The 144,179-nt window shown below is 26.8% G+C and overlaps 1 protein-coding gene across 2 annotated transcripts; it reads right to left on the reverse strand.

The window, feature by feature from the left end:
- Positions 1–885: 885 nt before the first annotated feature.
- Positions 886–80,368, reverse strand: LOC129611801 (putative uncharacterized protein DDB_G0282129). Of its 2 annotated transcripts, XM_055525149.1 has the most exons (4): positions 80,153–80,368; positions 4,000–4,394; positions 3,260–3,787; positions 886–3,199 (listed from the first exon to the last, which is right to left on the reverse strand). In XM_055525149.1, the coding sequence occupies exons 1-4, from the start codon at positions 80,305–80,307 to the stop codon at positions 1,053–1,055; spliced, it is 3,225 nt and encodes a 1,074-aa protein (XP_055381124.1). In that variant the 5' UTR covers positions 80,308–80,368; the 3' UTR covers positions 886–1,052. The 2 variants fall into 2 exon arrangements, with proteins under 2 accessions (XP_055381124.1, XP_055381123.1); XM_055525148.1 differs by having other exon boundaries at positions 886–3,787.
- Positions 80,369–144,179: the final 63,811 nt, after the last annotated feature.

Consider the following 144,179-nt stretch of genomic DNA (forward strand, 5'->3'; position numbering starts at 1 on the left):
CATATACGTGTACATAAATAAATTCGTATGGTATATTTTGATGTACTTGTGTAGTAGTTTTTCATTTATTTTCATGAAAAATGTTGAAAATCCGGTACTTTAAAATTGAATATAAAAAATTGAAAGGTCAATTTTAATTGATGAAAATCAAATTTTTTTATAAAAAAATATTTTAAATTCATTTAAAGATTTTTCAATTCTTTAAGCTTTATTTTATTTTTAAGTAAAAATTTTGATTAAGAAATAAAATTTAATTTTCGAATATGTACATTCATACTATAAGTACTGAACTGAGGCAGCTGCGAAGTAAAATTTATGCTTTGTAGAAATTTTGTAATAGTTTGTAAGGAATTGTAATAATTTACATAAGTTTCAGTCAAATATTGTTAAAACTGTTCCAAAATTATAACTTCCATTTTAATTAATAAAATTAACCGCGTTTAATTAAATAATAAATATCTTTTTGGAAACATTTATTTTTATTCGTATATGCAAATATATTGATAGTATTTCTTAAATTTCAGCAGAGAATTTCTATTTTCAGATTTCTTATAAAAAAATGTAAAATATATACATATTTTGTAAGCTAAAACTTGAAATTAAATTATTTTACATTAAAAACACTTATAAAATACAAAATTTTGACTAATTTTATTTATACAACATTTATTTTCTAAAAGCTTCTTAGATTTACCATGAAATCATATCAATGCCTCAGAATAAAAGGAAAAGATTTATATGAAATATTTTACATAATCAACTTGGAAATATTATGTAAAATGTATTTGTATTTAAATAAGTCTTATTTACTTTTAGAATACGAAAATTGAAATTTATGGTCAAAAATTAAACTATTACATACATAAGAGGATTTCAACTTAAGAGAAACTTAGAAAAAATTTAGAATTGAGAATTGCGACAATTGTCTGAGATCTTTTGTCAGTGTTTTAACGTGCAATACTTACTAAAAATATAAAACGAACTAAAATTAAATTAGCAAAATAAAATTAAATCTAATTTTTCAAAAAAATTTTAATATTAACTAAATTAAATTATGTCATATGTAAATCACCCTTTAATATTCTCGTAAAAGTTCTCTTAAATTGCTGATTTGCTAATGCATAACAAAATGGATTCATAGGACTATTTGCATAACATAAAAAATATGAAAACATGTAGAGATGTTCATTGGTACATGGTGGATCTGAACAGAATCCTTCAACTAAAGCCAATATATGATAAGGTGTCCAACAAGCTACAAATGCACCTAATATAAATGAAATAGTACGAAAAGCTTTCCTAGCACGATTCTCTGATTTTGACTTTTGTCTTCCAATGCCTAGAGGAATTTTTTTCTTACCTTTTAATCGTTTACCTATTGATCTAATAAAATCTCGTCGTGTTGAATCTTTTTTATTATTAGTGTTACTGTTATTAATATTATTATTGTTATTAAAACTATTACAAATACTATTGTCTTGCAACTGATTTAATTGCGGTTGCTGTTGTTGGAAATCTAATGTTTCTTGTTGTTGCAGCTGCTGTTGATTTTGATTTGATTGATCAGAACATGTAACAGATGTTGTAATTATTGTTGTAACACCATCTGTTATACCATTATCATAGTTATCAGTTGTAGTTGTAGTTACTGTTGTAATTGCGTTTGATGTTGTTATTATTGTCGTTTTAGTTGACCCATCTGTTAAATTTGTGGGGCAAATATTATTTAGTTGATTTTTTACTGAATCACTTTGATTGTTATTATTTTTTATAGCTACATTAACTGTTTGTATTTCATCTAAATTTGTTTTGACTTGTGCGTCCGGTGAGGTTAAAATTGTTTTGACTGATTTATCATTATTACAATCAGTTAAACTTACAGTCGTATTAAATTTATTAATAATGATGGGTTGAATTGGTTGTTGCTGCTGTTGTTGTTGACGTCTTATTTGATCAGCTGATGCACGTCTGATTTCTTCCTGCTTTAATTGTTGTTGTCGTCTTATTTGATCAGCTGAAGCACGTCTCAGTTCTTCTTGATGCTCTATTGAAGATAAAGAATTGACTTGAATATCATCTTGATTTAAAAGGACCTTAGGTGAAGGTTGTTGGGATTTTGCAGTGGCACGTATAAGGGCTTTTTGTAATAAGGATGGATTTGTTGCGACTGACTGATTAGCATCAGAAATATTTCTAGGTGGTGGTTGTGGGTAATTGATTGTTATTGATGGGCCGCCTTCATTTTGTGGTGATGATATTGCAATTGAACTTTCATCCATAAAACGTAAATCAGCACCATCCATTCCGCCTAGTATATCATAGGTCATTGTTAGGTCACTATACGTACTGCGACCAATTTTTTCCGATCGCGATGAAGTTGGCGGTGAGGAATCTGATACAGGTGGACTATCCTGAAAACCTGCTGGCGGGGGTACTTTAGAATTTTGTGCAATTTTAACAAGTGCTTTTTGTTGTTTATTTGTAGTACGTGAGGGCAATGGTGTGGGAGGTGGATCTATATCTTTAGGTGAAATAGGTGATTGAATAGGGGTAGGTTTTAATGGTTCTACTTGATTTAATGTTTCATTTAGTTGATTGGGTACATCTTGGTCTAGTAAACTTGCATGTTTCGTTTGGAGATGTTCTTGTATTTGGAATAGGGGGGTTGAATCTGATACTTTTCGATTGCATGGTGATTTTGGGGATAATGCATGTGAACTTGATCGTGATGGCGGTTGAATTGTTGATGATAGGCCTGTTAAACTTTCAATGGAATTTGATTGGGATTTTAGGTGGATGTTACCATTACTTCGAGTAGCTATAAGAGCTGCTTGAGCGCCAAATACTAAACCTATTGATGAACGTTTGCGAATCATTTGGATTTGCTGTTTTTGCAAAGCTTCTTTTTCTTTTTGGGTTTGATTAACTGAGCTTTCCTCATCAGAATCAAAAGCGGGGCTACTTGAACGCTCACTTTTTTCACTATCGGGTTGTTGTGACTGCTGTTGCTGTTGTTGTGTGGTAGTTTTAATTTTACCAGCCGAAGACTTTCTTTCATATAATTGATTTTTATTTCCAGACGATAATTTACGTTGATCTGAACCCGGTTGATTATTTTGTCCCTGTGCTGCTTCGTTTATTTGATTCGATGATGAAGACGATGTAACATTTGATTGAGGAACTACAGAAGATACTTGAGCTGTGGAATTCATTAATTGATTTGTTTTATTATCACATGTTGTTTTATTATTTTCTATACCTATTCCAGCTGCTCGACCAGCCATCCCACTCATTGCACCTGCACTTAATGCAACCATAGATTGCATTTTACGTTGTTTTGCTTCACTACGTTTTTGCATATCATATGCTGTTTTATATATACCACCATATAATATAAATAAAACAACTAATGTTGTCCAATAATAACCTATTATCAAAGCTGTATTAAAAACAGGATCCTTTAAAAATTGTACAGCACATTGACCTGGCAGTAAATCGCGTTTTCCAGTAAAATGTTCCCAACCAAAAATTGATATAAAAAATAATAATGCTGGTATTATCCAAGTTATTGTCACCATCCATATAACTTTTTGTTTTGTTCTCCAACTACGATATTTTGCAGCAATTTTAACAGAACAAAATCGATCTATTGTTATTAATAGAACTGTATATTGTGATACTAAACAAACAGTATAATCAACCGATAACCATAAGTCACATAATAACGGTCCTAAATCCCAATATCCCATAAGAACGTATACCGTGTAAAATGGCATTGATACTGTGCCTGAAAATATGTAAAAATTAAATATATTTTTGTATATATATAGGGGAATATGATATTTGTAGAAGTATAACGATTGATACTTTAGCAGTACACTTATTTTTATTGTATAATTCAGAAAGAACCTTTTTTGTTACACAATAACAAATTTAAAGGAAGCTTCTATTTTAAAATTATTCAAAAAACAAAATAAGTAAAAGTATTTTAAAACTTACCAATTAGCATATCAGTTGCAGCTAATGATGCTATAAAATAATTTGAAGGTTGTCGAATACTTCGATCAACAATAAAAGCTAATAATACCAAAATATTACCACCAACTGTTAATATTATACAAAGAGCTAAACAAATTGCTATTAATATTGTTTGCCACAATTCAAATGGTGGCAGCACTTGAATCGGTATCTCAGTGCTACTATATTGTGTTTCGTTAGTTATATTATAACTGCTAAAATTTCTATAAAATTCATCAAATGATGGAACTGGATTCACTTCACCGTCGAATAATGGATGATAAAATGGTAAACCGAGTATTTCCTGGCATTCTGGATATTCTAACAAACGATGATATAATGATTTGCAGATGGTTTCTTTCTCTTTTTTGATTTTCCTGTTTGTTCAATAAAGAAAAGAAAAGATAGAGAAAAATTGTTGTTAAAAAAACTTTGAAATAGATGATAAGTGATAAATGTGATGATATCAATAGTAACTGTGACAATAACAATTTTAAGAAAAGGACATGAAATTTTATTGCTCGTTATCATTTGTATACAAAAATATATATTGATTTTTTAAATTGGAGAATAAGTTCGATGTTTTGTAAAAATAAACAGTTTCTAACTAATAAAATGTTTAAAACGGTACGTGCGAGTCATCCTGAAATATAGAAGGCATGGATTTTTTTATTGCGTCTTCATGTTCAGGGCACTTATATAACACTATTATTGAAAAAATTGACGGAAGCGAGCAGAAATAGTTTTAAATTTTTCTAAGTAAATTGAGTGTATTGGTGATAATGAACTTAAGCCCTGGTTAAATTAAGTTTCAATAAACTCGTGAATTATTTGAATAATTTCTTATAAACTTTTTAAACACCAAGCTCTTATTGTTTTTAATATTTCATCTACTGTAATTAAAATTTCCTTTTTATAGCCTTTATAACACGGGTTATTGCGTTTGAGTAAATTTTTATCATAGGCAGTAGTTTGACACAAGGATGAAACTTATATAGCAGCAAAGGTATTTTGAATAAAAAAAATTTTTAATATTGGCCATTAAAAATAAAATATTCAGACTCGTTCTCATATTAATTTACTATGGTGCCAAATAATAGTTGTAATAAATCTTTATGCAGGACAAGCTTAAGAGCATTATTAAAAAATTTTATAACCTTAAGAATTCTTTTAAAATATTAATACACATTTTTTTTTTGTATAACAACCATAACTTTTTTTTCATCTTTCTCAATTTATTACTTAAAATATGTCCCTAAAAAAAATTTCTTTAAGGTCTATTGTATATAGAATTTCGAATAATAGGGAGAATATAATTTATGAATTGTTAAATTAAATTTGGAATTATGATGAAAACTCTTGAATTATGATATTTAATTTTGTAAACTCCTTGAAAAGTCCTTTTTAATAATCTTTCAGAAGTTTATGAATTCATTTTGTATAATTTAATCAGTTATAATTCCTATTAATTTTTTGTAATTTATTATTTTCTTTTTATAATGATCTCACTTTATTATAGTAATTTAAAAAAAAAATTTGAAATACAGTTGCGGTTTTCAAGGAAGAAAAAAAGGGCAATGACTAGAAATTTTTTTTCCAAATTTTTATCGACAAATTAACTAAATTAAATAAATTACCTTGCTCTTCTCCCATATTTCTAACCCTATTCTAAAATGAAAAATAAGTGTGATTTAACGGTTTTAGTACAAAAAAAAAATAAAAGAACCCACTTGCATACCTCAGTTAGTCGTCAGAAGTATATACGGTTATGAAGGTTGTAGTATAGAACCTATATAGAGAATTCTTGAATAAATTTTACCGTTTTATAAAATTAAATTATCCTTGTCAAATTATTCCTTTGGGAAATTTTATGCCTGCAAAAAAAGACCGTCATTTATTTTTTTCTTCTTTTTTTTTGTTGCTGTCTATAAGAGTTTTTATGTTTTTTGTTGGTGTTGTTTTTGTTGTGGCTCAAATTGTTTATTTTGATCGGATTGCAAATTTTTTTCTTTCTTTCTATTTTTCATTTTTTGTACATCTTCATTATATTTTTTTTTTGAACAGAAGAAAATTATTAAAATTTAAGCTTTGAAATTTAAACAAAGTGAAAATCAGAGGCATAAAAGAATTTTTTTTTTCTTTAATTAGAGGATTTTTTTATGAAATTGTAAAAGTTGTTTATGTTGTTTTTTGCGTTAGATATAAAATAAACAAAACAGTTTGTGTTCCAGTTGTGTGTCAGAATGTATTTTTTCCAATTTATTCGTTTTATAATACAAAATCTTCTTTAATTGAAGAGATTAAAGTATTCATGTATAAAAAATGTGCTTACATTTGCTAAATAATTTCGTTAATATTTAATTGGCACTGTTCTAAAGCCATTCGTAGACAGAAGTTCAAAATAATGTTTTAAGGGTTTTAATTAAGAATTCTTTTACTAAATTTTTCAATAACACAATTCTGATCATGTATTTGATGCATTTCCTAGTATAATGAAGAACCAAAGGTTCCATATTAGATAACAATACTCCTATTGCAGCCAAAATATAAATTAAATTATTTAAATTTCAAAATTATTATTCACAAAAGATTTCTTCACTAGAATATTCATAAGTTTTACAAACATTCAAACAGATATCATTTAATACGCATTGCTATAATAATTTATAATTCAAAATTTTTCTCTTTCATTACTCTTTTTCTATATAAAAATAAAGAAGTCCTGATAAATGGTGTAATAATTTAAGTCAAATGAGAAAAAAGACAAGATACTTAAATCGTTATGGGTGGTAAACTTTTAATTTTATTCTACATTCTTATGATGATGCTTTTATCACGACAATTTATTTATCCTTTTTTTTTTTTCATAAGTACATATTTAAATATGTAAAATTTTATATACATTCATATATAAATATATAGTATAATGGTTATAATAATTGTAATGAAGATGACAGTAATTTTGATGTTAGTGAATGGCAGATGGCATTTAAGATGAACGATATGGCAAATTATACCATAATGAGCCGCGAAATAGAGCAATCTTAAAATTTGTGTATACAAATATTTTGCTAAAATTTATATGCATAACCATATAATATACTAATTATACTTATGTACATATTGTGCATGTAAACATAATAAATGTACATATACTGTGAACATGAATAAATATAAAAGTTTTCAAATTCTTTTGTCGCTATAATTATTTAAAACTCATAAATTTTTATACACAGACATTGTATATAATGTTTGTGTGTTTGTTTATAAAATTTTGAATAGAAAGTGTTTTACTTAATTTATGTTACAATTGTAGACAACTTAATGATTTTATAAGAGGATAAAAGTATAATGGAATAAAATGAGCGTTTTTATTTATTGTTTTTTTTTTTAACATTCCAATTCATACGGACGTTCTATGTAAAATTTTGCAGACGAATAAACCTTTCTGAGAACTCAAATTACTTGTATTGAAGCCAATTTTAGTCTTTATTTTAATTTTCTCTTTAAATATAACATAAGATCTCGGAATACATAATAGTATTTTTGGAAGAAATACTCTGCATTTTTGAAAAAACCACTCAATCTTCATAATATTAATATGTTGATTCTGAATCTCACTTAAGTCATTTTGATAGCTTCAAGTATTCAGTTCATAATTTTGGAATCGTATGTGATCAACAATAAATTATAAAATTGCATACATTAGGGGGCCCAAATATTTGGAAAAGAAAATACTAATTAGGGTACTTCTTGACTTGCTTTCAATCATACTATTTCAATTTTAAAAATTGTTATTAATTATAATTTGAATACATGATTTAATTGAATTTTGTCATTAGTTTTATGGGTTTAATTAATTAATATCACTAAATACCGTAAATTGTTGGTAAATTTACAAAAATTTCCGGATTAATTGAGGATTGCCCTTTGTAAAAATTGAAACAAAATACTTAATAAAAATAAATTAAATTATACGAGTATCAAAAGAATCTTTTACTTTACTTAAGTTCTTTGCAATACATATGAAAAAATTTACTACATACAGTTGTGGACAAATTATTTTCGTCTTATAATTCTTTCCAATAATCCTCATAAATAGAAAGAAATGGTTGTTTTTAAAGAAATTAGGTTAACATTTAGTCGATTTTAAAAGCAAGGCTAATTGAATTGGAATTCATTTTAAATTGTTCAACTTTCGACAAATTATTCGCAAATATAAAATATGCAGCTAATTGATATAGAATTTTTGATTTTCAGTTTTCAATGACTATTTATAATTATTCTACGAAATCTTTACTTCAATATTTTTATTAAATGCTCAAATTATTTGCATCAATATTTGTAATTTATGTGTAAAAAATTCTTGTATCAACTTAATTAATTAGCCCTGTATGTCATACATGAGTACCAGAAGTATTATGTTCACAATAATAAAAAATTAATAAATGAGATGAATAATTTATGATGGAGAAAAAAATTGTTACTATAGTAGCAACTCATGCCATACTTGATAATGAGTTGATTTACACACATTAACAATATAAATTAATTCACACAATAATAATAGTTGATGACATTTAATAAGAATAGGTTTGTATATGTGCGTTATACTTTGTCGTATTTTATTAAATATAAGCGCTATAATTTTATTTCATTTGATTTAATATAAAGGTGTATGTACCTACATATAAATATTTTTTTTATAATTAGGTTGAGGTTATTAATGTTTAAAATATTCTGTTTTGAAAAATTAATTCACTCAAAGTACATGGAAAAGTACAAGAATTTTAAATTAAAATGATTTTCTTTTTTCTTTTATGAAAAATTTACAATACTTAATCTGCTACCTTGTTTTAATAAAGGAAACTTTAAGATTTTTGTATTTAGCATGATTGAGTTAGCACAAATATTTTTATAGATTTTTAATTTATACATGTATATATATACAATATATATATGTATATATATATATAATAATTTCTAAAGGAAATATTAAAAGAGTTTCTCTGATTCATGCAACAGATTAATTTACGGATTAAACTTTTTGATTAATTAATTTAATTATAAATGGTTTTAATAAAATAAAAATAATTAATATTTCACATTAATAATTTAATAATTTAAATTCTTTGTAATTAATAATTACTTTTTAATAATAAAAAATTTAATTTTGCTTCTTAATAGGCAAAAAGCGTAGTTCATTGATAATTGAGTTTTAAATATACATGGTTTTAGCGAATTGTTTGGGAACTGGCTACTTTAATGGAAAATGGTTCTTGTACAAGAATACAAAATTTGCAATTCTTTTTTCATTTTTTTCATACATTTAAAGTGAAAATCAATAATAAATTTATTGTTATAAAACTGTTGTTCTTGTTGTTAGTTTAGAGTTTCGGTGCGGCCGTGTTATTTTCGATTTTTAGAAGTTCGGCGGCTGTACCATATTGCCCCTTCAATTGGTCTGCATGATATTCTATGCATTGGGGGATTCTCAGTTCTAGCTCTGCGATTTCGTTGTTGTTTATATTACTATTTCTATTGTTTCAAAATATTCTTCTTTCGTTTTGCATAGATCAATCAGATATATTGAGAATCATAGTAGAGCAATCAATTGAGTGAAATTCACCATTATACATTACATTCGTAGATTCGAAACTTCAAAATAATTCCGAAACAAAAAATAATTCCGAAAATTAAAACAAGATCACTGGAAGGTGTTGCGCTAAGCCAGTCAGTCAATTCAAGGTAAATGATGTTATCATAGAGGTTATAACAAAATTAAAATTAACTCGGTGGTAGTAGTAGTAATTATACTTATATATGGTGTATGGAAGAAAGATATCTTGAATAGGGTCAGTCTGGCTGGAGCAGCATTTGGAAGAATGTGCACTGCATGAAATTATACTATGGAGCTTTCATAAAACCAATACTGTTGTATTTGAATGAAATTTCAAATGGGGTCAATATTAATAATGTACAGCTATTTATAAAAAAATGTCTCAGAAAAGTGTTCGGTCCAAGTGTTCGGTTCTCAGAAAAGTGTCCAAAAAGAATCTCCAATGTGGAACTGTAGGAGTTGATTGGTGAATAGCCCATAACGTCACAATTTAGGAGACAAAAATGGCGGTGAGTGCAGCATACGCTAAGGATCACAGTCTGCATATCTCGCCAAGCTGCATTAGAAAGAAACTCACAAGAAAAACGCAAAGTTAGGAGACTACAAATGATTTGTCGCAGAACAATAAATAAAGAAATTTAACAAAAGCGGCAAGACAAAACTAGTAAACAGCAGAGAACGATGGAGAGACTGTGTGGAGGGTGCATGCTAATAAAGAGGTGATTTGTTCATTTGAAATTCTTTGAATTAATTACTATTAAAAAAATTTTATATATAGCAGTAATTGTAGGAAAGTCATTCAATTTATTCTAATTTTTGTCAACATTTACACTTTGTATTAATTAAAATTCGTAGAGAAAAAGGACGAAAATTCCTATGAATTTTAGCGATAACAATAATTTAATAAAACTTCTAATGGTTTCTTAAAATTAATTTCAAAATATAAAGAATTATCCAAAATACTAAGAAATCCTTAAGATTCTACTATGAAAATAATAAAATCTAAATAAAAATCTTTTTTAACTTTGCAAATTATTTGTTCAATGTCCAAAAGATAGGAAAGCATTAAAAAAGAAAAGAACCAAAGTTAAAGAAAATTTCTTAAACAAATGTTATTAAAAGACACGAATTTAGAACTTGGCTCAATTTAATAATAACGATTTCAAAGGAAAAAGTTTTTAAAGAGAATGACAAAAATCACCAAAATTAAGTAGCCATCATCTATCTTTTATATCCTAGATGAGTTCTTATACATTTTTGCCTTTTTTACCTTACAATATAGGTACTTTTATATCTATATATACATACAAAATATTTTCTACGGATTAATGATTAAGAAAAATCTGAAAGAAGGACATTCACCATATTTCCACCACCGAAAGATTATGAATTTTTTTTTTCTTTTCTTTAAGCAAAGATGAGAATTTTTATTTTGGTGCTTCTTTCTTAAAATTAATTTCATAAAATTTGAATGAATTTTTGTCTTTAAGATAAGTGAATCTGGCTTTTTAAGTTAGCGTAACAAAAATTTCAGAAAAATAAAAATTTTTTTTTTAAAAATTACAATTTCTTCTTCACATAGTCATAAGAGAAAAGGCGAAGTAGACGGTAGTCTTAAGAAAAATCATAATCTTCAACATCGTTATTCCTTCAATGTGTAGTTGAATAATAGAGAGAAGAAAATAAAATTGAGGGCTCTTTCCTTACATTTTTTATTTTTATTTTTTGGTCGGAATATGTGTGATGACAAAGAGTGTCAATTAAAAAAAAAAGAAAAAAAAAAGTAATGAAATTCTTTTGAAAAAATTAAATTTTTATTATCCGTTTTAATATAGAATGAAAGAAAGAATAAAAAAAATATACCAGGTGTCTTTAATTGTCTTTAATGATTATCCTTTTCAAAGTAAGATAATGAATTTAATTGAGTTTTATGAAGATGTCTGTTTTTTAAAAAGTTTCTCTTGACACTCAAAATGGTTTTTACTATTTTACACTACATTATTATTAAGGTAATAAATATAAGGTTTCCTTTCGTACTTTTATGAAAGGCTCTTTTTTCTTATTTTAATTAAATATTAGAAAGTTTATTATAATTTGCTTAATAAAAAATCTCTTTATTATTTACGAAAGTTTAAGAATTCATTTTACAATCCCCTCTATTTTTTAAAGCTCTTGAGAAGTTTTGGCAACATTTCTTGTTTCTTCATTTGAAAATATTCCTTTTTTCAATAAGAATCATTGTGGCTTTTTTTTTAATTGAATGATTTCTTTATACTTGGAATTAGGATAAATTAGGACTGTGGTTTAAAATGTAGGTAAATTCATAAAAGTTAGTTGATATTTGGGAAAAATATTTTTTGATATTAATGTAAGAATCGCAATTATATTGAAGTTAATTATATTGAATTTTTTTCGAATATTTGAATGTGTTTCTTTGAGAAATATTTTAGGTTTCAAAAATATTACGTTCATTCGCATATTTTCATTTATTCTACTGAATTATTAATTTTGCTGAATTATATTAAATTTATTTTAATTTAAGTAATTAATTTATGTGGTTGGGTTGGAGATAAAGCAACGAACATCGACACAACATTAATAAAATAAAAATCTTTGTTATTGTATTATGAAAATATTGCATACTTTTGGGACACGTAATTTTATTATACTTCTGAAATCGTTTAAATAATATTTTATTAATCTATTATTAAATTAAATTTTTATATTAAGTAATATTAAATTTTTAATCATATTTTCCTATAATTTCATTTACTTTAAATTAAATTTTGTATTTTATATAACGAAGTAAAATAATTTTAATTTAATTTTTAATTACTGCATAATTAACTTTATAAAATTTTTCATATCTATCGAGAAATTATTATGGCTATCGATATGCTAACCATGTTTTCTTTTTTACTACACAGATTTATAATTTGATAAAATCGTATTTTACAGGTATGAAAAAAATTTCCTGTTTTTTTTCTTTTTATTTTTGTAACTGTATAAATATAACATTTAAGTAAATAAACCTATGTACATAAAATAATATAGGAATTTTCTGTAATCAAACATTATTTACAATGTTAAAATATTACAGTGAAACCTCTAACACAATTTTATTATAGGGGAAGGAATTAAAATGGCATTAAATATAAGCTTATTTAATTGAAACAATTCTAATAGTAAAATTAGTTAGCAAGTAATTGTGATAATTTTTAATAATTGTAATTATTTAATGCAACGATTTGTTGATTCCTCTGGGCTGTATCTATTTTATTGAGATTTGAATCAAAGTCATCAAAATGGGTAAATGGTGTGTTTTAAATAGCAAGGTTCACTGTTTCTTCCTTTATGTACATTCAGAGAAATATAAATAAATAAATAATTATTTAGCATAGGTTAATGAAAAATATCATTACCAAAATAAACAATATTTTTCCATTAATCAAAAAGGATACAAACAAAGTAAAAATAAGAGTTGCCAAATATGTGTATTAAGTTTCGCAATAGAAAGAAGAAGATTTTAATATTGATCAAAAAATTATTTTGGTTTGGAAATGATCAAAATAATAGTCAAGAGTGTTACGTCGAGGGTTTTTTCACTACGCTAAGTGATGACGAGTAGCTTTTTAGCGATAAGCTGTGAGTAGCTGAATTTATTTTATTCGCATTCTTTTATGCTAATAAAAAAGTTAACGGTGCTAAAATCAAATCCTCACTTGAAAGATATTTATAAATCATGAACGAAATTTCAAATACTTTATAAACTGAAATTGAAAACATAAATTTTTACGGAAACGTGAAAAGGAAAAACAAAAATCGACATTTTGATAAAAAAAAAATTGAAAAAAAAAAACAAAATGAGAAAAATAAAAACCGCATTTAAAATTATCTCAATTTTTTTTTGACTTCATGTTGGGTAGGAAAAAAAGGAATGCTATTAAAAATTATTTTATCGCAAAAAATCTTCATTAAACGCGAAGAAAATTAACGTTTTGTTTTTTTTCCTTCATCCTTGTTGGAAAAATGAATATTTAATTAAGTTGTGTATTAATTTTTTTTTTCGTGATTTCAAGTTAAAAAACTCAAATTGGTTTTTTTTTGCCGGTGCTTCTAGAAGCCATTCTTCCACTTTTGTATATAAACATCTTCTCGAATGAGAACTTTTTAATTAAAAATGTTTAAAACCTAGTTAAAAAAAATATATTGCAATTATTTAACTATGTAAATTAACTTCCAAGGAAGAAGCAAATAAAAACAAAAAATAAAACTTTATTTACTAGGAAAAAAAATTTGTTTTTTGTAGTTCTTTAATTTGTTTTCAATAATAATGGAAAAAGTTTGGTGAAAATTAAAAGTATAACTCTATTGAAAATGGTTAGAGGAAATAAATTAAAATGACAATTAAGAAGTAAATTTATTTCTTGTGTTGAAGAAATCGCAAATATTTAAAATTTGTACCATAAGACCTAGGCACTTAGCATACAATTTCTATATATCAAGAAGAAAAAAAAATTTCTTATAAGCAGCTAACATTCGCTAACATCAATAGCTAGCGCAGCTAACATTTTTTAATCAGAGCATTTAACAATCTTCTTATTCAGAGCTTTTAACAATGAAAATTGTGAGGTGAGCAAAATTTGTTTGTGTACTTATGTTATATTGTGTATATTGATTAATAATGTAAATGAAATTTTGCCATTTTAAAATATAAATGTGATAATTTTTTAACAACACTGCTTGTTACTAGTGATGCGTTAGGTTTTTGTTATGACTTGAGTGAAAAATAAGTTTTCAAAAATTCTCGTTATATATGATATACAATAAATTATATTAGAGCACATTGTTTGCCTTCTAATTTCTTTAACTTAAATTTTTTTTTAAATTTCAGTCAAGATTGTTTGTTTTTGGGACATTTGACTTAGCACATTTTGGGAATTATTGCTTTTGAACTGCTTTCATAAAATCTTAAATAATTAACTTGAGACTTTTACAAAGAATTTTTGATGTAAATGATTTAAAAATTATACAAAACTTTTCAAAAATTATGTAGAAATGAAATTGTATTTATGTCTAGCAATTATCACAACATACTTGGAAATTGTACTTTTATCAGAAGTTATGAATTCTTTCTCAATTTCATGTTAATTTTTATGATTTATTCTTAAAAGGAAATAAAAATATCAAATTTTCATAATTTTAAAAGTAGAATAGCTTATTAGGTCAATAAGCTTATTATGCTAATTTCAAAGATATGCAATAGCCAAACGGGAATGTAGATTGTAAATTTAAAGCCATGTTCTTAAATTTCATCATAAGTTAGATGCAATAATAATTCTCTTCAGCTTGCTGTTCGGGTCGTAATTATTTTATTATATGGCAGCGGTAGACTGCCGGGGATTATAACGAAATTTAGGAATAGCACAGGGGAACTTGACATTATGGTAGAATAGCACAGCTGATACAAGTAAGAGTTAAATGTTGAAGTTCTTGTGTAAATTTTTTTATATTTGTTAAATGTTTAATAAAATGTTTAATTTTAATCCATAGAGCAATAATGGCAGCTTCGTATTGCGACCAAATCATGCTTGTTTAATGGATTTTTTTTGCTTCATACTTTATGAAATAATAGAATTCTTCATAATCATTTGTTCATAATAATAATAAGATATTCTTTCTCAGTCCTTTAAATAATTTAACACAATGCGATTGCCCACCACTAATATTCGTTTGTGTGTATATGTAAGAATATAAATTCATGTATCCTTGTATTTTTTTTTATTAGATCACGTGATTCATTTTTTTTGTATTGAAATAAAATTTAAAATTTTTATTATTAAATTCTTGGGGGTTATAAAGCTCATCTTTGACCTATAAACAAAATAAAAAAAAACATCTAAATTTTGTATACAAAATTCTTAAAAATGAAACTTTTAATAATAAAGTTATTTATTTCTTTTGCGCTTTATTCCTTTTATTTTGATTGTATGTAAGTATGTGCTCTAATACTTATTTTATTTGAGCTCTTTTTATATTTGTATAACATTGTTGTTAACAAAGTTAAAAACAGTTTTTCTTTTATACATGTACAAATTTTCTTTAATTTTTCTTTTTTATTTGATGTTTTTTACTCATAATGTTTATAATATATATACAAGCCAAATATATATATAAATACAAATACATTATATTAAGTGTATATTCATTTGTACATGAAAAAGGACTAAAAGTTGCTTTTTTTTTTGGTTCAAACGTAAATACTAATAATAAACAATACAGAAATTTAAAAGATCATTTTTATATGGAGTATAATGTGTACTGGAGGCAAGAGAGACTTAAAACTGAACATTTAAATTTGAATTTATGATATACTTGTGTATTTATACTTATCCGTTTAGATGCATATGGATATAATACTCAAGCTTGTATATACTTTTATTTCATTTACGATCAAAAGTAGCTCTTAATAGTACAAGTGTGGGTAGGTACTTCGAATAGAGGTCGTATATGTTTTATGGTGTATAATGTAGATTTATTTTCATAAAATAAACCACTAAGTAAGGCAGGGTCAATATAGTAAATAAAGTATGAGAAGAGGAAAAAATTCAAATTTCGAAATGTTAAAATTCTAAATTACCAACAATTTTAGGATACTTGAACTAAATCTTTGTATAGGATATGAAATTTTAATAGAAAACTTTAAGCTTTTATGCAATTGTAAGAGTTTTGAAGTTTCATTAGCTGTAATTCCTAAACTTGATTTTTCTAAAACTTGATTGTACTTATTTCATATTTTAACCTGAATTATTATTGCATTATAAAAAATTGTAAAAATTAAACTATTAAATTTAACGTAATAAAAATCTTGTAGTCTATTTTTAAAATATTTTCGCAATATACTGCATAATATAAGTTGCTAGTTTTTACTAAGGAGAAAATTAAAATTTGAAATGGGTTTTAAGAGATTGTATTTAAATATTAAAAAATTATAAATTAAACATTGCATCTGCCCTCAAATCGGATAATGCCAGTTACCGTGCCTGTGAACTTTAATTTTACAGCATTGAATTCAATATTTTCAGCACTATATCAACCACTTAAATTTCCATTTGCATATACGTGCATGTGCACTATTTAAATTTTATTATAAAAATACGTAAATCTGGCATTGTGATTGGAAAATGAATTTTGCAGTTGCTCTCGTTAATATTTCTAAATAAGTAAAATGAAAATTATAGAAACATAATAAAAAAACAAACAACAATAAAATGAAATAACAAACAAAATGATCAAAAAAGGACTTTTTAGGAAAATTGGGTGTTTTTAAATATAAATACAAATTGAAGTTTGAGATTTTTCCCACAAAAAACAAAAAAATATAAGTAAAAAAGTAAAAAAGGCAAACCCTTTTGAAAAAACAAAAATAAAAATTGTTTTCCTTTGGTTTGGTCTGAACAGATTTTTCCTCGAGTGTTGTAATATACGATTATAAATGCTATAATGCATAAGCATCCTTAATATAAGTTCATTATTATTAGGTTAAAAGGATGTTAATGGAAATTTTTTTTTTGATTTTTACCTATACGTCCCTATTTTGTCTATTCTATAACATAAGTTACATGTGTAGTGTTTTTTCTATGGAAACGAAAAATTTAATATAAAAGTCAATAAAAATTTTCTACAAAAGTATTTTACATTTTTTTTTTTGAAATATTTTATTAGAAACTTTATTATTAAATTGAAACTTTTGAATCATATTGTTGGGCTTTATGATATATTGTGTCGTCTTTATGCTTTGATGTTCAGTGTACAAGAATATTTTAGGCTCAAATTATTTTTACTATAAATGTTAACTTTATTTTATTTTTTATAAGAACGGGTCGAACTACTAAAGTTAAAAAAAAAATTACATTGGAAGAAAAATTTTACTTTGATATACGAGTATGCTTTGGTAGAGTAGAATCTAACCATACGGATATTGTTTGATAGTTAAACAAATTATAATTTTTATTTTCATAAAATTTTATACAGAAAATTGTGGTTTTCTTTATTAATTAGTTTTTAAAAATATTTTGTTTTTATTAAAAATATTGTAAATTTCTTTAAAATTTTAAAAGTAAAATTTTTAATATCGATAAATAAAAATGAAGAAATTTTTTATGGTGGTTTTACTTTAGAAATAGTTTTTTTTACCAAGATTTTTTATTAAAGTTTTAATTGAAAAATTTATTGGAAAAAATATCCAAGGGTATAAGGAAAACTATTAATTAAATTGAAAAAAAAAGTGGGGCAAAAGGATCTTCGCTGGGTCCCTACAGCCTATGATATCCCTGTTTCAAGTATAAAGCTGGAGATAGTCCTAAGAGAGTTGGCCAGTAGTTCTCGAACGGTTAGGAAAACCCGCCCAAAGCAATTGCGACGCCCCAGAGTATGCAGACGATATTTTAATAAATAAATTTGCAATAGCACGGACCCAGTTTCTACACATCCCCAACAGCTCCGCGATTAACTTATCCCAGCGTGAATGAAGAACGCGTGGTGATGGTTGCATTTCCTCCCAAGTAGGTGGGCAAGCCTAGTCTTAACGATGGAACAAGGTATAATAGAGAAAAGTTAATTCGTCAACCTCGTTGCTGCATATATACTGTGACCAGGCACCCAAATGTGTATGACTCTGTTTGCCGATACCAATTCTACAAGCGCAGTAAAATAGCTCCAGGCCAGCTTGAATGTGGCGTGGGTCGACTGGAGTGCCAGCTACGCTGCCCTTCTGTCCGAAACCACATAAAAGGTATGGTTTTTATGTACCATCTTCCTAAATTGACCCTCAGACAGATCTCTCATTGCATGTATTTCGGTCTGAAATACCAAAGAATACGTTTCTCAGCCTTATTGCTAACATATTTTTACAAAAATGAACATAATTAAAAATTATGAGAAATTATTTAAAGTTTGAACATTTCGAAAAGAAAAAATTTTTATTTTCGAGTTTCCTCTTTTCGCAAATTTATTTTCTTACAAAAATTTTAATTATAATTTTTTATTCTTATTATTTTAACAATGAATACTTTTCTATTTAAATTTCAGTTACTTTAAATTTACCTTTTCAATTCTGTGCGAAAAAATTATTTTTCTTTCAGTTTCTCTTATCTTTGTTATAAAAAAATGTGAGACAATTTTTATTGTACGAGTGTTGAATTTTCATGAGAAATGTTTACTTTGCTTTTATTTCATTTCATATTGAATGAACAAATAATGCATATAACACGAAAAATATAGAACCAAAACAAAAAAAGAACATAAAAAAAATGTGAAAGAATATGAACACTTCAACAAAAATGTTAAAATTTTGACAAGCGGCAACTATGGAAAACCAAAAGGATCTGAAGGACACAAAATGAAAACGACAATGTAATGATTATTAAGTGTCATATCTTTCAAGAACATAGTAATATATTTGTATATGAAACCACGTACACTGTAAACTTAAAAATTATGAGAAACATACATTTCAATCAGAGTTGCCGTTTGCTGGAGTTTTGGGATTAAATTGTGCTGTAGTTTCAAATATGTATTCGGTACAGAAATAATTTATTTCAGAATCAAGAATTATGCAACCTGCACGTTAATCCTTTCTGTTTATGCTCAGTTTAATTTACGAGTCTTTCTCTCAGAGAATTTCTGTAAAAAAATTGAGTTGAAAACAGAATGGCATTATCTCATGCAAACACATGTGCAGCGGATTGAAGTTTGATGAAGTAAATGTACGAAGTGGAGTATGAATTTATTTTATTATTTAAATTAAAATTTACATTAATCCTAGTCTGCAGTTCGGTTTTTCTCACAATATTTCTTTCATAGAATCATTCATCTCTTTCTAAATCAAAAACAGTTAAATTTTTGTCTCTTTTTTTATTATCAAGTCATTCTTTATCAAAGTTGATGGTGTGATATTTGTCATAATTTTTTCTAGTTTTTATTTTTTCTATTTTTCATTTAAGTTTATTTTTGAATTTTTTTTTTAGTTTTTCTTTTCTTACATTTTAACAACATATTTTATAATTTATTATTCGTAACTGTTGCTGTACTTTTTTTTATTCGTTTTATTATTCGAAAGGATATAAATATCCTTTTTTATTATGCACATACAACATATAAGATTATGTTGTATATTTATAATTTTTATGTGTGTGTATTATAACGTATGTATAGTTTGTACTTATCTTCTATATTTCAAGTGTTATAATATTTCTTGTCAAATTATAAGTGGAAAAACTATTTACAGTTGAAGGAACATCAACATTTGTACTTGAGTAATCATTACGATATTTTGAAAATATTTGTTAGTTTTTATTTTTCTTGTTATACATTATGTATAGTTTGTGTATTTGGAAAGTTTTAGAAAATTTTTTAAATATTTGAAATAGAAATTCAAACTTATCGGTTGTTCATTTATAAAAGAGGAAACTTTAATTGCAAAAATTGGTACAATTTTATTATTCTGAATTCATCTAATTTGCGGATTTACTTAATATTTGCTGCAAATATGAAGTCTTCTTGGATTCATGTTGGAATAACAATTGGGGTTTTAAATCCGATTGAATGTCTAAGACTTTAAAATTTCAATTATTGCTACGCTAAACTTTGGTTTTTCTTAAAATTTAGATGGTGCAGTGCTCTGCACTAGAATAGAAAGTACATAGAGTTTAAACTAATTCTGAAAATACTTAAAAATTTCTAAAAAATTAATTGGTAGTTATTCAATTGGTTAAAACAGAAAGATATTTAAGAAAAACTTTTCTATGAAAAATGCACTTTTTACAAATCCTTACCATGAATTTTACTTGTTTCTGAATACTAACAAAATATTATCCTTTCTTATTGGCTTAAATATCAAAAGAGAAATAGTTATTCAATGTTACTTAAAAGAGAACTTTCATAAAGTAAAATATTATATGTATGCATTCAAAACTAATCGAGATAAACGTATTCCTCTATGTTTGCTTAAAAAAGTTTTTCTTTTTTATATGTAAATATAAAATTTCAAAAACTATTTTATATTTTTAAATTGTCACATGTATGCATCCTTGAATTATACATTTATTTCAACATATAAAATGTGCTTCAAATACACATTTAAATTAATGTTTAAGAAATATTCTTTTCAACAGATTTGCTACTTAAAAAAATGTTCGAGTTGAGTAACCTAAAGCGTCTATATCAATGTCAAACCAGAGATCTCACAGGTTGTGTATTACAATTAAAATAAGCTCTCCGTGGTGACTATAGGTTAATGACAATTTATTCTCGTCTACAGAAAATTATTTGACTAATCAGTCTAATACTGAATTTTGAAAAAAACAAGCTATTATCAAGTCTTTTTTGAATTTTGAACTTTCTACTTTTGAACACAATTATATTGGCTGTAGATAAAATGCTGTAGTTCTCAGTTATCTTCCTAAACAGTTTGCGATTTCATATTTTTTATATTTTTATGGTTGTGTTTGGAATCAAAATGTGATCTAATTCACAGTTTTTGTACTCTTTAATATGTTCAGTGGCTCATTCTTTTTTAAATAAAGTATTTTTAAATAAATTTTTTATCACTTTACTCTTTGTATTCCACTTGCTTTTGTTTGTTTTTTCTTTCTCTTGTTTACTTATGATCCATTTTGATGAAGACAATAAAATACAAAAAGAAGTAAACAAGGGAAGGGGAAAAACGGTAAAATATTTTTTTTTCTCTTTTTAAAATGTAGAACGAATAAAAATAATAAAGTTGAAAGAGAAAAACTGAGAATAACAGAAGAGGCAGAGTAGAGTAGAGAGAAATAAAGAAAGCTAAAAATTTACCTCATAAATATTTAAGATGAGTCCGGGAGCAGATGAAGAAGTAAAAGAGAATTGCTTGTAAAACACATAATAAAGTTGTGGAAAACAATAAAGTTTGTAAGGCAGATTCAACAACAAAAAAAGGATGTTTAGTTATTTTTTGTTTATATCTGTTTTCTTATTTCTTTTTATTTTGTATTTTCAAACAGGATATAAATAGTACAAGAATCAATGAAAAGAAAAAGATATCTAACTGCAATTTTATAAATTGTATATGTGGGTATGTTCATGAAACCTTCTTAAGGCAAAAAATATATAAATTTATAAATTATTTTTCTCGTTTTCAAAGGGAAAAGGATGTATGCTAGATTGTGATGATGATAATGATATGAAGAATCTCATACAACAGTATGAATTGCGACAAATCGTAATTACATTTCTCTTATATACCTTCTTTAATTTTTACTTTCTCCAATTCAAAAATGAATGATTCGACTTGAAGGTCTGATTCTGAACTTAAGCTACCCTACTTTATTTCATCTTCAAAATATTCAACGTTTTATTTCCAAGTTTTTAATATGAAGCTTGCAAAAAATGACTTTAAATGGAGTAAGAATCTCGCTCTGGTAAATTTTTCTCCTAAAATGAATAATATAAATACATGAAATTTAAAATCTAACTAGCGACATGTAGGTGAAATTTACAATGTGGAGGTAAATTTCATTTCGACATCTACACGAGAAATATACCTCCGATCCTGTTTGTGACTTTTTGCTGGATTTTGCTGCTAAGGTCTATACTACTGCTATTTTCATTATGTGACCATGAAGTGGATTGAATTTTTACCAGAAACACAGAATTTTGCAGACCTTAAGGTACTCGTATCGGAGATTTTAATCTTAAATTTTGTTTGACATATGGTTAAATTTGTGTTATTCGAATTGCAAAAATATTTTTGGAAATATGTAATCATAAATAGTCGGGAGTATTACGTTTTATAACTGCTTGATTTTATTTTTTTACTAGATTCACAATATTGCACGTATAAGATTTATATGCGAATATTTATATAATCTTAAAAATGAAAATCTTTAATATCGTATATGAGTTATCATTTCGTTTTTTCTTGTTTTTTTGAATTTGATTTAAAAGAAGAAAAATAAGAAAGTTTTATATGTGAGTAACCCAAAAATTGTATTTACATTATTCTGTTTTGGTTGAAAAGAAATCCCTGTATACATATGTATATCATAGTGGGGGTACCTAGTGTATTTATAACGAAAAGAATATTAGCTGTGAAAATTTCCTGATCTGGAATAAGAAAGTGATAATTTTAAAGAGGTTTTGTTACGGATTCTGTTTTGATTAAATTTTGGTAAAGTAGATTTTGGAAATTTTCTGAATATTATTTGATTCAATTCATACCGACTTATGTATTATGAATTTCGGTTTATACTGCATATTTATGTACATAAATTTTTAAAGTTGATTTAAAAATTGATTTAAATTTATTGAAATTTTTATGTTTTTTTTTCTTTAAAATTTACAATTTTTTGAAAATAAAGAGAAAAATTAAAATATTTTTGTTTTGTATAATATGGACGTAAGGTGCTAAAAAATTTTGCTAATAATTGGAAAGAAGATTTGTGTTAAGATTGAAATGTTCAATTGAAAGTTTGAGGTTTGTAGAAAATACTCGACGTAAAAATAGAAGAGTCAAATCAACAATGTAAAATATATTTTAATTTTTTTTAAATAAATCTCATATACTTGCGGAATTTGCTGATTCTCATTATTCAATTATTCAATTATTAATCTTATTGGCTAACAAATGGTGGAATTATTTTGTTAAATAACTCACAAATTGAATACAGAATAAGAAGTAACCTTATATCGAAAGAGAGCAAAATCATTTTTCAAAATTTTTTAACAGGATTACTATAGGAATATGAATTTAGTGCCACCCTTATTCTTCTATTTGCAAAATATTTGAAAATGGTTTGAATCTTAGAAAGAGCTTTCTTTACAATCATCAAAAGGTAATTTTGAGTTGAGCCAAGCATAGAAATAAAAAATGCAATCTTTAAACTGATTTTTAGTTTTAAAAGAATTATTGTTGATGCCAAAATAGTGGAGTAAAACATTTTGTTCAATTACTTTAGAAATAGAATTGAAATTTTGTTATAAAACATTTTAAAATTAAATTTTAAGAAACTTATTTTGCGATAAAATAAAATTTTAATATGAAGCCCTTATGTTTTATTTAATTAACAATACGATATTGTGTATATGAAAATATGCCTACTCTTATACAAAAGATGGAAAATATTTATAAAATATTGAAAAAAGTAAAAAAAAGGGAAAAGTCTTAACTTAAAAGTCAAAAACTTTTTTCTTCTTTTGGAATTCCCAAAGAAACTTTTGAGTCTTATTCAAAAAAAAAATTCTTTCCGTTTCTTTTTTCTTTCACTTTTTATTTTTTTATCAAATCAAAACGTTCTCTCAGGGAAAATAAAAAACCAAACACAACAAAAAAATATTTTTCATATTCTTTCTCTTTTTTGTCTGTTTTTCCCTTTTCTTCATTTTGCAAACTTACTATTTCCGTATCCTTACGGAAACTCTTGTAGTATTATTTGAAAAGAACCTACACATACATGAGTGTGAGAAATAAACTTTAAGATTTATTTTAAAATTTACACTTATAACGATGTATGGCCATATTATGTGTTCAAACTATTGAATTTTATTTATTTAAATATTCATGTATATGTGCTTGCGTGTTATGAAATTTAAATAATAAAAAAAAAGAAATGTTCAAGTTGTTTCGAAAGTTTTATAAAAAAAGAAATTCTTGAAATAAAGAGTAAAGAATTTTTGAAGAAAAAATTTAAGAATTGAGAAAAACAAAAAACCGAAGTATCTACCTAACAAGATTTTTCAAGTATTCATTTTGATCCTTAATTTGGCCACAGAATTAAAGAGAGAATAACCATTTTGTTTTTTGTCTTTGTTTTTTTTTTTTTTAATAAAAAATATTTTGATGGACCTTTTGTTCTGAATAAATAAGTAAAGTGAAAAAAAGATAACGTTTTTTAATAATCAGAAACAGAAAAAAAAACGTGTTTATAAACAGGAAGAAGAAATAAAAAAGTGATGGATAAGGAGCAGGACCAAATTATTATTTTCTAAATAAATACTAAATTCAAGAAACTAAGTCAATAAATGTAAATTTGAAGAGTGAAAAACAAATGCTAAAAATTCAAATTTTAAATAGTTGCTATTAAAAGGCATGAGTGAGGGCCGTTTTGTTTGTGAAAAGTTGAAATTTGTGCATTAAGAATTCAATATATGGATATAATATTGTGCTTAGTTAAAAATTTCTGGTATAGGTCAACAATTTTCTAACGGGTCAATTATTTTAGAAAAAAAATTTCCTTAAAATTAAAAGTTTATAATGTGCAATTGTTAATTCAGCATTTGGCAATAGTAAAATTTCTTCAATTTATTTAACGATATAGAATTCAGCACTACATAGTGTTGCCATATTGAATCTTGTATTTTTATTTTTTGTTTCAAAACTATCAATATAAAGTTAATTATCAATAGCATTGATTGGCAACTATGTTTTAATAATGGTCAGCTCAGAAAAATTTTCCATAGAAAGAAAATGATTTCTATACTTTTGTGAAAATTCGTACGCATTCATTAATAGGCACGCATTAATTTAAAAATTTTTCATTCCTGTTACACAATGTGTGATTGTTTATTTCTGTTTCGTGTTTATTAATATTTTTTTTTATATATTTTTGTTAAAGAAAAAATTGAATCCCTTTTTTCATATCACTTAGTCTGTAATATTTTACAGGTCATAATTTTATATACGTGATGTTCATTTTACCGAATAAAAATTGAGTGTCGAAAAATATTCTAATAACGAACTAAATAGAAAGAGTTATACTTTACCGTGTTCACGTACATATTTGAAATATATCAATATATCTACACACATATACCATTTCAATATATTCATTTTCTGAAGGATACATTTTAGGTCCTTTTATTTATCTTATTTATGAGAAAAAAAGAAAGAAGAAAAAATAGAAATGAAAATGTACAAATAAATGAATATGAAAAAAATGATTCTTTTTTGTTCATAATTTTTTCATAAAAAAAGAATTTCTTTTTTTTTTCAGTTTTCATTGAAATTCTGATGAATTTCAGGGGTTATGGTTTTTCCTTTATTTTTTATCATCATATTCGCCGTAAAAATATTCACTTTTCAGTTTCATCCTGCAATTGGTTTCCACTATATATGTGTATGCCATACAAAATATAGTCATCAACAGTTGAGAATTTTTATGTTGGCAAGACTTAAATTACATGTGTATTTATTAAGAAGATTTTTAGTGAAAAATAGAATAAAGAAAATAAATATTTTAACGAAATAGACTTCGTTTTGATATAGTAAATTAAGCAAATGAAAATTTCAAGGAATGCTGTCATATATAACTTATTTCTATACATAGAGAAATCTATGTTAATTTGGGACGTAAACAATAGAATTTATAATCAATATTGTCATAAGTCACGGTCTAATTAATTGTATGTTTATTTTTTTAAAGTGTTGCTTTGATTGAATTTAAAATTTTGAGTAATTGCAGATTTCTTAATATCGAATTTAAATTGAAGAAGTTTATATAATTTTAAAAAATAGAAAGACCCGCCATAAGAATATGGAGCTTGATATCCTGTTAAACTATATTTGACTTTCTTTGGTATAAAGTTTTCACAAATACAAAAAAACAAGCTTCCATTTCATTTAAAAAATGAAAGTTTATTTAAATTTAAAATGTTTTTTTTAAGATATTGTAATACAAAAAAACTAATCTTGTTTTCAATAATTAAAATTGTGAAGAGTTATTTCGGAAAATGAAGCAATAAATGAAAAAAATATTAATTTAGTGTAAAGAACGTTAAAATTTCAAACATAATTTTAATTCAACTCAAATTTAATCCAAAGATATTTAAGCAAAATATTTAAATTTCTTCGCTATTGTAATTTTTAAATATAAAAATTGTAATTAAAAATTAATGTTTCGTCATTAAAATTACACTAATTTTTAATGAGCTATATCTATACATAAATGGGCCACCACCTGTGGGATTTTAATGCCATTCATATAAATGGTAATAAAGTTATGAAATAAAACCAAAAAGTTTCTATAGAAAATTTTATTTCATTTCAAAATATTAAAATCTTCTTTGTGGAATGATGGACTCTTTTTTATAACGAACGTCAGTGTTTTTTCAATATGTTCATTAATTATTTTTTTCTCTGTTCCATATGTGTTCATTTTCTCTTCCTCATATTATTTATTCAGAACCCAATTTTCTATCTCTTTTGTATGAATCAAAAAACTCATATATTCCATTTTATTATGCATGCATTTTTTTGTTGATTCTTCTATAATTACAAACCATAATACAACAGACTTACATGTAGGTATTTTGCATCCCGACTGTGTATGGAAAGGGGATAGAAAAATATGAACAGATTTCTTATTTCATATAAATATTTTTCTATCTTTTTCTAACATTTTAATTTATTTTATTGGCTATATATACGGTATTCAAATGTCAGAAGGAATTTTTTTGTTATTTTGGAAAATTTCAATTCATTTAAGTTGTTCTATGTTCGTTGTTTTTAGCTCTCGTTTTAGTTTCTATATCATTTGAAATATTTTAATATTAAATTGTGACATATAGTTTTCCATGCATACATACAAACTAATATATAAAACAGATGAATTATATAACAGGTATTTAAAGGTATGTAAAAGGAAAATAAATATGTAAAATGTATTTATATTAAAATTGTAAGGATATTTTATATCCTGAATAAAAAAAAATATCCAACTTTTTAAATGTGATACTTAAGAGTTACCAAAATAAAATATATGCAAACACACATAGAATTCGAAATTGGATTTTTGGATAACTTTTAGATTATTTTGTTCATTTGTTTGAATAGTAATTTAAAGGCAAAAAGAGAGGGAGAGAGAGAGAGTAAGAATGAGGAGAATCAGTTAGAAAGAGATGAAATTTTTTTTTTGGTTTTGGGGTATTCCACTTTTAACGAATTTTATAGGTTAACGTTGGTAGTTATTTTTTTCTTTTTATCTTACTTTTATTCATCCCATATATCTTTAGAACGTAGGTACATACGTGTTTTATGTAGGTACCAGTTTTTCTTTTTTGTAAATATCTTGTTATCATATGCTTTCATATGTATTTAACTTAAGCTTCCTATATCCTTTGTAAGATTTTTTGGTGTTTATTATTCTATGGAGAGCTTCATTAAATTTTCTTTTTGCTTTTTTTGTAAATCCATATAATATGGTATGTGAGCTGAATTTCTTTTCAAAACTTATTTTATTTTTATGTACACATTATATTGATAATAAAATATTTTCAATTGTGGATATATAAAAATTATGAAAATTAGCATTATGGGATAGGTTGAATGTATCTATATGCTTTTTTATAGTGTTCATAATAAAAATTAAGATAAAATATAAAGAAATTAATGTGTATGTACCTGTCGTGAAGGGTGAGAAAGATTATAAGGAGAGGAAGTTACAATATTTTTCTTTATAAATTATTTAGAATTCTTGAAAAAATAATGTGGAATTATTGTAAATGTTTCGTATAAGCTTACAATTTTAGAATTCAAATTTAAAAAAATGAAAAACCTACCACTGAATTTTTAAAAGAATTCAATGTTATTTATAGAATATTTTTTAACATTGAAATTAAATTAAAATAACCTGACGTTGTTTATGAAATTTCAAAGGTGAAAATAAAAAAATTTTAGTGCAATTTTGATTATTTTTCAATATTTTAAATGTAAGGGTATAGGTATGCATTTTACACTTCTAATTGGGATGTAATAGGATGGAGTTATTAGTTAACAGTATAAATGTATATTCATGAGAAATGCAAGATAATGACGTACATTTTACGTAACCTTATACAATACATATTAAGCTAATTAGAAACAATGTTGAATTGAGTAAAATTATTGAGTTGGAGAGTATTGAATGGCTTTTACTATTTTGTTACTATAATTTCTCTAAAGAAAAATTTAATGAGCATATATAGAACAGTACAGTATGATGTAATAAAGTGTAAATGTTAAGCGTTTTATTGAAGCGGTATCATACTGCCAACACATATGTATCTCTGCAGCTGTACAAACCTCTCAACGAAACAACATTAAATTGCTATATATAGGAGTATTAAAAAGGAGTAGTTTTACGTATATATTATATTCAGTCTGGCTTCATGGAACTCCATTCAGAGTGACTTGCTGCTGGGTGATAGAATAGCTCCTAATAAACGAAAAATATATAGTGACATTTTGATTTTTTGGGCCTCCTTCTTGAATTATTGGGCATCAAATTTAGAATTTCTGAAAATCGTCTAATTTTTAGATTTTTATTTACATATTGCATACCCATTTTGAAGTTCATGAAATTCCTGTTAACATATTGCATAAAACAACAAAGAAATGACAACTTATTTTAGGAAAGTTCACATTGGTTTTTTACTATACTATGACCTTTTTGTATTCCGAAGACGTTCTACAAAATTTGTAATTAATTTTTTTCAATTTAACTATCGTAAATTAAAAAATTTTCTATACAGTATAACTTTTCGTCATGTTGAATAATATTTTTCGCGACAAATATGTTTTCAAAAGGCACTCAAAATAAAAAGAACATAACATTTTATTTATGCGCTTCAAGTATTTCGGGTCTTTTACATATATTTATAGAAAATCATTTTCCTTCTCAAAACTTTCTTTACAAAAACTGTAATGGAGACATCTGTTATTTATATTTTTAATACATTAATCCTTTTTGCTAAATTTAAGAATCAAATTTAAACTATATTGAAGTAATTTAAGTGAAAAAGTAAATAAACTTATCCATAATGTTCCGATGAACTTTCAACTAAAAAATTATAAAGTTCACAATCATAAAAAGAAAAATGCCCTTCTGTTGTTTTTCTTTTATTTTTCAGTTTTCTGTTATTCTGTTATTTTGGAAAACTTTTCAAAATAATGGAAAGCAAATCGTATTTTCTTTAATTTCTACATAAATATATTTGTTTGTTTTTTTTTGGATTTACATGTATATGTATGTATTGTGGTACACTTTTAGATCCAATTCTTTTTACTTTATTTAATTAAATTTATTATCTTAAAAGCATGTTTTATAAACATCTGCTCTCATCAATTATTATATAAAAAGTACGAAATTTTCTTATAATATAGTTTTATACATCAGATGTTGAAAGTTTTCGGAAAACTAACTTTATAAAGGAAATAAATTTACAGTAATAAAGCCTAAAAGGATCTACGCTTTTATGAAAGATTTTTTTATTTTTTATTTAGTTCTTTTGTTTCTCATTACTACAGTAAATTTTAAAAGAGGAAAATTCAAAAAATTTTGTTTAACAATGTTATGAGAAAGTGCGTAGGAAGGTAAGCATATTTGTTTGTATAAAGAGTAATGTAAGTAATGAATAGGTTACGTTATTGGTGGTTACGTGAATCTAAAACTACAAATATGAATGGGTTTTTGAAATTTCGATATTTCAAATTTTAATTAATTTATGAAATTTAGAAAAAAAAATTCAATTTCATAGAATAGTGCGATTAGATTCAATATTAATTGTAAAATTAGGTGATCTTTTGTTCGCGAATTAATTGGAAATGTTGCATTTAAATTAAAAAATTTGAGTAAGTACAAAAATTTTATGGAATTCGTTTGGTATTGTGTTCTTATTTATAAACTCTCTTAGAAGAATTTGCGTGTTTTTTATTCTACATTCACTATGTTCTAATTTAAAACATCGTAAACTCTTATAAAACTTGTAGTAAAAATTACATTGTACAATGTAGTAAAAATCTTCGACTAATTAATAAATAGCAATATTTTTATAATTTGGATAGAAAAATATTTCTATACCACCCATTCAATAATTCAGCCATTTATTGACTAATCTAATCAATAATTCTGCACTTAGTAATCAATGCACTTTGGATTTCAAAAGCTACAATGATCACATTGACGAATGGCAATATGACAGCTAGCGAAAGTAACGTGTGATAAACATTATGGTTCGTTTTTTGTTTAGAAATAAAATGTGGTAACAAGAAGTGCAAACCATTGAAAACTGAAACACTTTGTCGAGTAAATTGAAGTTAATTTTTGGAGAATAACCAAATAATTTTGTTTTTGAAATTATTGTTTTTCATTCGGAATAAAGTTTGTAAAAAAAAATATGAAAATACAAACAAATCACCTTAATTATTTCGAATAGTATAAAGTAAAAAGTCCAAGAGTTATAAATTCTGTTGTGTATTTTTGATTTTGATCAGAAGAAGTTTTCAGTTTGTTTTCTATTTTTTTTTTCTTTTGTAAAAAGAACTTTATTTTCAGCTTTAAGTTTTAAAAGTTTTAGAAATTGTTTATTACGTTGAATCTTTATTTATTAAAACAAATTTTGAACCTCTTCTGGTGTAAGAGAGAGGAAAGGGTATAAATATTTCTTTTGATCGTTTGCTTCCTCTATTGTTTAATGGACGAAATAAAATTTGTTTTTAAAGACAATCTAAGGATACTTAAAGGAAATAACGTGGCTTTTGTATATGCGAAATATTTTAGTTGATTTTTGAATGTTGCCTATGACTATTTGGGGTATTACAAGTCAAAGGTATTTATTTAATATGATCAATAACAAGTTTGTATGTGTAATATGAGCTCAAATCTGTATGAGAAGACAATGCTTATAGTTGACCTTAATAGCCTATTGAATTTAATCCAAAAACTCTAATGTTTAGTATTAATAAACCAAAAATTTATTTGATAATTTTAATTTTATTATTTAACATGACAATTTGGTTTTACCACGCTTTTAAATTTTATTTTTTTTATATAATATATTTCATAGGACTTAAAAAGGTTTAAATAATAAAGGTTATGGCGGTTAAATTTAATAAAAATACCCCAAAAACTTGAATAATATTGAAATGAAATAATTAACGTAATTAGTTTATTAAAATAATTTTCATAAAAGAAATTTTTTGTCGAATAATTCCAATGTTACAAGATATAAAACGCTTGGATCTACTGAATTGAATTACAGATAATTTAAGTAAATGAGAAATGGTAAATTTTTATTGTGGAATACACGCATATACCAATATGCTCTCCTCCAGTCATAGTACAATTATATAATAAACGTTGGAAGTTGGGTTAATTTTGAGTAAAATAATTACCAGTTCATTATGATTGCAGTAATTGCATATTGTAATAATATTAATGAATGACTTTTTGAATTTTCTATTGAATTAATTAAATTTTAATTTAATAGTAATAAATAAATTTTAGATATTTTTTGTGTAAATTGCTTTATTCAGAAATGTTTTTTTTTGTTTTGCGCAATTTAATTATTACTGTACATAGCTAGTGATAGTTAGAAAACGAGAAATATAAAATTTTTAACAAAACTATAGATTAAACTTTTAATTATTTGACTTCAATGAATTTAAATGAATTGAAAATATCCTTGGTTAGTTATTTTGTTAGGTTTCCAACAGGATGACTGTGAAAATTTAAATGTTTTAGTAAAAAAATAGAATTACATTGAATATTGTGCTCACTTGTAATTAAATAATTTTAATTTTAGAAATCTAACAATGAAATTAAAGTTCTTACTCAATTTTAAAAGTACATTACTTGTGTCTAGACTTGCAGATGACAAAAACCGGACTCCAAATAGTCTTCGTTCTTTACTTAAATATTGCAGCGTAAAAATTTTACCGAGTATTGTGTTTGCATTCTGGAAAGAATTTGAAATTCAAATTCGCAAATCGTGTGTTTTGATATTCGTATATGATACTTCGTAAAATTTTCACCGTCAACAATATAGATGAAGATTTGAATGTTGTAACAACGCAGTTTTTGCAATATGCAAGTCACCATTACTAATTGAGCTAGTGGATATTCATTTTTCATATTTCTAAGCAAAAGTATCAAGAATAATTTGTAAACCTAAATTCGATAATGTGTGTGTTTTTAGCAGCTACCCAAAAGCTTCAAGTTTTTTTTAGAGTTATGATTTTTAATGACTTACGTGAAAACTAAAACAGAATGTTAGTACGGAACACTACCAAAAGAAGCCATTTCCAAAAAAGACCATTATGAGAAATTAAATCACTCATTAAATGCTTACAGTGAATGAAACATTTTTTGTTAAAAATTATGCGTATAATTATTATTTTACCAATAATGGTCGTTTCATTGTCCACAGACAATTATTTCGATTTCTAAATTGAAATTTGAAATTCCTTTGTTCTTCATTTATCGAGAAAAATTCAAAACAAAAGAAATCAAATTATTTTTCTAGGAAAATATTTCTTTTACAATTCTAAACATAAAATTTTTGGACTTCAAAAAAATCATTATCGAGTAAAATACCGAATAAAATATTGAAAAAATCTTATGTTCTTCTATCTACTTCTAAATTTCGTAGCATTATACTTACGTACGTATAGAATTATACTTAATGTGTGCCTACTTAAGCTCTGTACGTACCATATGTAACACAGAAAATGTGGATGAAAATTTTATTTTTCTTTTTCATCCATTTTCTCTTCCCATGCAATTCATGTACTACAAAAGAACAATAATTTAATTTTTATTCACTCCTACCATTTATTGATCTCATTTCTTTTCTCTTATAACAAAATCGTATTAAATTCTTTTGTACAAATGTTATCACTTGTAAAGACTAAGAAGGTATTACCAAAAGTACAAAGACAAATCTTCTTTAAGAGCACAAAACACAAAAAAAAATTTAACACAATAGCATAGAGTAGAATTTCTTCATTGTCTTTTTCAAACTCTGATAATATAGAATGTAAAAATTTTAAAGGGTAAGACAAAATCGATCTGATTTATAAATGAAATTTTAAAATTTTACAACAAATTGTTAAATGAGATGTTGTTGTAATAAATTGAAGCACTCAATTATAAAATTCGTTAATAAGTTACGAGTTGGCAATAGGAAGAAGCGATTTGACATAGACGTTTTGACATAGCAATATGGGAATATTTTAATTGTTACAAGAGAAACATATTTTGAATTTTATATAGTACTTCTTATTTCTCGGTCGACCAGAGTTAATCCTATAAAATATTGTGTAAAGCCGCACTGTTGCGATTTAAGAAGAATACGAAAATATGAAAAGCAGTGTATTTGATACGGTATGTAACTAGCAAAATATAAAAGAGTTTTAAGTAGAAAATGCGAGACGATTTTTTAAAATAGGAATTTATTTACGATAATATATCGGAAGTATCCGATATATTACAAAAACTTTTATAATCAAATTGATAATATCTTTAAAAATAAACTATTTGTACATGTAACAGTTTTGATTTTAAAAATGTCAACTATCAGACAATCGTATGTAATTAATGGGGCGTTAAAAATCAAGTTCTTTTAAAAGATCAAAGTAATTTTATTTATAAAGCAAAATTGACAGAATGCAAACATGATAATGTCAATTGATTAAGTGATTTCTTCTTGCATTAGAGAAATAAAAGAGAGAAATTTTAATTTGAGGTTATGTTTTTAGACTTCTTTATTGGTTTTGTAAATTGAAATACACTTATAATTTTCTCATGAACTTATACATAATGTTACTTACAGAGAGATGACGAATAAAATTTTAATAATGAGAAGTGTGGAAAAGTTATTTCTCACATTATTTCAACTGTGTAATACTCTCACTTTTACAAGTATGAGAAATTTGATAGTTTGCGAACGTAACGTATACGGTTGTATATGAAAATTATGATTATAATTGGTCGAGTTTTTAGCACTTTTCCAAAAAATTTTTTGAAAAAAGTGCTTATTAGTTTCACTCTGTCCGTCCGTCCGTCCGTCCGTCCGTCCGTCCGTCCGTCAGTCCGTCCGTCCGTCCGTCCGTCCGTCCGTCCGTGGACACTTTTTTTGTTTACAAAACTTCTACACCCTTGAAGATAGAAAGCTGAAATTTCATACGTACATAGATCTTCACTAGAAACTTATTTCCGTAGAACAAAATTTTTACCTATCTCCCCCCCTCTAGAAGTTATACCCTCCCAAATCCTTAAAAATGGCCTTTTTTAAATATTTGTTGCAATGAAACCATAAGCATTTTTGAAATTTCGCAAACGCAGAAAGGCAGTGGCTTGCTTCCCCTTGCGCAGTATACTATAGTTCAACTTAAGAAAAACAAAATGGCCGTTCAAATTTACCGTTATTTAAAGTCCTTTTTTTCCAAATTTTTGATGTCGTTTTTCTTCTAGACCCCAGACTGTAGAAGCTTGAAATTTTAGGAGCTTTTAGATATTAACAAATTGTTCATTTTGTTAGAAGAAAATTTTTTTCCATCTCCACCCCCTCTCAAGTTATCACCTCTTGAAATTCGTAAAATTTGAATTTTTGACACCTTATATTTCCGAAACCGCAAGCTTTTCCAAATTTTTATAAACGCAAAAAGCTAACGGTAAATTCCATGAAACTACAAAATATAATTATTTTTCTTAACTCACACAATTAACCCTTAAAATCGAGCATTATGTTAACCCCTTTTTATATTAATTTTTGCTTTATTTCAAAGACTGCATATATGCGTCATCCTAAATATAGGCAATCCTAGAAATAGTTTTATATATGAATGAAAGTAGTTTTAATAGTGTGATGGGTATGCATAGACTGTATTTAAAAGCAGAATTTTCACTTGTTGAAGGGAAAAGTGCTACAATACAAACCATTGGTTTGACCCAACTTTATTATAATCTCTTTTATTCAATTTAAAAAGAATTATTATATTATTTAAATTAAATACTTAAAATATTTTATTTAAAATAATTCTACTCTTCATTATATACGAGTATGTATGTAAGTATTTGCATAATTTGCATAATGTGAAATTTAATATTCTCTCCTCTCATAGAATTTTAATTGAAAATTAATGTAAAATTCTCTATATTAAATAAATATTTTCATATTGGATTTCATGTTATTTGCGATATTTTCATTTATCACAAATAATTTCGAAAAATAAATTTATTAAATACATACATAGATACATATAATTGCGTTTATTTAAGTAGGTATACTAGGCCGATTCTAGACCAGGCCGATTCTAGACCAGGAAATGAGTCATTAGTTTTAATATTTTTTTTTAATTTGATAAGAATTTTTTTTTGTGTGATTTGAGAATAAGAATGAGTCATTAGTTTTAATATTTTTCATAGTGGTGATAAGAAATGTTCATAGTGTATATTGTTATGGTATGAATTAAATTGGAGAGCTTTTAATGTAAAAAAATAATGTGTGTTTATTAATTGATTTGATAAGAATTTTTTTTGTGTGATTTGAGAATAAGAAAATAAGAAAATAAAAATTTCATGATTTTGGTTGTATGAACAGTGAAAGTGAGGTCAGAGATTCTTTCTTGAATAAAAAATAAAAGCAAGATTTTGTTATTATGAAAGAATGAGAATGACGTCACAATAGGGAATTCCTTTGCTTTGCTTCTTGAATAAAAAAATAAAAGTATAGGCTAGTTTCCTCTCTCCTTTGTCCTCCTCCTCCTTTCACCCTCTGCGTGTTCCACCTCCATCTCCTTTCCTAAAAGCTTTATAGAAGCATTACCCTTGAACTTAAATAGAATATTAGCTATCATGTTTCAATATGTTTCAAAGGCTCTGATGAAAAAATATTGGAAGTCAGCCAATTGAGCTGATTTTTGTATATGTAATCATATACATATTATGTATCATGTGTGCCGGTATGTATGTATGTATGTATGTACATATATATGTATATCAACTATAGATCAAAATATTTAGATTGTAAGGGTTTAACTTTAAAGTTTTTAATTATTATCAATAAGTATATACATATTATTATGTACAAATGCTGATGTATGTATATGTATACCTATGTTTGCATACATGTGCCCATATTTTAGAAAATAGTTGATTAAAAGTCTTACAGAATTTTTCATGAAATTTTTATATGTACATATATTTGTATGTTCTTGTATATGTGCCATAAGTGTTCTTATGAGTAATGAATTTTTGATAGAATAATATGTCGAATACGATATGATTCGATAAAAAATTTTGAGAGCTTTGACTTATTTTTATCTTAAATTTTTCATAAAGTTGAACTTGAAAAAAATTTTGATGATGATACTTAAGACCATATGATTTTCATATTCATTCTCTATGTAGAATACTATTATGATTACTACATAATATGTTGGGAGAGTTTTGTTAAAATTTAACTTATTAATTGTTTTGATAAGAATTTTTTTTGTGTGATTTGAGAATAAGAAAATAAGAAAATAAAAATTTCATGATTTTGGTTGTATGAACAGTGAAAGTGAGGTCAGAGATTCTTTCTTGAATAAAAAATAAAAGCAAGATTTTGTTATTATGAAAGAATGAGAATGACGTCACAATAGGGAATTCCTTTGCTTTGCTTCTTGAATAAAAAAATAAAAGTATAGGCTACAGAGATTCTTTCTTGAATAAAAAATAAAAGCAAGATTTTGTTATTATGAAAGAATGAGAATGACGTCACAATAGAGAATTCCTTTGCTTTGCTTCTTGAATAAAAAAATAAAAGTATAGGCTAGTTTCCTCTCTCCTTTGTCCTCCTCCTCCTTTCACCCTCTCCGTGTTCCACCTCCATCTCCTTTCCTAAAAGCTTTATAGAAGCATTACCCATGAACTTAAATAGAATATTAGTTATCATGTTTCAATATGTTTCAAAGGCTCTGATGAAAAAATATTGGAAGTCAGCTAATTGAGCTGATTTTTGTATATGTAATCATATACATATTATGTATCATGTGTGCTGGTATGTATGTATGTATGTATGTACATATATATGTATATCAACTATAGATCAAAATATTTAGATTGTAAGGGTTTAACTTTAAAGTTTTTAATTTATCAATAAGTATATACATATTATTATGTACATATGCTGATGTATGTATATGTATACCTATGTTTGCATACATGTGCCCATATTTTAGAAAATAGTTGATTAAAAGTCTTACAGAATTTTTCATGAAATTTTTATATGTACATATATTTGTATGTTCTTGTATATGTGCCATAAGTGTTCTTATGAGTAATGAATTTTTGATAGAATAATATGTCGAATACGATATGATTCGATAAAAAATTTTGAGAGCTTTGACTTATTTTTATCTTAAATTTTTCATAAAGTTGAACTTGAAAAAAATTTTGATGATGATAAGACCATATGATTTTCATATTCATTCTCTATGTAGAATACTATTATGATTACTACATAATATGTTGGGAGAGTTTTGTTAAAATTTAACTTATTAATTGTTTTGATAAGAATTTTTTTTGTGTGATTTGAGAATAAGAAAATAAGAAAATAAAAATTTCATGATTTTGGTTGTATGAACAGTGAAAGTGAGGTCAGAGATTCTTTCTTGAATAAAAAATAAAAGCAAGATTTTGTTATTATGAAAGAATGAGAATGACGTCACAATAGGGAATTCCTTTGCTTTGCTTCTTGAATAAAAAAATAAAAGTATAGGCTACAGAGATTCTTTCTTGAATAAAAAATAAAAGCAAGATTTTGTTTTTATGAAAGAATGAGAATGACGTCACAATAGGGAATTCCTTTGCTTTGCTTCTTGAATAAAAAAATAAAAGTATAGGCTAGTTTCCTCTCTCCTTTGTCCTCCTCCTCCTTTCACCCTCTCCGTGTTCCACCTCCATCTCCTTTCCTAAAAGCTTTATAGAAGCATTACCCTTGAACTTAAATAGAATATTAGCTATCATGTTTCAATATGTTTCAAAGGCTCTGATGAAAAAATATTGGAAGTCAGCTAATTGAGCTGATTTTTGTATATGTAATCATATACATATTATGTATCATGTGTGCCGGTATGTATGTATGTATGTATGTACATATATATGTATATCAACTATAGATCAAAATATTTAGATTGTAAGTGTTTAACTTTAAAGTTTTTAATTATTATCAATAAGTATATACATATTATTATGTACAAATGCTGATGTATGTATATGTATACCTATGTTTGCATACATGTGCCCATATTTTAGAAAATAGTTGATTAAAAGTCTTACAGAATTTTTCATGAAATTTTTATATGTACATATATTTGTATGTTCTTGTATATGTGCCATAAGTGTTCTTATGAGTAATGAATTTTTGATAGAATAATATGTCGAATACGATATGATTCGATAAAAAATTTTGAGAGCTTTGACTTATTTTTATCTTAAATTTTTCATAAAGTTGAACTTGAAAAAAATTTTGATGATGATAAGACCATATGATTTTCATATTCATTCTCTATGTAGAATACTATTATGATTACTACATAATATGTTGGGAGAGTTTTGTTAAAATTTAACAAAAATTTTAAAAAGGGAATCTGAAATAGAAAAATAATAGCAAAAATTTTGGTTTTTTATTTATTTATTTATTTACTTTTTTTTTGACTTTATATATTATATTATTAATGATATATTATTATACATCTATCAGAATATTGTTCAATTATGAACACCAATTATTTAAAGTTGTTGTTTTCTTTTAACGAATAACAAACTCATACACAATTTCTTTGTTTTCTATCTTCTTATTTATAACATTAATTACTTCAGGTGTTTACCTGGAACCATATTGCGAAGACAAGTACGTGTAGAATCTCTTCAAATCTAAATAAATGCTTCCAATTATTTGACCATCTGGACCCCAGAATTTTAAATCTCTCATTTTAATTTTTCGATTTGATATTCTTTGTTGAGGATTAAACTTACGATTTGACGATGTTATACTTGTTTAATTATTATTCAATTATGTCAAGTTTTTTCAGCTCTGCAATAATCGAGTTGATTTCGGCATAATTATTATTATCATTACCAGCTACTTGTGATTCAATTAAAAATTTTAATCTATCAACTAATTTATTTGGATCATCCCAGTGAATAAATTGCGTTGGTGTTTCCAACGTGGAAGCTTGCATTGAAAAATTTGGTGTAGTTAAAATTCCTCCTGATTTGATATTTCCTATATTATTGTTGTTAGCTAAATGTTTAATATCCTTGTCTGGTACATCTTTTGCCAAATTTTCTGGCTTAGCTATATCAGTTGAGTATTGATGTGTGGTGAAAGTAGTTAGTTCATTTTCCAAATTTTCTTGCTTAGCTAAATCAGTTGAGTATTGACGTGTGATGGCAGTAGTTAGTTCATTAATGGATCTCACAATAGGTTTAAAAGTTTTCTTCAAAGCATTTGCTTGTGTTATATTTTGAACATCTATGGCGTTATATTTTTTACGTAACTCTTTTCTAACTTTAATCAACGCATTCAAAAGTTTTTTCTTAAGAATATAAGAATTTTTTCGAGTAAAATTTGTAAATTGTGGCGAGCTCTTACGTATTATGCCATCGGGTTTTAATATTGGTCGGACATCTCTGTGAGAATTATTTTGAATATTATGTTTAGTCCTTATATGCCGTGAAAGGTTATCAGATCGGGTGAATTTTAATTGGCAAATATTGCATTGAAATAACACTTGAGTAAAATCCTCATTTTCCGCAATTTTCCCACGTATTGAAACAGGTTTTTCTTTATTCTCATGAATTATTATTTCAGGTTGTTGTTGTTTTTTTAAAGAATTTAATTTTTTCTTTAAAATTTTTGAAACTCTTTGCGTATCGCTTTGTTTCAAATCCTGAATCATATGACTTATGTTAGAAGCTTCCTCCATACTATGTACATTTTTTTTTTAGAATTTCATGTGGATTTGAACATCCGCCTTCTATTAATGTTATGCAACTAATATTATTACAATTTGTTTAACCCCAATATATATACCCCCTTCCAACTCCCTCCTCCGTCCTCCTCCTCCTTCTTCCCTCTTCCTTCCTCCTCCTTCCTCTCTCCTTTGTCCTCCTCCTCCTTTCACCCTCAAATTTCATGATTTTGGTTGTATGAACAGTGAAAGTGAGGTCAGAGATTCTTTCTTGAATAAAAAATAAAAGCAAGATTTTGTTATTATGAAAGAATGAGAATGACGTCACAATAGGGAATTCCTTTGCTTTGCTTCTTGAATAAAAAAATAAAAGTATAGGCTAGTTTCCTCTCTCCTTTGTCCTCCTCCTCCTTTCACCCTCTCCGTGTTCCACCTCCATCTCCTTTCCTAAAAGCTTTATAGAAGCATTACCCATGAACTTAAATAGAATATTAGTTATCATGTTTCAATATGTTTCAAAGGCTCTGATGAAAAAATATTGGAAGTCAGCTAATTGAGCTGATTTTTGTATATGTAATCATATACATATTATGTATCATGTGTGCTGGTATGTATGTATGTATGTATGTACATATATATGTATATCAACTATAGATCAAAACAGAGATGTCCGACCAATATTAAAACCCGATGGCATAATACGTAAGAGCTCGCCACAATTTACAAATTTTACTCGAAAAAATTCTTATATTCTTAAGAAAAAACTTTTGAATGCGTTGATTAAAGTTAGAAAAGAGTTACGTAAAAAATATAACGCCATAGATGTTCAAAATATAACACAAGCAAATGCTTTGAAGAAAACTTTTAAACCTATTGTGAGATCCATTAATGAACTAACTACTGCCATCACACGTCAATACTCAATTGATTTAGCTAAGCAAGAAAATTTGGAAAATGAACTAACTACTTTCACCACACATCAATACTCAACTGATATAGCTAAGCCAGAAAATTTGGCAAAAGATGTACCAGACAAGGATATTAAAGATTTAGCTAACAACAATAATATAGGAAATATCAAATCAGGAGGAATTTTAACTACACCAAATTTTTCAATGCAAGCTTCCACGTTGGAAACACCAACGTAATTTATTCACTGGGATGATCCAAATAAATTAGTTGATAGATTAAAATTTTTAATTGAATCACAAGTAGCTGGTAATGATAATAATAATTATGCCGAAATCAACTCGATTATTGCAGAGCTGAAAAAACTTGACATAATTGAATAATAATCAAACAAGTATAACATCGTCAAATCGTAAGTTTAATCCTCAACAAAGAATATCAAATCGAAAAATTAAAATGAGAGATTTAAAATTCTGGGGTCCAGATGGTCAAATAATTGGAAGCATTTATTTAGATTTGAAGAGATTCTACACGTACTTGTCTTCGCAATATGGTTCCAGGTAAACACCTGAAGTAATTAATGCTATAAATAAGAAGATAGAAAACAAAGAAATTGTGTATGAGTTTGTTATTCGTTAAAAGAAAACAACAACTTTAAATAATTGGTGTTCATAATTGAACAATATTCTGATAGATGTATAATAATATATCATTAATAATATAATATATAAAGTCAAAAAAAAAGTAAATAAATAAATAAATAAAAAACCAAAATTTTTGCTATTATTTTTCTATTTCAGATTCCCTTTTTAAAATTTTTGTTAAATTTTAACAAAACTCTCCCAACATATTATGTAGTAATCATAATAGTATTCTACATAGAGAATGAATATGAAAATCATATGGTCTTATCATCATCAAAATTTTTTTCAAGTTCAACTTTATGAAAAATTTAAGATAAAAATAAGTCAAAGCTCTCAAAATTTTTTATCGAATCATATCGTATTCGACATATTATTCTATCAAAAATTCATTACTCATAAGAACACTTATGGCACATATACAAGAACATACAAATATATGTACATATAAAAATTTCATGAAAAATTCTGTAAGACTTTTAATCAACTATTTTCTAAAATATGGGCACATGTATGCAAACATAGGTATACATATACATACATCAGCATATGTACATAATAATATGTATATACTTATTGATAATAATTAAAAACTTTAAAGTTAAACCCTTACAATCTAAATATTTTGATCTATAGTTGATATACATATATATGTACATACATACATACATACCGGCACACATGATACATAATATGTATATGATTACATATACAAAAATCAGTTCAATTAGCTGACTTCCAATATTTTTTCATCAGAGCCTTTGAAACATATTGAAACATGATAGCTAATATTCTATTTAAGTTCAAGGGTAATGCTTCTATAAAGCTTTTAGGAAAGGAGATGGAGGTGGAACACGGAGAGGGTGAAAGGAGGAGGAGGACAAAGGAGGAGGAAGGAATAGGGAAGATATTGATCTGATATTGAACTGGTATTGAACTGCAACAGATCTGATTAACAGCATTAAAATAGAAAAATAATAACAAAAATTTTGGTTATTTATTTATTTATTTATTTACTTTTTTTTGACTTTATATATTATATTATTAATGATATATTATTATACATCTATCAGAATATTGTTCAATTATGAACACCAATTATTTAAAGTTGTTGTTTTCTTTTAACGAATAACAAACTCATAAACAATTTCTTTGTTTTCTATCTTCTTATTTATAGCATTAATTACTTCAGGTGTTTACCTGGAACCATATTGCGAAGACAAGTACGTGTAGAATCTCTTCAAATCTAAATAAATGCTTCCAATTATTTGACCATCTGGACCCCAGAATTTTAAATCTCTCATTTTAATTTTTCGATTTGATATTCTTTGTTGAGGATTAAACTTACGATTTGACGATGTTATACTTGTTTGATTATTATTCAATTATGTCAAGTTTTTTCAGCTCTGCAATAATCGAGTTGATTTCGGCATAATTATTATTATCATTACCAGCTACTTGTGATTCAATTAAAAATTTTAATCTATCAACTAATTTATTTGGATCATCCCAGTGAATAAATTGCGTTGGTGTTTCCAACGTGGAAGCTTGCATTGAAAAATTTGGTGTAGTTAAAATTCCTCCTGATTTGATATTTCCTATATTATTGTTGTTAGCTAAATGTTTAATATCCTTGTCTGGTACATCTTTTGCCAAATTTTCTGGCTTAGCTATATCAGTTGAGTATTGATGTGTGGTGAAAGTAGTTAGTTCATTTTCCAAATTTTCTTGCTTAGCTAATTCAGTTGAGTATTGACGTGTGATGGCAGTAGTTAGTTCATTAATGGATCTCACAATAGGTTTAAAAGTTTTCTTCAAAGCATTTGCTTGTGTTATATTTTGAACATCTATGGCGTTATATTTTTTACGTAACTCTTTTCTAACTTTAATCAACGCATTCAAAAGTTTTTTCTTAAGAATATAAGAATTTTTTCGAGTAAAATTTGTAAATTGTGGCGAGCTCTTACGTATTATGCCATCGGGTTTTAATATTGGTCGGACATCTCTGTGAGAATTATTTTAAGTCAAAGCTCTCAAAATTTTTTATCGAATCATATCGTATTCGACATATTATTCTATCAAAAATTCATTACTCATAAGAACACTTATGGCACATATACAAGAACATACAAATATATGTACATATAAAAATTTCATGAGAAATTGTGTAAGACTTTTAATCAACTATTTTCTAAAATATGGGCACATGTATGCAAACATAGGTATACATATACATACATCAGCATATGTACATAATAATATGTATATACTTATTGATAATAATTAAAAACTTTAAAGTTAAACCCTTACAATCTAAATATTTTGATCTATAGTTGATATACATATATATGTACATACATACATACATACATACCGGCACACATGATACATAATATGTATATGATTACATATACAAAAATCAGCTCAATTAGCTGACTTCCAATATTTTTTCATCAGAGCCTTTGAAACATATTGAAACATGATAGCTAATATTCTATTTAAGTTCAAGGGTAATGCTTCTATAAAGCTTTTAGGAAAGGAGATGGAGGTGGAACACGCAGAGGGTGAAAGGAGGAGGAGGACAAAGGAGAGAGGAAACTAGCCTATACTTTTATTTTTTTATTCAAGAAGCAAAGCAAAGGAATTCCCTATTGTGACGTCATTCTCATTCTTTCATAATAACAAAATCTTGCTTTTATTTTTTATTCAAGAAAGAATCTCTGACCTCACTTTCACTGTTCATACAACCAAAATCATGAAATTTTTATTTTCTTATTTTCTTATTCTCAAATCACACAAAAAAAATTCTTATCAAATCAATTAATAAACACACATTATTTTTTTACATTAAAAGCTCTCCAATTTAATTCATACCATAACAATATACACTATGAACATTTCTTATCACCACTATGAAAAATATTAAAACTAATGACTCATTCTTATTCTCAAATCACACAAAAAAAAATTCTTATCAAATTAAAAAAAAATATTAAAACTAATGACTCATTTCCTGGTCTAGAATCGGCCTGGTCTAGAATCGGCCTAGTATACCTACTTATTTATTTAATTGATTTAAAAGAATTTTAATTTCAAAAAGTCGAAATATTTTTATAAAATTAAATAAAATTATTATTTTATTTAATTTTTTTTTAACATAATAAAAAAAAATTGCATAAAATTAAAACTCCATTTTGTGTTACTTCATTATTTTTAAGAATCAAAATCAAAAACTATTTAAGAGTATAAAATTAAAAATTAAATAGATTTCTTTATTTATTTATTGTACTTTTGTGTTCTGGGAAATCATATTAAATGAGAGCAATTACGTTAACAAAAGGGATTTTAAATGTATAGCCATTAATAAATGTCATTATTTTTAATTGAAATCTTTGAATCTTAAGATAGAGTAGAAAAATAATGAATTTTATTTGAATATTATCTATTTCAATAGAAATTTTATTCTATTGTTCTATAGAATTGAAAATGAAATATGTATAGAGAAAAATTTATATAAATTTCATAGAAGGAAACGGCAGAATTTATTCATTTGTGATTTTATCTAAATATCTAAACTTTAATGTGTAAATTTTAGTTAAAATTTGTACAACTACAGTAATAATAAGCACATATGTATATGTATCTTTATGAAGAGTAGTGGGCATATATTACACGATGGCAAGTCGATTTGGGTAAAATCTTTTTAGTAACATTTAAATTATGATAATGAGATATGAGCAAAAATTTGATAAAATGGCACCATTGCTAAATGCAATTTAAAAATTAATATTTATTTTGATTAAGTTGAATTTAGTTACTTTGGTTTTATCAGGATTTAAGTTAATAATTTACAAGTTTTCATTTTGAGGCTTAAATTTCATTTTGAGAGACAGGCTTAAATTTTGAATATTTTGAAAGAATCTGTTCACATCATTTTAGATTTAAGTATTGAATACATTGAATCACAAATGTGTAGGGGATGAAACACACGATAATACTCATTTACTCGCATTTATTTTAATGATGAAGTAAATTGTGTAAAAGATATATGAATCAATTGACGTTTCAATAAAAATAAAAAATAAAATACGTATGTTTTTAACCGCTATTGACTATTTGAAGTAATCATGCGTATGACTTACATTATGCCACTTTTAAGCCAATAAATGTGAAATAAAGTTGGGTCAAACCAATGGTTTGTATTGTAGCACTTTTCCCTTAAACAAGTGAAAATACTGCTTTTAAAAACAGTCTATGTATATCCACCACACTACTAAAATTATTTTCATTTATAAACGAAACTATTTCTAGGATTGCATATATTTAGGATGAACCATTTATGCAGTCTTTGAAATAAAGCAAAATTTAATATAAACAGGGGTTAACATAATGCTCGATTTTAAGGGTTAATTGTGTGAGTTAAGAAAAATAATTATATTTTTTAATTTCATGGAATTTACTGTTAACTTTTTGCGTTTATAGAATTTGAAAAAACTTGCGGTTTCAGAAATATAAGGTGTCAAAAATGCATATTTCACAAATTTCAAGAGGCCATAACTTGAGAGGGGGTGGAGATGGAAAAAAATTTTCTTCTAACGAAATGAACTACTTGTTAATGTCTAAAAGCTCGTCAAATTTCAAGCTTCTATAGGCTGGGGTCTAGAAGAAAAACGACATGAAAAATTTGGAAAAAAAGGACTTTAGATAACGGTAAATTTGAACGGCCATTTTGTTTTTCTAAAGTTTAACTATAGTACACCGCGGTAGGGGAAGCAAGTCACTGCCCTTCTGCGTTTGCAAAATTTCAAAAATGCTTATGGTTTCATTGCAACAAATAGTTAAAATAGGCCATTTTTAGTGCTTTGGGGGGGTATAACTTCTAGAGGGGGGGAGATAGGTAAAAATTTTGTTCTACGAAAATAACTTTCTAGTAAAGATCTATGTACGTATTAAATTTCAGCTTTCTATCTTTAAGAATGTAGAAGTTTTGTAAACAGACACACGGACAGACAGACGGACGGACGGACGGACGGACGGACAGAGTGAAACTAATAAGCACTTTTTTTCAAAAAATTTTTGGAAAAGTGCTAAAAATGAGAAATTGAGAGAGAAATCATCACGTGATCAAATTTCTCTTAATTTGATACTAGGCCAGTGTCATTTTTCATTTTGCTTCTTTGAAAAATTTCGTAATTTTTATTATGAAATGTCATGTTTAAAATTTTATTTGTGACGAATGAGAAAAAATCATTTAAATTTTAGTTTAAAATAAAAATTATTATTTATAGATCAAGAAGGGAAAATATGAGTTTTTCCATGCTATAAAATAAATTTTCCAATGACACAAAAATTAAATAATTGCAATGTACTCGAGAGTTGGAAGAATCAATGAACAGAACAGAAGAACAAAAATGGTTAAGCTCATTAAATGTTTTTTAAAGTGAAAACAATTTTATTTTTTATTGCGATGTGCCAGTTATTATGTGCATACATATATATGTGTGTATGTTTGTATGTGTACATATATATGAGGTATTAATTTCAATTCTATTGTTTAAAATGTTTTGTTTTCACAATAAAATCATGTTCGAGTGTTAATAAATCGTTGACTTTATGATATTACGTATGTTTTCATAAATGATATTATCAAAAGAATTATCGTGGTAATTAATATATATTTATTGTTTCATTATTTATTACACTCAACGCTATTGATTACAAAAAAAGCATTATTTTATTAATTGGTTTGTTTTAAGATTTTCGAAGAGTAAAAATACATTATTTGTTCGTATATCAATTGTTTGTATAATCTTTAAGCTTGTATGAAAACAATAAAGATAAAGGATGAAATTAGTTTTGAATCAGTATTGAATTAAACTTTAATTTAATTGAATGGAATGAAATTTTATAAAATTTTTGATACACATTAAATACGGTAAGCCTACCTTTTGTAAAGGTCCCAAATGTAAACTCATTTATTTGTGACTATAAAAAATATTCGTGTGAAATAAAATTTTTGTTTGGTGAAAATGTAGTTGTGTTGTAAATTACCCAGCATTTACACATACAAGTTACTTGCAAGCAAGTTTGTATAATATTAATTATCAATTAGTTTTTCGAAATGTCAAATTACTTACTATTATGACGTAGGCGTTTAGCAAGTTAATTTTTGAAAATGTCTTTGAGAAGAAAACAACTAGCAATATATATAATTGTTTATAAATTTTAGAAACCATAAGTTTGCTAAGTTTAATTTTTTCAAAACAAAATTCAAAAATTTTAAATTAAAAAAAAAAAAATCAAAACAACAAATTTTTTTTTGTGAATTTCTCAATATGTCAAATTACTTGCTCAAATTACTGGCAGCAAAATTTTCTTGCAAGTTGAACTGCAAGTAAACAAGCAAGTAGAAATATTTCAATGTGTTAGTAAAATTTTTGTATGTATTGCAACTTTCTTGCAAATAACTTGTACGTGTAAATGCTGGGTTAAATAAAATAAAATTCATCTATTTTTTAAATTTTTATAAATCCTGTGATATTTAGTTAACAATGAGGCAATCCGAGACAGTCAGTTTAAATGGTATGTTTAAATAAATTCTTACCAATTTCTATGAATATTTTAATCCTTCCATTTTTTTATAGAATTTCAAAAATAATCAAATAGATTTCAATAGAAATATTTTATTGTTGTTTCTATCCAATAATATTTGTAATATTTTCTATTATGATTTTAAAATTTAATTGGAATTGATTACCTAATATAGTGAATTATTAGTTATCACCATAAACAATAAATAATTCATCGTTTTTTCCTAATTAATTATTTATAACAATATAAAACGTTAATTATAAAAATATATGAAAATTGAAGATTAAAATCAATAATGTCATTCTAAGATTTTAATTCAAATATTTTTATTAATATTGTCAAGGATTTTAAATCCATTGTAATCTATCGCTTCCAAATTGCTATTATATAGAAATGCATAAATGTTCTGTTTAAATTAAAACTATAAAATAATTTATTTATAATTGAAATAGAATAAAAATTTAAAATTCTTTTGAAAAGATTAGAAAAACATATTTAAAATTTATAAATTTCCATTTGAAATCCTCATAAAAATAGAACTTATTTGCTTAAGGATATTTATTTTTGCATTCCATAAAATTGTATACGTATATCGCGGTATAATTTCAATATAAATATGAGCCATAAAAAGTAATATTGTACTCTGAAAACCCTTTTGTTTTGAAATATTTTGGGGAGCAATAAGAAGCTCAGGATGACGAGAAACAGAACGCAACAAGGTTACGCACCAAATGAAAATTTTATTGCGGTATTTTGTTATACATGACTAATGAAGTTATATCACAAGTAATGGACATCACGTTGCTACTCTACACAGAAAATTTGGATTAGTCAAAAGCCATAATCACAAAAAGAATGAAGTATGATCAGATTTTCCAACAAATAAGAAAATTAGAACCTATTTTAAAAACAAATTTTTAGCATTAGTTTATTGAACTATTTTTCATTGATTAGTTTGAAACTGATTAATATTATCACGTTTCAGTCGCTACTTGAATTGTTTGTTCATTAGGTCAACTTTCTTCTAGCGAAAAGTTCATATTTTCAAATATATTAAAAATTTTTCATCTTTCTGCAAATAGTTTAAAAAATAAATAAAAGAAAATTTTAAGAAATTTTAACGAGAAGGAAAAGCCATTCTTAAGGATATTCAAAGGAAAATTATTCTAACTGTTTCATTTTCTTTTTAAGTGGAATAACTTTCATTTTTCCTTTATTTCTTGATGTCTTAAAGATATAAAGAACTGGAGTTATGTCGTTCTAAATAAATAATAAAACGAGTAAAGTAATTTATTTTCTAAGGCAGAAAAAGAAAAGGAATCTCCTGGGGTTATCTAGGATTTATATAAAAAATTTTTTTAATAGAAGGCGTTTCACAAAGAACATAAAATGAACATTTTTGAAGAAATGTTAGAAATGGAGGGAAAACAGTGGCAATAACTCAGTTGAAATAGTGATGGCTATGCAATAACTAAAGAATGGAAATAGTTAAATAAATTTTATGTTTTTCTATTCTGATTTTAATTTAATTTAAAATAAAAAAAAATCCGACTGAGAAAAGATGGCAAAATGATCTAGAATTTTAAATATTTTCAAATTAAATACTCGAAAGAAAGAGAATGCAAACTAATGTTTTGAAATATAAAATGGAAAGCAATGCGAAGGAAAATCAGACTATATCTTGTTTAAAACCTTGAACGAAAAACAGAGACAGCAGCCCAGTGGCAATTTAAATGCAAAATTATGATAGTACTAGAAATAATAATAATTTCATTTTGAAAATGTATTGTAAAAAAAAAGGATCTGAAAATTTTCTAAAAATATTTTATGGTTTCTACTTTTATTAAATTTTTTAATTTTCAGTTGAACATTTTTTTTTTTTGATTTAATTTTTAATTCGGCTGTGCTTTGCAATTTCAATATTATTTTTTTTTTGATATTTTATAACTATAATTATGTGCTGCACAGTAGAAGTAGATAAGCAAAAAAAAAAAAATAAAGTGTGTGAATGGTTTCATATTTTGCGATATTAAACCATGGTGTAAAAAATTGGTTTAAATTATAGTTTTTGAGATTTAAATTTAATTAGAAAAAAGTGATGACACGTTAAATGAGTATCTGTGACAATTAAAAAAAAAACAATAAACAGCGTAAATAATTTTGTCCTATTCAATCTTTGTTATAAGATTGAATAGGACAAAATTATAAATTAAATTTGACTGAAGCACAATTGAAGTCGATTCTGAATCCGAAATTAATTTTAAAGCGTTCTGAATTGAATGAGAACGAAATGAAAATTAAATGCGAATTAAATTCAAAACGCAAAACCTTCAATCACTGTACAAGACAACTTCTGCGTTTGTTGCGTGGCAATGTAGTTGTTTTCAGAAGCAAGAAAATCATATAAGAATTCAGCAAAGATTAAATTCAAATATTTGATAGCAATGAATTTCATCATTTAAAAGACGTGTTAATTTATTATCACTCTGTATCATTTATATCACTTATTTCCCTCTATTTGTTATAATATGATAACATTTTCTCACTTTTTTGCTAATACTCCAGTACAATACTGAACTACTATTTATTATGCACTATATTATTTTAAAGAACTAATCGAGTTTCAAACCGCATTTATATTTAAAAAAACTTATTTTCACTGCATATTTGTACATGTTTTAAACATTTGCTTATACCAATGAAATTTCTACTTCAGGTTTTTCAACTTAATATTTAAAATATGAAAAAACATGAATTTGAATGTAGGTCATTTCGTTGAAAATGTGTTGAGTAAATAAAAGTTGAAAAAATAATAATATGTATAGAAACCAAAAACAAATTAGAGAAAAAAATTTAAAATAAAATTTTGAGGTTAAAAAAGTTCATATACGAAAACACATAACATGCTTTGTTTTAAAATTCTCTTTTTATTACAATCAGAATTAATTATTTGAAATACGAGATTATGGTTCATTTGAAAAGATATTTTATTAATATGAATTTAATGAAGTTTATGTATACAATACAGCAGTAGTAGGAGTTGTGAAAATGGTGATTGCTTTTGATATAATTGCTTCTTTTCAAGTAGATAATTTGAAGTTAAAATGGTTTTCTGTTGCCAAGTGGTTTAATATTGTGGTTACCAGCTTTATTATATCAAAATTTCTTATAACTAGGCTCGTAGGGTATAATTTTTTAGTGAGCAAAATGCTTATTTACATATCAATTTTTTTATAAAATTTAGTGCTTTTCAACTTGGGGGACCCAAGAATGAAATTGAAGTGTTAACTAATATTAGTCGCAATTTTCGGCCCACCTTGTCCCTCTTTACACTTTTAATTTTTGATTTTACACTCTTAAATTTAATCGTGCAAAAAACTCAAGCCATATAAAGTGACGTACATTAACATTTCTCTAATCAATTTGAAAACAAAGGTAAACAAAATAAAAATTTGTTTGTTTGTTTTCGTAATTGTTTTTTTCGAAAAATCAATAGAATTTTTCTTGAAAAAAAAAACATTAAAATTTCAACGAAACTTTCTTACACGGGTATTTTCTTTTCAATTCATTTGCTTTAATTATTCATGTTATACTTTTAATTAATCAAATATAAAATATTTTAGATCTACAGACCTGAACTAAATCTTTTTTAAATTTGAAATGGCATACGTTTCAACTTTAATGTTTCTATTAAAATTTGTTGATTTTGTTGCAATTTTTTCTATATAAGTTTGAGTAAAGATCCTTTTTTCTTCAAAAATTTTCTCTATCTTTATATTAAAAATTTTTCTTTTTATATTTTCTTTGTTTTTTCATTCCATTTCGTTTCATTTTAATGGATCAGTTTATTTCGTAGTTTTACAACTTTTTTTTTTCATCTGTATAGTGTTGGCTTTTAAGAATACTTGGATTTTCTTCAATTGTTTTGTTTTGCGAGGATTTGAAAATGTTAAATGAAAATATTAGAATTGGAGTAAACAAAAAATTCTTTTCTATATACAACTAAGATTATATATAGTATAAATAATTTTGTAAGAATGTGAATTGGGATGCACATACAAGCTATATACATAATATACTATATATTATATAATCAAAAAATTAATTTAGATATTCTTGTTGATTGTATATTTGTTTTTTGTTCGAAATTATACTTGTGTGAATAAACTAACAAAAAACAAAAAAAAACAGGATAATACAAAATTTCTTAAGAAAACTCGTTTTATTTTTCCTAAATTGTTGTTCTCGGTTTCAAGGAATCATTATAACTTTAATTTTCAAGATGTTTGCCTGTTTTCTATTTTATTGGAAGTTTTTCATTAGAAATTTCTTTTTTTTTAGAAATTCATTAAATATTTCGTAGGCAGAATATTAATTTGCTCATTCTTTAATAAAATAATAAATAAATAAATAGAAAATAGTGAAATGTGCCTATTTTTTTGTCTATTTTCTTAAATTTTATTTAATTTTAAAAGCATTATATTGTTTCACTCACTGCGCTTTTTGAAATTCTTAAATATTGCAAAAAATTGCATACTTTTAGGGCGGTTAAAAATGAATCTTTATAATTGTAAGTAAAACCTATTAAAATGAAATTTAGTTGTTCTATTTTTTTTATTCTACATAAAATTTAAAGGGTAAGAGTTTCTTAAAATATGAAAAATTTTCGCCTGTCATAGTAAAAGAAATTCAATCAAGTTTGAAAACAGGCTGCAAAAAATTTTTAAATATGCAGCAAATATTTTATTACTTAAAAGTTTTTTTTATTACTTCGAATTTTTTCAAGATTCGAAGAGAAAAAATGCTTGCAATTAATAAAATTTAAACGCACAACAATTGGTGTAATAATTTTACAATTTTACGTAAAATTTTAGAGCAATATCAACCTCACATTGTAAAACTTGTTATATAAGAATTTGGAAATAAATAGGAACTTTTTTATTTAAAGAACTGTTGAATTTCTAAGTGAAATTATAAAATTCTATATAAGCTTTTAACATCGAAATGATTAATTATATTCAAAAAAAAAAAAATTCAAGAGAAAATAAATGTGAAAATAAAATTGAAAATTTTTATTCTATTAAATTTGAAAAGAGTTTAAATTTCAAAAAATAATTCTTTAAAAATGCAATAACTCACAATTTTTTTTTCCTCTTAAAATGAATATAAATTTTCAATTTTTTAAATTTCACTTGAATTCATTATACTGGTACATGAATATAAAAAAAAATTTCTTATATATAAAATATTAGCAGGAATTTATCAAATTTGAATTGCAAAATGACTAGCTAAACATTACATTTCCATTAAATTTAGGAAAAAGATTTTCATTTTCATATACATATAAAAAAAGTTAAATTTTCTCAGCTCCTAGTTGTATAGAACAAAAGAGAAAATTCTATTTTTTCCTATTCCTGTTTTTCTTTCCTATTCACAACATATAATGAATGATAAGATAGAACATTGACGAGCTATAATAGAATATTTAAAGATATTAAATAATTTTAAATGCTACGTTTTTTCTATTTTCCAAAACCTCAAGAGCGAGAATAGTGTGCGAGTATGATATTTTGCTTTAAAGAAAATAAAGGATAAAATTCATTTTCAAAATTTTATGTAAACATTATTTGCACGCATACAATATAATATTCTTATCCTTATATACCATCATTAGTGATAAGGAAAAGAAAAAAAAATTTAAAATATTATGCTAATATTAAATCAATAAACATTAAACTGAACAACTACACACCCACATATACTATTCTCTCACATGTGTGAGTCTTATGAATAGCTTTTTTTTATTAGAAAATTTTTATTTTCATATATTATGCTATCCGGAAGTCTTAAACATTTTCCTTAATTGTACACAATTTTTATATTATACATTATATCCTTATCATAAATATATAGTTGTGTATGCGTATGATTCGTATGATAAAAGAAAACAAGAAGCGCAATGAAGGATAATATTTTTTAAGCCGACATAAGTTTATGGAATTTAAAATTATTTCCTCACGTACAACTTTTTCAAGTATATTCTTGCAATATCTGACTTTCCCAATTTTAATATTAAAGGATACCATAATGTTATTTTTTCCTTGTTATATAAATGTGTAATTGAAAATCGTTTTGTAAAGTTTAAAGTATAAACATTTTTTCAAATATTTTTAAATTGTTAAATTTACATTCTTCAATACCTTGTATTTATATAATAATAAGTGTTCTATTATTAAATTTGAATTCGTATTTTTTTAATATATATTTAGTTTGAATTTTTTATGAATTTCGTAACCAAAAGTAAGTCGTTATTATAATGACCATGTAGGGAATAAAAGTAAACGCTATAATAAAATTGAATAATATCGAGAACGTGGTGAGGAATGTGTTTTAATGCTTATGTAATGATAATATTTATTTTATGGATACAAGATTACATCAAATAATGTTCAACAAATAACGTGAGGAAAAATTGTTAAGAAATCATAAGGAAAGAATTATTAATATTCTAGCAGATTTCTTAAAAAACTTCTTTCTTTTAATAGAAAGAAACCACGAATTCTACATCGTACTCAAAGACACTTTTATTTCTACACTATTTATTAAAAATTAATTTAAAGCAGATATTAATCAGTTTTTGTTCACGTATCTAAGGTGGTGTCTCTAAATGTTATTCAAAAATATTTAAAGAATTTTACAAATTGATCAGTTAAAATCGTATAAAAAATCAATTTATATTTTAAAAATCTTATTTGTTCTATTAGAATAGCATATAGAAAAATCTTGGCAATTTAACACATTTAAATTTTGTGCAAAAAAATCAGAGCTTAAAAAATAAGCAAAACCATCAAAATTCAATTCGGAAATTCGCTAACATTTTTGTATGAAAATAAAAAAAAATTGTTCAAGTCACATACGTTTCGCATCTGTTTTAATAACTGTAATACAAAGTATCTATAAATCGATTTACAAGTCTAATAAAAAATCCTCTCAAACCATTATAGAAAAAAAAATTTCCAAATATTCACAAAAATTTTCTCTTCCTTTTTCGTTCTTAAAGAAAATAATAATACGTTTGAACCCTTTTTGATCCTGACAAGACTTAAAGCGAAAATTATGCTTATTTGCTATATTTGTGTTTTCTGCTTTTGTATATATAGGGAATAGAAAAACGGAGGAAAAAAAAATTATCAAGAAAAATGAAATTTTAAAAATCTTTTCGCAAAATATTTTACAATTTTCTTTTCCACATCTTTTACATGGAAGGTTTCTCTTTTTTCGCTTAGATTGTAATGTGACATGCAAAAAAACAAAAAATCCTGTGTCTTGTATGTGTCATAACACTTACAAAATGGTAATTTGCTTTTTTGTTTCTTCTTATTTCTCTAAAATTTACAATGTTATTTTGTCTGAGCTTTGTTTTTCACCATAACAACATTGTTATAGAGAATTGTACAATATTAAAATGTGTACCTATCTAGACCTAATTAGTATTTATGTAAACGGTTGGATATTTGTCTTTTTTTATAAGATGATTAAGGTCATTTTTGTGTATATATAATAATTTAAGTATATAATTTAAAATAAAGTTGAAAAAACGATGAAAAATAGTTTTAATTTAGATTTGGGTTAAAATTAATGGAAAATTTGTTTTACATTCCAATATGTTTGTGTAATTTGATGTGTACATGAAACAACTTAGGGCAAATCTTGTTCTTTTTTTAGACAAGTAAATATGACCCCAATAGTGCACAGGAGAAATGTAATGAGGAATATTGTTATGATACAATTTCCAAGTCCCAAGATAAATTTCAAATATTTTATATAATCGGATTGAATAATTGACTTTGCAAAGCCTGTAAGGAAAAATAAGAAAAATATTGTTGTATCGAAATAGTTCGGTCATGAGTGTTTATTAGTTGTGTAAAATTTAGGATAATTTGTTTTTTCTTCTGTTGAAAAATTGCATAAAGCACAGATCCGGTTCAAGGACTCTATTGCAACTATTATTTTTCGTATATGTGCAGAGTTTAAAAACTTGTTGTTTTTTTGACAAAATAAGTTTTTTAAAAATGCTACTATTGAAAATTTGAGCAGATAAAGCAAATTAAACAATAAAACAAGTTTTCGAATTATGCCAAAATTGTGTCAAGCTAACAAATTAGTTTTTATCCAATATCAACTAGAATTTGTATCTTGCAGTCAGAATGGGACAAAAATGTTAAAATTTCCTTTTTAAAAGTCGCAAACGTCAATGCTTTTTTTTGCTTAAATAAAAAATAAAAATATATAAACATTTCATACAGACATACCTACTTACTGGAAAAATATCATAAAATTTAAAGCAACATTTTACACGTACCTAAAAAAATTGGGCATAATATAAGAACTGAGGTTAAAAAATACGAGAAGAAAAAGTAATTTTCGAATAATATTTCTGTATTTTGGCATATATGCAAATCTATATGTGCCTATGTACACGTATTCTCAAATAGATAAATATGTATAAGAGTATTAGATATGTGTACATTGTGCATACACAAATAATAAAAATCAAAAAGATATTTATGGCAAAAAAGGCAAGAAATACTACGTCGAGTACTCGGTACGAATACAAAATTATCTAATTTTCAAATCTAAAAATTTTTTTCTTTTGCTTCACAAATTTTTTCTTCATTTTATTTTATAAATCTTTACAATATGTTTATAGAAATTTTATGACAATAAATAAGTATATTTTATTGTATAAATCATATTTTTAAAATAAATGTATGGGTTTATTTTTATAATAGCAATGCTTTTATCGAAATTTTTATCGAATTTCAATATTTTTAATAAAAAAGAAAATAAATCTATAATTATGCATCAGCACTCAATTTATGAATGCCAAAAAATTGAAAATAAATTTTGCGAGAAAAACATATAAGAAATTCAGGAGGCTTCTTTCTCTTTTTTAGTAATATATAGATTCGAAATGTCGTATAAAAAATTCATATAGTTCTTGATGAGCTATGCAGATTTAAAGCAAGGGGTATTTGAAAGAGCATTTGAAAACAACTTTGACATGGCAACTTTTTCGGAATAGCCATCGACACCCTTTTTGATCAATGTCCAAGGACGCCAAATACATTCGTACCGATGATAGATAAGGTCACCAGAAATTTTTTTTGCAGATTGTTTTTGAAATGGTTGCACCTCGCAAGGAATATTCGCAAGAAGAGTTTGATTAAAATTAAAAATGAGAAACTTATTGCTTTTTTGTAAATTTGAACTACAATTTTTGCTGGGGACTCAAAAATCTACCAAGCTAGGGCCCCACGTACACTAAGACAAGCATAGGAAAGGACAAGTTTGAAAAATGGGTCTTTCGATGTTCTTTTTACTGATTCGCATTCGATCACAATATTCAGATAAAATTCAGGCTACAGCGGCTATATTTCTTAATTGTCCTATAAACATAGTTATTATGTTTTTCTTATTGTACAAAATTCAAAATTTATGGTCATTCTGCAAAAATATATATGTGTATATTTGTGGGACAAAATATAAGACGACCTACATGCATATACTTTACATTAATGCACGTGTACTTTATTTTAATATAAGTTGGTACTCATAGTAATATAAGTGTATGGAGTAAAACAATATTTCAGTAATATTTTAAAATAACTTTGAATTTTACAGCAATAAAAATCGTATGTGTTTTTTAATGCACGTGTTTGTATAAATATCGATAAACATTAAATTTATAGTTATAACAATATTTTATTTTTAACATTTTTTTTCATTTTTACCTTTTATTTACCTACCTACATTCACACATGTATAAATGTAATAAAATTTAATACAACGTTCATAACATTTTAATTTTAAATGTAAAACAAAATTTTTTTTTTGTTTTGGAACATAGGGAGTGATAAAAATATATTTTAAGGACAACGTGGCATATCTACTTATATACCATTACATTTATTATGTTTCAATGTGTTAAGATAAATTTTTGGTGTAAAAGGGCACAAAAATTATCTAGAATTTATGGTAAACTTTCATATGTTTTTGAAGACTTTTTTATTGTGTACATTGTATGTAACATATAAGGGAAGAAATGTGATGGCACCAAAATTCGTATGTTGATTTTTCAGCATTTTTCCATTGCAGCAAAACAGATTTACCGATCTAATCGATGAAATTTCTTGAAATTTAATGTTTGAGTTCTGTTTGTGAACGCAACTTACTCAACTAACTTCTCAAATAAAGCTAAATTAGAAAATTTTACCCTTCTTAGAAAAGGACGTGAATTTTTTTTGAAGGTAATAGTTTTTTAAGAACATCTTGTGCAATTCTTTCGTCCAATGCCAATCAGTGCCAATAAAATAGGAATTCTTGGTCATTGTCATGTCAAATAGAAATTGCGGTCGGTTATGTGCTGCTCATATTATTGCTTTAAAATTATTGCTACAATATTTTTTTTATTTGTAAATATTTTCGTCCTTAAGTGATATCCAAACAACAAAAAAAAATATGAAAAACTGTTAAGAATGAATGAAATTTTTGCATTAAAAATTGATCGAGTGAGTTAAACATTTTTAATACTATACGTAAGTTGGAATATGAATGTAAAATGAATGATTTTTATATTTTAAAAGTAATCTGTGGGTTTTGATGCAGTAATGAGTTATTTTAAGCATTTTCTTTTCAATTTTTTATTAGAATAAAAAAGTGTACACCTCGTGTAGATATTTTGAATGTTTGCATAATTTAAGTTGTGTTTAAAATAAAAACTTTCTTTGAACAGCTAAAATTTATGATTTTATATTTTGAACTTCTACAAAACATATACATATATGTATAATTATATGGTACACATATTCTGTTAGTCGCCTCGCATGACGTGATGGGTTGTTATTCTGAATAAAGTGAACTTTTAAATTCGAAATTGTATCAATAAAAACCATCTCACGTTGTTCGATAAACCGAATATGGTTAATTAAAACTTCGATTTGAGTAAGATAATTATTATTAGTACGGACCTCAACCCTAGTCTCCCCTTCCTAAGTAAACTCTTTAAGTAAACTTTATTTTGCTTTCAGAGTACCTGACAAGGGGCCTTACAACAAGTCAGATGAACACTAACACTAGATGTGAGTCTTTGCTAGAATTTTCAATTAAAAAAAACCTAGAAGGCTTTAAAAATTTAAAAAAAACCTAGAATATTTAAAGTTAGGAATACCGCAACTTTTTTGACTAGGGTTAGGCTACATAGGTTCTTACGTAAGGGCCGGATGCCAGCGACCAAACATTTGAGGAAACCGGAAAGCGACTACGGGGGAATATGGAGCAAAGGGCTCCGACACCAATCTGTATATATCAGACCTGTGACGTGAGAGCATTGAACATCACTTCCTAAGGAAGGCCAAAGGGCTGCAAGTAAATTTGCGAAAGAATAAGATTGGCTGTGGGCACCTTTTAGCCCATCAAGACCTCGGGAGTGGATGGGCTTTTACCAGCATTCCTGCAACCGGGGCTGGAGTAAATTATGCCTTTCTTGATAAAAGTGTTGAAGCAGCTTGGCTCGGGGATACATGCTATCTACAGTCTGCAATGTTTACCGCACTTTGGACATATTCTTGTTGCCTTAGATTTTTGTAAAGTCGTTAATTAATTGTTTGAAATAAAAACCATCCATAATTGTGTTTGAACAGCATTTTGTAAATAGCTCCTACTTCTCCTTATAACGGTACGAAATTTTCATAAATGTCACGAAAGTAATATTGAAATAATTGATTTGATTCCATTGAAATTGCTTGTAGAGTAGAGTCCTAAAATCGATCACTTCTTTTGAAATGAAATATTGTTAAATGTGTAAAATTAATAAAATCTTTGATTTAAATTTTTTTTTCCAAAATTTTTAAGAGTTATTGAAGAGAGCAATGCAAATTTAAATATTTTAATATATTAATATTTTTTTCTGACAAAAATATTAAATGAATAAAATAAAAAAATAACTAATCCTTTTAAGTATAGTTGTCAGTCATGTAAATGAACGGAAAAAGCACAAACAAAAAAAACCAAAGGGACAAAAGATGAAAAAGGAAACAAAAAATTTTTATTGACATTTCAAGTTTAATTAGTGAAATCATTGACCGTTCACTTAATATTTTTATTTCTAAAAAGGAGAAAATAAAATTCAAAAGAGTACAATTGAAATTTGATTTATTTTTTCATTTGTGAATGTTACGACCATTTATCGCAAATTTTTTGTTTGCTAAATGAACACTTTGAGAATAATATAAAATGATGAAGTTTAAGTATTGTCAAACAGCATTCAATTTTGATATTAGTTTCTATTAAAACCGTCATTCAATTCTATTCATTCAATTTTAATATTTCATTAGTTAGAATTTTAATTCTTGGTTTCTAACTGACTTAAACTAAGTTCGAAAGTAACACATATTTAGTTAAATTACTTTATACTGTTGGATTGTGATTTCTACAATTTTGTATATATAATTAAAAGCAAGAGCAATGAAGTGTTTTTTTGTAGTTAAGTGCTTTTTAAAAGTAAATTACGTTTACAGATGTACAAAGTTTAAATATATAGGTTTCAATAGTTTTAATATAACTTTTTTTATAAAATGTTATACAATACGTTTTTGAGTGAAAGAAACACTATTGGTGTAGAAGGCGTTTAATTCTCAATTTATTTGTAAAAGAAAATTTTAAATTGGCACGTGTTAAAATTTTAGTTAAAAATTCTTGGATTTTAATTTAAAAAAATCCTTGTTAATATTGAAACAATTATTTTGGGGTTTAAAAAAAACTTTTTTTCAATAAAACTTTAAATTTTAATCACATTTGTGTGGAGTAAATCAACTGCCGGCATATTATCATCTCCTTTATTTGTGTGTGTGCGTTTAAAGTAGAAATGAAATTAAAATGACTAAAAATAGCAAGATTTTTGAAAAAAATATATAATATTATATAATAGTTTTGATAGAAACAAATATATACGTATGTATTTATAAAATTATTTATAAGATTTAAAAGTTTTAAAGATTTCAAGATAACTCACTCTTCACTTTTATGAGGTTAGATTTTTTGTTAGATATAATAGAGCGTTCTTGAATCAGAATCTCAACGTTTTTGAGTAAGTACAACAACATAAGTAACCTTTGTGGGGATGCCTAGACATTACGCTCGTGGCATAGTTGTAAATTAGAAAACTGACGTTCACCAATATTATTGAACTCTACCCAATTTTATGCCTCCTTAAGGTAAGGAGGAAGTCGGGAACTGACCACTCAAGGTTGTCTAGACTTGTGGTCATTGCTGGGTGTACCGTCTGGACATCTAGATCAGAATAGAATGACGAAAATGTAGAGAGGATTCTGCCGTATTTTTCTGGAGAATAACGAGATGGAGGAAACATATTTTATTTTTCTCGAAAACAAACGGGTGTTTGACCAAATAAATATAACACTTTGTTTGGAGGAATTTGATAGTCTTTCGGACATCTTCGATAGTCTCAACGGACATTGTAAATATACTTACAAAAGTTTTAGACCATAGATAATGCAGAACCTATTTTAAACATTTTTCGGGAACAAATCTTGTTAATTTCTAAGCCATGAATTATGTTACTTTGGTACAATTATGTTGCGACCTTGGGTTCGCAAGGTCGAATGCCAAAACGTTTGTCAACAAAATATCTAAATTTTTCAAGACTTTCTTTCGCTGTTTGCAAAATGTATATATGTCCCAAATGCAATCAAAATCATTACGACTGGAATTAAATAAATCATTGAAAAAAAACAGAAAACATAGGAAATTCAAAGTCCTTTCTCGGTTATTAAACAAAAATTATCGATTTCCATCTGACAATTCATTTAACATTCTAAAAACGATGATGACAATTAAGTTGAAAGATAATTATAAAATTCTTCGAAAAACCGATTATTACCAGTGCTTTGGACTCAAGATGTTTGATTACTTTCTTTGGTGTATAATAAAATTACCATGACAATTAATTGCAGAAATTTTTTATCTTCTTTGGCGGTTATTTAAAAATTAAATCAATTAAAATGACCATCTGATTTAGATTATCGTTAATCAAAACCTTCAAAGAGGCTCGTAATTTTTTATTAATTAATTCGAAAATGGAATTAAAATTTTTTTCTTTTTCTTGTTAAAAAATAATCGCCGTACTCTACAGTTTTGATTGCATTAAAAAGCAAAAAATGACTACAATATTGTTAAAGAATAGCTATAAAATCAAAGGCATTTTCTACCCACTCTAACTTTTTGCATGAATTGTTTGTTTGCGATTATCTCTGCTTTAGATTATAAATTTATCAGTGGCAGACGGTGTCACTTTAAAACGAAACAACATAGTCACAAAACAAAGAAAGACAATTTTTTAACACGAATAACATTTCGCTTTTTTTTCTGGAACGAAGTATTCCTTTTAATGTTTTAACTCGATTAAAAGTAAATAAATTTTTTTATATATATATTTATATAGTAATTTTATCGGTATGAATGTATTTCCACCACCTATCCTTCCGCGTTACTTTTCCACGTGAATTCAAAGCTGTATGGCATATCTGAAAACTGTAAACATAATCTGTACTTGTATTATGGCATATAGTGTATATAATATTCCAACACCAATTTTAAATAGATAATAGGATAACAGATGAGGGTAAAAGAAATTGTTAAAAGATACCTGTATAACACTTTTCATTTTATTCATATACACAGTTTAAATTAATATAATTAAGTTTACTAGAGCTTGAACATAATATTGGTGTCATTACGATAAAATTTAATAAAATCTGAGTAAAATAAGAAAAAAAATGGAAAATCTTAATTTTCATTTTAATTTTATCAAGAGTAATTTTTATTAGTTGAAGAGTATTCTAACAGTGTTTACAGAAATCTAGCAATTTTAACTATTTTTCGCACAAAGTGATTTAACAAAAGCTATGTTTTTTAAGTATAGTTGCAGATGAAGCAAACTGAATTTCGAGCAATTTTAAATAATTTTGGATTTGTGTAGAAACGAGATAAGATGGATCAAGTCTTTGATGTTTATACGGTTGGATACGAATCGATATTTTGGTGCTTGATGGCTATTTTTCCATTAAGTGACGCCTTTATCATTAGAAATAGTTTAGACGGTGCAGAGCCTAGGTTTTCGTAGGAAACTGGAGGTCATGAGACAAAGAGGTTTTACTAATCAAGACTCCACATCTTAATAATAAATTGCTTTAAGTCTTTTTCATTTTTTCAGTACAATTATATCAATCATAAAGTAAACCAAAATTCTTATTTAACTTCATATTTAGTTGACACGAAGTGTAAAACTTTAAATTCGAATTTTTTGCCACTTTATGTCTCAAGTTAATTATCTTTATTTTTGTTTTTAGTAGAATTTCCAATTTGAAATTTCTCCATTTGAAAATTCATATTTATGATTTTTTCAAAAAAAGAAAGAAATCTTGTAAAATGTTAAACTTTTTGATTGGCTTAATAATATTTGAAAACTTTTCTTAATCAAAAGTTTTTCTCACTCATTTCGGAATTCACAGTATATTTTTTATTTTCATCTTCACCACGTGAAAAAGTTAATGATGTTGATTGAAATATTTTTGTTTTAGACTTCTAAAATAGTGGTGTTTTTCATTATTAGTACAAGTATATTTATAGCATGGCATAATCTCCAACCTGGTTGTCGTGCAAAGATCTAAAAGGATCCGTCATAAACGGCATTAATTTAATAATTTTTTAATTTCAATAATTGTTTTCAGTAAATTTTCACTAATTTTTATTTCTTAATTTGATATTGAGTTTTAAAAGTGTAATTAAAAATATTATAAAAATTTTAAGGTTTAAAAGGATAACGTAAATTATGAACATTTTAAGATTCAAAAGGACGAAAGAATTGCATTCAAAATTGACTTCGATTTCACTATCATTCGTAAAGTATGATCGATTTCCAAAGCTTGAATCAAAATTTATTTTTCCTTGCAATTTTTGAGATTTTTTCAATACTTTGAGTATTCCTGAATAATTTGACGAATATTTCGCGCCAATACAATGCCAATTATGTGATAAAAATCATGCCAATTGCATAAGTGACCACTTAAAATTATAAATGAAAAAAGAATTAAATTTTAAGATAGGGTCTAATAAAATTTTTTGCTCCTAAATTAAGAAAAACTATAAATTTCACCTAACAATGAATATTTTTATACAATTATTCTTTATCTATGATAAATTATCGATTATCATTTAATAAAATCAAAATTAACCTTAATAAATATCAAATATGTGATCAAAATATAGAGAAAATCAAATAAAGAAAATTTTAAAAATCTATAATTTTAACATTTTTTCAATATTAAATTAAATTTTAGTTATAATTTTAAATTTATTACAATTTTCTCTAACCCAATACGATGAGGTCTAAAAAAGATGAAGCAAAATCAGGTCAAACGTTTTAATTTAAAGGTAAAAATTTAATTAAATAACCGTTGCAAATATATTTTTAATTAAATATCAAAAAAAAAAAATTAAAAAAGAAAATAAAAGTTAAATATAAACTTATAAGCCTATTTAAAATAGCCCCGATAATATGAGTATCAAAAATAAAAAAAAGAAATATTCTAGAAATTTTACACGAATATCCTGTTAAAACTATTTTATATAAAATTCAATAGTATTAAAAAATCATTCATATATGGGTTAGGTTAATTTTAATATTGAAAATTTTTTGGTATAGGCAATATACATAGAGAGTATATCACAATGACCTGTTCATTGTATTCACCATAGCATTCAGAATGATCTGCTTTTATTTCTTTAGAAAATAAATATATGAACTTTACCTTGATTCATCATCATACACAGAGTTTTAATGATTGTACAATATTTTTGATCTATATGATGTACATCATGTAGAGTTAACTACGGATAAAGTTTTGAATATTACGAGGCAATAATCCATTTATGATTTCATTATTTTGATTGCATTAGATTTGTAATTATTTTGATGTTAGAAAATATTTCTATATATATACATACTTATATTAAAATGTATCTAGAGAATATATTGAGGGCATGATTCACAAAATATTTTAATGATGATGATGATGATGCTTTATTATGCTATGCATAGTGATGCCTGCATTACACTTTCATCCTACAAATTTAAATCGAATAATTCGTATTGATTTTTGATTTTTGAATTTTCAGAGGAATATAAATTAGAGGATAAATTAATTATGTTATAGAATTTTTCAAAAATTATCATAAAATTTTTTAAAAAATTATTATACTTTTAAAATTTTTTAGTTAAATCTTTCATTTTATTAATAGGTTATTGAATTATCGGAGAATATAATTACTATTTCAAATTTATGGTTCAAAATATTGTTTTTGGTTACTTGTATGATGTAAATTAGCTCTTTGTATATTCAGTGGTAAGAACTTGAACAATAATAAGAAATATAGCCATTTTAACTCATTATTTGTAAAAAAGTACCTTTATCTTTAACAATTTAATTCTTGAACTTTAATTTACGTACTCATAGCTACGTCTAGGTTGTAGGCTTCTTAATAATGTAAACGTTCTATTTAAATAATTTTTGTTAATTTTCAAAAAAACCACACTAGTACAAAATCTACTAGTTTCAAATTGCAATTCTGTGGGTTTTTTGTCCAGAGTAAATTTAAATTTGTATAACCTTCTCACTTATGCTGCATCTTTGGTCGAATAAGAGCATAGAATTTTGAGAAAACCTAAAAATGCTTTAAAATAACATTACATTTTGTTATGCATATTAGTTTGCCCTCTACAAATTGTATGTGTTACAAATTTTGTTGCAAAATTCTCAATTGCCATGATCTACATTCCATGATTCTTGCAAAACATGCGATTTTGTTCCTCTTTTTCAGATGGCGTACGTTACTAATGCATTATTATCCTTTTCATTATCCTTCATTGCTATTTATGTGTATGTATACAATGCTTATGCATACTATTGTTTATTCCATGCCTTATTATTTAAAGAAAAAATAATTTTGCTGTGTTTTTTCTTGTGTTATCGAAATATGTGCTTATTATATAAATTTATGTATACAATATTTAAAGGATTGTAAGGGGGCAGAAATAATAAAAACAAAATACAAAGTCGAAAAAAGCAGGAAAAGAAAATGTAAAAAAAAAGCAAAGGATAAAAATCGATTAGCAGTAATGAATTTTTTTTTCTTATTTTCTTTTTAATTTTATTCTTTACATATTCCTTTTTTTTAATAGCAACAATTTTGCCTACAGTTAAAATATTGAAAATTAAAAAAATTTCTACATAATTACTTTTCGTTTTCTTTTCAATTTTACGAAACTTTTTTTGTCGTTTTTGTAAAACTGATTGAATCTGAGCTTTGAAAAGAATATAGGGGAAAACTAAAGCAAATTGTTTAAGATAAAAGTAGAAAAATCAGGAAAAAAAATTGTAAGAGAGAAAAGGAAAACACGAAAACTTGCAAAAAATTTTTTATTAAAAATCATTTGACAAATAATTGAGGGAAAGAAAAAAACCGAAGCAACCCGAACAACGATGTGTGGAAGGACATTCAAAAATTTTTTTACTGTTCTTTATTTTTTTTTTTGTTTAAAATTTGCTGAATAATTACATCGAATTTGAAATTCTGAGAAAAAAAGTATTTAGGGCAAAATTTGATTTTAAAACAATTTTTTTTCTGTAACTTGGTATTAGTGTATGTGTATGTTATTTAAGATTGACAGTGTATATAACGCAAGAGGGAGGAGCGGCATTAATAAATATACGGGAAGGGAGAGAAAGGGAAGCGAACGAGAGAGAGAGAGAAAGAAAAAAGAATGAAATATTAATTAAGGTCAATATAGAATTAAGTGATTGAAAATTTGAAATTATTTTTATAATGAACGGAAATCTACAACGACAAAAAATGAGAATAAGAAAGTCAAAATAAAAAAAAAGGATAATAAGTAGGATAATTAAATATTGAAAAGGAATTATTTTTGAATTTTAATTGAACTGGCTCAATTTACAACATATTCCAGGGGGAATTCAATGTAAAATTATTTTACCAAAAAAGGATTTTTTTTTTATTTATTGACATTGCAGCGTGGCGGATTTTTGCTAAGACTTTTAACAGAATAATGATGTGAATATTGTGGAAAGAAGAAAGTTTTTAATTTGTACAAGGAGAAAATTCTTCATAACTGAATGAATGCGAGTTGCTTAGTAACAATGTTAATGTGAATGAGAATCACAAACGTGATTACGGGTTGAAATGATACATGTTACAAGAGCTACAAAAGAGTTTCATCCAGAAACACATCCTTTAGTCTTAAATTGTATTTTTAAAGCATATCCTAATGTTCGAGTTATTGCAATGGAAAATATTGTTTTCGGTTTAGAAGCCTTTTCAATAACAGCCAGTTTCAATAACTTGAGTAATTTAAGTTTTAAAGGAAGTAGTTCCCTTCCTTATACATCGTTAGTCGCCACTGAAATAAAAATGTTGGCAAGTGGCAAGTTGAATACAATACAATATATATACATAGGTACTTGTACATAGTGTTCAAATTGAAAATTAATAATTAAGTTCTTATTATTTTCTACTTCAATAACTTTCTCTTATTATTAACATGGACTTTTTTTTTAATGTAATATTAATTAAGAAATTTATCTTGGTCAAATTAATATATGAGCTATTATGAAGGTAAATTAAATGTTGTTAAATTATTAATGTTATTTAATTATTAATGGAAAATAGAGAGCTTAACAGTATATAATTTGTAATTGTAACATTATGTACCTATAGGAATTTATTTATTTTTTAATTGCACCAACTATTTATGGGGACGAGAATAAAAAAATTTTAATCGTTCATTCAAAATTCTGTTAAAACATAATATTGATTTCATGAATATGTAAAACAATTTAATGATACTTGTTGTGTGTACGTATGTTTGTATATATATATAAATTCAATTTAATTTATAGGGTACACATCCTGAATAATTTAATTGGACTGTAATTATGTACTAATTTTCGAAATTTTTATTTATTAAAAAAATTTATATAGGAAATAATTATATTTTAAGAGGAAATGACAAACAATTTTGTGTAAACCTATTTTGAGTTGAGGAAATGAGAGACAATTTTGTGTAAACCTATTTTGAGTTACCAGGTGTAAAGTAACACACTGGGTATTCAGAGTACGGCAGTATAGGACTACTTAAAAAGTATAAATAGGTGACAAATTTGCATTGATTGCTTTAAAAACTGTTTTTTCTTTGGAAAACTCGGAGTGAAATATTGTGTGATCCCAATACTTCCCGTATTGTATGCAATGCGTTCGGCCAATCAACGAATGCCTATTTTAATCATCGTGAATAAATTTGCAAATTTTCATTTTCCGGAACAATTTAGAGCTTCGTAAAGTTAGATACTAAAACACATAATATAACAAGATGAAAAACTACATATTGGTTATTCTATTCTTTTAGTATCCTTATTACTATTTTTATGCTTTTTATGTTTTCATCCGTGATTCTATTGAATATAAATTTTGCTTAATTATTAACAGATTAATTGTTAAATTGAATACAGAAAAAAAATTTCAATTTTTTTATTTAAATCGAATTTTGAATTAAAAAATAAATTTTATTGGAATTCGTTTTAAATATTGAAAAACTACACATTTCCCTCACTTAAATATTTTTAAAATTGAATTTTAATTTTATATGTTAATCTAATTTCAGCTTAATTAATTATACACATTTAGTGTACAAAATTCAGAAATATTTTTTTTAATTTTAAATACCTTCATCTGCAATTTAGATTCAAATGATTTTCAATTTACATTAAATATTAGATTTATAAAGGTCATTTAATTCAGATTAAAAAAAAAATTGCATACTTTTAGGGTATGTTGATTTTAATTCATATCCTTATGCGAAATATTTATTATTGAATAAATGTAAATTATGTAATCATCGGCTTTGTTTTTATAAATTTTCATTTATTTAGGTTGGGAGATAAGAATCTGAATATATTTTGTATGATTAATGGGCTTAAATAAGAATAAACAATAAATTTTGTTATAGCATCGTCGTTAATAATAAATATGTATGTTTGAAATGTGAAAATACTGTAAATGTATTGCGTATAATGTGTGTATTTGGTAAACGTGAAAATTCTGGCGAAAGGTATTGAGCTATTAATTTACAAAAAAATAAGGATAGAAAATCGCTTAGCAATTTATTATAAAAGTAAATGGAGAAATATTAATTTTACTTTACGGGTTCGAGAGAATCTCTTTTGGAATACATGTGAATGTGAATAAGTACCTATATATATGTAAATGTATATAATAATGCATAATAATATGCTTTTTGTCTTATTAAAGTCTTTATCATTATTCATGGTATAGAATAATATTTATTATGAATATTTTTCAGGTGTATTTTTAAAAGGATATTTAATTGAAAATTATCTTCTAGCATAAATATTTTTGGTATTAGCCAATATAAGCGACTGTATATAACAGAATATATATTAAATTAAAAATAATTAAAATATATTTTTGAATGAACTTATTTCTTTTATTAAGGAACACAGGGCAAAATGTTTTTATGATCCTTGTTTCTTAATCATGTAAGTATAATACAGAAAATGTTTTGAATTTTTGTCGTTTACCGGCCAGAGCCAACATTCTGACAATTTTGCTTGAAAATACGCCAGATTTAAATATCTTTAAATAATGAATTACAAATACGCTAATTGGTCATTAAGTTCAAGAATTTCAAGAAAAAAAAATGCATATTATAGTTTTTAATATCTTTCCCGTCTATCATATTCAATGATAGTTTTTCTCTTATTTTGACAAGTTAGCATAAAAATTTTAACTACCGAAGTTGTGATAGTTGCTTTGATTCAAAATTAAAAATGTGCTTTCAATTTGAACAACAGCTCTTTTTATTGCCAAATGTGCTTTTTTGAGTTATTTGAAAGATTCTCTTACAAAAAAATTACTAATCATATTTTATTCAAAGAATAATTTTTTATACCCAAAGATCATAACCTAATAAAAGCTAAATCACTTTATCAAATATTAATTTTTAATATAATTTTTCCAATCAACCAAGATATATATGGATTATATTTAAAGAACCATTGAAATGTCTCAAGTTTTTTGAACCAAAACAGAAAAAAAGCACTACTTAACAAAGGCAAAAATTTCATTTCTATACACACACAAAATAAAAGATCAAAACAATCAAAGGCCCTTAAGATTTTGCAAATGTTCATTTATTAAAATTTGCATTTATACTATTCCTATGTAGATATGTTATTATGTACATATGTGTATATACTTTTAAAATTATGTATGTGAATAATGGATTTTGTAAATGGGCCAGAAACCGATTTATTATTATGCTATTTTCATTTTCTCTTTTATTTTTTTTTTGATTTCTCATTGTATTTCGAATATTTTCAAGAAAAAAGGATATTAAATATCAATTAATTTATCGATTTGTAATTGTTATAGTTTGATAAGAGGCAATTTGACTTAGGAGCATATTAGTATTTTGAGTGCTTTTCTTTTTATATTATTCTTATTCTTATTAAAAGTAAAGAACAGAATAACCTAGAGAATGAAAAAAAAAATCTAATAAAACTGATTGCTCATACATGATTTAATATTTGATGATTGTCCATTTATTTCTAATTTATTACAAATCAAAATCATTCATAAATATGTAGATGTATTGTAAATAGGATGACATTTAGATAACAGGTTCATATTATCTATGTATTTTTGTTTTGTTCATTTCAGTCATTGTGTGTAAGGGAAAGAAAATCTTGTAAGGTACGTTAGATTTTCCTTGCTTTTGAGTGTAATATGGGTATTATATGCCATAAGAATAGGTAGAAGCATGTTGAGGTCAGTTGGTTTTCGTATATTTTTTTACAAAGTGAATAAAAGAAGAAGAGATGTTAAACAAAGTTTATTTAGTTTTTTTTATTTAATGTGTTTGTTAAAGATTGTTTTTGATGTGTTTATTCTCCAAACATTATACAAAAGAAAGCAGTATAGAAGCAGCAGTAATATTTATCTTACAAAATGTTTATCTTGGTCAAATATTTGATTTGAAATCTATTGAAAAAAAAACGAGGAAAAGTCTTTGTATTCATTTAAGAGTTTGTTTTTTTTAGTATAAGGAATGAGATGGATAATTGTGGTATTTAAGAAAAGAAAAGAAAAGAAAAACGGAAGAAATTAAAAATTCAATTTAGAAAGGACAATGTAAAAAATTTTTAATGTTTGTTTTTAAAGAATTCAAAAAAATTTTTTTTTAAATTAAGTTGGTAAAATTGCAAATTTTTTTTTTGGAAAACAGACAATATTTGGAGAATAAATAGAATCTACATTGATTGGAAATGTTAAAAAAATTGAAGAGTATACGAAAGTTATTAAAGTTTTACTCAAGAAATTTTATGAAAGATTTTATTGCTTTTCTTTTGAAAAGGATATTTTAAATTTTATTTGAAAAGGATACATTGAAATGTTAATAATATTGTGTTTATATATAAATATTTTTATGAGTTTAAAAAAAATTGCAAAATAGCAGGTTTATAGGAAAAATTTATTTCATATAGAAAGCAAATAAAAATGTTTTCATAAAATATTATTGCAAAAATATAAAATCCAAACAAAACTATACTTTTATTTGCCCTGAACGTTATTAAAACTCGGGGGAATTGTGGTAAATAAAGGAGGGTATATTGTAGCTGAAGAATGTTCAATAATATTTCGAAAAATTCTACAACATTTTCTTTTAAGTTTTTGGAAAAATGGGAGTTGGTAACCTAAATCAGGTACGCCATATTTGTAAGAATTGTAAGTTCTATGAAAAAATCGAATAGTTTAAATATTTTTTAATAGATTCCACCATTTTTCTCTTGCGAGATTTTACAACAATTGGTTTTGTAAAAAGTTCTATTTCCTAAATAGAATCAAGGTACATGTATATTATGGTAGTGAAGTGTTATGCTAGTCACTTAAACAATTGTTTCAATTGTAAACAGAGAGAGAAAAGAATAAAAGATAAAGTATCCCATTTGGCGGCTTAGAATCCTATAAAGAAAAAAATATACATATACATTGTGTTCACCGTTAACAATTATTTTTTTTCAATGATTCAAGAGCAGTTAATCCATGCGAATGTAGTTCGCTATTACTTTAGAAATAGGTTTAAATAAATTCTTTAATATACATTTGACATATTTGACAACTGAGCTGATATAAAGTAATGAATCTATATATTATTTATGACTTTTCCACGACGCACTTGTCAGCACTTTCACTAATTTATTATGCTGGTTATTCCGAGAATGTGCGTTCTTAAAACGGTGTTTCCTATTGTTTTTGATTTTTAATTCAAAATTTTTACTTTTTAGCTGGTAAACTGAGTTCTTTCACTCCTGTAAGATGCTGAAGATTTATTCTTTACAAATAAAAGAAAATCCTTCGTTAGGTTACACAATAATTATAACCTGAAATTTCTAATGAACAATGTACAAAAATTCATTTAATAAATTCAAGATAATTTAACAACTTTTGGATTACCTATAAATATACTTGTTACTGTAATTACCATAAATTTCTAAAAATAAATTAATTAAATTTATCCTTAAGAAGGGACCGTTAAAAATACAAAAAAAAAACATAAATTTTTTTTTTTAATTTTAATTACACCATAATGGTCCAATTATTTGTTATTTTTTTCCTATTCAAGCAAAATGTTCAATAAAAGGAACCCATCAATATGAATTTTCTTCATTGCTTAAAGTCCTTTTTAACACTAATTCAAAAGTAAAAAATCAAAATAAGAAGAAACGCAGAAGAGGAGAAAGAAGAAGAGAACTGATATAAACAAGCATCCAGTTAAGTTTTTCAAGGTATTCTGCGTACTTCAATATCCTTGTTCTCTATAGGCTCAAAATACAAAACGGAAGTGATTTATAAAAATACACAAAACAAATTAAAAAAAAAAAGAAAGAAAATAATGAAAACATTAAGAAGAAGAAAAACAAAAATAAGAAAAACTTAAAAATAGCGGAAAATTATTCTTTAAAAATTTTCTCAACTTTTTTAAGAATTTTAACAACATCATTGCCTTCCATATTCCTCTTACATACTTTTACTGACTTCTCTTGTTGAGGCTTTAAATAAGGACCTTGTGAAAGGTATATAATAAGGAAAAAACAAAATTTAAAAAAAAAGGAAATTTTTTCAACACAAAAGAAGACAAAATAATTTCTCAGTTGAACCCACATCAAAACCCATAATTATATTTCGAACTGATGAATACGGCAAACATTCAATCTAATTTATTTTCTTGATGAAGGGAAAAAATTCTTAATCTGTTTACGATCAGTCCTTTCCATACAATCTCCACCAATATAAGATGTACCATTCATTTGAAACTAAAGTTCGTAATGAAGTGTCTATGCCAGAGAAAATAAGTGTTTAACTCCGCAGTAGAAGCAGCTAGTGGTTATTTCTGATAAATTTGAGTGATAGATTTTTAGAAAGAGCTTCGAGGTTCTTTGTACATGTTGTGATAAATATGAAAATTTTTGGCTTTTAGCTACGGCGATTTCAGTTTGCATACCAATTTTAAAAACCACTGCGATTTTTTCAAATTAAATAAAAATTTTATCGGGATACTTAGTTTGAGCCAAAAGGTTTTAAATTAAGAAAAAGCGATAAAAAATAAAAATAGAAAGCAAGAAAATATAAAATGAATATTTTGTGAAATTTTTAAATTATTTAAAGAATTTTTTATTGATCGATGAATAATGGTTACAAAAATTTAAATGGCTCAATGTCACATAATTTTATAAAATTTAAAAAAAAAATTGGTTGAAAACAACAAAGTAAATAGATTAAAGCTTTGCGTCTTAAAATGGTTTTAGGGAAAATTAAGTTTTTATGATGAAAATTTAAAATTTACCGAATTTAAGAGTTGTTGGTGTGCCTTATAAAAGCTTTAGCTGCTCTAATTTATTATTCATGCGACTCTAAATACGACTTACAAGTCAAGAGATGCCTGCCGTTATAGTTCTCTCGGAGGCAGTTCAGCAATATTTGTAGACAAGTGTTTAGAAAGATATAAAAAATATGAGCCTTTTGTGGAAAAAGGTTGACGAACATCATTATACCCTTAAAAAAAGTTTGTGAGGTCTTTTTTGGAAACATAAGCTTTCTAAGGGGACTTTGAAATTTTCTCTAAATTTTCAAATTTCCAAAAATTTTCCCTAAACAAAAATTGCGCAGCTTTGCAAGACTTCTTTATCGTTAGCCTATATACAACGACATTTGGTCATCTTCGATTGGAATCAAAAATTACCTGGAAGAAATACTTTTACTGGAAGAGAAAATTACCCGGATAAGAACGAAGAGAGAAGGTGGCAGGTGATAATAGGTTCAATATTTCGCCAACAAAAGGAAAATTTAACAAAAGTCTTTGTCCTTTTCAAAATTTTTTCTTCTTTTTTTATGATTCTCTTGTTACTTTTTCATTAGTACTTCATTTTCCTTGTTAATTCAATAGTAGTTACAAGGAAGGGGATGAAAACAAATCATTCCTATTTTGATTTTCTGTTCACCCCTTTTTGTACTTTTTCTTTATGTATTTTAATTTGTTTTTTTTTTATTAAATTTTCAACAGTCGTTGATTGTTATCTGGAACATATTACAGCGGAGAGCAACGTAACATTTTTTATGTAAGCTTAAATAGTGTTGTAGTGGTAAGTAAAGGGGGTTTTGCTGAGAAATTCTTCAGAAATTCTTAAAATTTTTTGTTGTTTGTATTTTGTAGCACTCTATTAAATCTCGTTCTTGTGGTATTTCTATACGAAAGAAGAGAACAAAAGAAATCAAACCAAAAAATTAGAAGATTTTTTTGCATGTTTTCATTGTACTTTCAGTTTTTGTTGAGTAGTCGTATTTTGCGGAAAATCGTTAGAATGAAGGAGAATTTGTAAAATTTAGAATAGAATAATGATCATTGAAATAGGGATATTTTGAAGAATCAGGTAAAAAGTAGTGAGGTAATTCTATTAGATTTCTAACCGGTTTGTGATTGAATCGCATCAAAACTGCAAAATCAAATAATATTTTTTAATTTAAATTGCTTACTTTATTATCGTTTGGAATGGTATTTTGAAACCATGATTAATTATGAACAGAATTGGTTTTGGTGTCCATCTTTCGATTATCTGGGTGGAAATCAAATAATGTAAACGATTGAAACTTATTGAGCAAACTTAATATTTCAAACAAACTTATGTGAGATGGTTTAATTTTAAGACTTGGAGACTCAAAAATGCAGTCGGGGATGAGCTTGTACGGGGTGCGGACCGATGTACCCCTCGGCGTTTCAAGTTGAAATATATGCGGTAGAGATATGCTCGAAAGTGAACCTAGAAAGGGGATATAAAAATCGTACTCTCTACGTGCTTTACAGCAGAATGGGATTGTTGGCGCTCCAATTAGTGCAAACTGGTTTGAAACTATGTGTCCGCACTGGGGGGATACAGAGCATCATCAGCAAACGGAGTGACGCTCAAGTGCCAAGCAACCGCGGTACAGGAGCGACGAACATGTTAAAGAGTTTGCGTGGAGGAGATTTGAGGCCTGCATCTTCTGACTGTAAATGTCTGCCATTAGGGGCAGATTTGGCGTTCTGCTAGAGAAGACATCGAACCTTCCTTGGGACGGTACTGACGGACGTCATCATGCGAAACTGTTCCTTTTATCTTGTTCAAGGAAATTTTTTTTTGTTGAAATAAAGCTCTTCTCAGAGCTCAGAGGGATGGGTCGGAACCGTGCTATTGCTGGCTTCTTCACTTAGCATTGTTCTTCATTGGCACAAACTGGTCAAATCGGAATCCCTTTTGTGCAGATTTAATCAAGACGATGATGAAGAGGCGGCCATACATATTCTGTGCGACTGTCCTGCACTGGTGGTCTAGAGATGAATATAGTTTGAGTGGCCCTGGGTGTGGTGGTCGAAGGAATTTTTTTGCCCATATCTCCCTTCATTAATTTACAATTTACCTATTCAAGGGTGTTTATTTAGTAAACATTTTATTAGAGCTGCTATTGACGTTTTTAGAATAGAAATAGTAATTTTATCAAAAAATATGTCCAAAGAGCGAAAATTAAATCATAAATAGAGCACTTTAAGTAATAAGCCCCTCACTCCGGTTTACATTGCAAGCAACCGTTCAATTTCATTAAATAATTTTATTAATAAAAGATTTTTTATTTGTATAATAAAAAAAACGGAATCCTTCGGCCGAAAAACCATTTGAATTTTCGAAAAAAAAATAAAACCTTTTCAATAAAATTTTATTCTTAATTGCAAAATAAAACATCAATTTTTTATTATTTAATTTCAGAGTCCTTTTTTTGTTATATCCAATATTATATACAGTTATTTACATTCCTTTTTCAAAACAACACCTATTATGAGGATACACAGGAGAAAAAAAGGTAGACGTAATCATATTTTAAACTTTTACCTTTTCGTCAAAAGGACTAACAAAACTTTTTGGCTTTAAATAATAACAATAAAAATAATTTAAAAGCTTATCACTCTGTTTAATAACAGAAAGTTGGTTTTCAGTTGTTGTATTTTTGGAAATTTCATTTTTTCCATCCAAAAGGAAAAAAAATTGTTTTTGGTTTTTTTTTGTTTTGTAAAAGATCGAAAAGTAATTTTAAACACCCTTTTGTGTTACGCGTAATTTTTTTTTCTATTATTTAATTTTTTTTTGTTTTGCATAATGAGTCAACTCCTATGAAATTTTTTTCTTTCATTTGATCTTTAAAGACAAAAAAAGAAATTGGAATTATTATAAGAATGAGAGAAAATAGAATAAAACATTTCAAGGATATTAATTCACGTCATAACATTTAAATATGTGACGCTATAAAATTAATATTAAACAGAAAAGGAAAACAGAAAGAAAAGAAAATATGCAAAGAGGAAAAAGGATTCATCTAATATGATATCGCATAATATTTATTCACGTTTCTTTGTATTGTTTTATTTTGATGTGCAAGTTTTACGTACAAGGTACATACGAGATTACCATTTTGACAAAACTAAAAAAATAAATTTGTTGTACAATCAGCCAAATAAAGGGGGCATCACATTATAATATCGTTGCCTAATGTGTAAAACTAGAGGTCAAAGATAGTACTGGTAATCGCAGGATATTACGATAATGGAGAAAGAAAACGAATGCTAAATGAACAAATCAATGATTGCAAAAATTTGAGCTGTTTTATTAATATAGCGAGAGCACCACGACTTCTATACCAAAATAAATTTTGTGTCGAACAAATATATACAGTTTTAATTTTCAGGATAAAAATTAATAGCAGTTTTAAATAAATTCTCTAAATTTGCAACTAAAGGTACACAAGATTTTCCGAAAACTCATTTTATTGTGTATAATTTACAAAGAGATTGTAATATAGAAGTAAAGCAAAAGCTATTAAATTTTGACTTTTTCAAGAAAGCTGTCCATGTTTTACTCATTTCTTTCCTCTTTATATAAAACGTTAACTGATCTTCGTGCTCGAAAGCTTTTTTTCGTAAAAATTTCTCAAAACTCTCCGTAAACAAAGAGATGAAAGTGAAATAAATTTTAGTACCTCCATTTTAATGCATAAGTATAAATAGTAATAAAATACTTGCAAGATGGTAACCCCAATTTTATCATATCATGTATGTACATTATATGTATATTAAATATGTTGTAGAACAACAGGTCTTTGTTTTCTTTTTATCTATTTATAAACATCATATTAAAATTAATGTCAAAACAATGAACATATGAAATAAAAAACAAAAGTACAATTCGTGTGCGTAAATATTTACATACACACACATATGTACAAAATAAATACATACATATAAAGCATCTTTTATATATATTTGTACGTATGTATGTAGCAACTAGATGTGTGTTCTTATGGGAGTAATATATCGAAATACCTATTTTAATTGTGTGTTTGTATGAGGAATCGTTGGGATTGTTATATTTTATAGCGCTTAAAATCTGATTTTTATTGTACAATAAAAATAAAACAGGTTTGTTATCGATTTTTTTTTTATTATGTTTTTTGATATTTCAAAATAATAAAAAATGGCAAGGGCCATTTAATAAAATTGAAGAAAAATCATTTCTGGTCGTTTACTTTGCATTATGTTGATTGTGAAAGAATAAAAATTAGGTCTATAAATTATTGGAATCTTTTTGTTCTGGTGGATTTTTAGATTTAGATTAGAACTTAAATTTCGGTTCTCAATTCGTGAAATTCATCTAGAAATGTATTTCCTTCATGCTTCCCGCACGGAATGTGTTAATTGTTTCTCGTTTTTCTTGAGTAAGATTTTTTATACACCTACAAAAAGTTAAAAATTTTTTGAATAACCTAGAAAAACATAACCATTTTCCGGAGTAAATAAAAACAGAACGTTATATTAGAAATAAAACAACGACCGGATGTACAGAATCACCCGCAACCCAATTGATTTCCGTAATTTTTTTAGATTTTTGAGATTGAAAAGGTTTTATAAGTTTTATTTCGAATAATTTCTTGTGAAGGACCAAATTAATGTGATTCAGTTGCATAATACGCCTTTATTATGTCAATATAACTATTAATTTTTTTAATGGTAGGAAACAGTAGATATTTTATTGTTATGTTTAAAAAAATGTAAAGGATCCTTGTTAGTACAAGATCATTGGAATATTAAATTATTATTTTTATACAATGAATTTAATTAAATAAGGGATGACTTTGAATACGTTTTTAGACAATACAGAATAATTTTATGTTGTAGCGGGAAACTTTCTTATTTTCGAATAGAAAGTCTAATAGAAATTTCAAGTAAATTACTATATTATATTTAATTGATTTATAAACACACCCTATGAAAATTTTGAGAGAAAATAAGTCATTTATTACACTCCATAATTAACTTAGACTTGATACTCTTACAACTTGCATAAAGATGCCGTTTTGTATTTGTGAACAGGCGGGCGGAACGAAAGAAACTATAAAGCGCACATATTTTCCGATATTGTTCGAATTGTACCATAGAGATCTGATATTCTGGTGTCCTGCCATATCGGCTCCTTTTATGTAGTATTTTTTATATTAATTGTTAAACATTTGCCCGCGTCACAAAACTTTCAACCATGAATTGAAATCTGATACAAATTCCTCTCAATGTCATAGTAATTGCTATTATTTCGTCTCTGATTTTTGTCATATAAAATATGACGTCATATTTGACAAATAAAACAGTATCGATTGGCAAAGGATGGCACGAATTAGGAGAGCATGGCAAAATTTACAGTTTTTCGTTGAAGAGGATAAAGTTTTTTCGAGATCCTATTTTCAAAATATTATGAACAACATGAAACAAAATATATGTATATAAATGTGTAATATTAAATAATCTTCTTAACTTACCATTGTGTTATAAAATCCGGTTTAATTGAATATATTGGTGCTGTTCGATTCGTATAATCTGATGAATTATTGTTATTATTGTTATTATTATTGTTGTTATTGCTAATGCTAGTGCCACTGATGCTGCCATCTGTTGATATTGTATGTAAATCCATTATGTTGATATATGTAGTGAATTATAGGTGGCGGCATCAAAATAATTTGTTTTTATAATCTTTTTGGCTGTAAATTAATTATATAACAGATTTTCTAAATAAATTGTTTAATTTTAAGAACAATATGTTAATTAATATTAATTTAATTAAATTTTATTGCAATATTATTGTGATTGTGAACATAGTTTAACAATATAATTTTGAATCAACATCTTTGCTTATATAGGAAAGGAAGCAACGTTGTGGAGAAACTCTTGCGATATTGGAAAATTAAAGTGAAATTTTCATTATTTTAAATGTGGACAAACAATGAAATCTCATATTAATTTTCAAAAACTTATAAAGTTTCTTGAACAATAAATATGAAATTAATTTACGGGTGCTTCTGTCGCACATCCTATGCAATTTGTAGGTGACTGTTAAGGTTATAAATTAAGCATGGAAAAAGAACTTTCAAATGTAAAATTGTTTAGTGCAATGATTCATTAAAACATGTGTTATATAATTTATTAGTTTTTTGCTATATTGAGTGAAATCAATAGGAAAAATGACGATCACGTTGATTGTTGAAAATTTGTGTATGCATTTCAAAATCTTGTAAAGTATTATTAAATTTACAATTTATATTCGCATTATTTTTTGAAATGACTCATGAATTTAAAGCTTGAAATAAACAATATATTGAAATGAAATGCAAAATTAGTTTCCTGAATTGGCATACTTTTAAAAATATCTTTAGAAGTAGCGAGTTTCACGTGTCACATTAGTACAAAATTTAAATTTACACTGAAGATACTTAATTATGTGCGGGGCCCCAAAACCGCACTGTCAACTCCTAGTGGTGGGCCCCGGTAATGGCGGAGGATAAAGGGGTGATTGAAACGATCAAAGTTATGTTCGTGTCGTGGTCATGTCTCGCGGCGAGCCTCTTACTTTGTGACTTTCAGCCCTATATCTATACGTCAGCTGACGAGAGACGTCCCAAGTCAAGGTGAAACAGCATATGCCGATGACTGCCTGGCTAAGGGGGAGCTTAGTCGTTAGTATGCGGACTCTGGATACCAGGCGCCCTCCAGTTTAAACGAGCCTTCCCATGGTATGCCGGGCTATGCCATGGGTTACTTTACTTTCCCGCGCTATTCGTGGGACCAAAAATGGAAAGCAGAAACAATAACAGCAAAAAAAGCAACAACAAGAACAACAACTGTGACAAACACAACAACTGCAACAACAACAACAACAACAACAACAACAACAACAACAGTGACAATTACAACAACAATAACAATACTGAGGACAACATAAACCCAGTTAGTGCTCAAGGGTCTTCGGAACCAGAGCTTCTCTCGACTGACACAGAAGAGGAACTTCTTCTCGCGCCAGTAGAGGAAAAGGTGGCCACCACTCATAGACTGCTTCCAGAGGAAAGGCTATCCGAAGTTCAGATGGGGAAAATCAAAGTAGCCATCATGGATGAAATGGATAAAGTTGTACACTCTCATCCACAATTCACTGCAGCGTTGCAACGGGACGGATGGATATCCGTAACATGCAACAATCAAAACACCAGGGAGTGGATAACCAGTGTCTGCAGGAAAATAAAGCCTTGGGACGGTTGCAACGACATACCCAAACAGCATGTCTGCGTCACCTACGTACCAAAGGACGAGACAACCGTCAGTCTCTCCAGGAACAAATTTTTAAGTAGGATAGGGAAGCAAAATCCCGGCCTCAAGATAAGTTCCTGGAGGGTGCTGAGGATGGATAAGGAAAAGGACGGATGCTGCTCCATCACCTTTTTCGTGGATGATTCTGGATTGGAAGATCTACGGAAAGCGGAGTTCGTACTTTTCCTGAATTTCTTCCGTGTTACCGTTCGGGTTAAAGGAAGAAAATCTCGCAAGGTGCTGGCGGCAGGGCAGGACAAAATAAAAAACCAATGCCCACCGCGACAACGACGAGCACTTCAGGCCAACCAAAAGAGGCAAAACTCATTGGAAAATCTGAAGTCGCTCCGAAAATGGCGGCAAGGGAAACGGAAGGACCATCGACCAGCGCGCCAAACACAAGCGTCCCGGGTGAACCAAAAGTGCTCAAGCCCATTGGGAAGCCCGGAACTGCTTCGGTATTTGCTGTTGGAGGGGCTATCGTGGCACCTGGGACGGCAAAAGAAGCTGTGGCAGGCCAGGCTTCCACCAAGATGTGTAAAAGGCGGCAATGGGAGGTAAGGTTCATGTAAAGCCTTTGTCTAAAGGGCCAAAGCCCATAGGCAAGAGCCGGAGGAAATGATATGGCTGTGAGGTGCATCCAAATATATCTACAGCATGCTAGGGCATCTACTGATGTTCTATCTCATAGATTTATGAAGGATCACCTCGATATTGCCCTTATCCAAGAGCCTTATATAGTGAAGGATCAGGTTAAGGGCCTAACAGGTGAGCTATTGTATGATAATACGATTGGGGGCAGGCCTAGGGCTTGCATTTTGTTTAGTAAAAGGCTAACGTATTTTCCCACTCCAGATTACTGTTCTAAGGATCAAGTAGCTGCGTTGTTGAAGGTGAAGTCCTTCGGGGGCTGGACAGAGTTCATTGTGTGCCCATCCTACCTCCCGGGGGACTGTGCCCACCCGGACGAGCAACTGAAGGATCTAGTGGACTTTTGTGGAAGGATGAAGTTCCAACCTATATTAGGAAGTGATGCCAATGCCCACCACACCGTCTGGGGAAGCAGCAATATAAACAAAAGAGGTGAGTGCCTACTTGAATTTATATATAGCAATAAATTAATGGTTCTGAATGAGGGCAATAGGCCGCATTCATAAATGCAATTAGGGAAGAGGTCCTTGACATCACCCTTTGCACTGAATTTATCGGCAGTAGGATTGGTGAATGGCATGTCTCAAATGAGACATCCACGTCCGATCATAGGCAGATTAGGTTTGATATTATGGTATCCGAGGGCCTGGCAGAAGAAATATATCGGGTACCCCAATCCACAGATTGGAGTCAATTCGAAACGCTCCTCATAGATGGGATTGGATCCGTTCCTGTTTCTGTCAGAACGGTGATGAATATCGAACTGGCCAGCGAGGTCCCGACGGCGGCTATTATTAATGCCTACCACGGGAGCTGCCGCGCTAAGCCGAGGCGGAGCAATAGGAAGTGCCCGTGGTGGAATGAAGAGCTTTCAAGGCTTAGACTAAAGACCAGAAAGCTATTCAATAAGGCCAAGGCGTCGGAAAAGGTGATTGATAGATTCATACGGGACGATGCACAGGCGGGTGTTCGAGCCAAGCTGGAAAAGCTACAGAGGCTGGTTTGCCTGGGAGTGACCGGGGCAATGCGGACTGCTCCCACCGCTGCATTGGAGGTGATGATCGGATTGCCGTCACGGCACCTCCATATATTGAAAGAAACTCGGCTAGTGACTTACCGACTTCTCTCTGGCGAGCACGGGGCAGGGCTAAAGTTGGCCCACGGTTCTGTTTCCCGATCGATGGACGTGGGATCGGGGTGGTCCGGTACTTAGGTCGGGTTCGAGCGTGTGGTATGCGGTCGGATCCAAAACGGAGTCGGGTGTGGGTTCGGGCGTATACGGTGTCCGGCCGGACACACGTGTATATGCCACCCTTGACCCGGCACAGTGTTCCAGGCTGAATTACATGCAATAGAGATCTGTCTGAGAATCAATTTGGAAGGGGGGTATAGAAACCGCACCATCTATGTGTTCTCAGACATTAGGGCTGCACTGCTGGCGCTTCGTTCAGCTCAGGTTACATCCAAGCTGGTCTGGAGCTGCCTTGCTGCACTTATGGAATTGGCATCGCAGAACAGAGTGACGCTCATTTGGGTGCCAGCTGGCGCAGAGGGGATCTGGGGCTGATCTTGTGCAGCCGCTGCCTTTCTGCGGTCTACCTTCTTCCGCCGTGGGGGCCAGGCTTGCCTGCCTGCTCGCGGCGGAATGCGGCCGTCACTGGCGGGACACGAAAGGGTGCCGTCATGCGAAAGTGTTTCTTCCGGCGTGCTCCGGCGGATTCGCCGCGGAGTTGCTGGGGATGAGCAGGAGCCAGGTTCGCACTATTGCGAATTTCTTCACGGAACACTACCCAGTGAAGTACCACATTCATAGGTTTGGGAAGTCGGGCGCCCCACTGTGCAGATTTTGTGGGGGTGGCGATGAGACCGCCGTGCACATTCTCTGCGACTGTCCGGCACTGGCTGTTCGGCGCCGCAATTGTCTTGGACATGGGTCCCTAAGTGTTCGGGAACTGTTGTCCAACTCCCTTACGGATATCTCCGGCTTTGTAGTTGGGACGGGGATATTATAGACGGGAGAGTGGAGGGGCTACAATAAGTCAAAAATGGCTGCGGTGGCTTGGGGGATTACTCCTGTCCCACTCGGTTCCCTTAGAATCTACGAATCTACGAATCTAATTATGTGCGAGTTTATGTAAAAAGTTGAGATGAACATATTATTACACTGAGTTTGTTTGGAAGCATATTATAAAAATATTTTCCTACTTTAAAATAGCTCAACATTTCTAGAATCCCGAATCCATATCGAAAATCTCACAATTCCAATAAAACAAAATACGATTTCAATTTAATGCTATATACAAAAATACAAGAAACCGAAGTCAACCAAACCACAAACAAATTTCTGAAAGCCAATAAGAATGTATGTAGTTATTTTTTACAGCTATGGAGGGATCCATATTGCATGTTGTTGAGTGTGAGTGTGTAAATATTATTTAATATTATTTTATAATTCAATATGAAATTTCAATATTTACTCTTTTTATTTCCAGTTGATATAATCTGTACATATATGTATAATATATGTATATGTTAATGTATGTGAAATATTGTACTAACAAAAATCCAACACAACTCTTAACTGTTATATAGAGTAGAATTCCATATACAAATAAATCACCGCACGAGCCTTTTTAAGAATGTCACCTGCCCTCAAGTCTATTCATATCTAATGTACATGAAAATTTTTGTTCCTGTTTTTTTTAAATTTTCTATTTTTATTATTCTTTTTCTTTTTTTTTTCCTCTATTATAATAATGGTGGCTTGTTTTGTTATTTTGTAAAAGATTTGGATTTCTGCGATTCTTGATTGTTGTTTCGGGTTGATACTGTTCTTATTGTTGTTGTTAAAGTTGTTGTCCTTTTTATCAATGTTATGAAAACTTACATTTGCTGTTATTATTTCTTTAGTCAAATATATTTTTTTTACTCTTTACTGTTATGTTCATTTTTATCTGATCCTGAACGTATTTATACCACTATTTTTATTGTGTCATTCGTATTGTTCATATATGGAAATAAAAGTAAAAGAAAAAATTTTCTGAAAAATAGAAAAAAGAGAAAAAAAAATAAATTAGTTTTTATTTAATCTTTTACAAATATGCATAAAAAAAAATCATGTGAAATTGATTTATTTTAAGTGATGTAATTTTTCTATGGAACCACAAAAGGCTGGTGTGTATGAAGAGCATAGTATGTATAATTTGAAAATTTGTCACATTTAACGTACCTCGATAGAGATGTACATGGACTTTTCACCTACCAAAGTAGTATCCTATCAAAGATGCAATGTACAAGTATGTGGAATTGCAGTATTGCAATGAAATTTTCGCTTGGAAGTTGCTATATATGTTTATAAATCAAATATGAATTTACATCATTGGTCTAAAATAAGTTGCGAATGGGTGTGATGACAGAGGTGGTTGGAAGAAAATGTCAATTCATCTTATTTGAATCAATTAAAACCAAAATTTAGTGAAGGAACTAAATAAAATATTTAACTTATTCAATAATTTGATTTTTCATTGATCCCCAAATGAAAAATAATTCAAGTAAAATTGACTTTGTTTAAGATAATTTGTTAACTGTCTTGGATAGATATTGTCAAATTCTCGACATTGTGATAGAAAATAAGAAAGAAATGGTTTTGTTGCAGCATTAAAACTAATAAGCCAGTCTCAAATGCATAAATTAAAATATTTTGTTTCCTGATTTAGTTGCTGATTTCTTTTTCCTGCAACTAAATTTTGAAACTTTTTTTAAATCTCTTTTTAATTTAAATTTAAATTTTCAAATTTTATTTATAAATTCATTAAAATTGAACCTTAACGTAAGACAGAAAATTATAAATTAAAGCATAGTGAAGCGTAATAATTAAATTTCTTTTCAGATATTTATTATGGAACTGAGACTGGGAACTTGTATAAATTGCATCACGTTTTGTTCATTATTACAAACCATAAAGCAAAAAAAAAATGTAAACAAAAAAAATTTAGATTTTATTTAACTCAATTTTATTATTATGTTTTTAAAACTTTTAAATCAAATTTGACTTTAAAATAATCTTCTTATCTGATCATGTTTTATACCATTACCATAAACGTCTCCAATACAAAAAGCCAAAGCAAGAGAAAAACAGCAAGAAAAGTAAAAATAAAAATTGCTTTTAATTTTCTTTTCATTCAATATGATCCTGCAACATTTACCATGGTTGGAAAATTTTCATTTAAATAAAGCCACAAAATAATGTGAATATTTCATTTAGAATGGATTTACTTAATATACTACCACATACGTAAGTATGTATGTAAGTAAGTACAATGTAAATATATTTTTATACACATATATTATTGAAAATACGATTGTAATGTAAAAGGAGTGCCAAAAGAGAACGGAAAATAAATAAAAGAAAAACAAAAATAGAAGATAGAACTTTGAAATATTCTTAATACCTTTGACACCATAATAATATTGTGTGTGTACAGAGTTTTAAAGGATTGTTTAAAACAAGTTTTTATTTTTCAAGTAGATTTCGGTACTGAATTTAAAAAAAAAAAAATTGAAACATTTATTTTTTTAGACTGTCTGATGCTGCTTTTTACGCATGCTTATGGGTTTTTCATTTCAATTCTGGTTGACGCCAGGATTTTTTAGCAATTTCGTAAAATTTTCTATTATATTTTTCGCTTGTTTAAATTGAATTGCTTGCTTATTTAAAAACAGACAAACTCAATTTACTGTTAAGCTAAGGCGTATGTAATGAGCAGGCTTTATAACAGGCGGGTTTTAAAAATTAAATGGTACAGTAACATTGAAACTTGGGTTTTAAGAGAATTGTGAAGAATTCGATATTTATTTTCGGTTTTAGATTTGTTTAAGAATTCATTAATAACTTAAATTTTAAAAGTGAATTGAATTTTTTGATAAAAATGTTAAACTTTTGCAATACTTTTAAATTTTATTGAGTTACAACTTTTTTCATATTAATTTAGTACTATGGCACTATTCCAGAAAGAAACTTGTATTTGAAATTTTTATTTTTTATTTCATTATTTCTGATTTTTTCTGCTTTAAAGAGAAAGTGAAATTCATTTTAACATATAACGAGTATAAGAGGGTGGTAAAATTTAAAAAAGGATCAAGAAAAGTTATTTTTATTTTTTCATACTTTTATTAATTTTTTTTTTACTTTTGAATAAATTCAGTGGTGCCATTCCAGGTCAGAGTGGTATTGGTTTTAAATATTTTTAATTTTTTCCATCTGATAATTTTATATAAAGAAAATTTTTTTTATTTTCCTTGAATTTTCATAAAGGAAAACAGAAATTCACTTTGTTAGGTTACCGTGTTGTTATTTTTTTAAGAATTTCCCTTAAAATTTTTGGATTTTCTTTAGAAAGGAGCAAGAAAATTTTTATGATATTTTAATTATGTTTGGCTTTTTTTTGTGCTAAAGTATTTGTAAAGTTAAACTTCTCTTTTTTGTAAAATTTTTATGTTATCTTACGTGCTAGTCTAAATATTTTTTATCGTTGTGGTTTTTTATTTAGATTAAGGAAACACAAAAGTTATTTGTTGAATTTGAGGAAACAAGTTTTATATAAATAATATTTTATATAAAAATTGCTGTTATTCTTCTAGTAACGTTAATGTTAGTACGTTTTATTTGATTGCCCTTACGAATTCCTCCTAAATTTCTTTATAAAATTTTTGACAATTTTCCTCAAAAGTATTCGGAATTTGCGTGAACGAATTAAAATTAACTTATTTTTGGGTTTGAAAATAACCTTATTGAATGATTCTTTGTTTGCTTACATAATAAAAGTCTCTTGGACGAAACTAACAAATCTTTAGTTTCCTCAAATAAATAATTCAATTTACAATATGCAAAGTATTACAGGAAGCGCTTAAGTTTATTCCTATAAAAAGTTTTTTCCTCAATTCTATGTAGATATAATATGAGTAAATCTAATTTAATTTCCAAAAGAACTTGACATTTTTTTACTAATTTTTCAAAATCTAAATTTATTTTATATTGAGATTGCTTTTAGAAGCACAAAACACATCTTCATAATTTTCACCTTCAACAATGCTCGTGCTTTTTAAGTTAAAAATTATTTATTCCTGGTGTCCTTCTTCTTATTACTGCGCTTCTTATATAGAGTGAATATAAAATATTAAATTTTCTCAAGCATTGCATTCACTTAAGTTAAATAAATAATTGGCTTGGATAATTTCTTTTATATTAGCACAGCGTTTGTAGAATAACGTTATTTGTTTTTTCTACTTTCAGCACTTAGATTTTAAGTATAGGAAGGTCACATATTAAAAAAAAGCTGTATGTTTAATTTTTTTTCCTTTAATGTCGTCGTAAATAAAATAGTAAGAAACGACAAGTATGTATAAGGATATTTGAATTAAAGAATGAAATGTGTTTGTGTAAATCGTGTGTGCATGCTTTACTTATTAAACACATAAAATATGTAATAATATTATGGCATTAGCTTATAAGACTTATGGTAGACTGAACCAGTATTCTGACTACAGTATGAATATAGTACCTATTTTCATGTATATTTGTGTTATATAAGTGTATGTGTGCTTATTTGTAAATGATATGTTGTTCATTCCAATTTTAAAAATGTCTGCCATAAAAGTTTTAAAAACACAGTAAAAGGTTTTTTTTTTCTTTTTAATCAAATTTTCAATTTTTTTTAGTGCATTATAGGAAAATTTTCTCTTTGGAAGTTTGTTGACTACATTCAACTTTTATAACTAAATTATAGAAATGAGTACACGTGGTTTGAATGCGTTAAAATAGTTTTGTTAACGAGAAGCATAATTTTAAAATACTTAAAATACTCACTATTTTCTGCCAATCTACATTGACACAAACAGTCGAATTATATCATATTATATAGAACATATCTAGTCGAACAACTGTGGCAATTACTTCAGCAAGTAATGTTCAAATATATAGGTTATCTACGTCTGAAATTAAAATTTTGCCGCAAAATTAGCATAAAAAAAACAAAGTTAGCTGAGCCCAATTGTTATTGAGCTTGTCCTTTAAATTATGAAATCTGTTATGAAGTCAAAGATTCGAATAAAGAAATGTCAATAATGACGCACACAATGGTAGCAATAGTAGCCCTGCATTACAAAATCAAGTGTATTTGTTTATTTATAAATTAAATTTAACTTAAGGTTTTCTTTCTATTCAGCTGCAATTGTCATATGTCAGTCTGACATAGTCAATACCCGATTAAATACTTGAAGTATCCTAAAGTTGTACTGTCAAATAACCATTTATCTCTTTTTACGACATTTGTGACATTTCTTGTATTTCTAAAAAGAAATATGTATCATTCAGAGTGCAATTTACGTAACAAATTTATCTCGCGAGACTGATGACATATTATTGCTTACACACATAAAATATGCACAAATTTTATATAAATTTTATTCATGTGAAATAATTTACACGTGACTTGTTCAAAAAAGTTTTCTGTACGTACTTGTATGTTTGTATGTATGTATATGTGAATGAATAGAAATTTTAATGTAAATAGAAATTTGGAAATGAGATAAGCTTATGGTTTACATTTAATGTTTAAATTTTATATAACATTCTTAAAAGGATTTTTTAAAACAGAAAGGAATATCGGAATTTTCATTTCAAAATTTTTTATTTTCATAATGATATTTGAGATTAGAAAAGGTTGTGAATAATTTTTGTAATATTTTGGTACACAAACTAGACATTTTTCTATTGCTTTGACAATTTTAGGTTAATTAGGTTCAGCACCCTCAGTCTTTCGTTCGGTTTCTATAAAAGAAATTTTGTACTTTCAATTTAAAAGTATTCAATATTTTTTTAATTCCTATTAAAAAAATATTGAATACTTTTAACGCTATTAAAATTAAGCGTTATCTCAAATCCGTTTTAACACTAATTAACAGTTTATTCTAATAGAAGAATATTTTTTCCACCTTCACCTTCTCTCAAGTTATTTCTACTCGAAATTCGTAATATTTGAGCTTTTTGCGCCTTATTTTTCTGAAACAGCAGGCTTTCTCAAAATGTTGCAAAAGAAACAAAATTTTTCAACTTAACTGTCGAATTCGACCATTACATTAACGCTTCTTTTGAATTTTTTTTTAGCTCATCCTAGACATATGCAATAATTTGATTAACATATTTTGATATGCATATAAAATTAATTTGAATAGTGTATTGCTTTTAAAAGTGGTGTTTCTAGAAAAATTTTTTGTTGGTGGATATTAATATTCAATTGCTGAAAATAGCACAAACGATCCTTTTGATATGGAAACGAAAAATCATTCGGAAATCTCAAAAATTTTATTTTAAAGAGCACATGCACACATTGAAATCGCAGAAATTTTCCTCTATTTTTAGAGGAAGATATTTCTATTAAATACCATTTTTCTACCACTTAAATAACAATCACCATTTAAAAAATATTGCCAAACGCTCAAAATTTTTCATTTCACATATTTTGTAAATTATTGTTCAAACATACTTGTTAAAAAATAATTAGGCAACGTTAACAATAAAAATGAAAATTGTTTTTTAATGCCATAATGATCTTAATTATACAAAGATACTTAAGCACTCTATAAAAATTATTCTACATTCCATAATTCACCGAAAACTGAAGGAGAAAAGCGATAAAAGAAATGAATTAAATGATGAGAAAGAAAAATAAATTATCAAAAGTTTTCATTTTCTTGTTCTCCTTAAAGTTATCTCGTTAGCAAAAGTTGCCATTATTTCGGTGCTTATACGTTGGACTGTATGTTGTTACGAAGTTCAGTTTCCTCTCGCTATGTTACTTAATGTAAATTCAACATTTTTTTTATTGAGACCTTTTTTGAATTTTTGGAAATGTTATACTTGTTTGTGTCACCGTCAAATGTTTTTTCTTTTTGAAAAATTCTAACAAACGCTCAGATATTTAAAGATAGAAAAATTTTTGGTATTTTAATGTTAAACTGACAAACTTAATGTTTTTGAAGTATTTTTTTTTAATTCCTAAATTGTCACAAATATTTTCATGAAATATATTAAACTTTGAAAATGACAATCTTCTTAAAACAATAGACGTGAGGTTAACAACACTGCCTTCCTCATTTACTGCATAAAATTACATTGCATCTGGGTTTTTTTACAAAAAGCCTAATTCTGATATTGGAAACGGAAAAATTTTGGTCTCTAGTTCTAAATTTCCCTAAGTTATTTCAATATTATATGCCTGTTAAAATTTGGTCTTACTTAACACTTTTAAAAGATTTTGTTTCATGACAATTGAATTAAACGTTTCCATTCTGCTATTCATTAATTAATTCAAATAAAATTTCTGAACCAAGTCTAAAACAGCCTATCTACAACCACTGATATAAAAATGCAGAAAAATTGTGCTTTTTCCGAAATCGTTTTTTTGTTCAAAACTTCTTTTAAAATTATGTAACAAGATTTTTACGTATAATATTGTTGTCAATGGAAAACTTTTCAAATTGTGCAATTAAATAAAAAAAAATGGACAATAAATAATAATCGTAAAGAAAAGAATAAAGACAATCTGTTAAAGAATTTATTGAAGTGCTTAAGTATCACTTTTTTCGCTGTCATTTTTTTTCTGCGTATTTTCCAAATGTTTTTTTTTTCATTCTTTTATGATTTATGTGGATAAAAATTTATTGATCTATAGACTGAAAACGGGATTTTGTTCATCATGTAACCTGTATCTTATCTGTATTTTTTTAATAAAAATTGGTAATAGCCTGATAGATTTTAATTCTATCTACTTTATTCGTATAAAAAAGTGGGTAGAAAAAAATCGTATTAAAAGTAATTTCAGAATTTTCATGAGTTTTCAATGACTTGTAAACGGGGGAATTATGTTAAAGGAAATGAAAAATAAAAGCTAAATATTTGAAAGATCACACCAAAAATATGATAATATTTGGTTGTGCTGGTTGTAACGGTACTGTTATATCACATTGTTTTTAAAGTAGAATAACAAATTGAAAATTTTAAAGTAAAATGTGTTTGATATTCTTGATGTTACAGCAGTAAATGTGTTAGTGTTGATTTTTCATAGCTCCTGAAAATAAATTTTCTTAAATTGGGAAATGTTAAAATTTTATTGAAAAAGGTTATTACTGATTTTGGAAATGAATTCTTGCAAAATTTTAAGCAATCATGAAATTGAGCTTTAATATCAATGTGATGATAAGAGAACAGTGTCTGCATATGCGCATATTTTCCACTACTTACTTCAACGATTCGAATAATCAAAAATTTTCTATTATATTAAAAATTATTGCTCTAATTATTTATCTAAGAAAATCAAAATCCTGTACATACATATTATGTACTTGCACACTGAATTCAATTTTCCCGATTACACAAGAATTCAACGAAAATTTTACGGACTTTATAAGAGCTCTCGTTGTAAATCCGTTTCTTTATTATATTTCCATTTTAAAATTTTGATTTTAAACCTCTAATAAATAATTTTATTGGTTTATATACGTTATAAAAAAATATGGCATATAAAAAATATATTTAATAAATATAAGCAAGGACATTCAAGAGAGATTTTCCAATTTCTTTCTTTCTTTTTATTTTGTAATAAAAAACCACGGCATATATGTACACACTTTTAAATACATACATAACTTTTAAAAAACCATCATCCATTTATACTTACCTAGCTACCAACTCAATATGTTGTACAGCAGCCTTGACATAACTGATTCTACGTTTGTATTCATGTATGGTTAAATGTGAAAAATAAAATATTTTTCAATATAGGAAGTTTAATGGTTTTTTTAGGTTGTTTTATGACTTTGAGACTTTTTTTTATTGTGTTTGTGTCTCTCAAAAATTTGTTTTTGCTTTGCCTATATTTAAATAGGTTTTATATTATTAACGGTATTGAAATTTTATATTTAAAAAATGTGTGTATGCATGTGGATGTGCTTTGGGTATGCAATTAACTATTCAATAGTTTTTCAATATTTTATTTTTTAATGATTGTACTCACAAATAATAGCGAAATGGTAGTGTTTATTTTGGCATATATATACAAAGAAAGTATATTGCAACTAATTAAGCTGAATATTGCATTAAATTACAGGTGTTTCGATGCGTTTCGAGTGATATTAAAGTGATATTGGAGAAAAAATTAATAAAAATATTTTGACAGTAATTGTCATGAATATCTTAACGTGTATGCATTTTAAAAATCTTGTAATGAGCATTCTTTGTATATTGTATGTATTGTATTTAAATAGAAGGTGTTCATATCTTGAAATTTGAATTTTTTCATATTTTTTGTCGGGTAGATTGGTAGATTTCAAGGGAACTGATATATAACTGGCATATGCCACGGAAAGAAGCTGTTGTTTTGTTAAGAAATCGTGAACAGTTAGCAAAAATTCAATTATAATTAAGTATTTTTGAATGATAGGCATAATGTTTCTCCTCGGAAATTCATGTTTTAACTTTGTGAACATTTTAAATTCTAAATCAATCCTAAATGAAATCCAAATATTGAATTTTAATTTAAACTTTAATCACTATAGAAAATTAAATAAAGCCAAACCTCTGTTTGTAATTTACTTGCATTTAAAAATTTAATTTTTTAATATTAAATTTTAACGCTATCTAAAATTTTAATATAAATTAAAGATTTTCTACAAAATAAAATTACAAGGAAATTAAGTTTAATTTAAAGGAAAATCACACATAAACGGTTTTACATTTTACATTCATCAAAAAATTGCGAAATTACTTAATCCTATTTTGTCGTTGGCACTGTTATAATTCACTTTAAGAGTTATTTTTTACTCTTACTTTATTTTCATTTCGCAGTTTATATTTTTTTTTTTGTAAATAAATTATTTACAATTTGTTTCTACCGTTAGTTTTGTTTTTTCTTTATTTTTATTTTCCATATTTTTTAACTCAATATTTTCTTTTCCATTTTACTTCCCATTTAATTTAAAACTATGCAGCACTCTTAGCAATAACATTTACTATCATAATATATAATAATCATATCAACTCCCGGAACTGCAAGGCAACAAAATGACGAATACAGGAAAGAGAAAAGTACCTCAGTAATAATACGCAATCAGCATGGTAGCCACTATAGGGGTGAAGTGAGTCGATGTGATGCAGTGGGGAAAGAATGTATGTAGATATAGTGTTGAAAGAGTAAAATGAAAAAAGAAAAAAAAATTAGATTGATTATAACAAGTTGCAATATTTGCAATAATGAAAGTAGGGAAAGTGAAGTAAAAGAAAAACAAAAAATAAATATTTGTGTAAGTAATAAAAACGGTGGAATGTAAAATAAATATAAACAAAACAAAGCGTATACATTTGAATTATTGCGCAAGAGATGAACAGAAAAAATAATGCAATTTTATAATGCAAAGCATTGAGGTCTTCAATATTTGTATTTTAAAGTGAATTTTGTAATTAGGTTTTATACAAAATTAAAATATTTTGCAATTATATTTTCTACAATAATTATAAGAACTGCTGGAGTGATTTGAGTTTGAAAAAATATTGCAATAACATTTGATTGAAGTTTTTATAGCGTTCAACCACTTTTCCGCAATATAGAAACTGTTATAGAACAACGCTAATGATATTACGATACTAATAGTTTAAGATGGAAAGGCTGCGATTTCATAAAAATTGGTAGTTCGTTCAAGAGTACTTTTTTCCTCTGTGAATATTATTCCAGACTCAGCGTTAGCTTTTTATCTACAACGCTCAAATTTTTATGCACGATAAACAACTCAATTCAGATTAGCCCGCCATTACTAAACCTGCTGTTTCCCAAAGCTATAAGAGCATTTCTAACTGGCAGCGATGTACAATATTTGTCTACAAAAAAGGTTCTCAAACTTTTTCTCTCGTTGTCTTTTCCAATTTTTGATAGATCCCCTGCTACTTTCTTTGATAAATCTAAATTTCTAACAGTAGCAATGAATCCAATGCAAAGAAGGCAGTTATTGCCAAAAATTTTCAAAAATCTGTTGAAACTTCAATAATTGATTATCATTGTCATCATTAAATCATTTTAATAATGAAAAACAAGTCAGGTAATAACGACAAGGATGACTGCTATCGCAATGACTTTTTGTTTTCTCAAACTTTCAAACACTTTTCATGAATATTTTTGTTATTGAAAAGAAGAACAAAATTCAATGTGACAATAGTCGATACATAATAATATGTACATACATAAAAATTTCAAAACTCTAAAAAACTTGTTAATGATAATTACCGTGTTTATTAGCTCAAAAGACTATAAAAATAGTTATTGATGAAAATATAGTTACATTTTAGAAAAACAAGGATATTAGTGACGTCAAAAGTAATAATTTTCTTTATAAAAAAATTTTCTCATAATATAAAAGCGAATGAATAGACTTTAAGGTTACTTGTGTAGAGCAATACTAAAACTTTTCTCTTTTAAATTGTATAACTGACCTATAAAAAGACTGGTTACAAAATATTAAAGTTTAACTATTATTGGTTATAAGGACATTATGAAAATAAAATCGATAAGTATTCTAAAAATATTAATTGCAATCAATATACAATGCCATTTTCTAATGATACAAGGATAATTTTTATATAATAAATAATTATATAACTTTTTATTTTCATATATGGGTTATTTTTGAAGGGTAAGCAAAAATGTAAAGTTTTGAAAAATATTGCATTTATAACTATGCTTTTTTGTTAGAAATAACAGTTGAAGACAAATAAGCAATTGGGCTAAACTAAATTTTGAGTTGTTCAGCTTTAAGAAATTATTATACAGACACGAACAGATAAAGGTTTTTAAACGTACATTGTAAAATTATGAATGGTAAAAAGGACAAAAAACAATACAAACCAACCTGAGATTCTACAAAGATTCCGAAAATTTGGTTGTTGTACTCCTGTGGGGCTCAGTTTTCTTTATATATCTTATTAAAAAATTATATTCATGCTCTCTATTATATGCTTATTATAACCATGAAGCAAAAATGCTTGTTTACTCGATGACACTTCAGGATTATTGCGTCAGTTTAACCATTCCCAGACAATTATGATCCACTGCTTATAGTCAAAATTTATGGATATAGTGAAAGACACGGAATGAGGTTAACAAGGCAGCAAGAGGAATTAAAAGAACATTTCAGCTTAATCTCGTATTCATCTGACTTATAATTTTGCGTAACAACTATATTTTTTGTAGTTTTCAAAAATCTTTTAATTTCTTCCAAATTAAATTCTTCATTTTTTTATTTTGAAAAATAAACGGGGCTGTCGACGTTTTTTGTGGTGAAATACAGTTAACTTTACAGGAACTCCCGATGTATGTCGATCTACATCAAGAACTCCTGATGTAGATCTCGTAACAGACTGTGGAAATTTTATATTTTTTAATTTAATGTTTAATTATAATTGCAAAATAATTAATTCTTTGAAATATTTAATAACGTAATTAAGAAAGATCTTAATATTCCCACATTAAGCGGAAAATTATAATATTTTGAAAAAAAGTTTTTAATTCTACACAAATTCACTTACCGATCTTGTAATTTTAAAGTTACATAAATCCTGTGATTACAATCAAAATTTAGTTGAATGTGGAAATCCTTTCAAATTTTTAGAAATTCCATTTTTCGAATGATTTATGATTTAGTCTCTAGATTTATGATTAATATTTTGTCAAAATTTGTAGCTTATTTAGTTTTGAAGTTGTAGAGAAAATTGTAAATTGTTATTTTACTCAAATCTCCTATTTGTTTGCGTTAGAAAGTTTTTTCTTCAAACCATTAGAGTGTTGTAGTAAAACAATCACGCTTATTGGACATTTGAAGAACTTAATATTAATAGATTAATTGAAGTAATTAAGCGGAAATAATCTAAGTTCTCAGTAATTTGATTGTGTAAAACAAAAATATTATATTTTTCCTTGTTTTCCTTAACTTAGATAAGGCCAGTTATGTAATTGTGTTTCTATTTATTTTTATAATAAAATAATAATAAATAAAAAGGAAAAATTAACAAAAAATCTCTTTATCCTTTACATAATATAAAATAGAATGTAATAAAATTGGATTTGGTTAGCTTTATAAATCATTGTAGTGCGTGTCTATTAGTTATAATCTTACCGTGATTAACTTGATGACAATAACTGAGCAGATGTGTCGTCCTTATATGATACAATGCTATATTGTGTTTGTATGTATAACTATAAAGGCAAATGTATAACTTACATGTCCTATTCAAATATGTGCGTGTGTATTGAAAATTCATGAAGTTAATATACATATATAAGTTCCCTATGTGATACGTACGTACAATGAATAAAAATAAAAACAATGAAAGCACAGATGTTTTTCGTTTTAAAAGTTATTTACCTTCCACTCCACTTGCGTGTGATAAAGCTACAAAGATTTTTCATAATAAAATAAACATAACTGTAAATTTATATTCTAAAGTGAAGGTACACTTTGCCTGTCCTTGTTGAATAAAATTTATTCATTAAAATGCTTGATACTATAAATACGAATTTATTTTTTGCGTAAGTCTCATGTTGCTTTTGTAAATTAGCCTGTGCTGGAGAGAAATATTGCAACAGAACGTAAAGGATATTGAGATTCTGTTACAATAGAAGAGGGAATATGAAAAAGCCTATGATAAATAGAGAAATTTCCTTATTTGTAGGTAAAGTTTTTGGAAATCTTTGGATTTTAAGATTATAAGTTTGTGTATATGTAATATTATTTTAATAGGTTGAGTCAACACTATTCGCAGAATTTGTAATTTGAAATATTTTATAAGTGACATAGAATTTTAATTGTAATAAGTTTTCCAAAAAATTGTTCAAACTGAATTTACATTCTGCGGCACAATGCATTCCAACAGAATTATAACAGAAGACTACTACGAAAAGTTAGACGTATTTTATTTAAAACCAGAGTTAGTAAATTACGGTAAAAGTAACACTATTAAATTTGTATCATAAGATTAAAGATTTTAATTTAGAAAAGTGTTCCAAAGATTGAAAGTCAATTTTTACCTATATTAAAGCAGTCTAGTTACTGTGTTTGGATATACGGGAAGAATATTTAATTTGAAACTTATTCAAACGAAAACCATGTATATAAAGGCAAGGTGGAACGCTAAAAGTTCTAAGAAAAGAACTATTTTTAATAAGCTGTGGGTCGGGTTATCCCTTTCTGTATTTTAAGTTGGGTTTTATTGGTTCTCACTAAAATTTATGCTTTTAGATTAGTTTTAGGATATGACCAAATGCTCATAATGCGTTAGTTTTTAGCAACTGAACATTTAATCCAGCAAATAAACATTATGCTCGGTTATGCTCGGAACCAATCAGATTATTTTAATAAATAAGCCTGATATTTCAAAATTATCTGTCACTGCACATGTTTGTAAATATCATGGAAAATTTTCTTGGGTAGAAACATGAATACTTCAATTATAGTTCTTCATAGTAATAAATACATTTTTAATACAACGCTAATAACATAAGATAAGTGTCCTTTTTATGAAATTTTCACTTTTTTTTGTTTTTGGGTGTCAGAGGGATGTTTATCGTAAAACGATTTAAATTTTCGTAAAAAAAGAAAAACTTATGCTTTTGAAAGACATAAGATGTTGCTTGTTCAGATGGTATACCATAAGTTTGATCCTTAGATTTTCTTAATAAGGATGAGATTTTCAAAGATGTTTTTAATTTAAAAAAAAAAATTGACAATGAAAATTTTAGCGTTATTGTTAAATATTCTGAATTTTATAATTTTTATTACCAAAAATTATGGTTTATATTTAAAAGTAAGAGGATGTTGTAATAATCATAAACGAATTTATATGGCACATTGAAAAGTTTCTTTTTCAAAAAGAGATTCGTAATTAAATTTTATGACTGCTTTTATTTTTGAAATCTATATTTTATATCCGTTTACACATATTCTGTATTTATATTAAATATAAAAGACAAAATTTATAAATTGGAAGTAATTTTGTAATAAATGTAGAGAGAGAAATTTTGAAAATTTTAAAAGTTTTCATGAGGCAAGGACTTTTAATATATTTTACGATAGATTATTTTGTTAATAATATCTATGGGTTGTAATTATTACATAGGATAAATGGAATTTAAAACTTTTATATTATGGCACTGATATTTCTGCGACTTTTTCTAAATTTGATTTTTTAATAAATTTATTTAATGCTATCCCTTATGTTGTGGTTCCATATTTTTAAAATTTGAAATTACTTTCGTATAAAATTGTATAGTTGAAGGTATTGGTAATAAAATTTAAATATTTTTAAATTAACTTTAAATAAACTAGTTATTTGTTTTTAGGAAGGAAAACAAAGAGAATGGAAGCGTCACAGACTCACAGTATATTTTTGCAAATAAAAACACCTTCAATTCAGCAGTTCGAACAATTTTTCTAATTTTTAAAATATTTTAAAATTTTTTAGAATTTTTATTTTCTCAAAAATAATCATAGTAATTCTTAATATTTGGGAATTATAAGGAAAATTATGTAATTTAAATGGCATGTGTGTTGGAACCTTATTTTACTTAAATTCGTTTTTGTGAGTTAAATCAGAATCAGTCAACAACAACTGCGGAATCATTAAATTTTTTCAAATGAATCAATCAATTAGATTCGAATTGAATATTTGATTTTTCCAAATATTTAACCCACCAATAAAATTTCATAAGCTTCAACAAAATTTCTCAATAACTGGTAAACTCTTCAAGTTTTAAAGCCAATTTTCTTGCCGACAAGTGTCATTTTTACAAATATTGGATTTTGAATGCCTAAAATGTGATTTAATAAAAGATGTTTTAAAAAAAGGTAAAAAATTTTAAAAATTCGAGGAATACGTTAAGTGCAAGGGTGACAACATTTTGTTTTTTCACAAATCTAATCTAACGCATTGTAATTGCACTGTTGTAAAACAACACTGCATAGAGAAGGTGTAAAGAAGCCACAGAAAAGTGTTTTTTTTTATTTTCTTTCATTTTCTCTTTTTTCTCTCCTCTTTACCTTTTAAAGTTCTTAAAATGAGATTTTTTTATTCCATTATATTTACGGTTAGTAGACAATGACGGTGAGGTTATTAGACTGGCTATATGATCAGGCATTTCTTAGAAAATTCCATTATGCTTGAAGAAAAAAAGTAAAAAAAAATTGAATGGTTATTTTGTTGTTTTTATGATTCTTTTCGTTTTTTTAAAATGAAATTTTTGACTTTGACTTTTGACTTAACTTATTCCACCGTGAATTGTAACTGTAAATTAAATTTGTAGATTAAATTTTCCACAGAAAACAATTTTGATTAAATTTCTGAGTAGGGTGAAAAGAAACTTGTAATCTTACATTATGGGTTTTTGCTTTTTTGGTGCAGTTTGTATTAAATTTTGTTCAACATTTTAAAATTACAGAAAACAATGGTTAAGTGTATGGCTTTATTAAAAAAAATCTCCTTTGTCTTATTGAATTTTATGGGATTGTTATTCAAATATTGGAATATTGGAGTACTGACATGAAACGGTAAGATTGGATTTAAAGGAAAATGTATTAAGGATTAATATTACTTTTGCAACCACAAATTACAATTGAGTAGTCTTTAATTTTTAAAATTCAAATTTGTCAAATTCTTTTAATACATTCAACATGAGTTGCCACTGAAATTCAATCTTTAATATACCTACTAACAATTAATGTTTTAACAAGTTTTAAAGAGTTTTGGGTTTTCCACCTCTTTCATGTTTAACTAAGAACCAGAAGTGAAAACTGTTTACATGCGAAATTTCCAAAAAACGAAGGAAGAAAAATTCAAAATGAACAAATTGTTAAAGGTTTCTTATTTCACAGAGGAACGATAAATGTTTTCCATTTATACACAAACTTTGGTACTTTGATCATGTTTTCCATTTATACACAAACCTTAATATTGGTTCTCAATATGTGAAAAATTTCCGCTTTGTAAAGCATATGTGTTGCTTTACAGTATTAATTTGGTGACGACCAAACACTTTTGAATTGGTTTTTACACACTTTGATAATTGTATTCTTCTTGGAAATTGTCCTTAAAGGACCAATAACGGATATAATAGAGAAAAAGTAGATTTAATTAATAATTTTGTTTTCAGTGGGTTTATTTTCTAAAATTTGGTCAATTTGAAAAGAAAGTTATTTTAAGCTGGAAATGGTTTGTGTCGTGTATTTGCAATAGAGGAAATTGAGAATTTTCCAGTTTAATTCTTGTTCTATTTGTAAAAAAAAATTGTTGGAACAATTTAGGATTTTACTTAGTTTTTTGTTAGTAAATAATTTTCGGTCAATATTTTGTATGTAGACATATTGTTGTGTTAAATTTGAGCGGCTAAAGGAGTAACCAAAGAATATACCAAACAATTTAAAAAAATTTTTCTGCTAAATTCATTTATTCTCTTAAAATTGCAATATGTTTGAAAAATTAAATTTAAATTAAAAGTGCTCAAATTTCGAAAAAGTAAAAATTTTATTCCACAATTCTTTGGAATCGCAATTAAAAATGTAATCATAAAATTACTATTACTTGCGATTTAAGCTGAACGAAACGCTTTAATAAAATTACTAACAAAATAAGGCATGAGAAACTTCTGAGATAAAAAAAAAACCTACTCATCTAAGCCATACTTATTACATGAAAATCGAAATTCTGAACACCCGTTATTGCGAATTCTTCAATTTTTACAGTTTCACTCTCTCTATCTCTCTCTCTTGCAGAAAGATGAAAATATTTGATTAAAACTAATTAAATAAAATTAGAAAAAAAGTTTTGCCTTCTTGCCATCAAAAGGATGTTTAATAAATACACATATTAAGGTTTAAGATATATCCTTGAATATCCTTGAGTTTATGTATGTGTGAGTGAGTAAATATCCTGAAATCTTAAACAAATTTTCTTTTTTGTTTTTTTATTACAGCAAATCAAAAGGCATCTGGTACAATAAAAATGTTGTCAGGTTAATAAAAACAAGAGCAAGAAACGTTTTGCAACAATAATTTTTAAATTCAATTTAAAATATTCCTTAAATTTTACGTTCTTTTGATGACATCCTGTGTTGTTGCCTTTTTTTTGTTTCTTGAAAATAAGAGACAAAGGAAAGGGAAATCCTAATGATAATAAGGACTTTTATTTTTTTCTTGTTTGCTATAAAAAATAATTTTTTTTTTAAATTGAGTTTGTTTTAAATATTTCAGGATTTTCTAGGTTATATTTATTTAACGATTTGATGCGTAAACTTTGAAATGGGCTTATTTAAAAAATGAAACGAGCAAATAAAAGAGAGGAAACTTGTTTATGGATGTTTTGGACTTGTGTCAATGTTAATGATTAAAATTGTTGTATGTGAACTTTAAAGGAACAATATTGAATAAAGCAACAGGTAAAAGTTGTGTTTTTATTGTGAATGTTACTGTAGGCTTTGGTCAATGTTTTTATATAAACTAAAGTTCTAATTGAAAATTCTATTCAAACAAAAACAGGTATCCTTTTCAAGAATTTATAAAAACAAGAAAGTAAAAGAATTTTTAATGAAATAATTTGGCTAGGTTCTAAACATTTTTTGAAATTTTATTCTATTTAAATGGAATTTCATTCATAAGTGCAATTAACTTTGCGAATTCTAGTCTGCGTGTTGCCCATTCGAAAAAAAAGCTACATTCGAATCTTAAACATGCTATTAAGGAGAAATCTATATAAGTGTAATACAAATACGGGTTATTTAAAAATTATTAAAATTACAGGTTATTTCTGATTGTTCTAGGTTCAACTATGACGTCATTATATCCTAGATTCTGCGAGATTATATACTACAAAAAATTCTACTTTGTTTTTAATTATTAATGAATATTTTAAAAATAAATTAATAAAAATTTTTACCTCCAAAATTTCAACTTAATTATTCTACTATAAAGGTAAATAAACTAAATAAGTTTGCTTCAGAACGGATTAAATTGCATGAAAGCATTCAGAGAACTGTTTACTTATTAGCAGGGCCCGGATTTACCAACAACAATAATATGTAATTAAGTATTAAGGTTACCGCATAAATTTAAGTTGAGTGAAGAATATTTTTTGTATTTATTTGGTATTTACGTTTAAAGATTTGTAATGGAACTGGCAGAGCCAGATCAAATTTCCTCCTTGCAATCTTTCATAATACAAGTAAACGTAGTTGTATTTGTTATCATTATATAATAATTTCCTTTACACAGCACTTAAATTATCTAGTTTTGTAATATACGAAAACGTTTAAATTGTGGCAGCTATTTAATAAATTACGAAAGTAGAGAAAAGATAAAATTATTATTATAGTTGTATAACAATATAAATTTGTTTTTGTAACAATAAAAAAAAAGGATAAAATGAGGAAATTTAAGAAGACTAAATAGTAAAATAATGAAAAACTAAAATTATATACTTTTTTATATATGAGGAAATAGAGAGAGAGAGAGAAGAAAAAAATTCAAGAAACTTATGAATGCTACGAAACGTGAGAATTTTTTGAATTGTCTACTTAAAATTATTGTATTAAATTATTGTTTCTCTTTATTACTCTTAATATTTTTTAATACACACGCATACATATATACACATATAACTATGCCAGTATATTTCGATTAATAATTCAAAATTATAGTTTAAATAACATTAAAGCGTTTAATATAAAAAAAATTATAATTGAGATGAAAGTTAACCAGCTTGGAAAAGTTGATTTGCTATAAGAAAACAAAAATTGTGAATTAATTGATATTGAAAATTATTAAAGAGCTTGTCATACAGGTGAAAAATTCTGAGTTGACATTTAAATGTTCAATTAAAATTATAAGTTCCATTCCAAGGCGCAGACGAGCCTAAAGTAATTGTAAATTTTATTTTATAAGAAAGATATTAAATTTAAATTAAATAATCTGAATAAAAGTAAAATTGGAGCATTAAGTAGATATTTGAATATAAATTTAAACTTAATAAGATGAAAAATGAGAACAGGTTCAATTAATATGATGTTATTTAATTTGTAAAAGGTGTTAATGCTTTACAAATTACTTTCTTTAAAACACCAACATATTTCAAAAAATTGCATACATTTAGGATGAACAAGAAAAGAATTGAAAGAAGAGGTAATATAGAGGTTGAATTCGACGGTTACGGAAGTGAGTTGGTTAATTATTATTGTTCTTGTTGACATGGCGTTTTACGTTAGGTATTTGCTTTTATTGAGTTTAGAAAAAGGTTGCATTTTAGGAAATATAAAGCTATGAAAATTCAAATTTTACGAATTTTACAAATTTTTTCAGCGTTTCACTAGGCTATGACACGGTACGAGGAGAATTTCGCACCCTTTCTGCGTTTGTAGAATAAGAAAAACCATCAGGAGTCAAAAAAATTACTACAACAACAAGCATTCGCATACTTATTTCATATCATCAGTTTGTTTTGCAACCCCAAAAGCTAAACTTTTATATTTTATTTACTAACATAAAGGCTAATTTAATTTCTTAATCTTAAAATATTTATTCAAGAGATGGGAAGGAAATTTTGTATTTATTTTTATTTTTAAGGCGATATTAAATATTCATTTGTTATTTTTAAATGGATGACAATACAGAAAACATAAATCAAAATCTTTGAAATAAAAGAAAACAAAGACCGAAACAGAAAAGTGAAAACAATGACTTAAATTTCTTCATTAAATCTTTGGAAAATTTTTATAAAATATCCTTAATATTATTATAATCTAAATTGACCTTCTTAGAAAGTCCTTTTTCAATTTTTATTTTTGTTTTGCTTGTGATATTTTTTTATTTTCTCCAAGAACAATACCAACTTTTAGATTTTGATTGACACTTTCTAACTTTGTATATGCTATGTTTTTCATAATTTTCTTCATCATTTTATTCTACAAATCTACCCATACATATGTCTGCATATATGTAAATATGTTACCATTATATTCCAGTATGTAATTTTATATGTATATTGTTTGTGCGAATATGTCCTGTTGTATTCGAAGTTAAAATTTCTAAATTTGTATTTTTTTGTTTTGTGTTTTTCCAATCAAATTTTCAATTCCCATTACTTTAATACTTGAAGACTTGACTATATTTAAAACGTACATGTGTTTTAGCAATTTAATTGTATTAGAGTTGGTCAATATTTGATTTCTATAATGCCCATGTATTTGTAAATTAATCTAAATTGTTTATGTGTTATTTGGGACAAAAAGTTTGAAAAACGAAAACAAAAAAAAATATAAAAGAAAAATGTGCAAAAGACATGAGATTATCACATTTTTTTTTTATTTAGGTTCGATAAAATTATTTTTCAAAATATAAGAAAAGTTTAAAAAATTTTATAATTAGAAAATAAATGTAATTGTGCAAAGGGTTGTTGAGATTTCAAAAATTGTCTATGGGTTTTATTTTGTTAGATAGAATGAAATTTATGGAATACCTTATTTAGCCTGGACACGTCGACTAACATTCAGAATATTTTAACTTTATTGTAAATTTGTTTTTATTATTTGAAACTGTTTAGTTAGAACTCATAATATTCTTAGCCGGTTGCAAATTCAGATTACTGAAGAGAGATATGAGCAAAAGAACACTTCCCCTATGAGCAGCGCAGTACGTCCACATCCCACTTATACTATCTCGGTCCTTAGTACGTACCCAGAAATATCCCTCTGAGAATTGGAAGCGAGGTCCTCAACACTGAGAAGGCTTCCGCCATTCAAGTCTCCCGACGGCCAGAGCTGGACAGTCACACAGAATATGTATGGTCGTTTCCTTACCACACCGGCAGAATCAACACAAAAAGGAATCGGATTTGCCCAGTTTGTGCAAATGATATTTCACCAGAAAATGCCCGGTAAAAGAGCCAGTAATAGCACGAACCCGACATCGTTGAAAACTCTTCTGAAGCAGCCCGGCAAGCATATTGTTTTCACCTGGTGATTTCAAAAGCCTGAAAAAAAAGGATTGACAATCTAATCCTGTCCAACGTGACAACAGGATGAGAGCGCTCCAAGCCCGTTGACATGTTCTTTGAAGATCATCCTGCGAAGTCTGCGTTTAGAACTGTATAATGTTGTAATTGACCAAGTTAATAATGTCTTATACCCATTCAAGGCAAACACTAAACAAGTTTTTTGCAATTCAATTATGGGCTCAATAATTTTTCCCAAAAATATTTTTATAAATTTTTTTAGAAAAAGTTCCACTTTCTAAAATTTCTAAGCAATTTTTATTTGTAAGTTTAACCATGTCTTATGGTACACTGAAATAAAATATAACAGCTTACATATTAGCTATTTGCACATAGGCTCCTACATCAATCATTTATTTACGTCTAATCTCCTTAATAACAAACACAAAATTAGCTACTATCAAAAAACTCTAAAAAGTTTCTATTGAATTTCTTGAATTTTGTTTTTAATTTTGTGAAATTAATAAAAAAGAAAACTTTTGGAATGGACCTCGTAATTTTATACTAAATTGTTCGTAGAATGAAATAAATATACATACACTAAAGAATAACAGGATTAAAGAAATATTAAATTTTAAAGGTTATTTTAAGGAGAAAATTCGTAAAAAGATTTAAGTTTCAAATTTACCTGAAAATGTCATGTTACGGTTCTATTATACCTATGTCACCGGAGTGATTACAATTTAATTGATATCGAGTTTGAGTATTACTAAAAATGACATCATGGCATAAAAAGAAATGATATTGAACTTTTTAAAGTTAAATTCAAAAAGGAAAATTTATTTTGCACTGTTTAATAAAGAAGTGAAAAATGTTACTAAAAAATTAAATTAATTTTAGAATTTAGTTTAGAATTTAGCAATACAGAACGGAATTTCGCCTTTAAGAATAAAATTCTATTTAATGATTATGCCAAAAGTTCTTAATATATGTTAAGAAATATATTTTAAAGCCGACCTTTCAGTAAACTGGTACTATCTTCCTATGAATTTTTGATTTTTTATGGGTTAGAACATGGTTGTATACACTATAAATCATTTTTTAATAATACAACATAAATATTTTACTGTAATCTCTAAGAGTTTTCTTAACTTTTCCTTATTACCACGAGAGTGGTAATATTTACAAAATATTTACAAAATATTTTACATAAATAAAATTGATATTCATGTAATCATACTAAAGGAGCTGTTTCAATTGTGAAAATGTAGCAATTTTTGAATTTTAAATGTATTACAAAATAATATGGAATCATTGACAACAATGAATGCACTTTAACATTCTTTTTATTGCTAAAATTACTAGTTCCAGGTTAAACTCATGAAAAATTTAAAATTTGCATGAATTTATTTTAGATTACTTTAGGAGAATTTAAAATTTTAAAGTAAATTGCAAATACTTTAAAAAATGTTAGTCTAACTTTAATCAGAATTTAATTTGAAAATCATTTTGTTGGAAATGAAAAGGGTTTTTGTGTGTTTTTTAAGTGATTTTGTAACAAATTTTGTGATTTCATATGAAAATCTTTTAAATTGCGTATAATGTTTAAATTTCTACTGAAAATTTTCAGAAAAAATTCATAATAATTTAGAAAAATTTTCTATTTCATTGCTTTTCCATATAAAAATTATGGAGTTTTTCCATAAATTTGTAAAAGAAATTTATTGAGTTCATTACTAACAATAACAGATCTAATTAAAGGTACCAAGTTATTTAATTAGTTAATTGATATTAAAATTCATAATAAGAATGTTAGACTTTATTTTTTGAAAAGGTTTAAAATGACAATCATTGATGTTTAAGTTAAAAATAAAATTTCACCAAATAACTTGGTCCGAAATAAGTTCAACGTTTTGAACCTGCTGATTTGTTAACTCTAAATTATTTGCGAAATCATAATTTTTTACAAGTTTTTGCAAGTTCTTCAATTGTAATTGTTTGGAAAACAATAACGAACGTGCGATGGATGTTTCAACAGAAATACTCAAAGAGGAGAGATAAATTTCAAAATAGAATTCAGATACTTTAGCGTGCTTAAATAATTTTTCAGCTTGAACTATAACCAAATGCCTATAGCGCCGAATATTTTTAGAGAAATTATTTTAAAAAACCTAACTTTTGGATTTATGGGTACCACAGCTTTATAAATAAATTTTATGATTTAGAAAAGTTTTTGAATAAATATTATACATTAGAAGAGTGTTGAACGCGTGTTGAAATATAAAATCAATATTAAACCACAATTCTTGGGAAATTTTGCAATATCTTTGTAATTATCTAGTCTAAAATTTAAATAGAATGGAAAGTTACTAAATGAAAAATTAATCTTTTTCGTTAGAAAAATTGTAAACTTTTTAACCGGAAATTAAAATGTTTGTAAAAGGATTTAATTTTGATGCTTTGATTTTGTTATTGAAATTCTCATTTTTCCAGATATTTTTGTCGAATTTCATGTTTTCTTCGAAATTCATTTTAGGAAATCTTTTATAATTTCAGAATTAAAATTCTTCCGCGAAATTATTTTGCATTTTTTTTCAGCCCTTTTGTATTTTATTAACCGCAAAAACCATTGCATAAAGTTTTCAAATATTTTACAATTATCAAATTTTTACCAAGATTTTAGCAAATAATCCGTTTACAAATTATCAGAAATTTTTCATAAAATGTGGTTTGAATAAATAAAAGGTGATTAAAATTTTAATCACCTTTTATCAAATATTTTTCTTGATTCACAAATAACTAAATTCAATATTATAGAGAACAAACCTATTTATGGAATAACAACACTATTGGAAACATCATCTGGTAAACGCCACCAAATCAGCACTTATTGGTGGTTAATAACTGATAAACTGGTCTTAATTGTAATTAAAGACAAAAAAGAAATTTTAATCCGCGAAAATATTGCTAAACTTTAAAATATTTTCAAAAGATTTCGGAAGTAGCTGAAACATTTTAATTCTTTTTAATTTTCAAAATTCATTCTTTTCAATTTTTAGTTTGTTTTTCAAGAAATGAAAAAGAGAACCACATTTTAATGAGCTTAAACGATCCCACACTTACCACAGCACTGCTACTCGTATGAGCTTAATATGATATTGTGTTTTCTATTTCCTGCTCATTATTGAAAATCATAATCGTATTAGGTGAGTTCACTTTTTAAACAAATTTTAAAGATTTATTTAAAGATTATAAAACCGCAACCACCACTAAAATAGTAAAACATTTCCCCGGCAGGATAAAATTTTTATTTAAAACTGACCACACAAAAATGAAAAAAAAAACTTTTTCAAAGGACATGAAATTAATGTGAAAACAGCAAACAAATAAACTAAATGTGTCAAAACAAAATAAAAGAAAAATAAAAGAAGAGAAAAAAAAAAGGATAATGAAAAATATAAAAAATCATTTTTATGATTTTTTCTTTCCGACTTTTTACTACAAAGTTGAAGCGATAAATGAAGAAAAAGCTTGCATTTACGTGACCATCAAGGCTACCTTAAAATAATAAAATTAAAAAGAAAACAAAAAAAAACTAAAATAAAAAATGACAAAAGTGAAACCATAATCCAACAATAACCAAAAAAAAAAAAAACAAGAAACAAAAAAATCATAACCTCAAAAATTGGAACAACATTTTTGTGGTTAAGAAATTTTGTTTTTTACTTCTTTTTTTTTCTATTGTTGCCATTGTGGTGTTTGGTATTTTTATAATCTTTTTGTTTATTGTCCAATCATGGTAAATACACGAACACTTCACCTTTCACACATCCCTATTCAAAAACTTCATACACACTCATATACATTTAATATTTTTATGTATATAATACTCGTATACATATTATTAACAAAGAAGGACAAAGGATAATATAAAAAATAAACCATTATAGAAGAAGAAGACTAAATAATGAATTAAAGAAGTAAAAAACGCCTAAAGGAATGCCATATTATAATGAAAATATGAAGTGGAATAACAGAAGAAGAAGAGACGGAAAAGAAGAGATGGAGAAATATAAATATGGGTGGTAAATTGTGCTGAAAATTATAATAGAAATGGAAGTTGAGTAGAATTAAATTTATAGCTATCACGAATATCAAAAAATATAAATACAAGGATAATGCTTATAAGGATATATTCTGCTATTGTTATTATTGTGTGTTTGTCTTAACATTTTTCTTCCATGTTATTTTACTTTTCTTCTTTCATTTTAACGCCTTGTTTACTTCTGTTTTCTAATTTTATTAGCATTGTGATTATGTCTATTTTGTAGATTTCATTTTTCTTTTTTTATTATTGTATTGCACTTTGCAAAAGTTGGTATGGTAGATGTAGCTATGTACTTCTTTTATAAGAAAAATCTACCCTCAATTTCTACTGTGTAAGGATATAGTTAGAATGAGCTTTTTTTCGGATTATTTCATTTAATAGGATTTTTTAAACAAAGTAGATTAAAGTTTCAAATTTAATCTAAAATTTTTTTATTTAATATAGAATCTTATAAATTGGTAATGTTGGTATTAAAAATTTTTATTTTCTAATCTAAAGCGAATGATTCGGATTTAATCAACAATTTTATAATTTAAACTGAATCGGCTGGATGATTTTTATGAAGGAAAATTTAAAATTTTGTATGAAATGTTCCCACATTATTTTTAGAAACTGCATTGCTGCAAGAAGAATAGCTATATAGTATAAGTGATTGAAAAACAGCTTTCCAGCTTTGCAAATTTAAACGAGTTGTTTAAAATTTTATTGTTTTTCAATTTTTTGTACAAAGTGAATCAGTAATCAGCGCCTTAACTCATAACATAATCTAAAAGCGCAACGGTTTCCAATATGCAGGGATTTTAACGAAGTTTTACGAAGTTTCTACTAAATAAAATTTTGCTGCTTAAAACTGCAACATAAAATTTAAAATTTAAAAATTACTGTCGTCTTCCAATTTTGATTCCAACTAAGTATTGCATTAACGCCCATTTAATAAAAGTAAAAAAACATGCAAAAGTAGAGAAAATTGCTTCTGCAAACTGAAATTGTCACGAAATACATCCACACGCTGTGGTTTCCGTTCTGGAACTTGAAACTGCACAGTACGCCCAGATGTTTCAATAATGAAATTCGAGCAAAATTTTCGATGTTCAAGCCGTTTAAGAAGTAATTTAGAGAAGCGAACGTAAAGTCTATTGTCAAACTCTTTATATAAATTTAAAATTAAATTTTTTATATATTGTCAAATGAGAGAGCTTCATAATTAGAAACATTAAACAATAAATTGAGTAAATTTTATTATTAATTCGTCCCTGTATAGATAAGAATCTGTTAATTAGCAATTAATAAACAAAATATGTATATATGAATACTTGGAGTGGGAGAATTTTGGGAGAAGACGAAAATTTTTGAAAACTGTACACGTTCGAACTAAAAGAACAAGAAAATAAAATATTTTTTTTCTTTTCGAATATAGTTAATGAAATGTTATTATGCTTTGGAATGAGAGTACGAAGGCGTGATTATATACGAAGCACATGTGTAGTAAGCACATGTACGCTTTCGTTTTTATTACAAGATAAGAGAATTTTAAGAAGGAGAGAGTGGAAATTTGTCGACAAAAGTAGATAAGAGAAAATTGAATGCTCATTTGGATTACGTGATTATTTTCTGATTTCGGAGTTGAAATTGCTATTAATATGAAAATTAATAGTTGATCAGTCCTAGTTTAAGGTGCTAGTTTAATATAAGGTTTGTAATTTTTAGTAAAATATATTTTAAAGAGTTCCCTTTGAATTTACAAGTTCATTACTCCTATGTTACTCCTTTGGTGTAAGTTAAGGTAATGTCGTTTCAGTGATGTACTTCGGCGTTATAAATAGAATATCAATTGTCAGTCACCAGTCCATGGTAATAATGGAAAATATGTTCGCATATTACATATAACTGACACGAATAAAAATATAATCAACTATATAGATGAAGAGATAAATGAAGAGATTTTAAGTTTTTTAATATTAGAACAGGATGTATAGGTTATCATAAAATATAGATAAAGAATTAAAGGAAATACATAAGAAATATTTGGGAAAAGACCGGACCTAAAGCAAAATATTTAAATATTTGGGAAAATAAATGTTGTTTATTTCATTTACTTCCTTGTATCATGAAAATCTTCGACTACAACCCGGATAATAGATAAAAGTTAAAAATTTAGAATCCCAAAAATTTCTCTTTTACGTTTCCTTAATTCTTTTCATTTGATGATTTTCCTCTACTACTTGCTTGTTGATGAATGCAATTTAAAAGTTCCAAAGGCAAACAGAGAAAATAAATTGTTTTCTTTCCTAAAATTCCATATACATACATATTTCCTTTTCGTTTGAGGCATTTATTAAAATTATTTGAAAATAGTCGCTTAGGATACGATTTTGAAAAATATTGTTCAAAGAATTTCTTATGTGTAAATGAAAATGTTTAAAATATTTGAAAAGTCGAAATGAAAAAATTATTTTTTATCCTAGTTATCTTCTATCTGAATTAAGATTTGAAATTTTCCCATTGAGATTGAGATATGTAGGAAAAAATTTCTGGAATGTTACTGCTTGTTTGAATCATAGGACTAATAGAACCTATTTAATATTTAAATCGAAATTATACAATTTAAGTACAGGAAATGATGAATGAATAACATTATAAATAAATAGAATAAATGCAGAGTTTTCAGTACAAAGGTGAAAACTGCTTTTGATTCCTAAAAATTATTATTTCTCTGCATTCTTCATAAAAATACCAATTTTATTTGATTTGGGCACAACTGAACAATATGCCGATCATTCTTTAGAAATTAAGTATTATTACCTTTGTAGTAAGTATTAAAAATTTTACTATCGTACACAAATATAATGCGTAGGTTATTTTCAATAACTGTAGAACTGTGGGGGATCCGTTATACCTAAAAATAAGTGGTTTAATCGAAAACGTGCGTTTATTCATTCATTGTATAATAAAATGCGTGTGTTTTGTAATATCTTTAAAATTATAAAGAGTAACATATGTGGCACGTGGTTTATTATTGATGAAAGTCAACACCTTCCATATAGTCATTTGAAACAAAAAGTGTATGTAATATACAATTTTGCAATTCTATATTGAAAACAACTTATTGAAGAAAAAAAAATCAAATAAAACTAGATTGTATAATATATTGGTAATCAAACCTGTAAGATTAATATTAGTACATATTTGTAGGATGTAAGTATGAAACGATGATATTAGAAAATGTATGATGGTTTGGTGCATTTTTATTACCGTATATAAGATGAATTTTATTACAGGACATAACATTTTTTTCTTCCTTCACATTAGAATAACAAATTAAATTTGATTGCCAATTTTTAAAATTAAAGCACATCTTTGCCATACATAAATATATTGCTTGTTAGTTATTGCTTGTTCCGTGCAAGGAGCATAAAAATCAGAGCATTTAAATATTCATATAACATCATCCACACATTTCCACATATATATTAGTGTTTGCTTCAAAATCACACTAAATTTAAAAACTCATTGATTAGTTGCTTATTTGTTAGCCTCAATTTCTAAATTTTATTTTAATTTTTGGCCAGTTTAAGTTGCTTTTAGACTAGATCACTATTAGATATATATTTAATTACATTTGCCATAATTTTCCTTTGTCATCATTTAAATTTTCTCCACTCATAATTTCGATGGCAGGTTACAAAATAAAAGTTGACCACTGTTAAATTATTTTAAATTTAAAAATGAAATCTTTAAAATCTGAAAAAAGTATGTCGAAAAATTCCGCTTACTACTTTACTGAAATGATAACAAACTGAACAATTCAACATTTTACTATTATACAAGGTATTTTAGTCCATAAAACCGACATATTAAAACTGTTCGATTCCTTGATAATTTTAAAAAATATTCCAATAAATCCATATGGTCCTTTATCAAATGAATAAATACAATATTTTTTTGGTCACTTTTGAAATAATCTAAGTTTTACGATATGTGAATTTATTGAGCTGTTACAGAATGAAACTTACTATTAATTTTAGAGAAAATAAAGGTCACTTTCTTTTATCTTCAAATTTCCCACTAATAAATTTATGGAGTTTCTTGAATAAATAAGTTTTTGAATAAAATTCAATTTATATTATAGTATTAATATAGAATATTCAAAAGACGATAAACACTGCAAAATAGCAAAATGAATTTTTATTGTTAGAGTAATTTTGTATTCAATATTCGGCATCTTTAACTCAAATAAAACATTCTACTTCCTATCCCCATGTGAAAAATATTATAAATAGTGTTATATAAGTAATAATATTATAGAAGATTTTCCATTAGGATTTTGAGTGTTGTGTGTGGTTATTAAAATAAATAAAGTAGAGAGAGAGAGAAAAAAAAGAGATGTGATATTATAAATAAATCAGAAAATGAGGAGGTAAATAAAAATAGGATATGAAAAAGGATATTAGAAAGAAAGTAAGAAAAATCGATAATAAAATTATCGAACTAAAAAATAAAAATATAAGAAAAACGAATTTCACTTGAATAATAAAAATCAAAGCACGTAAATTATTACTTTCCGATGAACTAAGCATATACATTATTATACGTCTGGATAAATTGGAGGGAAAATTTTCTCTGGAACACAAAAACTCCATAAAAAGAAAATTCAAATCTTTGAAAAATCTATTACTCTTTTTATGTAAACACACAAACACACCAACTTATTTCATAATATTTTGTTTATTTTTTATTTATTCGTATCATGAATTTTGTATGTGTCGTGTGTTGGGTTCAATTCTCTCTTGACTGATTTTATTGTTAAATTACAGTGCATTGACATGTTTTGTTATACACGTATATACTTAGATTAGAATAATAAAAATAAGAAAAAAAAAAACAGATTGAAATTTATAAGTTTATGTATGTGTAGGTAAAACCCTAGAAAAAAATTAAAAATTTTACCTGAATATGGAATTTATTTTTCTTTTATTTCTTTTAGGCTTATAATTTTCTTAGAAATTCAATTTTGAATTTATATAGCCACTATACTTAGTAAAGAGTCTTGAATAGAATTCGAACTTATAGTCTAATTCAAATCTTAAGCAGAATAATATCAAGTAGAATGTTACACTTTATACATAGGTATAATGTATAACAGTATAAAAGAAATGTTATATTTATATAATATTTCTATTTAATCTCATATATTTGTATAAGACTTTGTTATTAATAATAAAATTATTATAAAAATAATATTTAGCATTGAAATAATGAGCAAGAAAGCCGGATTTCTTTTTTAATTATAAACATAAAATATGAATATACACTTGGGTTCTAATAAATTGTATAATTTCAAGGACTTTTATTAAGCGTATTGAGTTTCATTATAAATTTATACAGCAACAAGATGACATTTATTTCATTGTAGTCATTTTAGTTCAACAAATTTCAATTTAATTATGATTTTTAAGGTTATAACACAAATTTTGTATATGCGCCATACTCCTTTCGTATATGCTTAATATAGAATTTATTTTTGAAATAAACTTGACTTCGTCAGACACATTAATACTATACTAATAAATATCAGAAGATTTTGATCAAATTTTCCATAGAACAGCAACAAACTGATGAAGGTATCTAAAGGGCAGTTAGTTTTTGGAAAGTAAAAGGAAACGGATTAAATAAATAACACAATTAATTTTTTTTATTGAAAATTTGTAATATGCAACACAATGCAAATTAAACGTTTGTATTTTGGTGCGCAAAATGAGAGCTTGTAACTTAGGTTGGAAAGTATCTTTATTTCTAAATGGCAGGCCCATTTGGAATACGGATGTCAGGTTTAGATGCCTTATTGTCTATTGATATTCCCAGAATCTGATCCTTTTTGAGGATTCATTCCGTTTTACATTGCATAATTTAGATTGGTCTGATCCTCTCAGGTTGCTGTCGTATAGGCTACTAATGTTGCACTTGAAAACGTTGTGCTCTCGTAGGATAATCGCTGACGTGGTTTTTATACATCAACTTGGTTTATATGACAGTGGTATTGCGGCTTCTTTCTTTTTTTTTTGGTAATTTTTTGGTAATTCGTAAAACTTAGTTTAAAAATTTTTTGTGTCTCTCATAGTAATTAACTCTACCCTTACTAAATCTCCACTATCCTTGTCTTCAAATGATTCCGCCAATAATGATTGATATCAATTTCTATGACAACTGATGCTTGATCTAAACAATTCCTCTGATATAAAAAAATGTGTAATTCTGTAATGCTGCCAAAGCTCATACAATTACAATACTTTCAATACTTTTCAATACTTAATATTCATAAATGTCACTAATTTAGAAGGAAAAATGGTTTAGTTTTCAAACCAGCTGATTTTTCATAACAATTTTTCCGAACTTAATAAAGATACAAAAGTACTTTAACTACTTCAAACAGCATTTTTGTATTCTCATTTATTTTTAAAAATTGCTTTGATCTGAATTTATTTAATTTAGTAATTTTTATGCTTCATAATGCCAAAATGAAGAAATAAAATTTTGTATTTCTTCTGGTTTTAAAATTTATTTGATTTTTTATTGTTGAACCTTAAGAGAGAATATAGATCCTACAACACACGAAAAACTGACGTAAAACGATCAAAATAAATTATTTGGTAGAATTTTGTGCTTTAAATGTATTGGAAATTTCAAAATTCAAATTGTAAAATTAAACGGGTGCCTCATTTTAGAACACCAAATAATAAAATAAAAGTTCAAATTTTTCGTATACATTTCTTGATATATGAATAAAGAGGTTTCAAGGCTTAGACTAAAGACCAGAAAGTTATCCAATAAGGCCAAGGCGTCGGATTCGTAGGAAGAGTATAAAAACTCACTCACGAAATACAATAAAGAAATTAAGCTCCATGACTGAGAACGGAAAGCAGACGTTGGAGCTTATGGCGTCAACGCACTTTCCTGACTCAGAGATTCTTCGGAATCTTTCAAATGCGGCCATTAAACCGAGGGTATCCTAGCCCAGGACGGATGACTGGCAACGATCCCGTCTGGTTTTCACGATGGGCAGGATTAGATGGGCTGTTTTCTCTTTCAGGCCTTTCAAATCTCCAGTTGATGACGGGATACATCCTGCATTTTTGCAGAGGGGTTTCCAACATATCACTAGAGCACTGTTGGAAATTTTTCGTGCCAGCTACGCGAGCATGGGGTTACATCCTTCAGGCATGGAGAGTGGTTAAAGTGACGTATATTCCGAAGGCGGGTAAGCGACCAAGCAACCACCCACGGTCTTTCCGTCCAATCAGCCTTACTTCTTTTTTATTGAAAGCAATGGAAAAGCGATTGACAGATTTATACGGGACGATGCACTGGGAAGCAATCCCTTGCAAGAATCTCAGTACGCCTATCAGTCGGGAAGGTCTACTGTACCCGCTCTGCAGAATCTGGTGGGGGGAAAACTCACTGGAAGTGCGGGAGGTGGCAGTTGGCTGCTTTCTTGATATAGAGGGAGCTTTTGACAACACCCCATATCATGTTATCTGTGAGTCGCTGCACAAACGAGGGATTGATGCGACGACGAGCAGATGGGTAAATCGGATGCTACAGGATAGGATTATTAAGTCCACCATAGCTGACGATATACTCTTCATCTCCGCTGCAAAAGGGTGTCCGCAGGGCGGGGTTCTTTCGCCTCTCCTGTGGTCCATTGTAGTGGATGATCTAATCGCTGCTCTCAGGGGCTCCGGGGCACGTATTTGGAGATACGCCGACGATGTGGCGTTCGTCGTACGGGCAAAATTTGAGAGCACTATTTCTGATCTTCTACAGCAATAGTTACGTGTTGTGGAGAGGTGGTGCGAAGTCGTTATATTATATTATTATATTGGATTAAATATAAATCCAAGCAAGTGAACTTTGGTCACCTTCACTGGACGCAGAAGCAGGGATAGATTAACAAGCGCAATTCTGTTTGATGAACGTATTTAGTTATTCTAGGGAGCTGAAGTATCTGGGGGTAACCCTGGATAATCGTCTCTCCTGGAATACCCATATAGATAGAGTTATCGAGAGGGCTACGGCGGCCTTGTGGACGTGTAGGAGCTTCATTGGAGGGACCTGGGGAATCAGTCGCAGGATAGCACTGTGGCTATATACGGCCCTTGCTACACCCATCGTCACCTACGCGTCGATTCCAAGCTGGAAAAGCTACAGAGGCTGGCCTGCCTGGGAGTGACCGGGGCAATGCGGACGGCACCTACCGCTGCATTGGAGGTGATGATCAGGTTGGCGCCACTGCGCCTCCATATATTGAAGGAAGCTCGGCTAGTGACTTACCGAATTCTCTCTGGCGAGGACGAGCCAGGGCTAAAGTTAGCCCACAGGACTCACAGAGACTTCATTGAGAGCGATTCGATTCTAAGAATAACCATTTCGGATACCTGTCTGCCGCGGTACAACTTCGACCACAAGTACAGGGTTCTGTTTCCCGATCGATGGACGTGGGATCGGGGTGGCCCGGTACTTGAGTCGGGTTCGAGCGTGTGGTTTGCGGACGGATCCAAAACGGAGTCGGGTGTGGGTTCGGATATATACGGTGTCCGCCCGGACACGCGAGTATGAGCAACCCTTGACCAGTATTGTACGGTGTTCCAGGCCGAAATACATGTAATAGAGATCTGTCTGAGAATCAATTTGGAAGGGGGGTATAGAAACCGCACCATTTATGTGTTCTCGGAGAGCAGGGCTGCACTGCTGGCGCTTCTTCCAGGTTACATCCAAGCTGGTCTGGGGCTGCCTTGCTGCACTTATGGAATTGGTATCGGAGAACAGAGTCACGCTCATTTGGGTGTCGGGCAATAGTGGCCACGCGGGCAACGAAGTTTCTGATGGGTTGGCGCGGAGGGGATCTGGGGCTGACTTTCTGCGGTCTGCCTTCTTCCACCGTGGGGGCCAGGCTTGCCTGCCTGCTCGCGGCGGAATGCAGCCGTCACTGGCGGGACACTTTTTTATCTAATTTTTTAACTAATATGAACTCAGAAAAAATTAAAGGATACATTTTATTTTTAATTCTGTATAACAATCACCGCGTGATTATTTCCCTACAGGAAGAAGTAAGTAGAACTCATCTAATTTGCCACGTCTTGCAATTTATTTAGTCTCCACTGGCTTTTATGAATCAATTACCACGTAATGAAGTTCAAGTTAGAAAATGTTAACATTTATTGCCATGTTAGAATTATAACAAGTTAATGTTAGAAATATACGCCACATTTTATTGCACTCATATGAAGATTTCCTATTGATCAAACTGGCAAAATTTTCAATAGGATTCAGTGAAAAAATTTGGAAAAAAATAAAATTTGAAATTTCGCATATTTGAAAAACAAGAATTAGTTGCATATGCAAGTTTCCTATACAACAATATTTAAAAAAAAACAGTCCTAATTGTCCTACATACCCTATTTATTTCCTTGTTCCATTTTAATATATTGGTGTTCTGAAAATATTTTTGATTTTCATTGCAGACGAAAAAAAAGAAAACTAAAAAAAACATATTTTTTCGTACCATTTCACAAAGCGTTCAGGTACCTTTTTTTTTGTTACCTTTATTTATTTTCTAAAGTGTATCTTTTATTATAACCCCCCGACATTACAATCAACAATAATAATGGTTAAATTTATACAAGTGTAATTGTTCAACTGAATCATATGATTGTGTGTTTACATACGAAATAATGAGAGAATATAGTTATTATTATTCCAATTTTTTTAAGGATTCCTAAACATAAAAAGAGGTTGTTATCCCTTTTTTGTCGTAATTTGTATGCCTCTATGAAACCGTAAAATAGTTGAAAAATAAACTGAATATGATTACAATGGAGTCTAACGTACAATACCATTCATAATGAACATACACACGCAATAATTGTTGTAATAACAATAATAACAACAGTAAAAATAAAAGCAAATGTGTGATTTATATCAATTGAGAGAGAGAATTAGAATTGGAGTGTGTGTTTGCATGAATGTATGAAATTTGTGGCTTTTGTAAGGTGTTTATATTGCAATAATAATTTACCTTAATTTAGGTATAACCTTTATTATCATTTAGGTGAAATTGTTTTGTACTTGTTTGAGCATAAAAACCAAAAAATAATCATAATGATTTCATAAAAAAATTGCTATGCAGAAATATTATGTAAGGTAAATGATTTTTAGGCTGCTGCTTAAAATCTGAGTGTATAAAAATTAAAAGAATGGTGGAGCTTGAACACTTATGCTGGTAAAATTTGCAAGAGAATATTTGGGAATTTATTAAGTGAAAAGTAATTTCTGTCCTTGACATTTTTTATTTTTATTCAACTTGGCAATAATTACTGAAATATTTTAGAATTTTTAAAATTTTTTTTATTTTTCCATTTGAAATTCTAAAAAACTATAACGGTAGTATTTCACGTTACGCTCATTTAAATAGTAAGAAAATGTTGGTTTTCATTGTTTGATGTTTCACGAAAATTGTCATCATCAGGTTATAATTTTAGCATTACTTTGTTTAAAATTTGCAGCACTGTTTAACCTTAAATGTGTCACAATTAATGCCTTTGTTTTAAATTATGTGAAGTATATGTTTTTGTAATATCTAATTTATTTATCTAGTATTTTTTGTTTGATTTTATGTACATATATTCATGTTATAAAATAAATTTATGACATTCAAGAAGTACTTAATCTCGATTGAATTTTTAATCGAAATTTGACTAGTTTGAGTTATTGTAACATTTTAGTTTATGTTGATCCACATTTCTTAAAATTTTCATATTGTTTATGGTGAAATTTTAACGAAGCATTCAATTCCATTCCCACATTCTTTAAAAACCGTTTGAAGGGAAAAGAAAAAGCGAAGAAGGGCTTCGAAAAAAAATTCGACGATTTTTAAAAATTTACTGGGATATTTTCAACCAAATTCTACTTATTTTGGACTTACTAATACAGGAACTAACAAATTTTATGCATACGTTTGAACAAAGTTGTTAATTTATAAGACAAGGTGTGAGATGTTTTTTGTTAAAGTTAAAGATTAAAGAATTCGATTTATACTTCTTAAATATCAAAATAAGACACGATCGTTCCATATTATGTGTATAACCAAATTATTTGTAAATATTTAATGCTGCAGCATTTAAATAAAAATAATGAAGTTTTGAGTCTGTGTAAAAATACGGAGTGACGTTATTAAAATAATAGAATGACACGAACCGCTACTAAAAAATATTTATCTACATTATAGTATGTATACGCTGTTTTAAAATAAAAAATTCTTTCTCTCTATATGGAAATTTTGCGAGATCCAAGTTATCAGGAAAAGAACTGAAAAGAGTATGTCAACAGAAATATCGATTTTTAAATAAGGAAATAGGTATAGACCGATTACCGCGGTCTATACCTTATTCCTTTGTAACCATTTAATGGAGTCATTTGCAGTATTACGGTATGAGTATGCCGCATGAGAGTTGCAAAATTTCAAAAATCATTTATGTTGATTAAGCCAAGTCCGTCTTTCCGATTACCACCGGTACATGTGTATTATTCATTTAATCAGTGTACAGTGAATCATAATGTACAGTGTATCATTACATTTAATAGAAATTAGACTCACTTGAATTTCAAGTGCGGCTTTAATAATTTCATTTCATTGAAACTGTATACATATTGTATAATTGCAACATTTTAGATTTTAGAATTTTAGATAGAACAGGTTAGATTGTATAAATTTCTAAAATCTGCCAGTTAAAAACTTAATTTTGCCTGTCAGAAAAATCAATAATTTAGAGAATATAATTCTCTGTCAATTCTCTGCAATCAATCTGTCAATTTTTTTTTCAATGATAAATTTTCAAAATCTTTTTATTTTATCAAGGACGAAAATTATTAATTTTTATTTTCAAGTAGTAATCCAATGAATTTCTCCTTCTTTTTTAAATACACTCTTAATCTATTTTTAAAATTATCTTTCAATCCCTTTATAATAATGTCATTAAATATAATTAAAGGCACTTAGTACTTCTGAATATCTTTATAAAATTTATACAGTAAATATAGTCTTATGGATAAATGGATTGTGTACGTTTTATTGATTTCTTTAAAAATGATTTTTTAATTAAATTTATTGTATGCGGCGTGGTTTATAAATAAAAATTTATAGAAACAAAAACAAATAAGAAGAAAATAACGTTTATATTTACACATGTATAAATTTTTACCTGATTAAGTATCTGGAGATTAATTTTATTTAATGTTCTGATGTTAAAATTAGATATTCACAATATTAATGTTTATGTGCCTATATACCAGTAATACCATTATAGCATTGTATATAGAGTACCTATTCGAATTTGCGTCCGATTGTGTTATAAGGCATTAAATAAAAATTTAATATAAAATGAGTTTTTTTTTATGGTTTTTTTGGTTTTGGGGGAAAAAAAATATTTTTAGAAATTATTTGATTGGAAATATAAGAAATAATTTGATTGGATAAGAAAAAGAGTTGCACGCCATCAATTTTATGAGAATGTTAAGTAGTTTGGGTTGTGATTTTGGTTTTGTGTATAGTAAGAATTTTATATTGATTTTGTTAAATTAAGTTGTTGTATGTATGAAAATGTGATATGTTTCCTTCTTCACTCCTAGAAGGAGTATAGGGCTAGTGCATGATATCTATCATGCCCTAGTTTCTATAGTCATAGAGAGTTAGCTAGGTAGGTGACTAACCTACCGTAGTTTTTTTTATTTTTAAATATTTCAGTTTATTAATATTTACTGTTTATTTTCTTAGTCTTTAGTATCGAATATTATGAATATTTGAAAAATTACTTGTATAATATTTATTAGTATTGCATATTAAGTTATATAATATAGAATATAATTTTTTATAGTGACCTGACCGGGGTTTGAACCCGAGACCCTTCGTTTAAAGGGCCGGTGCCATAACCACTGCACCAATGGTCAGATAGAAAATGTGATGTAATTTTCCACAAATATGAGTAGTTTACGCTTGGTTGCAAATATCCTATAAGATTATGGTTCTATTAAAAGTTCCAATACAAAATTCTTAATTTTTAATCTTAGAAAAATCGATTGGATTTACAACTTTTCTTGTGTTACAAATCCAATCGCTTTTTAGTTACAGCTTTTTTGGTTTCGATTGAGTTCAATATAAATTTTAATTTAAACTAATTACCTAAGAATTAAGTATAAAATATTTAAGTTGAATCAAACCACTTTTCAATCAAAACGCCAGTGAATTATGAAGAATTTTCAAAGCCAATTTATAAGTTTAATTTAAGTGAAATGCAATGATATCTTCCACATACGCACCTAATTGAATTGAAATTCATTTTTAAAAATTCATAATTCAAATTTTTAGGAAATTTTTTAAACTCTGATTAGCTGGGAAATATTTCGGAATACACACAGTGAACAAGTTACATAAATTTTCCCACATTTATTTTCCCACGATTTGACGCTAATAATTGTTAACGCTGTAATTTTTTATTATTTGGTTTTTATTCGTTTTGCAAAAACAATAAAAATAAAAAACTAAATGAAATTTTGTTTAATCCTCCCAAAAATTTATGATTTTATACAATTTTCTATGTTCCTCGTTTACTTCCACTTCAGTTAATAAAGTTTTCACTTCTACTTTACGCTTTGTTTCAAACCGCTTTTAATTTCGTCATTATTAAATTTAATTTGTTTCTTAATAATTTTTATTGCGGTTTATTTACTTTCATTATGAAAAACAAGAAAAAAAACATAAAATTTTACACAAATGAATTTAAAGAAAGTAAGAAGAAAATTTACATTTCACGGTTTATTATGTATGTATGTAGAGTGTGTTCTCTACACACACAAATGAATTAAAATATCTTATAATTCAATAATTTTGTTGAACCATAAATGTTTAAGGATTAAGTAAGTATATTGGTTTCCTCAATATAAATATTTGCCTATGTATAGGAAATAAAAGTAATTTAACAATTTTAATGGCGGTATGTAGAGGTTCCCGTTCTTTAAGAGAAGTATTGATTTTATATGTAGGTGCTTATATACAATTTATTTGGCCATCAAATATAAAAGGCGAATAATAAAACAACTTACAATTTGTTTTGATGTTTTTATTTTAAGAAGAACATTAAGGATTACAACTTATATACACCCAAAAATTTATGGTAACACATTCTTTATCAATACCAACAATTTTTAAGGGATTTCATTTTCTCCTTTTATTTTTAAGGCTATAAAATTAAAAGATTTATAATAAAAAAGAAAAGAACGTATCCCCCGTTGGAATGTAAATTTTATTCTTCCTACAGATACAAATTGGAGAAATATTGGAAATTTTTTATTTTTGTTTTGATTTTTGAATTTTTTAAAGGATATTGTTCTTTTTTGTTTTTTCGAATTTACTGTTTTAAGAAGGATTATTAAGGGATTTCCAAATTGTATTCGAAACATTAATCTTAAATAATACTTAAATAAAGAGTTAGCCTTTTCAATTTTAATAATATGGCATTAAATATCCTTTAATTGGTTACCTTAAACTGATTTATTTGTTTTGCTTATCTGAGGGAGGATATTTATTGTATATGTACAATACATAGATCTTGTTATATATAAATAATCTGAACTGATTATTATATAATAAATAGGTTAACCTCAGTGCTATTTTTAGGAATAAAATAAATCATAGAATTTAATTAAAATGCAAATTTCAAAAATGTATTTATAATCTTAACACGTTGCGATACGAACGTGTTAATACAAGCTTTATTAACAAGCTGCACGTGTTGTTTTGAATTGTAAAAATTTTCGACTAATAATGTTATTAATAGTAACAGGATAAAAATTTTGATAAAAATTTATTGAACTATTAGAAAAAAAAGCTCTAAATAATTATTGGAAACGAAAAATTGCTAGTGTAATTCTTGATTGAAACTCAAGTGGGGAATACTTTTGTGTCTCACAACTCGTGAAATGTTTCTGATTTATTAATATAATTTTAATTATCGGATTACTAAAGGTAATATTTTGATCTACAGTTACATAAGTATCCATAAAAACATAAGTATATTTACATATTATTTATCGTCTTTTATCTTTTATATTAATTAAGGTTAGAGTGGTAGATTAAAATTCCTTATACTTTAATTAATTTACTTTAAATAAGAAAGGCAAATATTTGCTTATACTATCAAAGCAATCAATTTTTATTAATTTTATAATTATATTGAAGTTTCTGTTTCTTGAAGAACTTCGATTTTTAATGTTTGTTTACTTACGGGGGTAAAATGTTAACAAAATAATAAAACAACTATTTAGAACAAGAAATTTATTTATTTTTCATTTGATCTATGATTTTTTATTAAAAATATTTATTTGTTAATTTTATGGTTTGTCAATCAAAAGTGGTCACATAAGTAGAAGTTGTACATTGATCAAAACAATCAAAATTTTGAAATATATTTGAGGCGGCCATCACATTTTAAGTTTGTATTCATATGTGAGCTGTAAGAAGACAATTTAATATGTAGGCATGAAAATAGAAAATCTAGAGCATAAATTTCTTTAATTGCTATTGCCATTTGTCTACTTGTTCAATAAGAGATCTACTTTTTCCACATGATAGCTAAGTTGCTGCTTCATTTGTGTATTACAATTCCTGCAACCAAAAATTTAAAGTTTAAAATAATCATTTGTATATGTGTAACTGTGTATAACCAGTATATAAATATTCCAACTACTCTATTTTTAAATCCAAAATTACTGGCAATTTCTGATGGCTGACCACGACTTTATTCAATTAATCAATACTCAAAAAGAAATATCAATTTTGTTTAATATTGACAATTTGGATGACGGTAATTAATTTTTATTTTTTAGGTAATTAAGATTATGAGCTCGCATGTAAAATATTTCTTTTAAGGTTAATAAATAAATAAATAATGAAAACCGCCGTAATACACCACTTTTATTAATTAACTATGAAATTAATACCATCTTATAAAAATAAATCACCTTTCAATAAAATGTACTTGACAAAGTTTTTTTTAAGCTGTTTACAGTTACGTGGGTACTGCAGTACTTGTTAAATATTTTCATAACTATTGTTTATATTGACTGTTTTATGTTGATATGTTTGATTATTGGTTTTTAATAATATTGAGTGGCGTCGTGTTAGTCTAATAATTTTATTGATTGGAAGAGTTCCATTACAGCTATACAAAACAATTTGTTATTGTTGTAAAATTGTGTGCTTTTAATAGAAGTCTTTGGAATTGGTGGACTGTAATTATTATGCTATTATGTCATCAAATTAAAAAAAAAAATTAATAGATATAAGAATTAAAGGTGTTCAATACTTTTAATTGGCAGAGTTGAATCGGGTTTTTATAGAGAAAATTTAAAATATTCTGTATATTATGATAGATTGTGGGTAATAAGGTAGAATGCCGTTTCGGAAATGATATTCCCACAGACTAAATTAACGACACCAAAATCATGATTTGATTAAAGACGAATATTTAGTTTAAATAGTTAGAATTTATGAAAATATGACATCTTTTATTGGATTTTGATTGAATTTGTTGCGTTTATTTTATAAGTTGATGTTTAAACCTTCCTTAAAAGCGTCGGCAACGGGTTCAGCAGTTGCTTCAAGTTCTTACCTTCACTTGGACGTTGCAGATATCACTATCTGCGTGCTCCATTCTAACCGCATGCTAAAAACCGATTAAGCAGTATACCGATATTATGTTGTTCAGCATACAAAACTGTATCCGCGACGAAAATAAAAGCGTACTCAATTTTATTATATCGTATGAGCCGAAAAGAGTCTTTTCCACTCTCCGCCGCCTAGCTTATATTTGAGAGCATCGCGATATGTTGCGCGGAATAGTTGCCTATCTGTGTGCAGGTATCCAGCTCAATGTCACACCTCTGGTGTAAGTTCAATATAATACATGGCTGAAAAATAAAAGTAAGGTCCCTGGCTTCTAATATTTATCAGAAAACTTTTGTCACTAGAAGTTTCTGCTAGCAAAGTTTCACATCTAGAAGATGCCAATGAAACCTGTAGCTCTTTCGGACAAAAAAATTGAAGTAATATTTAGAATGGCACAGTATATTTAGCTTCTTTAGAAAGCCAGGTTGATAATATAGTATTTTAAAGCCAATTTTTGGGAAATCAATGTTAAAATTGCAGTTGAATTGAATTTCATTTAAAAATGAATATTAAATCGTTAGCAAAAGACCTCAAATTAGGGTGGTATTCAAAAATTTCGAAGGTCCATAATTCAATCACAAATGACTAATTGTAGTATTAGAATGGAATCCATAAATGTTATACATACAAGTACATTCAAATGAAATAAAATTCCTCAATTTTGTTTGTGACGCATCTCCAAATAAAATTACATTAAATTGAAAGTACTTACATCGAAAAATACTCGTCTTACTAGGTAAATTGTAATTTACATAAAATTTTAAAATAGAATAGAAAACAGGCCTGTTACATTAATGAAATTAATTTTACCAAAATGAATTTTCCTTTCAAAATTAAAATTTCATTATAAAATTGATTTTGTTTATAGGCAAATTTAAAATTCAAAACTAATAAGAATAATTTATGATTTTGCATTTAATTTTGATAAATTTAATTTCTTAAATATTCCTTGCATACGTAAGCTAATGCTACTTTTTAATTAAGTTAATGAAAGTTTTCAAAGGATAAAATATTCTAGTGGTTTGTATACAGGTGATTTGATTATGCTCATAGTATGTAAGTATGTAAGTATAAATAGAAAAGGTTATTGTAATTATTTTAATATATTAATAGTATTGATGTAAAGTGAAATGTAATTTAATAATTTTTTGTAAATATGATCAAGATATTGCTATTAGGCTTCAAGCAAAATGAAGCAGGACATTTATGCAACGCTACTACATAGACAGAAAATGAATTTGGATAATTTTCTTTGAAAAAACTGAATTTCAATATGGAAAACGTTTTAATTATCCTACTGCCATAAAAATTTTAAATACAACATTCAAGATCTTTAAAAGCCAAAATTTTCATTAAAATTGTTGAATAAAAATTTTGTTCATTGAGAAACATTAAATTTTCTTATTCGCTGCAAATTTTAAAGACTCCAAATATTTCTAAAAATATTTTGGAAAAAACCAAGAAAACAACCCAGAAAATTTTATTTTTTTCAGTTTTTCTTTAAAATTGTATGACCAACATATGGGCAAATATTTAAAGAGCTTTCTTGTTTTAATAGTTTTAGTTTATACGCAAAGGTTCAAGGATAATTTTTTTGTTATTTATTCATAATACAAAAACTATTTGAAAAATAAAAATTATTTACATAAACAGAAAATCAAAAATATTAAAAAAAAGGTATTAGTCGTAGCCGTAGTAAAATAAACGAAAAGAAAAAAAACTCCTTAAAATATGCTTTCGGCGTTATTTAAAACTAAGAAACAGAAAAAGTTTTGCCACATAAAAAGTATTTTAAATTCATACAAAGTATAGCTAGTAAGTTTTTTCATTGAATTTTATAAAAAACTTTCAATTTTTAGAAAAGTATACAGTTACTTTATAGTTTTGTTGTTATAAGAAAAATTTCTGGAAAAACTTAGAATTGCTCAACACACACAATTCGTACAAAATGAATTTTTAGTACTAACTCTACAAAAACATGCACAAAACGTTGTGTGTAAAATTATTTTCGTTACTTGTCAACTCAGACGCTAGGTTTGGTTAGAATAAATCGATTGCTATAAGATACATATATGTAGGTGTGACAGGTGATACCGTCGAATTTCTATATTCCCCGCCCTCTTGTGAATCAGTCAGAATTTTGGAAACTTGTTACAGTTTCTGCCATTTACAAGATTCGAGAAGACTCAGACTTTTCACGTAGCATCACACGTGCTCAGAGACATTCCTGAAGCTCTCTTCTTTAGGTACTTGGTAATATAGTACTGTTATGTTTGTGTTAACGCCTAGTGATAATATAAAAATCTTTTAAATTACTACATAAAAGCAACATTCTATTGTTATAGAATCAATTCCATTTCAGTCACAATAAAGGAATGTATTTGAGCTTTAATTTGATTCAATTACTTGTTGCTGATTACGGATAGTATTGTTGTTTCACTGTGCCACTAATTCTCTGTGCTAATTAAACTGTGAATAAGCAAAAATGGAAATATATAGAGAAGCTGCATAATAAGCAAAAATAAGAGAGACTGTACAGCGACAGACTCATAATTTGAGTTGTTGCAAAAATTTGATCTTATTCTATATTGGCTATTGGCACAACGATGAAAATTCTATTTTTAATATAAATTTATGAATATCATAATATTTGAAATTATAAAAACAAAAACGGTAACATAATTTTCCTTTTCTTTATAAAATTAAATTTTAAGGTCTATATTCCTATTCCTATACTTTCGTCAACAACAATAATATAATAATGGAAAAGTTAACATACAAGTTCATTGGTGACATTTATATTTTATTCATTCCATTTTAAAGAATTTATCCCTAGTCATCATTTGTTGTATACGATGATGATTGTCTATACACGATTGTATATTCTTTAATATGAATAAAAAATTAATATACGCATAAAAGCCCCATCCCAAGGTATCTACATACAAATTGTTCTTGATTTCTTTTTCTTTTCACCCAATATACAATATTCTATCAACCACATGGGTAGGACAATTTTAAATTTATGAGGACACTTATGTGTATATCCTTATAATAGTCCTTGATATCATATTATTATAAGGATTAAATGTATTTCTTTATTCAAATCATCTTGTAGTGACTACTGTTTTTTGCTTTAATGCGTTGTATAACAAATAAGACAACCGAAACAAAAAAACGCGTTCCTTTTTCTTCAAAAAAAAAATGGCAATATAAAAAATTTAATCGTATTTTACTTTAACGGTCTCTTCTTCTATATTAAAAAAAAATGTTTTTTTTTGAGATATTTGTTTTAATGTGTGTGTGTGTGATGTTATTAAATATAAAGTAATATTAAACTATAATTCCAAAATAAAAAAAATATGGGGAAGTAAATTAATAAATTTTTAAGTGAAATTTAATATTAAGGAATACCTAAAATTTGATATTTAGAAAGAAAAGAGTGTAGATCTAGTACAAGGGGAAAGATTAATATGTAGGTATTTCGTACGAAAGGTAAGGCGTGAGAGATGAGAGCCATATATTTTATTAAGGGGATAGAGAACATATCAGTAAATATTAAATTTCTAGATTTGGCAGGAACAGGGTTAGTAATATTAACAGTATTTGTATGGAAAACTTTCAGTAAAATTTTTGACACCGGTCTGTTATGTTAACATAGCGAATCTGCAATACCGTAAAAATTTAATTATGTTGTGTAATTATTTACTCGTATTAATCTATTTTATATTTATTTAGTAAAATTAATTGCCAATTTTTTAAAATAAAATTTAAACAAATCCAAAATAGTTAAATTTATTCACAATCACAAACACAATAACGCTATCACATTATTATTCTTAATACCTACTAACTGCAACACATTAAATTATAATGGCACGCAACAAGTGTTGGCATTCAATCTATGTACGACATTACAATAAAATATTTTACTTACATGTAGTTTTGCTTTGCTGCTATATGGGAACTACACGTATAGCATAAAAATTTAAATTTATATAAGGAAATACGGTAAATTATCATCATGATTACAACAATATTAATTACACATGGGTGAGCAATGCTCATCTTTTATACTCATACAACACACTATATTGAACGCTTTTAATTCTTTCTTTTAGTATTCTAGAAAGGAAAACCTTAAATACAAAGAAATTTTGTAAAAAAAAATGAGAAAAATGTGCCTACAAAATTTTCTTTCTCAATAAATTTATATCTAAATTTTCAAAGGAATAATCTACACAAAATGTATACAAAATAAAAGTAAAAAACCAAAAATTCAAATAAACAAAAATACGATATGTAATAAAATTTAGCTTATATGAAAAAAGGGCCTTCAAAGACATTTTTTTTTTATCGAAGATAAAATGATTTTGGTAAGGAGAATGAAATTTATCTCAACCTAAATATCTGCTTAGGAAGGCAAATAATAAACTCTAAACTTTTATGTCCTACATTCTTATAGTATAGTTGTATATGTGAACATATGGTTTTCATTCTGAATTCGTATTCTAGTTCTCAAAATGATATCCTTTTACATTTCTACCGATTTTATTACAGACAAAATGTATACCTATACTTTATATTTAATGTAATATAGCCGAATGTATGTACAATTTAAAGAAAGATAGAAAGCAAAAAATGGAACTGGTGTCTTGATTAAGAATGGAATGCTTTTGTAAAGGAGAACGTGTATTAGTGTACATTGCATGTGTACACATTAGGGTTTACAAAGAATATTTATTGACCATTTAAATTAACGACAACTGATTTTTAGTTGTGTTTATATGATTTTGGTTTTTCTTTTTATTCATGTATTTTGAATTTTTACAGGACAATACAAAAAAAAAACTGAAAGAAAGGCAAGGAAAATGGATAACATATGAGTACATGAGAACTAGGATCGATAATTTTTGTCTTTTTTACATTCTCATATCATTCAATCTTTTGATAAAATAATATCTGTGGGTGGAGATCTAATAACTATACAGCATAAAAAATGTGATAGGTTATGTGCACACACATCTTTATACTTGGGTATAGATTTGAGGGAGGAAAAACATAGTTTAAATTAGAATATGTTTCCCTTTTTTTTCTTTCTGGCTATGTGTTTTTTTTCTTTTGGGTTGTGATTTAAAGTCTTGATAATGTTAGACAGAAAGAGCTCGGTTATAAAACTTTATTATTACATTACATGCTGAATTTCGTAGTTTTGCTCTCTTCTTGTTGTAGTTTTTAAAGGGATATCAAATTTCTTGAAAAATTACTGCCATTAATTGAATTTTCTGTTTAAGTTTCTTCCTTTCTAAAATAATATTGTAAAATTTTAAATTATTTATTGCGGTTTTATTCTTATTAGTGTATCCAATAGTTTTGAATTTTAAAAAAATTTTCAAAATTTTATTTAAAATAGCTCTACAAAGCTAGGCTATATTGGATTAAAATTTAATGTTACTTTGTATTTTAAAAAGAAAATAATGTTGAGGATTTTGAAATAAAAATTAGAATATAATATTAGGGTTTAATCGATTTGAAAGATTCAATAAATTATTTTATTTAAGGAAAACTGGTAAGAATGTAGTAAAATTTGTAAAGTTTTCCAAAATCTTTATTTTTATGATTTAAAAAAATTGCATATTTACAGGGGCAATTTTGATTTTAAGTTGATTTCGCTTTGTAATGTGCATGCAAGTGGTTTAGGGTAATTATAAATTAGAAAATGTTGGAACATTCAAAAAATAAATTATAAATTTAGATACTAAATGGTTTAAATTTGTTTACATTTGACGAAATTTTGATTTTTTTTTCGAATTTACATTCTTCTGAGGGGATCATACTTAGTTTCAACGAAGCCTTTAATGCAATTCAGTGTTATATTTTTGTCATAAGCTAACAACTATATTAAGTTTAATCTTAACTTAATAGTGAAACTCATAAATGTAATAATAAAATTCACTGTCATCCAAAAGATCCTTCCATAAAAGCAATAAAATCCTTAAATTATAAAAAAGGGTTTTATAAGTTCGATTTTCTTTAAATATTCTTTAAAAACAAAAATTTACATATTTTAATTAATTAATTTCCCTGTAATGAGAATTGACTAACCCCAAAATCATTAATTAAATTTCGCTGTAATAAGAATAGACTAACCCTCACCTCGCGATCATAAAAATTTTCCAGAAACTTTACATCAAAATTCTTAACGTCTTGTCTTTATATAAAATTTATAATAAAAAAAATTTTAATATTCTTTAATATTTTTAAACTTTAATCCTTGTACTACAACTTCTTTTTTAAAAAAAAGTTTATTCAACTATCATTTAATATTATGACTTTAATACAAAGACCATCTATATATTCACCGCCATCAGTCATTAAAATAATTTCACCAACAAAGAGCAGACAAACATTTTTTATTCATCAAAGAGAAAAGAAACCTTTGCTATTACTTTAAAACTTTGAATTTAGAAAAAAAAAAGTGCATGAACCATGGAAAAGGACACCATAAAAGTTATATCTTTTGAAATTTCTAAAACTAGCTATGAACAACATAAAAGAGAACAAGAAAAACAGAAATTAAGAGAAGAAAAAGGGTGCAATACCCAATCGTCATTCTCATAGAATGAGTAAAGTTCTTTTCTATTTAAATTTGAATGTCAAATTCAGTTGAACAGACGATACAGACGATGTACACACATAAGAAAATGAAACAAGTAGAATGTTGATTTAAATTTTTTGAACAGAATAAGAAAAGTTACAGCAAAAAAAGCAAGAAACCCTCAAACTGATGAAAAAGAAACAATGAAATTGTCAAGTAACAACACAGGGAGTACAAGGTGATAAAAAAGATAAAATAGAAAAAAATAAGAAAAATAAGAAAAAATATAAAAATTCATGGAAGAAAAGATCCAAATGAAACCCTAGTGAATTCGTGAAAATTTCTTTTGAAGAATGAATAAAAAATTATTTTGATTGTTGTAATCAAGGATAAAGGATACGTAACATAAAAATTTTCATGATTACGATTTGCAACATTTACATTCCAAATTTTCATTTATATATACATAATGTGTGTATGTATGTGTGAATATTGAAAATTATTTTCTCGTTCTCTAGAGTTGGTTACATTTGAATTCTTACCTCTAGGCAACCAAGGAGTTAAATTGAAGTATAATAATTTTGTATGCTATAGAAGAGAATAAAGAGAAAAAAGTTTATTTGACAAAAATTTCATTACAATTTTCTAGGTTACAATGTGAATATCAAAATATTAAATGTAAGAACGAACAAAATTTTCATTAAATTTTAAAAGAAGTTGATTGACACTTCTACGGTAGTTTACTAATAATGTTTTAATGAATATTGCGAATATAAGATTGAAGTTAGAACAAAAGTTCGATTTAAAACTGAATTGATTACTGAATTTTTTCGAAAAATCTAAATTCGCTTAAATTTACCAAAAGATCGTTTAAGAAATGCTTTAAAGCTTAGGCAAATTCCAAATTTTCAGAGCAACTAAAATGGAAGGCATCTAGAATTTCAAAGTTTAAAATATGCAATTGTAAACAAATAGGTGATTGGAACAATTTGCTTACATAAATTACTCGTCGTTCTTATTGTACTCATTTGCCCCCATTATTTGTATAAAATAATTTATAAATTCTGCTAGTTGTCCACGTACAACTTTAAAATTTTATGCAGACTAAATTGTACTTGAATTTATTTAAAAAACCTACTGTACTACAAATTTTGTTAGAACAATTTTAAGGCAACATGAAAAAATAGAATAATTATTTACTTTCAAAGGTTTCTAAACAGAACGCAGAGGTTAGAGGATAAATTTCTCGGTAATGACTTCTGCATACTCTGCCGTCACAAGGATAAGATTAACTGTAATTTATCTATTTCGCTTGTGTCCGGCTTTTAGCGTAAAATATGGGATGTTTATTAATGCCAATTACGGGCCGAAGAAATGTAACAAGTAATCAGGTCTTCTGTAAAAGACTCAAATGGCATCTAAGCTGGTCCTCCTTATGGATTTTCAAGCATTTGCATTCAAGAGTGTGATAAAGAATTAATCTGGCATCTTTTGAATGATCGCGTTACATTTAACGTACACCATTTCTGGTTTGAGTTAAAACTAAATTATTACCACACTTATACTTTTTCGCTATTGGTGGAGGCTAGTTATAAATATCCAAAATTTTGGTTTTTCTTAAATATAAAAAAATTTAAGTGAAAGTTTTATTTGAATTATCCACTCGTACTGGTGTTATGTACGGAAATCAAGAATACACAGGTATATCTTAAATATCAGTGTCTGAGTCTGAACAAAAAAAAATTTTTTTTTGTGTCCTTATCTAATAACATTTTACCATTTTATTGTAGCTACTGATTCTTAAATTGTATTCCCAAGAACAAGCACAAAAGAAAAAAAAAAAATAAAACAAAACGAAAACAAGAAAAATTTATTTTCTTTTATATTTCGGGTTAAGTCTTACCAGAATATTTCATGAAAATAGTTTCTTCTTTTTGTCTAAGAAGGCCTCAAGGGTCGTTTGATATGTTAAAAGAAAAATTTCTGATCTCTTTAAACATATACGAGAACAATATCAGTCTTTAACATATTATTATTTTATTTTACATGACGCACACACACATACAAACGTACTCCAATATGTAGAATAAAGAATTTAATGTAGAAATGATGGAAACTACCGATTATGCAGGGGGATAAGAGAAAAATTCTTCTGTGAACATTATGTAGGTTTTCAAAAATTTCTATTTAGTTTCTATGACAGTGAAGGGAACTTTTATCTCTTAATTCATGTACAATAATAAATTTTCATTTTCAAAAATGGTTTCCTTTTTGTTTTGGGTTTTGACAAATTAGTTATTGTTTTACAATCAAAATATTTTGTTAAAATTATTTAGAAAATAAATGAAGAGATTTTAATATAAAATTTGTTCATCTTTATCGTAAATATTTTGGATTTCAGATTTGTAATAGTAAATTTATTATTAAAATCGATTTCGAAAATTGTTGATATTATTAAAATGCAATACAATTAAAGGCAATTAAGATTATAGACATTTAATTCCCAATTGAATTATTGGACATTTAAAGGTAAAATTTTGCTTACTAGTATAGTTTTAGTGAGTCTCATAAAGATAATCAGTAAAAATAGGTTTTCTGTAATCAGCAGGAAATGTTTCATGGGAAAGCTGGAAAAAAAGCGATGAAATGGGTAAAAACGGAATTTGTTGAAAATTTGCTTTTCCGACGGTCTTCGATCTAGTTACATCTGTCTAATTCGGTCTTGTCAATTGGGTCACATTTTACTCTCTTTTGCTACAATATCGATAACCACCTAATTGTGGTTTTTAAAATTGATCTGGTTTAATAGACAATTTTTTTTTTAATTACAATATTATTGAGGTTTTCTAGATTTTGTGATTTCAAATTATAGTCACTAATTAGGAGGACTCTATCATTGTATTTTGAATTCAAGGCATATTGTAATTTTATAGAGAGAAGTTCTCGATAGTTTTTAATGTAAAATTTTTTAAATTCAAATTTCTTTAAAGTTACATTTTAAACAATCCTACTTTACTCATAATTTTGGAACCCTTTCCTATTTTAATTCCAAATTATTTTTTGCATTTTGTTTTACAATTTCTCCTAAAGTATAAGGAGTACGTAATTATTACATCTATTTATTTTCAATTACAGAAATTCAGGATTATTTTTAAAATTTCTCTTAGTCTTCTGTTGTATATTCAAATATTTGTATGTAATTCATAATTCTTGTATAAAAATAACAAAAAGTGTAGGTTATACTAGTAGAAATCTGTAATGTAAAATGGAATTGGATTTTATTTTTTTTTATTTACTAATCTCAATTATAATTTTTGATTTGTTGGATCAAATTTTGATTAATTTATTTTATCAATTCTTAAATCTTTATTTTCTGGTTCCGTTAACATTATCCTTATACATAAAAATATAACAGTTTTGACATATAGGTTATACGTATACAAAGGTAGTTTGTTATACAAGGAATTTTTGTAATTTTGCTTACCTATCAATTTCTGCAATCGTTTTAAATGAAATCACGTTAAATATTTGATGACATCAAAGGAAATTCTTTTTATTTTTTTTTTGAAATGACTAAATCTTGAGGATATTTTTATATTTCTATGTATGAGCTCTGATTAAATTTGATAAAAATAGTACCTATATAAAATGAAAATAATTCAAAATTTTTTCTTTTCATTAGAATTCAATTTTAAATGAAGGTAAGTAAATAATAATTATTAATAAGAAATTATTCTTTTGATATGCGGTAATTGGAAATTTATAATTCAAAGGGAGAACGATATGAAAAAAGGCATATATAAATTTTAATGTGAACTTCAAATTCAATTGAAAATCAAAAATCAAATGTATGATAAAGTAAATAAAAGGTTTATAACACAAACAAATTAAAATAAAAGTTGGTTACAGCGTGTGTGTTGTAGTTCACATTTTTCTTACCCAATATACCCAATGTTGTTGTAAGGTGATTTTTTTAAAAAAAAATCGCAATTTTTTTGTTTGAATTGACTGAAATGAAAATCTAAAACCGTCCTTAAAAGACCGGATAGCATTAAACTAATTTAAAGAGCTTGTACCAAAAAAATTTTCAGCTCTTTTACGATTTATTTCTTAACATTGTAATATTGTAATATAACAATTAACACGAATCGATTACTTAACATGTACATAATTACTTAATTTCTCAATTTAATATTGAACTTTACTTATTACTTAACAAGCAACTAATTATGAGTTTCACGAAAGCTTTTGTAATAGACTAAACAAACCATTAATATATGTATGTATATGAGTATAACCAATTTGTTTATAATATCCAACAATAATCTACCATGACAAACCTTTAAAAAAAGAACAATAGACTTCATAATAAAAAAATGAATCGTGCCATTAATAATTCAGCGAAACCACAATATTTTCAATTAAGCATATTTTATTGATTTTTAACTTTTATGGCAACAACAATGTGATGTTATTAGGTAATATTAAGCAAGTAATTGTTTAGGTGAACTATGAGTTTTTGATAGCATATGATTAAAGAATAAAAAGCTTTTTAATTAACGGTAATAATTGAGATAATAAAAAATTATTGTGCATCTTATTAAAATTATGTGCGCACATTCATCCTACTACATAATCTATAAGTGTGTATTATGTATATTAAAAGTACCTGCATTAAATTTTGATGTCGGCGATATATTTAATAGAAATGAATAGGTAATAGGAACCTGCATATGAGGACTGGATGGCGCATTCAATGTAATTCTCATTAATTTTTTTCATTTAGATTTGTTTTTTCTAATATTGTTTGTTGACGAAAATAAATTTTCCCATGCATTGTACTTCCGTTTTATATAGTATGCATACTTTACATTGTTGAGTGCAATAAGTAAATATTGGATTTAGCTAAATGTTTGTTGATATTATGTTAAAAATTCAACAAAATAAATATAATAGAATTGATATTTACAATGGTTATACGAAAATTTTGGAGTTATAGGAAAAACCTAAATAAGTCGAATTGTGCAGTTTTCTACTTTTCATTACAAAATTACTCCTCTGTGTTTGACACGATCAGGTCTGATCATATTTTAAAACGCGTTAGTTTTGCAAAGAAAAATGAGAAGAATTGCATAAATAAGGTGTCAAGCTTGTAGCACAATTTTTAGAAAATAGTGTGTCAATATTTACATAAGTACATAGCGGCGGTCATATTAGTTAGGCGTGCTTATTACCAAAACAGATGGAAATTTTATAAGGTAACTTTAAATTGAATGAGAATTTTTTTAGCGGATCTTCTTAATTATTATAATTAGGGCTTTAAAAAGACATATTGTGTTGATAATCCACACAAAAATTATAATAATAAAAATTATATTTTGGTTGTTTTTATTAAAAAACTGAAACGAAAAAATTAATATTTTTTACAGCCAATTAAATATTTTAAATCGTTTCATTAATAACAATACCCAATACATATAAGGGAAAGAACCTACCTCTAACGTTGTTAAACTTGAAGTTCTCAGTCAATTTTATAGAACATTTTAAATTTGAATAACTAGTACTATTCAAATGAAATGGGATTAGTAACAGGTAAGAGCAATAAAACCGATCATAATCACTACGCGGTGGAAGTATAATACACTCAAAAAAAAACATTTTCAATAACGTATAAAAACTCAAGATATTTTCTGAATTCAATTAGTATTTTAAAAAATTTTCAATAATTAAAATCGAAAAATATTTATTTATATAGTTGTTATTAATTAAGTGTAAAATAATTAAAATGAATTTTAAAGGAGTCTGTTTTTTAATTCTGTGCTTTCAATTGATTTTTATAATTCAATTAATTCAGGTGATTATGGATTATTCCGATTTAATTGTGAATTTAAAGAATCAAGAGTGGAAATTGGTTAAACATTCAACCAATTTCTTATTGCATCTAGATTTCTAAAGGTTTTCTGAAATTAATTCGCCATACAAAAATTTATAATAACGCGATCTCATTAAATTTAATTGAAAAAATTTGAAAAAAATAATTACTAATCTTATGGTTAAAAGATTTCGATTTAAATGAAGTTTATTGAATTGAAAATAAAGTGATCTTAGAATTAGAAAATGTATATTTTGCAAGGTTAAGAATAATTTAGACCATTGTTTGGCCAAATGGACCATATTCTGTTTAACCAATGATAATTAGCATTAAATTTGAAATTAATATAGAATGCAGAACAAGTTCAAATTTATTTTTGTTAATTTTCTTGGTAACAAACAATAATCAGGGAAATTATTTAAAAAAGTTCGGACTGTTCCGATGCAAATTTTCTTAGAACAGAAAAAAATGAAATAAAATTTCAATTGCTAATCAAAAAACATAAAATTAAAATTTTTTAATTTAATTCATAATAGATTTCGAATTGTCAGAAGCTATCTGTCTCATCAGCTAGTAAGGATGGAATATCAATAGATTGTGCTACAAGACTCTTAATTGGTGCAAAGGTATGTCTTACAACAACGTGTACATGTTTAAACTTTCTAATATTTTCAACTCAATTATTACACTGTGTCATATTTAATATCGGCAATGATTAATTTAATTAATTTTTCAGCCATGTGGTCCCGAATTAAGTAACCGATCCGCTCAACCTACTAGACAATGTCGTAATGTCGGAGAATCTGTAAGCTATTTGTTGTCAAATTTTATTTGTCAACATTGACGAAATTTTCTTTTTGATTTCAGTGTTCTCTATCTGAAAATTGTTGTTCCAGAAGATGTTTGGGTAGTATAAGAAGATGTGTTTCATGAAATTTTTATAATTTATAAGCTTGGATAACAGACTCCTTAACTTTAATTAATTTTATAATCAAAAATTTAAATTATTAAATAAAATTGTAGAAAAATTCATTGTAGATATTTTTAGTAAAATTTGATACTTAATTTTCAAAAAAGCAGAGGAATTGTGTGAACTATGACAGACTTTTTCAAGTTTTAAAGAAACCTGTTATTGAAACTTTTTATTGTTATTGCAAATACGACATAAAACCATTGTTATCGGTTTGAGCTTTAATATACCTCTGATAAGTAAAGGTTTTGTGGGCAATAGTAGTTTACTTTTGAGGGAAAATGCTCACATATCGCTTAATAAAACAAAAACTAAACCAAATCAATCATATTAGATGGACCGAACATCTCAGTTATAATTTCCAACCACACCATATACAATGAAGGTATCCTTGAGCTGGACTTCGCAACTTAATTCTCTTCGTCATCATTTTTGAGAATTTTGTTATACACCTAACTTATGTATATAGAAGTAAAAATTTTCTAAAAAAATAACATAACGAGATGGCCAACTTGTTAAGTTAGAATATTCAAAAGGATACGAAAAGAATAAAAATATAAAAGGACCGTAGGCAGAGAATGTTTTAATTTAAGTTTTTTTTTATTGGTAATTCAAATAGAGTGAAAAAGAAGCAAACAAAACCGAAAATAACGGCAATATCACAGCATATGACCAGTTTTTTTTTTAAAGTATCCTGTAAAATTTTATAAAAAACAAAGTTTTTTTTTACAGAAATAAAAAATATTTTTACCGGTGTATACAATTAAAATGTAAGGAAAAAATAATGAAAGAAATCTGATGTGGTCAGCACATAACCGACCGCATTGTATATTGTCTAGTTAAGTTAAAGTGCTGCGGAATATTATAAAAATGTCTGTTAAAAACTTCTTTCCAATTTTCGGAGCATTAGTAAGCTTATTGTTAACATACCTAGAAAAATGTAAATTTGGCTGTTAGTTGAGTTTCGCTTTGTGGTACCCGAATTCCCTGAAATGCTTGCCAGTTAGTTCCGGTAACAAACAGAACTCAAATATCAAATTTCAAGAAATTCCATCAATTCGTTCCGTAGATATGGTGAAAAATGTAAAATCGGTCTGCAGATCAGTTTTCGAGCCCTGATCTTTCCAAAATATGTTAATTGTTTTAAATATTAAATTTCAATGAATTCGGTTGATTATTTTCTTTAAAATGGTCAAAAATGTAAAACAGGCCCGCTAAAAAGTGCCGTTCCCGAGGCCTGATATATTCCAAAAGTTGATCAAAAGTCACAGTCGAAATAAACTTACACGTAAAATTTCATTAAAATCGGTTCAGCCGAACTTGAGATACACGCATGCACACACAGACCGACAGGTTGCTAAAAATAGTTTATTTACACTTCCCTACTATGGAGAAGTGCTTTCCCATCGAAAACTCGATATGCAAAATTTGTTGCCATCACATAACCTACCTATTTTATAGACAATGCGGTCGGTAAAAACGGTGAATTAAAATAGCAATTATTATTAGTCGGATTGCGTCGGTAATGGAAATGAAGCAGTTCTGTCGTTTTTAATTAAAATGTAAATGGACTTTAATAAAAATAAATCCAAATTTTTCTTATATATTTTTTTATACCTTTGAATCCTCACATAAAGTGATGATTGGTTAATTGTAAAGCTTAAAAATATTGTATGAAATGAAAGGGATTTGAATTAAATGAAATTGTATTTTGCTGAAGGCACTCTTTCTTTCTAAGGTTATTTTTAGCACACTGATTTGTCACGGAATTAAATTTAAAAAAAAATTCTGCATTGATTTTCATTATTCTGATGCTTTGCATTGAAGTGAGTTCATTAGAAAAATATTGAATTTTCTTGGGATTTTTTTAGATTATTTGGTTGTGAATTAAATAAATTAAAAAAAATTTGTAAAAATTATAATCGCGGTCTATATGATTTTAATATGGAGGCAGAAATAAATTCAATACGATTTTTATCTGATCTAAGTTAGGTGTATTGCCAAAAACTTGAAGGAATGTAAATAAAAGAATTCAGAACTGAAATTTAAAACTCCATTTAGGCATTTATTATGTAGTTCTTAACGCACATATTTCGTCAAATTAAATTTTTGTCTGTAAAGAGTTATATCCATCTATACCGTAGAGTTATTTCCGTTTCTATACCAAAATATCTAAAATATATCTACTAGAATGCGTATACATATATCGAATTACTCATACGCAACGTGCTTGTTCACATACATTCCCTAGTAGTCTTTCAAACCCCAAAATATAGTAAGTGATTTTTTACAATATTTTATTAGTTCACCATATTTCAAGGTTCTATATATATACAGAATATTTTTGTTAAATGATTTCTCTAAAAATCCAATCCAATAGTAGTTTTTTCATTAAGTTTGATTCTAACGTACCAAAACGTAACGCAACTTGAATACTAGAATTTAATTAAAGTAGTGTAGAATAAATAAATTCTAATTTATTTTACAACTTTAAATCATAACTATTCCTTCTTCTTCGTGTATACCTAAATTTTAAATGTCGTTTAAATACAAAAAAAACGTAATTATTAATAAATCCAACATTTATTTAACGTTTTCACTAGCAATTATTTGAAATTGCACTTAGACATGACACAAAAAATTTCCTCCTTTAAAATTTTTATGTTTGTAAAATTCATAAAGTTCAAGGTAAGAAATGCCAGTGTGCTTCTTTGGATAAACTAATTTCAACTTTTGTTTTTCAAGAATTTTTTTACTTGATTCTGATTTTAGTCAACAACACCAACTTTCTACAAATTTTATGTGTTCCCAAATCATATTCATATTTAAATACGTATGAGGTATTTTATGTACATAAGGTATGTGTGTATGTTTAACACATATTCAAATTTACAATATAAAGACAATAAAAATTTTACCAAATTAACCTTGGAATGTGCAAATAAACAGAGTTTCTTCTTTTTGGGAGTTTTCAGAGATTTTTGTTTTTATTTTTTTTGTTAAAATATTTTTAGGTTTTGGTAATTTTAATATTTTAACCTTGATTATGGAAAATTTGTTAATAAAATCGTAAGTGTATGTATTAGCTTCAATGAAAGCCACGTTTTTGTATCACGGACATATTAACATACGAAACTTGGTAGTTGCTCACTTAAACAATGC

Source organism: Condylostylus longicornis, unplaced genomic scaffold (genome assembly GCF_029603195.1).
Source record: "Condylostylus longicornis isolate FDR11 unplaced genomic scaffold, ASM2960319v2 ptg000055l, whole genome shotgun sequence".
Classification (NCBI taxonomy): domain Eukaryota; kingdom Metazoa; phylum Arthropoda; class Insecta; order Diptera; family Dolichopodidae; genus Condylostylus; species Condylostylus longicornis.

Excerpts from the sequence above, each read along its gene's own strand:
- LOC129611801 (XM_055525148.1), bottom strand. The coding sequence starts at position 80,307 with ATGGATTTACATACAATATCAACAGATGGCAGCATCAGTGGCACTAGC. Across the intron at positions 4,395-80,152 it reads CCGGATTTTATAACACAATG|GAAAATCAAAAAAGAGAAAG; the intron begins GTAAGTTAAGAA and ends TTGAACAAACAG. Across the intron at positions 3,788-3,999 it reads TGCAACTGATATGCTAATTG|GCACAGTATCAATGCCATTT; the intron begins GTAAGTTTTAAA and ends ACATATTTTCAG.